The 144,179-nt window shown below is 47.6% G+C and overlaps 1 protein-coding gene across 2 annotated transcripts; it reads right to left on the reverse strand.

Annotated features, from left to right (window-relative positions):
• Positions 1-16,774: 16,774 nt before the first annotated feature.
• Positions 16,775-100,244, reverse strand: LOC138480670 (zinc finger protein 436-like). Of its 2 annotated transcripts, XM_069612343.1 has the most exons (4): positions 99,790-100,242; positions 80,544-81,596; positions 49,659-49,778; positions 16,776-19,166 (listed from the first exon to the last, which is right to left on the reverse strand). In XM_069612343.1, exons 2-4 carry the CDS (start codon positions 81,157-81,159, stop codon positions 18,109-18,111), a joined length of 1,794 nt encoding a protein of 597 aa, XP_069468444.1. In that variant the 5' UTR covers positions 81,160-81,596; positions 99,790-100,242; the 3' UTR covers positions 16,776-18,108. The 2 variants fall into 2 exon arrangements, with proteins under 2 accessions (XP_069468445.1, XP_069468444.1); XM_069612344.1 differs by lacking the exon at positions 49,659-49,778 and having other exon boundaries at positions 16,775-19,166; positions 99,790-100,244.
• Positions 100,245-144,179: the final 43,935 nt, after the last annotated feature.

Below are 144,179 nucleotides of genomic sequence, written 5' to 3' on the forward strand. Positions count from 1 at the left end.
TTACTCAAAGAAGGTTGAAGCAATCATTCTGTATGGTTTAGATCTTTGTCTATTAGATCTTACTACCTTTCTTGATAAACTTCAAGCAAAGCTGTGGGAATCCACCTTGGGCCTCCCCATTTATCTGCCCAATGCAATACTACGTCATGAACTAGGTCTAAATTCACTTGCCTCGAGCCATAATTGGTGCATTCTCAATATCTACACAAAGATGCGTTTCCCTCAAGTTAACTCTCTCTGAGGATTTCTCAGACATGTTGAAAGAATCCCAGCCAGTTTCTATCGCAAACTTAAATAAGCACATACTTGCAATTCTGTCTGGCATCAACATTCTTCCTGAAGAATTGCCAGTCAAATTCAGATTGGCACACAAACGTTTTTTCCTGAATGATTGGGCTCTTACTTCTGACCAAATTACTCTGTATTCCTCATTTACAGAATATGCAGTATTTAGACACAAGCAATTGCCCCGATTGCAGTATCTTTCTCTCTGTCCCTGCGCTGAAACCCGCTCTCTATATATGCGCTTCCGCCTAGATTTATTCCATACGAAAGCTAGAATGAAATACTGGTCCACATATACTAAACCATCTGAAAGTACTACCTGCAGATTTTGTAATAATCTAAAATGTATTGAAACGCTAAAACACCTTTTCTTGGTATGTCCTTTCTTTGAAGTAGACAGACAAAAAACGATCAACTCTTTGTTTCACGCATACTTAATATGGTCGTGAACTCATATAGGCCAGATGTATGTGGGGCTCTTCCAACTCCATAATACTTGCAACAGTACGTTTGCTGAAAATTATTAATTCTGCCATCACTTTGGAAATGTCTGAATATGTAAATTCTTGCATGTGAGGTATTTATTTTATCCTTTCTTTGTTTTGCAGTTTCTGTTGTCTATTTTAGTGAATTGTATATAATTGATTTTAACATTATTTGTAAAGTGATGTAATGTTTGATGTTGATTGTCATAATTTTGTAAAGATGCGTAAGCATCAAAAACAAAATTTTAATAAAAAAAATAAAAAAAACCTGACCTCCTGGCAATAGAAACCCAACCTTTGGTATAGGTCTGTACTACACAGGTTGGTAGCGTGTTGAGCAGCCAGGCTTATCTACAGCGGGGTCAATGAGAGCTGTAGGGGAGTTAAACAGTCGACTCTGCCTTCCAAGCCAAAAACCCAGCCTTTTATGCAGGTTTCTCCCAATCATTCCAGCTGGCCAATCAACTAAGAGTGCATTCCTGTCTCCTAGGAGACTAAGCACAAGGAGTTTCGGGCACCTCCCTCGCTTCCTGCCCTGCCAGACACCTTGGCGCCAGAGGTGGGCTTCACTTGTGTATCCCGCCAAAGGAAAAGCGAACAAAGGGACCAAACCTAGTTTGGCACGTAGAGTAAATCTCAAGAAGGACCTTTCCACAAAGAAATGGCAAAAAAAGAAGACCAGGGCCATTTTGACAAAAATGGCACCCATTGGGTGCTTTACTGCAGCTGCGAACGTAGCCCGCGGTAAATGCACACCATGGTAGTTAAGTAAACCACTGCCACCAGCCATTCATCGAGGAAAGGGTAACAAAATTGTTACATGAGAAGCTAGACAAAGGGGATACTAAGTAACCCCTCCAGCACCCTATTGTAAGATAGTGTGTACTGGGTCTATAAAGTTAGAAATAAGTAAAGCCAATTTCACTTTACTGCTCTCGGAAACAGTAGTTTATCCAAGAGAAGCTATTTAAACCTTTGGGAAATCTGAAAGACTTCCCTGTGCCACTGCACTGAAGGTGCTGTGAGACATAATATAAAAGATGATGTCTATGGAGTTTGTCAGACTCCATAACCAAAAACAAAAGTTCAAAATCACATTAAAATATATGAGAGCACAGGAAAAAGGGTTTCACTCTCTCCAGGTTAAAAATTCAAGTCCTCAAAATCCAGCAAAGTTGCTATGGTCTCTAAGGTAGAGCGGAATTAGCACATTTCTGAGAATTCTCCCTAACACTCGTCCCCCCAGACTAAGGGGCAGGAGGATTTAATCCACCCCTGGATGAATCGCCTTACCCCAGTCGGTACTACCTTCTGGAGAGATCGTCAGCATTTTGGTGATTACACCCCGACCTGTATTCTATGGTCAAAAAATCAAACCCCTGAAGGCTGACTGACCATTTTAACAATTTAGGATTTTCCCCCTTCATCTGCATTAACCAGCTCAAGGGTTGGTTGTCTGTTTGAATCACTAAAGTAGATTCATACAAGTATGGTCTAAACTTCTTCAGAGACCACACAATGGCAAAACATTCACTCTGAAAGACTTCCCTGTGTGATTGCACTGAAGGTGCTGTGTAACACAATGTAAAAGATGATGCTTATGGAGTTTGTCAGACTCCATAAAAGAAACACAGAGTTCAAAATCACATTAAAATATATGAGAGCGCTGGGAAAAAGGGGCTCGCTCTCTCCAGCTTAAAAATTGAAGTCCTCAAAATCCAGCAAAGTTGCTGGGGGTCTCTAAGGTAGAGAGGAATTAGCACATTTCTGAGAATTCTCCCTAGTCACATGAACAGGCAGTATGCTGACCTGAACAGTTGAATTCCAATGGGAGATGGTGAGCAGGTGCAAGTGGATCTAGGTCACCTGGCCTAAGCCCCGCCCACATTCTTAGCCCTGCCTCTTCCTTCCTGCTCTTGACTCCTAGATCAAGGGCCTTTCTCGCCCGGGCGTCCGAAGCTAAGGGCTGACAAAGAAAAGGGCAATTCCTGTTTGGACCTTTTCGGACCCAGGGTCCGACCCCCTGCTCAGACAGCAGGTAAGCATGCACCAACATGTGTTTACTCCCTCTGTCCCCACAGGCCATCCCCTCCCCCTCTGGTCCCCCTGGGATGTTCCCTTGTGCCCCACTTCCTTCACGCACACAGGTGTTACCCGTTTTGCTCGATTCTTCTGCCCCCCTCCAGCCTACTTCTGCAGGAGTCTGCCCTGATACATTCTGGTTTCACCATCACCGTCTTGTGGCCAATGCTGGATTTCACTTTTATGGACTTCATTGATTCACGGTGCGGCACCCTTTCTCAACTCTCATGCTGGACTTCCTTTGCATCTTGTACTCATGGTGGCCCTGAATCATGCTGGTCCCATCTTCATCTTGTATCCTGGCTTGCAACATTACTGACTGACTACTGACTTTGCAATTTTATTCGCTCTCCTCTCTTGCTTCTCCACTCTTTTTGACTGTTTACTCTCGGATCTGTCATCCTCTACCTTTCTCCCCCCTCTTCCCCTTAGTTTCTTCTATGCACTTACTCTATCAGAATTGTCCCTGGATCTAGTATGATAGCAACTTAGTCTGTCTCCTCCTCCGTCCCCTTACGTATCCCCCACCCCAGCACTGAAATGTCATCAGGCCTAGTACGATAGCCGCTTGTTTTGTTCCTCCCCTCCCTTTGTGCACACCTCTCCATCACCTTTTGTTTTCTCCAGCTCTACCAGAAATGTTGTCAGGCCTAGTACGGTAGTCACCTGTCTGTTTCCATTTCCTTCCCACTCTCCCCCTCCCTTCCTTCCTTCCCTAGGTCTTAGCTCTTGCACCATCTGCAATGCTGTCAGGCCTAGTACGGTAGTCGACTGTTTCCATTTCCTTCCCACTCTCCCCCTCCCTTCCTTATGTATGGGAGCGAGAGGTCCTCAGTACAAGGCTTGGACCGCGTGCCTCCGGTAGAGGTATTGCCCCTTGCCCTTATGTAAAGTTAACCATGGTTGACTGCTGCATAGATGGGACTACTGAGCAGGACACGGGGCATCCATCTTTTGTACCCCCTTTCGACTCCATCTTGGGCAAACAGGCCTCACTGCGATAGTACAGCAATGCTCAGCTCCCCTTTCCACCGCAGCAGCCAAGGACAGAGACACACACACACAAGGCGCGCAGGCAGCTGGCTGGACCCCACCCTTGCACTCCCCCTGCGAAGGAAAGCTCTGCGCTTCCATTCTCACGCTGAAGCCGGAGAAAGTTGAAACAATCAATATGCTACAGTTTTCTTCCTCTGAGATCACTGTTCGCCTGAGAACCGGCATGTGAACCAGGATGAGCTAAGCACTGTTCTGCTCGATTCGTCCTCATAAACGTGCAAGCCACCCACCCCCATTAGAACAATTTATTGCCATCCTGACCCTGCACCCCCTGTAAGGTATTTCTTTCAAGTGCCAGACCCTCGCCTGTGCTGCGAAACCCACCCAACACACCCACTACTAACCTTAAGCATTTTTACTACTATATATGTTTTTACTTGTACTAATGAGTTTGAAACCTAGAAGAGATGCGAAACATAGCCTGATTCTTTTACATGCACAATGAAGGTCAAGGCCTTCAATTAAAGCCACGAATGACCCAATTGTACTGACAATAATCATTGTGTGTAACTTATGTAGAAATGTGACAAGTAGCATAAAATGTTTTAAATAATTTGTTATTTAGTGTGTAACATATTAGCTTAGGTAGTGACCACAGTGACAGGGACCCTGACCTGCATGGAGCACAAGATGTTTGACGTCCGTCAGCTACTCAGCCAACCAGGAGGAAGAGATGCTACCCACACCTACAGCACCACACCGTCTGGCCAATCGGGTCCATTTAGTATTTTTTGTTAGAGTTACTTTAACTAATATAAATGTTGGCACTGATGTAAATGTGGGAGAGTTTTTTGGGTTATTTCCTAGCTGGAGAAATAAACCATCCTTTGAACTCTTGCAACCGGGTCTCTGTGCCTCTTTCCCCGACAAGGGGTTTTGTCTGCTATTTTATTTTTTCTCTCACACGTAGTAAGACGGGGAAAGGCACCTACATTTTTGGTGACCCCGACGTGATTTAGAGAGGTGTCTTGAGGCCTGCGCCACCCGGCAGCGAGATCCAGGGCGCCCCCCAGCAGAACCATCTCCTCCGCGGGTGACCAGACTGTGTACACCAAGAAGAGAGGGTCAAGGGTTCCCGGTTGACGAATACCCGATCGAAAAAAGCTGCTCGCCAAGGCAGGCCACGGCTTTGTTGGGGGTCGGACCTGAGCGAGGTCCGGCCGTGAGCGGCGACCCTCGGAGTACCTGACTGAACACGTGGAGTCCCGGTTGCAAAGACCCCAAAGGAAGGTAAGGGGAAATACGGGAAGAAGGGAATTAGCAACAAAGGGAAGGTAGCCAAGAATAGGGTCTGTGTGAGTGACGGTGAGGCTTTTCTGATCTATTCTTTATATGGCCATTAGGTGTTGTGAGAAGAAGAAGAAGAAGAAGAGAAGTGGTATCCTAGCCCGTAGGGGGGTAGAAGGCAGCGCTGCGTAGCATTTGTCCCGACCAAGTGTAGAATAGAGATAAAGAGAAAAATAGTAGGGGTCTCGTGTAGGCTCGGAGTAGTTTTTAGAATATTCTTTTTCCGTGGAAGTAAGAAATCTTGAGATATAATAAAGGTGAAAGAAGTGGGGAGTGAATGCGAAATAGTAGGTAGTATAGGGAAGAAGAAAAAACAGGGACAGTAACGGGAATAGGGAAAGGACAAACGCGCGAAGGTAGTGCATGTCTATATTGCATGATTATATGTTTGTTGCTTTTATGTATATGTTTTGTTGAACACGCTAAAGTATTTTAATACAAGTAATTTGTGATTGATATGAGGTAAAACAGAAGAAATAAACTATGAGGGGTGATCAGGTAACACCTCTCAGAAAGTTAATGTGACATATGGTAACTGTGAGCATTGATAAAGAACGTATTATTTCCACATATTGTAACTGACATACCAAGTGAGAGGTGGGAAGAGATTCAAAGGTACTAGAATACACAAGAAAGGAAAAGAAACATTGCCATGGGGGGAGTAACACCACTGGCACATATTTCCCAGCACCTTCCACTTTATAGCGACAGGATACAGAAGTATCACGATCAGTGGATCACTGAGATAAAAGGAGACGGGGTTACACCAATTTGGCCAGAAGGAGGATCATTTGGACCAAGTATCAACACATTTGCTAGCACGATACAAAGGGAAACAGTTACAGAACCGGAGAGAAGTGTTAGATTTATGGCGAATGTTTGAGGAAGTTTCCCCCACGGCAGAGGTAGGTACAAGCCGAATGACAGAAAAGCAGAAAAACCCTGAAGAAGTAGGCGGGACACCAAAAGGGGAATGCTCAACAACTACAACCGAAAACAAAGTAACAAAAATCTATCCCTTAATGACTAGGCCAGCGGTAGGGTTTAGTGAACCCCTGTATATACTACCCACCGCCACTGCCCAAGGCGGGGCAACAGCCCCCGAACCTCCACCATATGACAAAGGAGGCCTGTATGGCCCCACGAGCGTGCCTCCTGTGGACATAGCACGTTTAACAGGTGATTTGAACCGTCAGCTAGCACACGCACAAATGGAAATAACACGATTAAGAGCTTTATGTGACAAAGGGCAAATGCTGCCAGGGGGAGGGGATGTACCCCCGCTGTCACTGGCAGATCTCACACCTCTGATCGGGGCAGCAAGCAATGCAACCCCAGCAGCCTCGGTATCAGGGCAGTCTATAGTATCGCAAGGGACGACATCGCAGCAGAGGCAAGAACAAGAGTGGCAGTCAGGACAGTTCCTGTTCCAATTGAATAACAAACCAGTGAGAATTATACGCCCAGATACACTGGAGAGTCAACAAAATGGAGACATGGGTGAAAGACAAGGAAGTGAACCCAAGGAAAACTGGGAGGATAATAACGAGCTAGAGTCAGAAATAGAAGAAATATGGGACGATTTAGATGAATACGAAGAGGCAGCTGCCACGGAGGGTTCCCCACTGCCAAACCGCCGTTACCCAGACACACTATCGCCACTATTATGGCAAGGTAGATTAAGACAACGAACAGGGAGGATAGGAAACATACTGGTAAGTAAAACGAAAAAAGGGAAGACGAGCAGAACGGGAAAGAAACAGAAACTACAAATGCCACTGATACATAAAGGAGCAGGTAGGCCAAACTACATTCAGTGGGCCCAAATGGACAAAACCAACTTGTTAAAACTCCTCCCCCCGCTGACGGGAGGGGCAGGTAAGTGGATACATGTATTGAGAAAAACACGGCAGGCGTGCCTTTAGATATAGGAGATGTAAAAAGTCTTTTAGTTTCAGCAATCGGGGACCAAGCAGACACAATCTGGGAAAGGGCAGGGTTCCCGGGAGTAACGATAAGCTGTGACCGACACGATGGATCAGGATTTAACAATGTTCAAGCACAAGTGTGGGATGCATTGCGGCGTGCATTTCCAGAAGTTCCAGATTTACATGCAGTGATGCAGTGCACGATGGAGGAGAACGAGGATCCTGCGCAATTCATTTTGCGAGTGCTAGATTTATGGAGAAGCGAAACTGGTACGGCATGGAATCAATCAACAGCTTTATTCTATTTTATCATTAAAAAGGGGTTGCCGAAAGAGGTGCAGAAGGCCTTGGACAAAATAGCTGGGATCGAAGCCAAAGGGAAATTCAGAGCATAATTGTACACCATTGGAGGAGGATCAAAGAGAAGGAAAAGGAGGTCACGCAAAAGAGGCTGGCTGACGAAGCAAAATTAGTACAGACGAAATTAGTGAAGGTCGCCGCCATTACTGCCAGTACAACAGCAGACAGAGGAAACGAAGGAGAGGAAAACACGGGAGGAAGGCCGGTTGGGATAGCAGCGCAGTGGGTTGGAGAAGATCAGGGACAGTGGAACGGAGAGGAACAGCCATGCCAAGGATCGCAGTGGCAGAACAGGCCGGCCCAAGGAAGAGGTGGGTACCGCGGGCAAAGGGGAGGATACGGAGGAATGGGAAACAAGAGGGTATGGTGGGCAAGGACCAAGGGGCGGACAACAGGGGTCATGTTGGAATTGTGGAAGATGGGGACATTATTCACGAGATTGTAGAATGCGGCCATCAGGGTATTTTCAACAGCAACAACAGCCCATGAACAATAAACAGGGGTGGGGCTGCCCACACCCAGGTGGAGCTCCAATGGGGGGAGGGGGGGGAACAACAGGATCAATACTGCTATGACCCCCAAATGCAACAGAGACAGCCAGCCCCACAACAGCAGCAGCAGCCACAACAGCAAAACGCACTACAGCCCATGGCGAGACAAAACCCAGTAGGGAACATAAACAATAAACCTTTTGCAGCGGCCGCAAACGGTGCCCCTGCACCATTCTGCGGCGTAACGGTCGTGGGTGACAATGTTTTTTCAATGCCAGGTCAGCAAAGATACCAAGACTAGGACAGCCCATAGGGAGCACTTGCGTGTCCAGTCCTATCCACCACACAGAGTGCAAATGAGGAACCACTAGTGGCGGCAGAGATAGGAAACAAGCAGTTTATATTTATGGTAGACTCTGGAGCAGAAAAATCATGCCCCACAGAAGGGCGGTTTCAGCTCTCGGGAAGAAATTTGGAGACGCAGGGGTTCTCTGGGGCTATTTTAAAAGTTCCTTATACAAAAGATCTTGATGTAACAGTGGGGGGAAAAACAGTGCATGCACCCTTATTGTATTACGAAGACGCGCCAATCAATTTGATGGGACGAGACCTACTCAGTAAGTTAAACATGACCATAGCCTTTACTGATAGAGGAATAGTGTGCTCGACGCCAGGGGTATGCCCCGTACGGGCACTCTTGATAATAAGCACAATTACAAAGGAAGTTGCAGTAAGAGGGATTCCCATTGACATGGACATGTTTGTCTATGGAATACAGGTATTAGCCCGAGTAGTCCCTGAAATAACACAAAAAGAGTGGAGAATACCATCCGACTTCATATTCCGCCCAATCATACCAACAGATGTAGTGCCAGGCACAATTATGTCTATAGACATTGAGGCAGTTCAAGTTTCCAACAAACGCATTGTGGTCATAGGCCTGGACACGCAAGGACGCGAGTGGAGAAGTGTGCTATGCATAGAGCCAAACATAATGCTAAAAGATATAACTGATGAAGAATTGTTTACTGATCACGAAGGGGATGGAGAAATAATAATGGAAATAAGCATACCATGTGACATTATGATTCAATACAGAGAAATACACAACCCACTCATGGCTAACATAAAGGCCCCCCTGACAATATTTGAAGAAGACATGGCCAGGGTAGCACCTGAAATTTGGACTACAGGACCACACGATGTAGGATTGTTGCACGAGGTAACTCCCATAAAAATAAAACTGAAACCAGGTGCCCTCCCACCCAGAGTGAAACAATACCCAATATCCAAAGAAGCAGAGGAAGGTATTAGAGAAACAGTGAATGCACTCATAAGCCAAGGTATCTTAGTGCCATCAACTTCCCCATGCAACACAGCGATTTTTTCGATTAAGAAAGCAAAAGGAGGGACGTGGAGAATGGTCCAGGACCTCCACCCACTCAATGACGTCATCCAAAAAGAGTTCCCTTTAGTGCCTAACCCGTCATCAATATTGTGCAGTATACCAAAAGAGGCAACTTGTTTCACTGTCATTGTTTTGAAAAATGCCTTTTTCTCTGTGCCACTCGCACCAGAGTCGCAGTACCTTACAGCTTTTACATTAGGAAACAACAGATATGAACATCGCAGACTCCCACAGGGGTATCGCGAGAGCCCAAGCATTTTTAACAGAGTAGTACGAGAAGACATTGGCAACATAGATGTAGGGAGCACCATTATACAGTACGTAGACGATTTACTCGTCTGCAGTAAAACAGAAGAAGAGTGTAGAGAAGACTCGATAACACTGCTTAACGTATTGGCTGCCAAAGGATACAAGGTGGACAAAGGAAAGTTACAATACTGCCTTGCTGACGTTGTGTATCTTGGCCAGCAAATATCTAAAGATGGAAAAAGAATACTACCAGACAGAGCAGCAGCCATTCGACACATTATCATACCAAAAACAGAAGGACATGCAGAAATGTCTTGGCATATGTAACTATTGCCGAGCGTGGATCCTCGATTACGCAGCATACACACGGCCAATGCTACAAGCACTAAAAGAAGCACAAAAGAACAGAGCCCCAATAAAATGGACACAGGAGACAATTGCTCAATTCGCTCGATTAAAAGACCTTATTTCAGACGCCCCAGTCCTTGCAAATCCAGATTATGAAAGGGAATTTTTCCTGTTTTCACACAGCAATGGAACATTGTTGACAGCAGTATTGACACAAAAGACATCGCTAGGCCACAAACCATTAGCGTACTACAGTGGAATATTAGACCCAGTAACGCAGGGACATTTCGCTTGCGAACAGGCCTTCGCTGCAGCGGCCTTTGCCATTGAGAAAAGTTCCACGATCGTAATGGGATGTTCAGTGACGCTATATGCGGAACACTCGTTATTTGCTATCTTAGAAAGATCAAAATCTACCCTCACAACACAGAGAGCCTCTGCTTATGAAATAATAATATCAAGTCCAAATGTACATGTGGTCAGATGCAAGACAGTGAACCCAGCTACCTTCATTACAGAGCCATGCACAACTGAGGATTTACAGGAACACGATTGTAGCACATACGAGGGAGAGGGCGATGACATTCCCAAAGCAAGCGAAAACGCCCTTACAGAAGGAGAAATGTATTTCATAGACGGGTCAGCATCCATAAACTCAGAGACAGGAGAGAAACATGTGGGGATGGCGGTAGTGCGCATGGCAGAAGACACATACGAAGTGATTGTTCAAAAACGCCTCCCCTCACACTACTCTGCACAAGCAGCCGAATTGACTGCGCTAATCAACGCGTTACACAGCCAAAGATTGTGCTGTGACCATATATTCAGATTATGTCATCACCACAGTTCACTCAGGGCTATCACGTTGGCGAAGGAGAGGGCTCAGAAGAGCAGACGGGTCCCCTGTACAACATGCCACGTTGCTAAATGAACTAATAGAAGCTTTAGCAGAACCATCGGTAGTAGCGGTGGTTAAATGCCAAGCCCATACCCATAACACAGACGCCGTCTCATTGGGGAACGCGGCAGCCGACGCAGCAGCGAAAGAAGCCTCGTACTTCAATAAGACACCAACATCAGAGTACATTGTAAAAACAACCACAGCAGAACAACCAGCAGATGCATAGCACAATTGATAGAACTCCAGAGAAGGGCCCCACCGGAAGAGCAGGAGTTGTGGGGCAAACGAGGGTGTAAGCAATCAGCCACAGATCTCATTTGGAGACAGGAAACGACAGGCAAGGTAGTGATGCCCGTAGAATTATTAGAAGTAGCATTCCAACAACTGCATTTCCCAGCTCACGTTGAAAAACAACACATTGCCTCAGATATCCAAGAGGATTGGTTTGTTCCTAATCTACAAGAATACTTGACTAAATTTGTAATTGAATGTACTCCATGCAAAACTTACAATTCAGGAATGACATAGCGAACTCTGCGTGGCACTTTGCCACGCCCTACAGGTCAATTTAGAGAACTACATATCGATTACGCCGATATGGGAGAAAGATGTAACGGAGCAAGATACTTGAATGTGGTGGTATGCTCTTTTTCACGGTGGGTGGAAGCGGGCCCCTGTCCCCATCCCGATGCAAAATGTGCTGACAAGTTCCTTGTGCGAGAAGTATTCTCACGGTGGGGAATCTTTGACGTGATCCGTTCACACAACGGCACGCACTTTGGGAATGACCTTTTCAAAGAAGTAACCTCCCTTCTGGGGGTGAAACACAAATTATGTTCGATTTATCATTCAATGGCCAATGGAGTTGTGGAGAGGATCAACGGGCTGCTCAAAAGCAATTTATCGAAATTATGCAGGACGTTGAAATAAAATATGCAAGGATCATCATTTAAGCCCGCACGAAATCGTGACGGGAAGGAGAATGCCTTAGCTCTTGCACTATCTGAAAAGTCGTCAGGCTGAGTACGATAGTCAATTTCACATCCTTACTGTTCATGGCCTGTAAGAATGTTGTATTTTCCTTTATTCTCTCCCTTGCCTTGAAGCGCTTTGAAACACATTTTGTATAGGCGCTATATAAATAAAATATCATCAACAAACTGTGGGTGGAATAGTGAAAATGCCAGTCCGTACGAGAGTGGTGATGAAGGGTGACACCCATGAACTGCCCAGGACTAGACATGTCCATGGCAATACTCCCTTCTTGAGCATGAACCAGAGCCTATGACCACTTCCCATGGCCAGTCTCGCTGTCACCGACTGCTCAAGCATACCCTGGCCTACACAGTCCCGCTAAGTGTCCATGGACTCCCATGCCCGGCTACGTCAAGGCTGTGTAAGCAAGTAAGGTAAGGGGAACACCAAGTACCTTGTAAGGGGCAGGAGACAAGGATGCCCCGACCTGGTCAGTCTATTTTCCATGATAGATGTGTATGATAGATGTGTATATACTATTGCTCTCCCACTCACTCCTGAAGTATGCACTCCTGATCATTCAGTGCTATGGGTAACTTTTGCAATGCACCATTCTGCATGCAGGAGAACACAGACCACAACATGTTTGAAATGCAGACCCACTCCGCTCTTTACCTTTACATAGATATGACAATGGTTGGATTTCGTGCTTGGGCCACCAACCTGCAATAATGTATACTGAGAAAAAGCAACAAAAACTTCCAGGTGGCAATAGAAGTTTATTCTCAGGCATCTTATTATTTAGTACATAATCACTTCTCAGGAGCACTGTAAATTATGAAAACAAATTGCATAATTAGGAGATTCTCATTCCCAAGGTTACATTTCATGTTGCCCTGTCCCACCTCCCCTTACAAATATCCAACTGTGCATTTTTGTAATCCGGGAAGTTCATGTGGGGCGGGGGGAGGGAGGGGAGGGGTTCTCATATCCAACTAATTCAGTAGCTGAGCTGTAGCAAGACTGGGACTCGGGCAGCTCGTCTCCACACATATGTGGGCTCATCACTACGGAGCCTGGGTGCGCATCCTTTTGGAACAGCTTTCCAACTCACAATATACTATTTGGTCAGTGAGCACTTGCCAGGACCACCCACTGCAGATTAAAGGGTAATGTTTTACAAAGTGTGGGTGTTGTTGATAAACTCAATAAACAGAGCTTAGATTATCGGGTACTTCCAGAACTACACCATCAGGGACACATTATCCCAGAATTGGGACAACGAAATGCATTGGGAAGTGTGCTGTCGGTTCTTACTAACCAAACGAAGTAAACACTGTTTGTCCATGGAAATCCTTGGACAAGAGGTGCCACAGGTCTCATTTGCTAACGCCATTCCAGGTGACTGGGCCCCCGTGGAAGTAGCTAATGGTTTACTAGGGTTAAGTTTATCATCTTAATACCAAGGCAGTTACACACTCCATACATATCCCCAAAGCCTGCCTAAGTGTTAGGAGGCAGCTGTTTCAATGTTTAAACCTTACAACCACAAGTTTCTCAGTGCTAGTTAGCAGGAACGTAAGCATAAGAATGAAGGCCTAAACAGAAGAAACAGAGCCAGGTCCTAACGCTTCACAGAAATGGAAGGAGATTGGATAAAGATCAGAAAAAGACAGCAAAAGAGCTCCAAAGTCAAAGTGGAAGACCTGTGAAAGATTAGCCTTTCAGCAATTGTCAAAACCTGGGCACAGACATAATGAGTTCAGAGTTGGCTCTAAGGGTTCTGGAGGGAGAATACGTCGGAGGTTGAACTGTAACAATGGGGGGGGCTGTCCTATGGAAGGCAGGCAGCAAATCTTAAACTGAATCCATCTTTTAATTGAATGTCAGTGGAGCTGAAGTACAGCCAGAGTTACTTGATCAAAATGAGTGGTCCTGGTCAAGGCCCAAGAGGCAGCATTCTGGATTACCTCAAAGTGCCTCATTAGGAAATCCCAACAGCCCAAATAGAGGTCTATGCAGTAATTCTGCCAAGCCAGGATATTGTGATGAACACTCAAAGCAGAGGGCTTCTAGGTAGAAAAAACCACCTGTCCAGGGCTTTGAGATCCAAGAAGACAGGGCTCACCACAGAGAGGTAGGCAAGGGGACAATGGAAAGGACTTTATCCAATTGCACTGCCAAGTTCTTCACACAAGGGGAGGGGCATCGCCAAAGTGAGTGATTCCAACACACTTCTGGGATGCCCACTGTCAAAACCAGGGTTTTATAGAAATGAACTTGAGTCATTGATGGCTCATCCATCTTCCAATGGCAACTAGGAACTCTCTACTTAACCACAGATACGCCTTCAGCATCAAGCTGAAGAAGAGACCATATCTGAGAAACATCTGAGGCTGAAAGAATGGACAAACACACCTGGGAATAGTGAGGACTCCTGAGGGACTCTACATACCAGGTTAGTTAGCAGTGAAGGGCATCATTGGAACCTGTGAGAGAGGCAATGATCCATCTGCCAAAACCCTGAAGCAGTGGATGGTGGTAGGAAGTCAAACTGTGCGGACAAACCCAAAAGCATCAGGGCCGCCACCATCTGCAGATTGTGGAAGCCTTTGATGATGACCGACTTTGTTCCCCTGCTGTGAGGAAACCAAGCCTGCTTACTATCAAGGAACCCAGTGAACTCAATGAAGAAGTCTCAGACGTGATGGCCGACTGTCTTAGTGACCTAAGCAAGCTAAGGCAATAGTGAAATAGGCCTACGGTTTTGCCAGAGAATCAGCAAAGGCCTTGAGAACAGGAAGGCAAAGGCAAGAGGAATTTGAAGAGTGTAGTCCACAATCTGCATAATGACAGAATTTCTGTAGACTCTACTAAGACCTTGGCCAGGAAAGTGGGAGAAGGGTCTAATGGAGAGCCTCTTTGTATATGGGGCATGAGGGGAAGCTGTCTCACCTGCACTGAGGGTGAAAAGGGGAATCACATAGCACACAATGCACTGCCTCCGATGAGGGTGCAATTGAAACACTGATACATAATCACATTTCCCGGATTTTAGCAGTGATCAGCAGCTCGGCTGCAAAGCTACAATGAACGAGAAATGCCTGACGATAAAGCTAAGGGGTTGGATATCTCCCCAGCTAACGCAAATACTTCACAACTTACGTCACTGGACGAATTTATCATACAGAATATATTGAATGAACATAAAGGAATGATGATTGCAATAGCATGGAAAGGCCTGTAACAGCTCTCCCTAACCACAATACCTGGCCCGCCATTTTCACCCTTGGCCATTGATCTGTGCTTTAAGGACTTCAAAGCAGACGTGAACCACTTGCCTACTTAAAGGCTGTATTTCCAATTGCTGAGGTCAAATGTTGGCATTTTATGAATACGAAAAAAATAAATGTTTTATTAAGTCAAGGCATCACCTGATGTCAGATCTTTCTTCTTTTATCCATGTTTTACTGAAACAATTAACTACTGAATGTAAATGTTGACGGTGCTTCCTTTTTAAATGTTGTATAAATATCATGTTGATGAATAATAACATTTAAAAAAACATTCCTATCAACAAGGGCCTTGGCAATGAGCGGTGCAAGGTACCCATAGTGAGTGTATTCCGAGTAGTGAACCACTCACAGGATGAAGTTGATCTTAATGAAGTCGGATTTGGATTTTACAAGGATTACAAACAAATCTCAATTGGGTTTTTTACAGTTTCAATTTGCTAAACAGAGGCCTGGGGGGAGGGGGCCGAAGCTGAAAAGCAATCAGGGTAACGTGTCTCAATCTTACATGTGTTGGCCAAGTAGTACAATTGTGGCAATGAGACAGGATAGCCTCCACGCTTCTCACAAATGCCCACATTCCAAACAACCTAGCTTAAGGGACTATATAGAGCCGCAACAAGACTGGGCCTTAAGTCGTACCAATGTAAAGCACCGAGCGGGCCACGAGATGGGTGTTTAGTCCTCCATTCGGCCTTTTGAAGATGGCTGTAGTGCTCTGAAGGACGACCCATCTTAGGCACAAATGACTCCATCTAGAGTCCACAGAAGAAACTTAAATGTAGTTCAAGTGAAAATCCTTAGTCAGAAAGGCCACAGAGTTGGTGTTGGAGGGTGGCCCAATATGTTAATTGATGTATGCAAGGAGTGCATGCATGTGATTGGTTTAGACCAGTAGGGGGAGAACCACTGAGATGTGATAGTCAATAAAGGCATATTTTATGTTTGGTATGCCAATGTAGACCAATTTCCTACAAACACCCAAAATACAATGACACGTCTAGTAGTGGGATTATCTGGAGACCACGTAAAGTGAGACCTCATAAATGTGGTCGAGTAAGATGCGCCATCATCCACCTTGCCGGTGCAGCAGGAAGTTCGACACCCAACCAAACTCTGCTAGTAGACCACAGTCCTCTGATTTCTTACAAGTCTCTTCATTCTCAAGGGCAAAAGCAAACTGAAATTCCAAGTGCAGAAAAATCGCAGGATAACCAAACCCTAACATAAATGTCTGGTGGGGTGACAAACCCTTGTTGGGTGTGGGCGCTGGCTGGATTCGAGGATCCAATGTTGCACATTTTTGCTTATTATAACAATCTAGTAATAGTCCAGTCTTCGAATTATATGCACAGTGTTTTTTATTGGTGCTCAGATACAGTATTTACAACCATACTCCCCCCGGAACCCAAAGACTTTGGTTTCCCAGAAGCTGCTCGGCGGGTCATGGGAATAACGCCGCCGGATCGCTAGCAGCGTTATTCCCATGACCCGCCAAGTAGCTTCCGGGAAACCAAAGTCTTTGGGTTTCGGGGGGGATGGGATGGGGGGTGATAGGTATGGTTGCAAATGCTGTATCTGAACACCAATAAAACACCATGCGTATAATTCGAAGACTGGACTATTACTAGATTGTTATAATAAGCAAGAATGTGCAACATTGGATCCTCAAATTCAGCCAGCGCCCACACCCAACAAGGGTTGGTCACCCCACCAAGCATCAAACCACCCGGGAACCCAGGAGTTTGTTCCCTGACAAACCATGTGCTAGGCTGCAGGCAAAACTACAACCACCAAAATAAGGTGCACAGGGGACCGGCTGTCCCGACGCCAAACTCCCAACCCCTTTGAAACTATAAAATAAATGTCTTCTAGCAACTGCACTTGAATAGCACAAAACTGATGCAATTATGCTGCGGCCGGATTCTTATTCCAGGGGTGCTGGCGTAGCCATCAAGGACTGCGCCACACAGACAGTCATCATTGTTGCACCTCAAATTATACTGACTTATCCTTTCCTTAATGCAAATAATGTGATCCAGCCATTGCTGCGATGGTGCAGGACTACCCTCAACACATAGAAAGAGTTTAAGCAGCCGCCATAGCAGACAGGCTGCAAACAACTCTGAGCCCCTAGTTCACAGAATGTGCAGCCTTTCAGTAGGGGTTCTCCAGGTTAGGTTTCTTTTTTTCATACATACTCACACTCTTAGGTGTGCCTGTGCTCTAAAGTTTATTATTAAACATTGAGTACAAAGTGTGTGCACTTTTTCAATGACTGCATTGGCCCAGAGTTTCCTAGTTATGGTCCAGTTGTATTTGAGGTACTTTTGTGAAGTACAAAATTAGATCTACTCGAGTTACACATTGTGCTTACCTTTGTTAATGCCCCAAAATTGAGCTTCCTATTTGCCAACATGGCATGACGGTAATGAACATTGTTCAGAAGTCCGGGAATAACCGGGTAATGCTCTGCACTAAACCAGTGACAGCTATTTGCAACCTTTACATCATCTACGCCTCTGTTCACAATGTTCCTGCCCATCTTCACTATGTTATTAAAGTTATTATAACTGGGAAACTACTTAATGTGACTCTAGTTGTGGGGTGTACTTTCTGCACCATTACATTGTGTCCCATTTCATAGCATTGGAAATCAATACACCATCTTCAAAATTCATAATTCTGTTTTGGCGTGCAGGACAAGTTTCCCATGTTTTTTATGCAATAGTGAAGAATGGCCACTGCATCCATCAGGCCACTTTCCTCTGTATTCCTATGGTCAATCCCTCTGTCAAAACCACAATAGAAACACCCTGCAAGGCAATCACCCATGCCATATTACAGGGTCCACGGGCCTGCGGCGGTCCTTTATATGTATAGTAAAGCATTGGCGACAAAGGCAATACCATAGTCATTAATCCGAGGGCTGATTTCTCCTTTGTGGCATCCTCCAAGTATCACATTTGCTTCACATTTTGGTGTATTCTCCTATGTACAATCAAGTTGGATGGTTGACTGAAACACTTCCCGCATTCTGTGCATGAATAGGGCTTCTCTCCTGTGTGCAGTCGCTGGTGCATGGTCAGATGTTCTGCTCGGCTAAAGCTCTTCTGGCATTCCAAGCACGTGAATGGCTTCACCCCAGAGTGAATCTTCTGATGTCTCTTCAGATACAATGGCCTGCTGAAACTCTTCCCACAGTCACATGCAAAGGCTTTCTCCTGTGTAATCGAGTCCCTGGTGGTCAGGTTTTGGGATTCCTGGGATACACCATCAGCAGAGATTCGTTTACTCTTATGCATCCTCTGGTGCGTGATATGTTGGGATGATGAAATGAAGCTCTTCCCACAGTCACTGCACGAGTAGGGTTTTTCTCCTGTGTGTACACGTACGTGTACTTTTAGACCAGATGAATTGCGGAAACCCTTTCTACAGTAGGTGCAAATGTAAGGTTTCTCATTTGTATGTAATCTCTGATGAACAATCAGTGCAGATGACTGGCTGAAAGTCTTCAAGCATTCGCTGCATTTATAGGGTTTCTCTCCAGTGTGTCTCCGTTGATGGAGTGTTAAATGTTCCATACGGCTAAAACTCTTTCCACACTCATTACATGTAAATGAGTTTTTTCTGGTGTGCGTTTGGCTATGTGTTTTTAGGTGTGATAACTGCTTAAAACTCTTCCCACATACGCTGCATATATACAGTCTTGGTGCGGCATGTGTTTCCTGATGGCTTTTTAACTCTGAAAAATGGCCAAAGCTTTCTCCACATTCTGAACATATATGAACTCCACTCTCAGCTTCTCTTTGTTGATCCTCGTAGTCCTCCGGTTTCATGTTCTCTTCTGTTTTTCTCAGACTCCCTTGTAACGCATTATTCTTTTTGTAGGTTTCGACAAGTTGTGTACTCTTCGGAGGCCCGCCTTTGCCTTCTACTAACAATGATCCCAATATCCTAGAATTTTTTTCAGGATTCCTCAACTTCTTATTCTTCTTGGGGTCAGTGTCTTCTAGGTCTAAAAATAGAAAAGTATTATTAGTTGTAACAGGTGCTCACGTGGCCATGTACAGAATAAACAGGATTGGAATATCAAAATGATCTTTAGGAGCGGGGGGCAGTGTTGGCCACCAGCTTTCACATTACATCAGAAAATAATGATTATCCTGGACAAACATGGTCTGGATTAAGTAACTTTATGTATGTACTCAGCCCAGACATTGACAGAAACAAACACACTTTTATCAGTGCCAAATGACTCTCCGAGCAGGACTAAAGTAAAACCGTGAAAACAGAAAGCTGGGCTGGCATGCTCGAGGCCTAAATCAGTGTCGGCCTAGACCAAAGTGGAAGTTGTGAATCACATTTTCACTATGAGATGAGTAATATACTTTATAGTATTCAATAGCATGCAAACCCAAGCTTCCATTATGCTGAGCTCTGGATCTCTGGCCCGATCACAGCTCGTCAAGCAGATGTCCAATCTACATGTACGCAGAGGGATGTGTGGAGGGAGGTACTGTGAATGCACTGAAACATGATCAACAAGCACAATTTGCTTGCAATGACATGAAACTGTGGTCAGCCAACGTTGCTTTGGGGCCTGGTCTACCGATTCCTAAGATGGAGAGGGCGATGCAGAGAACGGCCAGCGAGGAGAGATGAATACTCTGAAATCGAAAGATGGGATAGCCTGTTGCCGTCTGCAGGCATTTTTTGAATGAAGATACTGCAGGAAGTACTGAATTTTGCTGGGCGATGGTGGATAATGTGTGGATATTGTGTGAACAGGTTTAGAACCATCCCTTCATTTGCACCGAGGAAAGGTTTTCATGGTTGTTGAAAGGCGCAATCCAGTTCTCATCTATTTTCACCTTACAGCTCCATGTCGTCCTCCTTCCAACATGTTCAAGCCCCATGCACCCATTGGTACTGGGATTCTCGTCACAGCAATTTAACCTGCAAGCATCCAATGCTCCCCCAATTACCAAATAGTTTGACCTCACTTGGAAAGGAGCAGCACAGTGGGGTGTGAGGTGAATATTCTTGAGGGGTGGAGTTTGCCCTCACCACCCATCATGAAAAACTGTTATTCTGGAGCTCCTGCACCAGGGCTTTCTCTACCCCAAACAGGAGTGCCACATTCTTGGCTATTCCCGCCATCACCCACCACTAGCAATGGAGAGTGGAAGTTTAAAGTACCGCGACAAGAAATCCCATTACAAACAGCAATGGAAACTAGACGCCTGAACGGTCTCCTTCATCAGGGCATGCGGCTACAACCCTGCGCTGTAAGATGAATAGAGCGTGTTCCCTTCACCCACTCTAAAAACTGTGCTGGGATAGACCGCTTTATCGCCAATGCGACATTGGAAGTCACAGGGCATCTCCGCTTCACAAATATCCTTTACATTATTTTTATTTTGACTGCAGAGAAAAGTAAATTTGGTTACACTTTGTAGTGGAATTTCTTTGGGGAAATTCTCTGCAGTCTGTTATAGGGTCACTAAGGCACTCTTCTTGACAACCAAAGAAAACATTGCTTCAGCCTTCCTTTGACCAATAGTTAAAATGTTTGTTGCCTTTTGCCACAATCTAATCTAGTAGAAACAATGCCAAACACACTCAGCCTGCCAATATCTCATACAGTGTCTCCAATTCAAAAAGGACAAAAATTAAGGAGTTGACTATTTGGGAGTCATTAAGCTTGTGTAAGTGAAAAGAGGCGTGTTCAGAAAAGTTAGATTTTCTCACTGTAACCCCTTTCCCTTCAGAGATACAAACTGCAGTTCTTTATTTGGGAAATAGTGGAGAGGAAGTGGGGGGGTTGGGGAGTCTTGGTAGGGAATGGAAGCTGCAGGGGCTGACGGAGGGGTAGGGGTTTGGTGGGGTGAACCCCCCCCCCATTTTTTTAACAATTGGGGCAAGAGAGGGTGGCGGGTGGACGAAGAGATGTCCTTTTTTTCATTTTTGTAGATCAGCTAAAACCAGTCTTTTTGAGAATGAGAAAATGACATCGAACCATTTCTATTCATGACTTGGGAGTAGCCTGGGAAAGGGGGAGGTTTGATGGGGACACATGCATTGGACTAGAGCTGGGAGAACACCGTAGAACCACCAAGAAGAGGTTTAAGAACAGCAATGGTGATGGGTAAACAGGCACTCCTTAGTGTGCGGGCATCCCAGGTAGGCGGTTTAGCTCAAGAAGCAACTGGGACAGCATGAGGAATGAGTTCAGAAAGGCTTTTGGAGGATAAATTAAGATCAATCCTCTTGAGACAAGGGGGAAGGGTATTTTGGAGTCAATACCATTGGCCGAAGGTTTTCAAAAGAGCTTGGCCATCGGGGGGTCTCAGAACGTTGCAGGGCCTCTGAGTAGCCAGTATTCTGATCAGCATCATCTTTCTATCCCAGTTCTTATACATGTTAGCTTTGCTAACCCTTCCCCTTAATGGGTATTGGGGGCTAAAGGGCCCAAGCCCAATGAGAGGGGCACATTCATTCAAACATTTTTTGAGGCCACTATAGTCAAAAGCAGGCTTATCAGAACATTATCCAAATGTGGATTTGACTTTGAATCAATAAATCCTATTAAATTGGCCTCCCTGATCATGGACTCTGCAGTCCTGGAACTCCCAGGCTGGTAGAACTATGAACATACATGTTAGCATTCACACCTCAGTCACCCACAGGAACAAGGAAGAGGTGCAAGACTCTGAAGGAGATTTGGAAACGTGGATAGCTAGTGGGTCATCACTGGAGTACAGCAAAACTACACTTCATAAACTATAGAAGAAGCTTCCAAAAAGCAGTTGAGTGGTTAAAGCTAGCTAGCCAGATGAGCATGCCAGAAACCCTAAGAAACGTGGATCGAGATGCCACCAGGGGGCACAGGCAAAATGGCTGCCTGAGCACTGTGCTCCATCCCCAGCCTTGGAACAATCGCAGTGATCTCGAGTTCACCAGCACCCGAGCCCCTGTAGGAACGCCATTTTGAACGGGGGAGGCTGCGCTAACCCAGTGGAGCCCAGTAGAGTGAACAGAGGCTGCCCCTATTCAGCTAATCAGGGCACCTTCATATTGGAACGGAACCTGCCGGCTCCACAAGGCACTGTGCAAGCCACCCTGACAATGTGGAGGCAGAGCAGAGTTCACACGGGAATGCAACGGGAGACTGGACCCGAGCTGCAGACCGCCATATCGCCAGGGAGGAGGAGTGGAGAGTCCCTGCCCGTCTTAAGGTTGTGGTGGGTAGGGACTGAAGGCCCTACACACCCCAGACTGTCCGTCTGTGCATCGCGGGCGCACACAGCTGGGGGCACAGCAACTCCCGACTCAGGACCCGGGGACTGCCGCTTGATTGCGCCATGGGAACATTGAATCCGGAGGGACCCCACATCAGCAAGGGCATCGAGGAGGGGGCGCCTGCCTGCCTTGTGGTACCGGTGGGTAGGCTGCGAGGACCCTGTGGACTCGAGGCCGATTGATCTCATGGTCCCGTTGCGGACGGCTGAGGGACGGCCATATCAGACACCGGGGCCATGTTGGGGGCTGCCTCCAGTCTCCGGGGGGAGCCCTCTGATGCTGTCGGGATCACCCGAGGGTAGTGGACACGTCGGCGGACAGCCGGCGTGTCTCGAGCAGGTAGTCACCCTGCGGCGCCCAGTGTCACCGGGCGCAGGATCCACCGTGCGGGGGTGTCACCCCCTGACTCCAGCGGTCGCGGCCCCGAAGCCACTCGGGCCGCGCCGCACACACAAGGCCACGACCACGTGGCAGGCCCACACCGCACAAGAGAAACAGACACGAGTTGCCACTTCCTGGGGCTCTGCTGCTCTGCCCTCCCAGCACCAGCAGAGCCCCTTTTATTAAAGGAGCACGTGAGCGTCATGACAGTCACGGCGCTCACGTTGCCCAACTAGACCCCCACACAACATCCCTTCTTTATTATAACCAAACAAAATCAAGCAAAACCCACCACAAACATTTGGTGCATTCCAGTCCGCGCACCACGTCGCTACTCAAACCCAAACATTTTTTTTTTTACACCGCAAAACAAAACAGGTGTGTTCCAGTCCCCACACCATGGGGCCCTATGACGGGGTCCTCCCACTCAGAATATTCTGGGATCAAACTGGCCCTCGGCGCCGCTGCAGGACAAGAAGAATATATTCTCTTCGTACTCCTCCCCCATATCATACGGTGCTTCTCGGGGACTCTCCGTCACCTGGACTGCCGCCACCTTGGGGGTCCTTCACCTCACTCCCCCCTGATGCCCCCGCCATGCCGGCTGGGGCTGGAGCGAGACACACTCATGCGAAATTGTCTCCTTTCTCGCACCTTCCACAGATTTGTCCCATCGCCGGGCAGTCCTGCGGGTGGGGCAGATCCCACCCACACTGCTGACATATTGAGGCATTGGGGTCTCTCTTCGGCCAGTCTCCCCTCCTCATCACTCTTCCTCCTGGCCACCTGCTGACAGCCGCCACCTCCTCACCCTTCACTTGCTCCGTGGGGACCTCCATCTTTAGGTGGTGTCTAGAGGAATCCATGACCGAGGCCCGCACCTCCGCCAGTTCCTGGGCCCGGCCAAGCTCCAGTATTCGATCGAGGGTCAGCGCTGGGTCCCTCAGAACCTGCTTGCGCGGTTTGATGGAGCTGCAGCCATAGATGATTTGCGCCCGGATCTCGTCCTCCTCGAAGTTCCCCAGGTCACAGGCCAATGCAATGCCGCGCAGCTTCCCATGGAATGCATCAAGGCTTTCCGCTTCCTCCCGCTTCGCACACCTCATCCTGAACCTCTCATAGTCCCTGTTGACCATGGGTCTGAAGTATTCGTTCAGGGCTGCGACGGCTGCACCGTACGATTGATCTCGGGGCTTTAATGTCTTGAATAGTCTCTGGACGGCCAACCCGGCAGAGTATAGGAGTGTTGGGCGTTTGGCTGCGTCTTTGATCTCCATTGCCTCGAAATACAACTCCAGGTTCTCCACCCAGGCCACCCACCGGGCCCCCAGGCTTGCCGGCGCACCCAGGACATCAAAATGGGGTATTGGTGCCAGCTAACCCCTACATACCCCTTCGTCGTCCAACATGCTGTTGGCAGGTCAGGACGTCATCTGCCAATCACTAGTGTTGATGTGCGCTTGCCGTTGCCGGGCTCAGGTAGCGGTCGATGGGTGCCTGGTGTTCTTCCTGCCCAGGGGCGCACGAGCACTCCAGGTGGAGCCGCAACCCCAGTCCTTGGCACACGTGCGACTTGTGGAGTTGCACTGCCCGTTTCCCGGGCCCTTCCAAAGTCTCTCCCTCCCTGGTTGATTTCACCGGGGCCACTTGGTCTCTCCTGCCCAGGGCGCACGAGCACTCCGATCGGAGCCGCTACCCTCAGGCTCAGTGCAACTGTGACCTGCAGGAGGGGTTGGCGTTATATTATATTCGCCCCTCCTCCGAGTTGCCTGGCCAGGTCCAGGGTCCACCCGTGACAGAGGTGCAGAAGGATTACCCTCTTCTTAGTGGCCTTTGGCCTTCCCAGGCTGATCACCGCTGCGACCCGGGTACTGGAATCTTCTTTCCTTGGGCCCCGCAGGCTATATGGGAGGTGGCTGCTCCCACTTCTTTTTATTATTGGCCCGGACACTGATGGGCCTCCCTTTCCTTTGTCTGGGCCACAACGTGATGAGGCCCCGCCCCTTTACTGCACCGCGAGGAAAGGAAACCCCTCACTGCTTTTTTTTTTTTAAACCGAACTGTTTTCACCCTTCGGCAGCCCAGACTGAGTCAATCGCGCTCCCCGGTCTAATGGGGAACGCTGCCGCGGGACGGATCTTCAGGCCCCGCCCCCTTCCATTGTTCGGGAGCTTGGCCCACGCTGGGGCCGGGCCGCCGCTGTCCCAGGCATGGGCCTTCACAGGCTCCGCCCCCTTTCCTTCATTGTTAGCCTGGGCTCCTTCCAGCCTCCACCGCGGGCCGAACACCCACACGGCCGCCGACTGCAGCCGTGTGTGCGGGTCCCCTCTCTGCCCACCACCGAGACCAGCTGGCGGGCGCGACCCCGTCGCCAGTGTTGGGGGCTGCCTCCACTTTGACGGGATCACCCGAGGGTAGTGGACATGTCGGCGGACAGCCGGCGTGTCTCGAGCAGGTAGTCACCCTGCGGCTCCCGGTGTCACCGGGCGCAGGATCCACCGTGCGGGGGTGTCACCCCCTGACTCCAGCGGTCGCGGCCCCGAGGGCACTCGGGCCGCGCCGCACACACAAGGCCACGACCACGTGGCAAGCCCACACCGCACAAGAAACACAGACACGAGTTGCCACTTCCTGGAGCTCTACTGCTCTGCCCTCACAGCGCCAGCAGAGCCCCTTTTATTCAAGGAGCACGTGAGCGTCATGACAGTCACGGCGCTCACGTTGCCCAACAACTAGACCCCCACACAACAGGCCACTTGAGGAGGGACGTGCTGTACATATCTGACCCCAGGAGGGGAGACCCAAGTGTGACATTGCCACGCTGAGGCTGCCGGGGAGAGGGGCCTCAGCAGACGGAGGCAGTCACGAAGGTCACCTTGCACGTTACAGGCTGGGCCTCTTGGACATGGATGCGGTAGCAAGGAGAAGGACAGCAGCACAGAGGTCAGTGAGTGCTGCTCCCCCGTCCCCCAAGAGTTCCCCAGAGTCCAGGGGGACAGCATGGAACAGAGACACTCCAACCGCGGGGAAGACCCCCCCCCCCCCCCCCGGCACAGGGTATGTCTTCATTGCTCTGCACCTAGGCTTCTGGTGGGGTCCGCCCTCAGGGTGCAGCCGCAACACGGCAGGGCGTTGCTTGTGGGCCTTGCCTGGGGTTCTGGCAGAAACGGGATCAGTACAGTGGCAGTCCCCCAACTGGGCCGTCAGTGTACCATAAGTGTGCTGCTGGAACATCACCACCCCTGATCAGCCTGAGACACAGCCCTGAGGGAGATGGCAGGGTTAAACCGGCACAGGGCATCAAGTCTATACTCGCTTCTTTACAGGTTACATTTATTATAACCAATCTCTTTAGAGGTAGAGGAGGTAGAGGAGGTAGAGGAGGAGGAGGTAGAGGAGGAGGAGGTGGAGGAGGAGGAGGAGGAGGAGGAGGAGGTGGAGGAGGAGGAGGAGGAGGAGGAGGAGGAGGAGGCTGATCCTTTATTACCTCACTTGTTGCACATAAGAGTTGCTGAGTGAAGACTGGGCTTGCCTCTAGGCCCTCTGACACTGTTCATTCAATTAGTATTGCCACGGGATACCAGGGGCCTATTGGAAGCTTCACGCACAGCAACCCTGGTGCACAGCTATGTTTCCTTCACTTTCAGATCTGGGACTACTGTGGAACTCAACCATTAACTACAGCCTTTAACGCGGCTGACAACTTGCGGCTTCTAATCCTCGGCCGCTCAGCTTTTCAAGTCTCTCGCAGCTTTGTTTTCTCTGTGTCTCAGTGCTCCCATATCAACATCTCTTTCCCCAGCCCACACACCTCTGAGGGGGCTCAAGAAACACTGTTAAACTCCGGTAAAAGGAAAAGCACCCACAGGCAAAACGACTTCCTGAGTCCCGCCACCTCCCAGCTCATTAACCCTTCCTCTGCCAGCTCCTAGTGTTTCCTGTGCTGCCGGGACCCTCATCTTTACAGACTTCCCCCCCCTCCCTTGGCCCCTTCATTCGGGAAGGGCATGGGAGCGTGACAGGTAGTCGGCTTGTGCCATCAGTTTCCCAGGTCGGTGGACCGTCCAAAAGGAATATGGTTGTAGGGATAGAGACTGTTAGGCAGAATCCTGTGCAGTGCCCTTAGGGACCACTACACACAATTAAGACTACATGTGGCAATACAAGTTTTACCTTTGGTACAAGCCTGTACTACTATGTTAGAGTGGCATCAGTAGCGGAGCAGCCAAGCTTATCTCAAGAGTATATGAGCAGTAGCAGAGATTACACAAAGGGACCACAATTACTGTGACTCGAGCAAACACTGACTCAAGGTTTCAGGTAAAACATATAAGTACATTTATTTTTAAACCGTTTGTTATCAGCACGACACTATTAATTCAAAAACCACACATAAAATATACTACAACTAACCAATTCACACACAATATACTTCAAGATAAGTACCCTGTGTTTTAGCGGACCGGTATTGTGAAACAAAAGACGTTACCAGGGATACACTTGCGATCACTTTTTGACAGTAATGACAGTTCGGTCTTACTAAAGAAACGGGTATCCGCAGCAAGAAATGTTACCGGGGCAAAAACACACTTAGCACCCGAGATACCCAGAGAGAGTTGGGGGCAAACATCATAGACAATACTTTTGTGAAGGCAGACAGAATCAGACATCACGCTTAGACAGAAATTCAAAAGTCAACAGGCCAGAGCCAGTGTGAAGTGGAACCTGGTTCCTGTTGTCGAGGATCACACAGTCGGATAGTTCACGATTCAACGTAGCCAGGAGGATTTGGATATTGTCAACAGAGGAAGCAAAAGTTATAAGATGGAGGGAAGACAAGGGCAAGCCTTGGAGACGAAGAAAAGGGATTCACCCAGATTCCTTGAGCAGAACACAGTACCTTATTCAATGAAGAAGCTGGTGCCACGCAGTTGTTCCTGGTAGTTTCCTGCAGACCCACGGTTCCTGGAGCTTCGATACGAAGGAGGACGTCTGGAGGGGTCTGCACCACACAGGGATGAAGCCGGCAGCAGCGACGGTGAATAAAAGGTGCGCTCCTTAAAAACAGGAGGGGCTCTTCAGATGGCTATCCGGACCACTACAGCAGTGTGCAGCGATGTCAACCAAGAAGAGGATCCTCTGGCTGTAGAAGATGAGCTGGTGATCCCCACCAAGCTCAAGGGAAGACGACTCCGGGCTGGATCTTCTCTGGTCGTCGAAGGGTAGATAGCTCAGGACTGCAGCAGGGCTTCACAGGGACGGGATAGTTGCAGCAATCTACTTCTTCTCTGCTTCTCTTCGGTTCCTTGTAGTTCCAGTGGTGACTGACTTCTAGCCCAAGTGACCTGCCTTTTATGCGAAAATCCCCCTTTCACACAGCCTGGTTGTCAATCATGGAGCAGGGGGGTTGTCCGGCCCAGACAACCACCTCAGCCAATCATGGCAAAGTGCGACTTGGGTTTCCTAGCATACCCTGTGCAGGGGGTAACTACACTCCTCCCTCACATTCAACCCACCTAGACACCCAGGCGCCTGGAGTAGGCCTTCTTGGCAGAAGCCCACCAAAAGACGGTGAATAAAGAAGGCAACCCTGGTTTGCCGCGCAAAGTAAAACACAAGAAGAACTTTAACAAAAAGAAATGGTGTATAAACCCGACCGGAGCCAAAAGAAAAAGCATTTGGTCAAGCGGGTTTAAGTTTGAAGCTAATATAATAGCCTAAAACAATACCACATTTATATAGTATAATCGCGGTAGAAAAGTTAGGGGACATACCACTGCCACCAGCCAAGTCTAAATGTTAAAAGAGCAAAACAATGCTCTAGGAGGTACAGATAAAAAGGGCTATGGGTTAACCCTTTCCAGTACTCTATGTAAGATGGGCTGTACTGGATCTGTGGTTAAATGACTAAGTAAAGTTAATGGCAACTTTAGCCTTTTCTGGGGACAGTAGTCAGCCTCAGAAATGGAGTTGGTGGGAAGTCTAAAAGACAACCCTGTGTCACTGCACTGAAGGTGCTGTGTAACACACACAAGAAGGGGGCTACTGAAGTGGTGTACTCCAGAGTATACAATCACAAAAACAGATGAAATACACATGGCAAAGCACAAGTAAGAGTGGGAAAAAGGGGTACACTCTTACAAAGTGGAAAAACAAACTCCAGAAATCCAGCAAAGCTGCTGGGGGACTCACTAGGTAAGGGAAATTAGCCATTGAATGAGAATTCTCTCTAACAGAGACTATCGCAGGATCCTCGGATTCATATCTTTGTTTCGAGCCAATCAGACCAAGGGCGCGTGATCAGTTACCAAGGTGAACTGCCGTCCCAAAAGGTAGTACCCTAGGGATTCTACCACCCATTTGACAGCCAAGCACTCCTTTTCAAATGGTAGCATAGCCCAGTCCGTGTGGTAGGAGTTTTCTACTGATGAACAGGATAGGTCTTTCTGCTTCCCCTGTGTTCTGGAACAGGATTGCTCCTATCCTGGACCCAGAGGCTTTGGCGGTGTAAGTAGAAGGGGGCTGTGTAATCTGGTCATTGTAGCAATGCCCGATCGGTTAGCGCATTCTTCAAGGCCAAGGCGGCGGCTTCTGTCTCCTTCGTTCACCAGGCCTGGTCTTTTGTCTTGGTCGCCTGCAACAAGTCTGTAAGGGGTGAGCCGATGGTGGAGAAATGAGGGATGAAGCGACAATAGTATCATACAAAGCCTATGAAGGCTCATACCCGTCTAGAGTTGGCTGGGAACTGAAGTTTTTGAATTGCTTCCATCTTTTCTTTTTGGAGTCGAATAGTACCTTGATCCACGAAGTATCCCAATTATTTTGTGTGAAAGTATGCCATCCGTGTCTTCTGATTGTTGACATGTAGCCCAGCTTGAAGAAATGTACTTAGGCTAGCTCTCAGGTGTTTCAAGTGTTCTTCCCAGTTTGGACTATATACAATAAATAATGTCATCCAGGTAGGTTCCCGCATACTGGTCATGCGATCTCAACAGGGTATTCATTAGTCTTTGAAACGTTGCCGGGGCTCCACGTAGGACAAATGGGAGCACCGTAAACCGATAAAGCCCAAAAGGGGCCGCAAAGGCAGTCTTTTGCTTCTCCGGTCGTAAAGGAATCTGCCAGTACCCCTTTGACAGGTCTATGATGGTGATGAACCTGGCTCCTCCCAATTTGTCTAAAAGATCTGATTCTGGGCATTGGATAGGCATCACATTTTGAGACTTCATTGAGCTTGCAAAAGTCTATGCAAAACCAGACACTACCATTGGGTTTGGGGACTAATACAATGGAGCAGCACCATTGGCTGCAGGATGGCTCTATCACCCCCATGCGTAGCATCTACTGGATTTCCTGGTTGACATCTTGTATTCTGGCTTCCAACCGTTTCCCCAGAGTCGTCTCGATGCTGTGGTAGGCTCTGTTGGCATGTCCTGGTAGCGAGGAGAATACTGTGGTAAATCCATTGATAACCCCGTTCTAGCTATTTTCGTTTGGAGGGTTGTAGCTCTGGATTCATGGTTAGGGCCTAATTTCCGATATGATCTCCACTTTGTCCCATCTCTTCCAAGTCATTTCTCTCAATGTTTATCATGGCCACATAGATGGTAGTTTGAGCCATTTCTTTAGGAAGTTGACGTGACACGTCTATACGGGAACCTTCCTGTCTTCTTGGCATTTTCTGGACGTGACAGGTCTGACAACTTGTTCTACCATGTACGGACCTCTCCACGCAGCTAGCATCTTGTTCTCGCAGGTGGGTAGGAGTACTAACACCTTGTCACCCGTTTGAAAGGTTCGTATTTGGGTGCCCTTGTTCTATTGTTTCTCTTGTCCCTGTTGTGCTTGTTGGAGGTGGGTTTGTGTGATTGTCTGCAGTTTCTCTACCCTCTCGCTCAGCTGGGCTGCATATTCAGTCAGGTTGATCTCTAGTCAGGGTTGTTCTTCCCAGTCTTCTTTCAATAGGTCCAAAAGGGATCTTGCAGATCTTCGGAAAAGCAGCTCGAAAGGGGCAAACCCTGTGGAGGATGCAGTGTGTTCCAAAGGGTCACAAGTATCCACGGAACCAGTCTGTCCCAATTTCTTTCTTCTGGTTTCATGGTCTTCCTCAACATCTGCTTAACTGTCTGGTTATAACGCTCCACCAGCACATCGGTTTGTGGATGATAGCTGTTCTTAACTGTTCGATGTGTAAGGTTTCACAGACTTGCTTGAGGACTGTAGACATAAGATTTGTGCCCCTATCTGTCACGATTTCTTGGGGTATGCCCACTCGTGCTATGAATGGAATTAGGACGTCACAGATTTGTTGCGCATTGGTGCGTCAGGATTCCATGGCATATTTCCACATTTTCAAAGGGACACTTTATTAGAAAACTACCATTTAGGAGGCTACATCATCATAGATATTTGTAGGAGTAATGTTGAGTGATGTTTGGGTGTTTGTTCTGAATTAAACATCTGATTGTTTACTTAAGTTTCCTTAATGTAAAATTATTCAGGAAGTGCCTAATTTCCCAAGCCAAGATGGAGGGTCCGTTCCACAACAGTGATTGGATGAGAGATGCTGTGAGGTAGTTTGGAACTTTCACTAAGATTCTAAACTGCCTTTCATTCCAGTTTCCTTAGAGGAAGGTTGCAGTTATTTAGCTCTCTAGAAAATTTAACTAAAGTGATCTTTAGAAACTTTTTAAGAAGGAAAAAACTACTGAGAAGAGAAAGTTATTTCAAGAAGAACTCATCCAGTGTTGAAAGAAGAAATTCTATACAGATGAAGCAAGCTAAGTCAATAAGTGGTTAACACTTATTATTTTGTTATCAATTTAATATCTACTATTGGAGTCAAGAAGTTATTTTGAAACAATATTCGTTTGAGAAAGTAATCCTACTAAGCTATGAACTTTCAAGTGCTCTTTGCTCGTGTTGTTTACCGGCTGGTAAAGTAAACTTTCGCTTCCCTGTAATTGCGGCTGCATTTACATTTAATATTAATAATTTTCCAGTTGGAATAGTATTTCTGAATCTAGGTATATATTGTTTACATGAGTCCATTTTTAGTGGTGTTTTACAATGCTAAATTATCGAATGTTATTTGAATTCATGCGTGCGCGTGAAGTTCGTCATAGATTGTTTGAGTGAAGTACCTTAAAACGTGCATCGGGCGTCCTCTGTTTAGCTCCTGATACTTCCTGGTTGTGACGTATTATTCAATTGGCTTCCGTTTGGGTAGTGCTTAATTTCTAGTGCGCGGACCCTTTCCATTGTGCGTGTGTGCTCGGTTCCTTTTCAACTGCGCGGTTCATCTCTCTGGAGTGCACGGTGTGCGCGGTTCCTCTTCTACTGCACGGTTCATCTCTCCAGAGTGCGCGGTGTGCGCGGTTCCTCTTCTACTGCGCGGTTCATCTTCCAGAAGTGCGCAGTGCCGTTTGCTTCGTGTTTTTTTTGTTAGCTTCATTTCATTTGAGAGCACATCTTCAGTCAAGTATTCCTATATTCATCATGGGAGTTCAGGTACGAGCACGCTAGTTCCAGATGTCAATAGTAGCGTGTTTCTCTTCAACATTTGTACTGCAGTAAGTGAAAGTTACCAAGAAAAAAATATAAACTTTTGATTGTGAATTTCCGACATCAATATTCTGACAAGAACACTTTAAAATCTCAAGACTATTATTTGAAGGATTTTTAAATTAAGATACTTGAGACTATAAGTTTGAGTAAAAGAAGATATTAAAGATTCAGAAAGAAAGATACTGAGCTATATTAAGCCTATCAGCTATCAAGCATAGGCTGCAGGTATATATGAGAATGCATTACTTACCGTAAAAGCATTTCTGATGGTTGTATCTGCTTAGATTCACATGCTGTGCATAGGTCCGACATCCAGTGGTCACTGCGGAGTATTGCATCTTGTTTTTCGTAGTCGAAAAGGGGACGTCGACCAGGCGTGTCTGAAACACTATCCCTATAGTGACGTGCGTTGTACCCACAATCCCTCACGCGTCGAGGTCCCTCTGTTTGTATTTTGTCTGCCCTGAGGGAGCCTTCTAGACGTGAGTGAGTACAGAAAGAGAGAGAGATATATAAAGGAAGTCTATGTTCCTTCCATCCGAGCGGGGAGGAAGGGTGGGCGCATGTGAATCTAAGCAGATACAACCATCAGAAATGCTTTTACGGTAAGTAATGCATTCTCTTCTGATGTTTGTTAATCTGCTTAGAATCACATGCTGTGCATAGACTAGCGAGCAGTACCCGGAGTTGGCGGTGGGTTATGAGAAGGAACAGTAGAGAAAAGGTGTCGTAATACTGCCTGTCCCACCTGGGAGTCAGATCTAGAGTGTGTATCTAGACAGTAGTGTTTTGTAAAGGTGTGCACAGAACTCCAGGTAGCCGCTTTGCAGATGGACTCAAGGGGAACATTTGCAATGAATGCTATGGATGCCCCCGTGCCTCGAGTAGAGTGTGCTCTTGGCTTAAAGGGTAGTTCTCTCTTAGCAAGAGTATAGCAGAGAGTGATGCATTGAACAATCCATCTAGAAATAGTGGATTTTGAAACCGCATCTCCTTCTCTTCCTGCTGCCACCGAGACGAAGAACTGATTAGTCTTCCTCAATGGTCTGGTTCTTTCCATGTAGAACATGACCGCCCTGCGTACATCAAGTGTGTGCAGAGTCCTTTCTCCCAAATTGGAAGGATTTTGAAAGAACGTTGGTAGTTCTATAGACTGGTTTACGTGGAATTTAGAAATAAATTTCGGAGCAAACCTAGGGTGAGTGCGTAGAACCACTTTATCTTTGTGAACTGTAACAAAGGGGTCTAGAATAGAAAGAGCCTGAAGTTCACTTACTCTCCTGATGGAGGTGATAGCTATTAAAAAAGCAGTCTTAAGAGTAAGATGTTTAAGGGATGCTTTGTGCATGGGTTCGAATGGAGAGCCCATGAGTCTGGTAAGTACCACATTAAGGTCCCATCCGGGAGCAGGGTCAGCTATCGGTGGGTGTATTCTTTTTACTCCCTCCATGAATGCCTTTATAACTGGGATCCTCCACCACGACACTTTGAGTTGGGAGGTGGTGTATGCAGAAAGTGCCGCTAGGTGGACTTTAATGGAGTTAAACACTAGGCCTGAATCCAAGAGATGGGTCAGGTATAGTACCACATGTGTGGGAGAGCAGTCAATAGGGTTGATGCTTTTACTCCTGCACCAGATGACAAATCTCTTCCACTTGCTAGAATAGCAGTGGCGAGTGTTCGGTTTTCTGGCTTCCCTGAGGATGTCCATGCATCTTTGCGGGAGTTGTAGATGTCCGAACTCTATGACCTCAGGAGCCAAGCTGCTAAATTCATGTTCTGGGGGCATGGGTGCAGAGTCCTGCCCTTGTTCTGAGATAGCATGTTGTACGGGCAGGGGAGTTTTACTGGGGGAGATAGAGACATCTCCATCAAGTGAGCGAACCATGGCTGTCGGGCCCACATTGGGGCCACCAGTATCATGGTCACTTGTTCCTGGTGCATCTTGTGCACCACCTTGTTGAGAAGGGGAGTCGGGGGAAAAGCGTAAACAAATTTCCCTGACCATTGCATCGATAGACCGTTCCCCTTGGATTGGTTCTGGGGGTACCTGGAGGCGTAACTTAGGCATTGAGAGTTCTCCAGGGTTGCGAACAGGTCTATTTCTGGGAATCCCCATTGTGTGAAGACGTCGAAGACTATGTCTTCGTGCAGACGCCATTCGTACTCTTCGGGCAGGGGGAAATCTCTGCTGAGTCTGTCTGCCAGCAGATTGAGTTCCCCGGGTACATGTAGTGATAGTAGGAACATGTCCTGTTTGAGAGCCCACTTCCATATATTCTGGGCTAGTTTGGACAAGCCTGGAGAGTGGGTGCCCCCCTGCTTGTTGATGTAGTACATGGCTGTAGTGCTGTCCTTAAGGACCATTACTGTCTTGCCTTGTAGGTGTTCTTGGAAGGCATTTAGCGCCTTGAATACCGCTAGTAGCTCCAGTAGATTGATGCGTTTGGATGCTACGTTCGGAGTCCACACTCCGTGAGCAGTCTGATGGTATAGGTGAGCACCCCATCCTGTGAGGGATGCGTCTGTGGTTAGAGTGGCTTCCGCCGCGGGTGTGGCAAAGGGTTTTCCTTTTTCCATGTTCCCCTTTGTCCACCACTGTAGCGAGAGAACCAAGGCCTGCGAGACCACCACTAGATCGTCCCATTGTCCGCTGGCCTGACACCACTGGCTGTTGAGCCACTCTTGCATTGGGCGCATGCGCAGGCGCGCGTGAGGTACCAAATAAATACACAACGCCATCATTCCTAGCAAGCGCATTGCTTTGCGTACCGTCACCTCTCGGCCGGTCACATATTGGGGGATCTGAAACAGCATGTTTTGGACCCTCTCTTTGGAGGGGAAGACGAGGCCGTCCCTTGTTTGAATTAGAGCCCCTAGAAATTGTTTGATTTGACTGGGGTCTAGACTGGACTTCTTTTCGTTGATGGAGAAGCCCAGTTGGAACAAAAGGTCTACCGTCTTTTGGGTATTGGAGAAACATGTTTCGTAGGAGTCCCCTGTTATGAGCCAGTCGTCGAGGTAAGGGTAAACTGGGATGGACAACCTGCGCAGGTGGGCCGCAGCCACTGCCAGTACCTTTGTGAATACCCTTGGTGCTGAAGCTATACCGAAGGGTAGCACCTTGAACTGGTAGTGTTTGCCCTCTATCATGAACCTTAGGTATTTTCTGTGTGCTGGCAACATTGAAATATGAAAGTATGCATCTTTCATGTCCAATGTTGTCATGTAATCTCCCTGTGAAAGCAGCGGGATCACGTCCTGTAAGGTCACCATACAAAACTTTTGGGGTTTGATAAACTTGTTCGCTGGGCGCAGATCTAATACAGGGCGCATGGTTAGATCCTTTTTGGGTACAAGGAAGTACACTGAATAAATACCTTCCGTTACCTGAGATAGAGGCACGACCTCTATGGCTCCTTTTTCCAGCAGTTGTTGTACTTCTTGAAGAAGGATGGCAAGATGTTCCGGCGTCAACCGCCGTCCCCTCGGGGGTCTGTAGGATGGGGAACTGTTGAATTCGATACAGTATCCGTGGGCTACGGTGGAAAGTACCCAACGGTCTGACGTTATCTCCTCCCATGCAGGAAGAAAGGATGTTATCCGGCCCCCGACCGGTGTTGCATGGGAGGGGACGCGAATCTTCGCGTCACTTGGAGTTGTTGGGGGCTTGGGAGCCTCTGGGGGTGGATCCCCGACCTCTCCCTTTGCCCCGGCGTTGGCCTCTTTGGCTGTACTGGCCACTATTGGCTTGGTAATTGGTGGCAGGGTATTGCTGATGGTGACCTTGTTGTTGTTGCCGTTGGCCACGAAAAAAGCGCTTGTTGCCATAGCCGCGTCTGGTAGTGGGCTTAGAGATCTGGTCAAGAGTCTTGATAGTGTCGAACTCTTTTTTGGCCATCTCTAGGGCTTCATCTACCGCTTTTCCGAAGAGGTTGGCGTCCTCGACAGGTTTATTTATTAAAGACGCCTGTGTCTCCGGTTTAAAGCCTGAGTTGCGCAGCCATACATGGCGCTTTAGGAGTATTCCTTGTACCAGGGAACGTCCTGCTGTTTCTGCCGCGTCCAGAGAGTTTTTTACAATGCTCTGGTTCACTTGTGTTCCTTCGCCAATAGTCGACAGTAGGCGTGTACGTAAAGGCTCCGGTGCTTCCTCTGCGTCTTTGCGCAGTTTGGCCCACTGCGCGTCTGCGTAGCTCGCAAGCAAGGAATTGTTGTTGGCAATTCTTGCTGAGAAGGCAGCCGAGGAAGTAACTCTTTTTGCAAGGGCATATAGCCTCTTGCCCTCCTTGTCAGGGGGTGCCTCACTGGTGGAAAGTGGTACCCCTGCCCTCTTTCTAGTATTAGATACAACTAGGGAGTCCGGTATGGAATGTCCCCTAATGTAGAGCGGGTCTGAGGGTGAAGGAGCGAAAAGTTTCTCAATCCGTGGATTGACCCCTCTGATCAATGCGGGAGTGGACAGCGACGGGGTGATCCTCCTTTTAACTGAGGCGAGGAGTGGAATGGTCTGGCTGACCGGGGGTTTTTCTTTAATGACTCTTTCTACAAAGTCTAATTCTGGAGAGAGTTCTCCCGTGTCCAGTTCGAAATGCGCTGCTGCTCTGCGCAACAGTGCATTGAAAGTAGGCTGATAGTCAATTGGAGACGTGTTCCTAACTGGAGAATTATCCGGAGGAGTTAGATTTAGGGCATCAGTGTCGGAACACACTGATGGTGATTGCCAGGGGTGCGAAGGTCCTTCTCCTGGGCTAATCCCGAAGCCTTCTTCTATAATGTCTGTTCTGTCTTCTAGACATTCCTCCTGGTTCTGTCCTTCGTTGTCCATGAAATCATCTTCTTCCTCGAAGTATTGTTCCTCCCCAGTGAGGTCATATACATCTTGGAAGTCTGAGGCTGTGTCCAGCAGGGGATCGACCAGCCTCGGTTTTTTGGCTCTGGGGTCGTCTTGAGGCCCTTCTCTAGTTCTTCTGAGAGTTAGAGGGGCTTGGGTACTCATAAACTTTTCCATCCTCTCCATACAGAGGTGGAGTCTCTCCATAGTTTCATGGGGTACCCCAGAGCGGTCTAGCGGGGGAAAACTCGAGTTGTCTACCTCGAAATGGCTCGACCTCTCCCAAAGCGTCGAGGAAAGTGTCCCGTCGCCCTCCTCAAAACCCTCAGGTGTGTCGGGAGACTCCCTGACTGAAGGGGGTAGTCCCTGCTTTCCTTCGGGTGTTTTCGGCGTATCCTTTGCTCTATGCGTAACGCTCGACGAAATCTTCGGCGTACGCTTTTGGGGATCGGCTACAACGATCCTGGCTAAGCTATCGGCGACATTCTTGTCGGCGGAAGCTTGAGTTTTCGACGCTATGGGTATCGAGCGCTGTACGGCGGTCTGCGCCTTCTGTTGATGCGCACCGGCCGATGGTTTGGTGGTGGCGCCCTTGTTTGCCGAAAGCCCAGGTCGCGGCTGCGGTTGCGAGAGGGGCTTCGAACCCGAACGGTCCGAGGAGGCCGCCGGTGGAACCTGCGTCTCCTTGGGCGCCGAAGCTCTCTTCGACTTAGACGAAGAAGAGCCATGGGTTGTGTGCTTATCTTTATGTGAATCTTTGTGTGCGTCAGTGTCGCCGGGGTGTTCATCCCCATAAGCAGGGCGTGAGCCGAGCCCGTCGGGGCCGGGGACAGACGACGAAGCGCGTAAGCGCTCCTTAGAGGGGGTTACGACTTCCGTGGCGGAGGTCGTGTCATCGCGTTCCTCGTCACTGTCGGTGGTAGCAGCGGCGGGTGAACCTTCGGCCTTCGACATCGCGTAGGCCGCCCACCTTTTAACCCTACGGTCTTTTAGAGTTTTAGGCTTCAGAAGCCGACAAGCCGCGCACCCTTCCTCTTTGTGATCGAGGGGCAAGCAGCGGTTACACCGTGAGTGCTTGTCCTTCCAAGTGAATTTGCCTTTACAAAGTGGGCAAAACCTAAATGGTGTCCTCTCCATAGCAGAGGCAATAAATCGCGATAAACACCCCCAGGGAAAGGAAGGGGAAAGGGAAAGGCATTCTCAGAAAGACCCAGAGATGTCCCACGACCCCACTCTCCCTACTGTATGTGGCCAGCGAGGCCAGGCCACGTGTTCGGCAGCGCCGAAGATTTCCTCCGCTCGACCCTCCGTCGACGATTTTGCTCGGCGGAGAACAGCTACACTGCGTCGAGGGAGTGCTGTATTAATCTTCGTAGAAGAAACGACCAAAGGTCGAGGGTTGCAATGTCTCTCGAGGAGCTCCGCGTGAAGGCGACCAGAAGCTGGGCGGAAAAAAACAATCTGAGGGACCTCGACGCGTGAGGGATTGTGGGTACAACGCACGTCACTATAGGGATAGTGTTTCAGACACGCCTGGTCGACGTCCCCTTTTCGACTACGAAAAACAAGATGCAATACTCCGCAGTGACCACTGGATGTCGGACCTATGCACAGCATGTGATTCTAAGCAGATTAACAAACATCAGAAATATATATATTTCCTTTAACTGAAAATATATTAAAGTTTTTGTGGTTAATTAAAGTGAAGGTAATAGTATATTATATATGTTTAGATCTTCACAGACACGACACTGAGGAATCAATTCCGAACACCAGTTCCAGATGGAAAACCAGTAGTCGAGAAGTCTTCATAGAAAAGACCAGTGAAGATCTGCTTTTGTTTTGTTCTCCATTCCCCTTTCCCCTTGGGTTTGCCAGTTTGGTAATTGTATTATTAGAGATTGTTGAGTTGGCACACCTAGGGGGTCTGGTGGGCCAGCATCACTCCTGCAGGAAGATTCAAGACTGGACCTTGACATGGTGCTCCTAAGGGGAAAGGCTTCTGGGTATCAGGTGGCATAGTCCACAATCACAAACAATATTTATGGGCCCGGCTCGTGGGGTCTAGGGGACACACAAAGTCCATTCCTATGCAATGGAAATGTTCCAATATCAATGGCATGGGTTGCAAGTGTGCTCTTAGCACATTGCTTTGTTTTTCTTTTGGCACTCTGCACACTGATGGCAAAAACGGGTCACCTCTCAGTTGACCCCTGGCCAGAAGAACCTCCCCAGGATTTTCAGTATAGTTTTCTCGGCTCCCAAGCGTCCCTCTCCCACTTGTAGGTGAGCTACCTCCAACTCTGTGCCTTGATATTTAGCGGTCACCAGCAGTTGTCTGATGTCCCCCCCCTTCCGGCTTGATCATGGCCCGATAATACAGTTCATACTTTTTTTCAAATGAGGGGCCTTCTTTCCGATTTCCCCTCTGTGGCCTCCCAGGCATACCTCAGCGTTGGGTCCAACTCCTGGCCCACACTGAAACTATCACCTTGCTCATCTATTTTCCAGTCCACGGCCACTTGGGAGTATAGCCTGCTCGTGCCATTTTCTTTGTAGGTCCCTTTTCTCTGACCGGCTTATAGATATCTTGGTAAAATGAGGGGAAACCTTGCTGTCGCAAAACAGGGCGCTCTCCAGCCACCCTTGTTCGATTTTTTGTACGATGTGGGTCATACTTGGAATGTCAGAGCCAATAAGTAGGGGGCTCAGGGAGCACAGGTAACATCGCCGCTCAAGTCCATTTGCTTGCTTGCCAACTTAATGTCCATATCCTTCGAGGGATATCTCTTCACATTCCCATGCACAGGCCCGATAGGAATGCCTGGATTGGTCTCACACATGTGACCTACCAGATCGGTGCTGACGGCCGTCTGCAGACTTCTCGGGTCGATCATGGCTCGAGTGGGTTGGCCATCAACCTCCGCCTCACAGGTATACGTTTATGATGGTCGTTGGGGACCGTCAGGTGCTGCACAGTCCCCTTCTCTTGGTACATCAAAGACCATGATGTCCATTGGCCCCACCTTATTCCTTTTCGGGAGACATGGCCCCATTCCTCTGAGTCGAAACACTGTGGCCCCCTAGACATCATACCATCAGTATTCCCCCTTCACTGCCTGGCCACGTTTTTGGGCCCTCTGCCTCCATTCTTCTGTTCATGGGGTTCAAGCCATCGTCCGCCATTGCCTCGTGCTACAGGTGGGACTGATCTCTGTTCTCCCAGTGTTCTCCCAGATGGACTAAATGCCATCAATCTCCCTTGTCCCGCCTTCTGATAAGCTGACGCAATATTGACAGCCTCCGTCAGATTGGGTCTATGGTGCTGCCGCACCCAGCCCTGTATCGGTGGGGGTAGGGCTTCCACAAACGTTTCCAAAACAATTCTCTCAGACATCAGGTGGTAGTGGCTGTTTGAAGCCATTTTATAGCGAGTTCTTTTATCTGATAGAATAACTGCTTGGGCGTTTCCTTTGGCATCAGCCTGGTTTCTCAGAATTTCACCTGGTATGCCTCTTAAGCATGTCCCAGCCCTTCTAGTAAGACCCTTTTTTACATCTACATAGGGTGTGTCCCCTGTTGGGTTAGCTGCCTGGTATGCACTTTTCATTTCCCCCGTCATGAGAGAGACGATAAGTGACTCCACCTGTCTGCTGGCCATTGTGCATTGTGTGCCACCCTTTTAAAGTTCACAGAAAAATGGTCCAGGTCCTCTCCTGGCGTATACTTTTGCATTACTGTGGCTGGCACTTCTGTGTGCCTTCTTAAATTTGCTGCTTCCACTATTTGGGCTTGTTGAAGCTGTATAGCTTGCTGGACGTTTTGTCTATCGGCTTGGGCTTGTTGATTTTCCATCTGCAATGCCCGTTTTAGCCGATGCGGTCCTTCACTTAGTGACTTTAATAGGGCTTCCATGAGGTCCTTTTTTGATCACACAGCTTGCCAACACTTGTGAACTTTCTTCACCTATAATGACAGACTACCATTAACGGAATGCACACAATTTTCTTTTCGGTCTGATCTATGTAGGTCCCGCTGCTTCTTCAGGGCATCAAGTTTATACTCCCTTTTTTACAGGTTACATTTGATAACCAATCTCTTTAGAGAAGGAGGAGGCTGATCGTTTATTCCCTCACTTATTGTTGCACATAAGAGGTATGGAGTGGAAGACCGGGCTTGTCTTTAGGCCCTCTCACACGGTTCATTCAATCAGTCACGTCACGGGAGACCGGGGCGTCTATGGGAAGCCTCACGCACAGCTGCTCTGGTGCACAGCTACGTTTCCTTCACTTTACGCTCTGGGACTTCTGTGGAACTCAACCATTACCTACAGCCTTTAACGCAGCTGACAACTTGCAGCTAATACTCCTCGGCCGCTCAGCTTTTCAAGTCTCTTGCAGCTTTGTTTATGCAGCGTCTCAGTACGTCCACATAAACTGCTCTTTTCCCACCTCACACACCCCGTGAGGGGGGAGGGGGGACAAGAAAGACTTAAAACTCGTAAAAAGAAAAGCACCCACAGGCAACAAACAAAAAAATGAAAAGCCTGGGTCCTGCCCCTTCCAGGCTCATTAACCCTTCCTCTGCCAGCTCCTAATGTTTCCTGTGCTGCCGGGGCCCTCATCTTTACAGGGTGGCGGGCCCTACTCTGCGTCTTGGCTCTGCAAGCTTGCGTCTCCTCCTTCGGGTCATTCTTACTGCATCAGACTCACGGGCCATTTATGTTCCTCTTTGGAAGGAGACCGAACACTCCATTGGACCTGCATGTCATACAATAATGGCAAGAGTACAGCATCAGAAACGAGATCAGTTACCTCTCTGTGTACCTTCACACAATTGCTTGGTGCAATTCCCATATAGCCAATAAAGACATTGGCTTTCTGAGACAGGGAAGGTAACCCATATCCCTGTTAAAGGAAGGGGTGTCCTTTAAAGGGGAGAGAGATCACCCACCGTGGCATCCTGGGTTCCCTGTCCCCTAGGGGGTGTTAAGCCTAGTAGGCTCACCTCCCTAATCCCAAAGGGGTTGCCCCCCGCCCACCTTAGGGACAGAGGACGAATTCCATGGATTTGTCACATTGTTTAGATCTGCCATTTGACTGATGCTGTCGTGCTTGGCTCACTTGCAGAGCCGGCAACTTCATTCCACAGCGCTAGTGGCTTACAGCTGCTGCATGGTCTTCTGGGACCGGTAGTCCTAAAATGAAACAGAATTCTGGGCAGAATAAGTTTGGCAGGCATTCAGCGATCAAGGGGGGGTGGCAGAGGCTGGGCCCTTTAAACTCCCTCACCCCACGTCTGGGACAAAGCTAGTTCTGATGAAAACCCTTGTAGGCCTCCTCCCCCAGAACGAGAGGGGTCCCGGTCTCTACTCTCTCAATAAGGCCATGACCCCCATCGCAGCACACATCAAGAAAGAGAGAAAGATAGGGTGGGCGTGAAAGCTGGTGCCAATGTTGAGCAACTTCAAAACCAAGTTCTGTACGTTTTAATTGACTTTGTATTTACGCAATTTATACACTAGTGTCTACGCATGGGACCAGGATTTGAAGGTTTTATTCTGCATTACCCTGCTCACAAGACAAACGCATTGCCCCTGACCCATCCTCAGAGCCCTCATTGATATGCACAGAGTCTGCATTCATCCAACTGCTAAGAGTGGTCTCTGCAGCCCACGAAAGCCAGCCTACCAGAGCCATGAGCTAGATGGAGTCAGTACAGGGTGAGAGCTTCAGAGATCCCCCACTGCCATATTCCAGGCCATGTCCTGAACAAAGGGACATACTCGCCAAACCTGTAAAGAGAGTTATCCCAGACCCTACCCTAGTTCTCATATGCAGATCGGCATTCAAGACTAATGTAAATCGGAAATGGGGGATTTCTCTGGCGACACAAGGATACACCTGTTATTTCTATTTTATGTATTTATATACGGGAAGAACAATGCTCTTTTCATCAAAAAAGGAATGTACAATAGTTAAGAAATCAGATTTGACGGGAACCAGTGGGCTTCTTATAATGGGATGAGTTTTGAGTGACATTCTGACCAGGTTGGGGAGGAGGGGAGTAAATGAACAGTCACCAGGCACACCACATAAGTGGAAATACATAAAAGACAACAAACATTGGATATTTTTTTAAGTGCAGGTAGACGGTACAGCCAGCTGTGCTCGGGTGACGTGCTAGAATGGAGGCAGAGGAAGTGAGAGACAGAGGCAGGTTAGAGACGAGGGAAAAATGTTAGCTAGCAGGCAGATGAGAGGTTGATCAAGAGGGTAACGTGGAGGTGAGGAAGTAGGCTTTTAGTTTAGTTTTGAACAAATCTGTGTGGACTATTTCTCGGATTTCCAGGGGAAGAGAATTCCATGCAAGTGGAGCAATAAGGGGGAAGAAACGGAAGCGAGAGGAAGCACAGAAACGGCGAGGAGCCACAAGGGTAGTTGAGGAAGCAGAGCTGAGTTTATGAGAGGACTTGTAGAGGTGGATAGAGGATACACACAGTGGTGCCGTACCGTGGATAGATTTGTGAACCTGGAGAAGACGGTTAAATCTGGTCCCGTTTTGCATCAGCCATCCAGCCTGGTGACGGTATGAGGAAGTAGGTGTGAAGTGAGGGAGTTCAAAGAGAGTCCTAGTAGCAAAGTTCATGATCTTGTCTAGAGGCCAGAAAACATAGTTGGGGAGTACAAAGAGGATGCTTGCACAGTAATCCATTGTAGCAGAGTAGTACAGTTTAGAGAAGACAAGAGTGGTTAAGAGATGCTTGGCAGTGTTGAAAGGAAGGAGGTGCCCGACTTTCCTAATATTTAGGAGGTTGAGGCATGTTGCTGTTCCAGTTTTGGAGATTTAAAGTAGAGAACGTGGGAGAAGGGACATCGATGACGCAGAGGTTTCTAGCTGAAGAGTAGGGGAGAGTGTCAGGTGGGAACTGGATAGGCAGAGGAAGAGATGAGAGAGCACTTTTGGCAGGGAAGAAGCATACCTCTGTTTGGTAGAATTTAACATCAGTGAGTGCACAGCCATCCAATATTTAATGGCAGAGAGACAGTTGGAAATGTTGCTAGAGATCAGAGGAGAGTTCAGGAAAAGAGAAGATTTGGGTGTCATCAGCAAAGTTTTGGTACGAGAACACAAAGGAGGGGATTAGGGTCCCAAGAGCAGAAGTGTAGAGCGTAAAGAGGAACCGGTCCAAGACAGCCTTGTGGCTGTCTTGGACCGTGAGTTGAGAGGCGCTGTTGCTCCAGGAGACGGAAAGAATCCAGGCAAAGGCTGTTATTATCTTCAGAACAGAATAGAAGCTTGTGTAAGGCCCTGCCAGATGGGATTGAGCCAGCAACCGCTGCAGGCATGTCCTGGTGATGAAAACATGCATGCAAAGCCCCATCTGCGAGCTGATCTTTCTAGCAACCTGATCACGAAGAGCACAGGACCCAGGAGCCCAGTGGAAGACCCAGGAGCCCAGTGGAAGACCCAGGAGCCCAGTGGAAGACCCAGGAGCCCAGTGGAAGACAGGACTCAAGACGCTAACAAAGATTCAAGAGCGTGAACGCATAATGGATGATGGGATGGGACTTCCACCAGTCACCAAGACAGTACCAGACATTTTTTAAACTATAGAGATCCATGGACCTGCAACAATGAGTACGAGTGATGAAGTCTCATGCCCAACCCAAAGTGTGAATGGTGGCTGGGTGCCGCCACCCGCTCTGTGATGCTTGCCTGGGGGCCGTGTGTGGAAGAGCCACTGGCTGATCCCACCATGCCACATGCGGGTAGCAGGAAATTGACACATTAGAATATTTGGTACCACTGTCCCTTTAAGGGAACTGAAAGAGCACCACAGAAAATAGAACTATCCCACATTAGAAATGTGTGCCCAAAGGTAGTCAGGACTACTAATATCCACTAGTGGTAAATGCCTGTCAATTCCCGCTTGAAAGATGGCATCTAGATGAAGCTGCTGCAACAACTCCAAGTTGCGTAAAATACTGTGGTCAGAATGGCCTGTGATATCTGCAAACAGGACCACTGCAGCTGGGTGTCTTGCGCAGAAATAGCTTTATGGTAAAGCCCTCCGCTACATCAAAGTGAAAATTAAGGTGTTCGTCCTTAGCCACACAAATGGATCGCAGGACCACAGTTTGGTGGTTTAGCCATCTTTAAAAAAAATCCAATACAGGATACAGAGGATTCTAGATTCAGGGCAGCTGTCCTGTTGCCCGCCTTTCTGATTTCCTTTTGAAAAGGCTTAAAATGTTTGTCCATTGCTTTGAGTGCTCCCTCTGCATCATTTACATTTTTATTAATTGAGCATTTATAAAATGCGCCTATACACAAGTGTTGCAAGGCGCAACAAGACGAGGGGCGGGGTAAAGAGAAGTGCAGCAGATGGTGGGTGCAGGGGGAGTCCTGGTCAGGCCAGGTGGACAGAGCCAGGGGAAAGCAGAGGATGAAGGGGGAAGGAAGGTCCACAAGCTAAGTGTGAGATAAGGGGCTGGAGGGCTACAGGGGTGCAAGCCAGCCAGGCTAGTGCGGAGGGGGTGGGGTAGCAGAGGGGGGGCCCAGAAGGGCAAGTGCAGGTTGAATGGAGCTATGGGGGAGGTCAGGGGAGACCAGTGCAGGGGTAGACTGGATTGGGGGGGGCCTGGTGCTCTGTAGGAATTTGAAGGAACCAGGCAGCCAGTCAAGAAGCAGACAGGGACATTAGCAAGGGGGGTGGGGGGGAGAAGGGGAGAAGCTTGCAGAACTATCCAGCTGAAGTCTGAGAGTGGCAGGGAGGCCATTCCAATCTCTGCTTGGAAAAGTGATCTGCAGAGAGTTAGAGCTAGATTGATTTCATTTGTTTGTTTGTAATGCGTCGGTAGCCCGCAGGCATCAGGGCGCAGAGAGAAAGATTCATGTTAGGCAAGAGATAGATGGTCAACTAGGAGGTGGCACGTTATTTGAAGAGATAGGTCTTCAGATTTTTCCTGAAAATTAACAGGTTAGGCTCTGCTCTCAGAGTAACTGGCAGATTGTTCCACTGCTGAGCAGCGCGGACCAGAAAAGATTTCCCAGCACCGGTAGTTCGGGATGCCTGAGGTATCTGTAACTCTCCTAGTGTTTGAGATCTTAGTGCCCTATTAGGGATATATTGTGTAAACTTGGCTCTAAGATGAGATGGAGCCTCTCCATATAAGCATCTGTGAACCAGAGTCATGAATTTGAAGAGGATTCCATCCTCTACTCTGAGCCAGTGGAGGGATCTTCTGGCCCCTGTCACATGGCTTCTTCTATCGATCCCTTTTATGATTCGAACTGCATTGTTCTCCATTATCTGGCATTTATTGATGCATTTTCTAGATGCTCCCAGCAGCAGTGAGTTGCCGTAGTAAAGGCGTGCCAGTATAATGGCCCTGGCTATTGTGGCCGCGTTGTTTTCTGTTAGTAAAGGGCGTACGGCTCTCAGTAGCCTGATATAATATATGTTATTTTTATGAAGATAGTTGGTTTGGGATTCTGATCCCAGGGACGCCTCCAGCATCATCCCAAGTGTTTTCACGTGGGAGACCACCTTAATCCACGAGTCTTTGATAGTAAATTCTTCGAAATCTTTACCAAGCTTACCCCTCGCTTGACTGGAACCGAAAATAATGAGTTCGTTTTTTTTGCTATTCAAGCACATCCAGTTGTCTTTCATCCATTTGTCTATCGGGTTGTAGATGGTTGTAATCTTTTCCTCATCTATTTGATAATCTCCCTCCAATTCAAACACCAGCTGTGTATCATCGGCGTAGTTGGTAAAATGAACGCCGATGGATTCTAGGAGTATACATAGATATTTCATGAATAGGTTGGAGAAGAGGAGAAATACTGGCTCCCTGCGGTACACTTGCGCTTATAGTCGGAGGTGTAGAGAACTCTTCCCAGTGTATTCTGCTAACCATGCCAGATGACTGAAGGGCTCTAGCAGGGAGGCATTTAGAGAGAGAGAGAGAGAGAGTTGGATGTAGAGGGGTCCCAGGCCCCAGAAAGCCTTGTGGATGATGCAGAGGGTCTTGAACTTGTTCCTTGCAGCAAACGGGAGCCAGTGGAGAGATTTTAGGGCCGGAGAGATGCGGTCCCTGGGCTTCAGGCCAAGGATAAGTCTTGCAGCTGTATTCTGATTAGTTGAAGGGGCAAAGGGAGGAAGGAGTTAGGCAAATGGAGGAAGAAGCTGTTGCAGTAGTCCTGCCTAGAGAGGAACAGAGCTCTGGAGACATTTAGTTCCTGGAGGAAGGTGGGGAAAGGGAGAAGGCCTCCGAGGAGGTGCAGCTGAACGTGGGCCTTCTTGGCAAGGTCCGTGATGCGAGATGAGAAGGAGAGAGTGGAATCAAAGATGATACCAAGGTGTTTTGCCTCACAGTCAGGGGAAGGGAGGGAGCCATGGAGGACAGCTAGAGTGTGGGAGGGAAAGAGGGAGCAGGGGTCCCAATGTGAAGGATCTCTTTCTTAATGACATTAAGGCAGAGATCATTAGCAGTGCCCCATGCCTGGATAGCAGACAGGCCGTCAGAAATGAGAGAGGAAGATGAGGCGGCAGAGGAGGGAAACTAGAAGCAGAGCTGCACGTCATCCACATAACACTGGAAGTTAGGAGAGAAGTTGAGGATCAAATGGGCTAGATGGGCCAGGTAAATGTTGAAAAGCCAAGGAGAGAGGATAGAGTCCTGAGTGACACCGCAGGTGGAGTGCGAGATGGTGGAGAGAAAAGGGCCCAGTTGAACCTTGGAAGGTCGGTCGAAGAGGAAGGAGGTCAACCAGTCCAGAGCCAGGTCTGTGATTCCAAGGGTATCACAGAGCCAATTTATGAATGTGGCATGACGGACCGTATCAAAGGCAGGGGAAAGGTCAAGAAGGATGAGAATGGAAGGAGAGCTGGAATCAAGATTAGAGAGCAAGTCTTCATGGGTGTTCAGGAGAGCAGTTTCTGTGCCTCTGGCAGCTCTGAAGCCAGACTGGTGGTCTTGGAGACAACCAACAGATTCAGTGTGATAAGCTGGGAAAGGGCCAGCTTCTATAAGAGTTTGCCCAGGAAAAGGCTTTTATGTACTTTCTGGCTGTACAACCCATGTCTGGTGCCTCGAGGTGGTTCATTCTGCAGCACTGGGCCTTATAAATGTAGTAACTGAGCCAATCCGTTGCACAGTTCACAGTGTATTCACAACATCCATATGGAGCAGATATGACCATGAAATCTTAGGCAGTCATTTTTTCAAAATCTAGTGTATCCAAGCAGCTGGCTTTCGCATCGACACTTTGAAACGGTCGCCTATTTCTTCTTGTATGGGCACAACTCTGCTCTTTAACCAAACACTACTGCAGGTATTTGAGAATGTGTCCAATATGTTCCGATTGGTTTCTATTTGAATCAACCAGTCGAAGGTGAATAATCAAAGAAAGGCAGCAGTAAATAGATCACCAGAATGATCAGACTAGATTTCCAAAGAGGGCTCAGAATGGACACCATTGACTCGAGAGGCCCGTCAGAGCCACTCATTGGAAATAAAGTTGTCTAGAATGCTGGATTGATGGGAAGCACAGCAATGACGACGGTGTACCAAACATTGGCAGCACATGGGGCAAGGCTAGCCCAGGCAAACTCGTTAAGACAGACATACGGACCACTTGGGGACCACTGGCCGACACCCCTAACGTCACTGAAAGCAAAGAAGGTGGCTGGACCTTCACAGAGAAGGGCTCCAGAACCAGCTCATCTGCCCAGAGCAAGGTGCTACATGCTCTCTCACTAGTTAATACAGGGTAGGTATATACCCAGTAGATCCTGAAACCTGAAACCTATGGCGCTGGCGCAGCCTGCGAAGGAGAGACCGCCATCAACTGCTCACTTCACTTTTTAGGTTGCACCCACTCGTCTCATCTTGGAAACCCATTAAGTGCTCATATTGCCAAGACTACATCAATCTTACCAATTGAGAAAGGTACAGCATGTTGTAGTACCACACAGGGCCTTGAAAAGTAAGATACCATAATGAGGCTATGTTAGAAACCTAAAATACAAGGCAGTTGGGCTTCTAAATGTTCATTCGGCACTAGCACGGTAGAGTATGACATGGTGTGGTGTGTACATGTGGAGAAGGCAGGTGGCAAGTGACTTTCTGTTGGACTAGCAACTTGAAATCTTTACCCCCGAGCCAGCTATAGTGCGTTTCTGAAGAACATGCCATACATTGGAGTCTAGTAAGTGCCACAGGACACAGGGAATCAATGCAAATTGGATGTGTTATGAATTCACAACCCTTGCTGTCTACAGCCAACTGATTTGCAGCTAAAGGGGGGCGGGGGGACCTGGGTGATCGTCACATGTAATCTTTCCACTCCTGAAGATGGGAAAGGAATGGATAATTTCTTTGTGCTTTTTGCAAACTAGAGCTGCTCGTGTACCTGCGACAGGGAGACTGATGCGCTCTCCCTCCTGCTCCTCCTTACAGTCATGGGCAAGCCCCAGCAGTGGCTCCGCTGCTGCTTCTTTAACAGGCATAGTCTCAGATTTCACAGGCAGCTCTGAATGGATAAAAGAAAGTGATTGTTATTCCTGCCATATTCTTCAACACGATTGTTCTTTCCATCACAGCGCCCATCACCCTCCTCCATTCCTGCTTCTAGACACACACACACACACACACACTTCCCCCAGCCTGCTCCCTCGGTCGCATGTAGGGGCCAAACATCCTTAACAGGCCTTTACCAGAGGACGCGCTATCTAACGTTTTCTCATGCGTTTCTGCATTTAGGCACAAATTATGCACATTTCCATTTATAGGCACACACCGCATCACTGAGAAGTGCAAGGTTTATATTGAACCTAGAAATGACAAGAAGAGAGACTGAACGACAAAACCAATCCTCAGGAAAGGCAAATGCAGAATGATTTAGGCCATTCCGACATGTAGCCACCATGGCTGCTGGTTTGATGTATGCTGTGAGCAGACTGGGACAGTGGAACTGTGCATGTACTTTGCATGTGGGGACCAAGGTCAGGGCAGAAATAAAGAAGTAGTTGCATCCCTCTTGAATGCAGAGACTGTGCAGATGTTTCTTGGTTGAGCAAATACAAGTTTTAAATTTACACTTTGAGAAGTTTAAGAATGTCAGCTCTTAAGACCCAACCACCAACACACTCCACAACACTGAATAACAGGATAGATGGTGAACGCTGACCTGAAAGATGTTAAGGTTGCCCGGATGGCAGCGTCTCACCACAGTGGCAGGACGGGACTCTCCAATTGGCCAAAACTTGGTTAATAACCTATAGATCTCATTGCATTCCAATGTCCAGTTTTATGCTCTGCCGTAAAGATAAGCCCTTAGAGGCTGTTGCTCCAGTGGAGGACCTTGGTATTCTCAGCTTTCATGAAATTGGCCACGTTATGCAATTCTAGCCTATCATGACATTAAAGATTGTCTTCTCAAAGAGGTAGATTTAAAGCACCTTAGTCCTACGACAATTGTGCAGCTTTGCCCATCCATGCCTTTTTAAAAAATAAATATCAAACTGAAAAATTGCAATGTCCACCTCCCCAGGTATGAGGGGGGTCAGCTTGAACGTCGAAAGCCTGGTTACAATCCTGTGTCTTTACACTGGTGCTTAGCACAGATCATATTTCAGATCTCAAAGCATCAGAAGCGTGTTTTAGATGTCAGGGCCATCACGGGGTCAGCGGGGGGGGGGGGTTGGGGGGGATTTGGTTTATCAGACCTCTACAGTCCTCTTCCAGCATGCAAACAAGTTGTAGAGAGTTATTATCGCCAGGTCAGCTTCTATAGGTCTGCCTTGCTGTAGGTAAGGGAGGGGCTCATATGGTCCCGCTTCAGGGCTTACAAGCAGGGACACTACTCGACAGTGAGTGTGCGTCAGTCCACTCGTCTTCCAATGCCCTAAGCTTTGTAGGTTTCATCGCAAAGATCTCCAAAGCCTTCCATAAATAGTCCAGGTCACTTTCAGATCAACGTATTCTTTGAACAGGGCGTGTACATCTGCTCCACCTTGTGCGTGAACACATACTTCACCACTTCATGCACTGGAATGCAGTGGATTCTGCTTTGCAGAGAAATCCACTCCCTTCTGAAGTACCTGCTTGTAATCCAATAATAAGCCCCGTGAGCGGACAACAACTTTCCTGTGCCAAAGGATCCATCAACTTATTGCTGAAGGGTTCCCCCTGACCCCCAAGCAGTGGTGTTCAAGTGGTAGAACATGTCCACACAGGCCCCATGTTACAGGACATGTAGATGGAACTGTGGTCAGACGCAGCCCCCTCAGGGAAACCAACTATGGTGAATATCCCAATAAGAGCGTTGCCAAACACTGGGGCAGAGCTTCAGGAGTCTTGGTTAGATGGCCTACAAGCGCTAAAATGATAGAGAGAAGAAAGGAACTGACAAATAAAGGGAAATATCTTTTTATATGAAAAGAGGCGGAACCCCTGTTCCTCGCATCTCAGTAAGCCAGGAGCATGGGCATCACAGCTCACTCACCCCATTCTATTGCCCCTTTCAGCCACGGACACAAACACCTAATCTGTACCCCCGTTTGCATGCACCTCCAACCCACAAAACATTCGTACTACAAATTACAACCTCATGCTCACTCCATACACTGCTCTTTTTTTCTCGGCTTCCCTCACTGTGCTCTTCCCCTAGGACTGGTAAGTACTTTGTTGTTTTTTGAAGGTGGGTCCGCCATCAATAAATACCCTAATAACGATACAGGCAGCAGACATTGCTGACCTCATCTCCACTCAACCTAGACCAGAGCATAAGAGGTGCACTCCCTACTAGCTAATGCTGAGCAAAGGACGACGCTTGGTGAGGAAAAATGGTTGGCTGTGTGCATTTGAATAATTGGGGGGGCGACTGACATTGCATACACCCAACCCTGTGCACATCCTGGATATCCTCGTCCCCAAGGGCTACAGCAGGGTTCAAAATTAAGATTCAATGAGCAGGAGCTAAAAACAGCTTGTGGGTGTCAGGCATCACCCAGTACGCAGGAGCCATTGCTGGGGAACCAGGAGTAAGTACATAGTGTACTGCCATTTTAACTTCTAGAGGCGAGGCATACTTCAACTTTTTGCCCACCCCCATGTATGATCCTTAATGTTTGTACTAGATTCCCAATTCTTCTTGATTAACATGTTCAAATACTCAAGATTAATGTCACATATATATGTTTGTAAAGGACTAGTTGGCCTGGGGATCCAAAAGGTAGCAGCAACCTGATAGCTGTTAGTTTTAAGTTAACCAGTCTCTCCTAGGCAAGAAGCAGGAGCTTAATAGCTCCCAGCTCCTGGTAATTCCGAACCCTCGGCGACAGTAACCAACACAAAGACTGCCAAAGGAACGTACGCAGAAGGCTATCCGTTATCTAGGAGACCTCATGGACATGCCCCCTCCAGGAGCTCACTACACAGGCATCCATCTAACTCCTCACTTGATATTTTCCACCCACCCACGCTCGTTCAGTTTCTATCCATTGATCTACGGACCACCTCAACAGACCTCACAACAGCATCCTTCAACAACACAACTAACATCTTCCTTGGAAGCCTCAACATGCCCAAGAACCATTTCACCAATAAAACAAGAGTAACTCTACTCAAACTGCTTGACATTATGGACAGCAAGCTACTCCTTGCAGAACCCACTCAACTTGTTATTAAAGGCATGGTCTAGTAAAAAATTTTATTTCAAAAATAGATAGCCCACATTAAAAAAAAAATACTAGCATCCTCCGTTTTAAAACTTCCTATGTAAAATTTTGAGATATTTAAGCTCAAAAGCAAGCACAAGGGCGCCGCCATTTTGTGAAATGGAGGCCCTTCTGTGCTGGCTTTTGCGGCACTAATGAAGGAAAAGCCAGCCAGCTGTAGTAAATAAAGTCTACCGCTGGGTGGCTTTCCCTTCATTAGTGCCGGGACTCGGAGGACGCGGACCGGAGACCAGAGCAGGAAAGCTGCAGCTGAATCTCAGTAAGTGCTATTTATTTATTTTTACAAAAAATAAGCACTAGCTGCGGTTTTTTTTCTAAGTTTTCCGGGCTGGAGGAGCCCGGAAAACTTAGAAATAAAACCGCAGCTTTAAAAACGTTGTATTTATGTTTGCGGTCGCTTTTGAAGCGACCGCAAACATAAATACAACGTTATTGTGTTGGAAAACGCTGCGGTTTTAAAACTGCAGCGTTTTCCAACACAACAGTGTTGTGTCTGCCTGAATCTGCTTTACCATTTGGGGCTCTCGGGCTCCGGGCTGATTCAGGCAGACAACGCGGCGTTGCGGAAAACAACCGCGTTGTGTCTGCCTGAATCTGCTTTTCCATTTGGGGCTCTCGGGCTCCCCACGGGGAGCCCGAGAGCCCCAAATGGAAAAGAAGATTCAGGCAGACAACGTAGCATTTCCCATTTGGGGCTCTTGGGCTCCCCACAGGGAGCCCGAGAGCCCCAAATGGAAAAGCAGATTCAGGCAGACAACGCGGCGTTGCGGAAAACAACCGCGTTGTGTCTGCCTGAATCTGCTTTTCCATTTGGGGCTCTCGGGCTCCCCACAGGGAGCCCGAGAGCCCCAAATGGAAAAGCAGATTCAGGCAGACAACGTGGCGTTGCGGAAAACAACAGAAGATTCAGGCAGACAACGTAGCATTTCCCATTTGGGGCTCTCGGGCTCCCCACGGGAGCCCGAGAGCCCCAAATGGGAAATCAGCTGCAGGTAGAAACACTACGCGCCATGTAAACATAACCGCGTGTGTTTCTGCCTGCTGTGGCTTTCACTTTGGGTCTCCGGTGCTCCCCCGAAGACCCAAAGTGATAGCCACAGCAGGCAGAAACACACGCGGTTGTGTTGGAAAACGCTGCGGTTTTTCTTTCCAAGTTTCTCAGGCTCCTCCGAGCCGGAGGAGCCTGAGAAACTTGGAACGAAAAACCGCAGCGTTTTCCAACACAATAACGTTGTATTTATGTTTGCGGTCGCTTCAAAAGCGACCGCAAACATAAATACAACGTTTTTAAAGCTGCGGTTTTATTTCTACGTTTTCCGGGCTCCTCCAGCCCGGAAAACCTAGAAAAGAAACCGCAGCTAGTGCTTATTTTTTGTAAAAAAAAATAAATAGCACTTACTGAGATTCAGCTGCAGCTTTCCTGCTCTGGTCTCCGGTCCGCGTCCTCCGAGTCCCGGCACTAATGAAGGGAAAGCCACCCAGCGGTAGACTTTGTTTACTACAGCTGGCTGGCTTTTCCTTCATTAGTGCCGCAAAAGCAAAAGCCAGCACAGGAGGGCCTCCATTTCACAAAATGGCGGCGCCCCTGTGCTTGCTTTTTCGAATTTTGAGCTTGAATAGCTCAAAATTTTACATAGGAAGTTTTAAAACGGAGGATGCTAGTATTTTTTTTTTAATGTCGCCTATCTATTTTTGAAATAAAAATGTTTACTAGACCATCCCTTTAACAACCGCTCTAGGCATGGTCAGTTGTCCTCCCCACCATTGGACTGAACAGAAAATGCAGCCATACATATTGTGCTCCACCACAGCCCCGCCTAGGCACCCAACCGCACTTTCAGAACTTCCCCATGGAACCAGTATAGGGAAAACATCCTTGGTATCCATGTCAGATCCCCCAGAGAATGTTAACACCCATCTCTGCACACTGAACTACACACAAGACCACAAACTCTGATGCACCTGTCAGTCTAGAAAAATGGATACCTCCCATGAGTGACGGCAAACGTATTTTGGTGGCTGAAGGCCAACCATCTCATGAACGATACGATAGAAATACAGGTTTCCGAGTTTACCAATGAACGGCCATTTTGATGTAACAAGGATCGCCATTTTGTTTTCTAACAATTGCTCATTGCTTTCTGTTCAAATTGCTTCGCAGCACATTTTCTGCTTACACTGCTCGACTGTTAATATTGTTGTCTGTACGTGAAAGGACAAGGCCGCAGGGCCGCGAGGCTAATAAGAGTTCGCTGAAACACAACGTAGGCAGCGCCGGGAAGGAATGCCCGGCTCCCTCCCGAATGTAGCCTTGAAGCAGAGCCGCAGGGCATTTAATAATTTCACAGCTGCCAGCCAGTCTCGTTATATGGTAGAATAAAGCAGCTAAAGGCTTGAATTATGCTCTTCTTACGGCCCCCCTTTACCGAGCCCTGTAGAGCGTGTCGGCTCCCAGGACACAAATAGCACCTCATAGATAGCAAGGTCTGGAATGTGACTCTTCCCCCGTATGTAGCTTGCTTCCAAGAACAGAAGCACTGTGTTCTGTTCAACAAGTAAAAGATGTCTCTGCACTTGCAAAGTTGCATATTGTTACTAGAATAGATATTTGAAGGTGTCATATTCGTCAAAAGTGTCCATCATCAAACCGAGTTCAAAGAAACCCAATAAAGGGGGTGTTAAACATGTCACAGCTGATTGTATGATATGCATTTTGTATATATGTAACTGATGTACGTAATTCGCTCTCTTGCGTCCCTCGAGGTCTAGGGATGCACATCGCGCGGCGTGAGACCGAGTTGGCCAACTGAGACTATTTGCTTTGCAATAAACCCTAGCTTTGGGAATACAACCTCGTGTCTGGCGTATCTATCGTGTGTGGTGACTTTCCTTGTTTCCATAGACGTGAGGGACCCCTAGGGCCCCCTTTCAAGATGGCGCCCGAATAGGGACCCTCCCCCACTTGTTCCATCGTGTACGTTGTAATTGAGTAAAAGCGAAGAACGGCGAGGACGGGATGATCGAGCCGGGATCAAGAGGTGTTCGGGGCGCCCTGTAGAAGTGATGAGATTCCTTTGCAGATCTGCACACACCTGATCCCTGATCGATGTATCTGGCTAGAGAACAAGGAGGCGAGGGTCCCGAAACGAGTCGGAAGCCAAGAAACGCAGACACGACGTCATTGGTTGCGTCAGTATACAGACGAATTGTGTCCTGGAGGACAAATTGATTTATCAGGTGAGTCATTCCCCGATTCAAAGTAATCCTGATATTGGTTGAGAGTTGACTTTGCAAAATCAAACGCCCTAGGTAAGGTTGATTAACCAGGGGTAAGGTTGAAACATGCCTGGGGTATTGTCCACCCTAGCAGGGTTTTTCCGCTGTGATAGACAATCTTTGGAAGATGGCCAAATTGCACCACCTGGGGGAACGCCGGCGTATGAGATGTATGTAAAGTATGGTGTGGGAGCGATAATATTCTGTGAGACTTGGCATAGGCAAACCAGAAAGCAGCAAGACCATCAGTGGCCGATAAATGGTAGTTTTGAGATAGCGAGAATAGATCATTTGGAAAGAGTGTTGATAAGAAAGAAAGCGCGTCCCGCAACATTTGATATTGTTAAGGACTGGAGAAGGGAAGCAATGCTCCGATTTAGAAGTAGAGCAAACCATGCGCGCAGGCATAAATCAAAAGGTGAAGTAGCGGAAGAAAAGGAGGAGTAGGAGTGGACAGAGTCTAAGAAGGTCAGGTAGACGTGACCAGTTAAATATAGAAAAAATATACCCACAACGAGAATTAAACATAGCAGATGAAGTAATGAAAAACATATTGATCCATACGAGAAACAAGGCCCAAGATCAGAAGCGAGGCCAAACACGTCAGTTACTATTGCCCAAACCCCTCCCGAGGCTCAAGCCCTCCCACAACCACAGACCGCGCACGTAACAATTCCTATTAGCCAACCAGGCCCACAGCAGACTCTCCCTGGCCCCATTGTCCCATCCGCACCTCCCGCCCTAGATACAGACTCGGACCGTCCGTCCCTCCAGGGGTTGAAGTTGAAGCCGCAGGGGCGAGAGGCGGGGCTGAACAAAGTGGATGCACGAGGGCAACTCGCAGTGCGATCAGCAAAGAAAATAAGGTGGAATTGCAGCAACAGGCAGAAATGTATATAGACAGGAATGATGGGACGACAGCATTGGCTTCGATGTAGGACTTCCGAAGAAGCAACGAAAGACAGGTAGTGTTGGAATGTATGGGTGAATATTTGGTGGAGAGATGGAAACAGTTAATTGGGAAATTACCACCACAGCGATTGTTAGACTTGAATACATTAGCACATTGTAGACAGAGAGATGAAGAAGTGAGGGAACATGTGTATGGACTTTACTGCACCTGGGTACAGGGGTAAGGATATCGGGAGAACTAGAAAGGAGGCGGTAGAGCCATATATACAGCGACGACATACGATGTCAGTACAGAGGGGCGACAAATTGAAAGTATGTATACGAGAAGCGTTCAGATGGATGTCGGATCCTAGTATTCCCACAATGGAGATACATGAGATATTTGATGAATATTCCATGCCCATGAAAAGAAAAGCACTGCAGTCGATGGCTGAACATTTACTAGACAAAGATATAAAAAACGACAAGGCCGCTTGATCTGGGAATATTATTGCACATGAGAGAAGGGGGAGGGACAGTAAGTGGGGTATTTCCTATGAGGGAGGTCCCACCTACCTTTGTGCCTAAAACAGAGGTTCCCGCAATGAGCAACGTAGCGGCGCAGGTAACGCCAGCCCATTATACCGCCCAGTACGTGCATGTCCCCTTTTCCAGACAGGAGGTGAACAACATAAAACAGACGATTCCCGATATAAGAAAGACTCCTGCAGGATTTTACAAGGAAGTAGAATCCTGCCTGCAATCATCTGTGCTTACCATGGGTGACATAGACCTAATATTCCCAGTGATCCTGCCAACAGACATATGGAAGCAAATAAGAAAGGTGGATGACGCAATGACCTTTGGCGCCACATGGGCAGACTTGATAATAGAAGACAGGAATAAAGCGGTTGGAGGGACACCAGGAGCGAACATAGTAGCATTACCAGCACGCATAATACAGAAATTAAAAGAAATTGTCCCAGAGAAAAGAATTCAATGGGACAAGTTGACTGCGTGTGTGCAAGGCAAGGATGAGTTAGCAACAGATTATTTCAATAGATTCGAGGAAGTATTCGCAGACTTCAGTGTGCAGGATGTGAGCTCGGAAGCGGGGAAGAGGCTATTTGTTGATAAATATGTGAGGGGGTTGAGACTTCCAATTCAGAACCTAATAAAGACATCACAAAGTGCATGGCAAGCAAAAACGCTGGGTGAAGTATTACACATGGCCCAATATTATGAGACGAGAGTGAATGCGGGAAAGGACCAGGAGGAGAAAGAGTAAATCTGAAAACAAGGGTGTTCCTGCAGCAAGTAGCAGGACATAACAGAGCAAGAGGGAATGCTCATGGGAGGAGTAATTTGAATATGCATGGGGGGCCATTGGGACCAAATCAGTGTTCATACTGTAAGGAGGAAGGACACTGGCGAGCGCAATGTCCACATTTACAGAATAGAAATGGAACTGGTCAGAGAAGACAGCACAGAGGGCACCAAGGAGCGAATGGACCAAATAGGAATAGTATGCAGCAGCACCACAATAATGAAGGTAATCAAAACCAAGGCCACAACCAAAGTACTCCTAACCATAGTCAGGGTCAGCAAAACCAACAATATGGGAATCAGAGTGGGGGGAAATAGAGGAAAGAATGGGAACATTTTCAATACGCAGCCAAATACGTATTATAGTAACAGTAGTGACTACACATCGGACGATGTGTTATTTCCCCAATAGGACAGCCCAGGGCAGGGGTCGGAACCAGTGTCCATTCCCATGAATCAGAGAGCACCCTATGTAGAAATAGGAGTCGGGAATAAGGAGCACCACTTCCTTATAGATACAGGAGCGCAAAAGTGTTCAATAGACCATCACTTGGTTCCGGATATACCACTGTCAGGGCAAAAGAATGTTTTCGTAGGGTTCGCAGGTACACCAGTCATAAACCCAGTGTCCCAACCAGTCCCAGTTAGTATAGGACCATTCACTGAACATTGTCCTTTCCTTTTAACAGACAATTGTGGGGAGAACTTGTTGGGATTGAATTTATTGAAAAAGCTAGGTGCGATTATACATTGTACGTCAGACGGGGTGTTTCTAACGATTTGGCCACAAAATGCCCCCGTTCAGAATTCATGTCTGAAACCTTGCCAGGAGAGATAAGAGAAGTGCCAACCTGTATATGGGCGATGCATGATAACGATGTAGGATGCTTGAAGATAGAGCCAGTGAGGATCATTTTGAAAGAAGGAGTTACACTGCCAAGAATTCCCCAGTATAAAATTTCAGCTAACGGAGAGAAAGGATTGAAAAGTATTGTTTAATTGATTTGCGCGCGCTAATCAAAGTAGTAGATCCACAATTTCCTTTGGTCCCAGACGTCAATATAATTGAAAGGAGGTAGCTTATTTGGGCTACCTACTTTCGAAAGAGGGGAGAAGGCTAACGCCAGAACGCATAGAAAGTATTTCTTGTATGCCTATTCCAAAGACACAGAAAGGAGTCAGAGCCATAATAGGCATGGCTTCTTATTGCCGGCAGTGGATCGGTAATATTGCGTTAATTGTGAGGCCAATGGTGCTATTAACTAGGAAGGATGCGGTGATGCCTTTTCAGTGGAACGAAGAATGTCAGAGAGTGTTTGATCAATTGAAAACTGCATTATGTTCTGCTCCAGTTTTGGGCACGCCAAATTATGAAAACGTTTTTAGATTATTTGTATGCGAGAATGAAGGATGTGCATTAGCTGTTTTGACATAGAAACAAGGTGGAAGAAATATGCCGTGCGGCTATTTTTCTTCTTCACTGGACCCTGTAGCGCGCGCACTACCACGATGTTTGCGATCTGTCGCGGCGGCTGCTGCTTCGGTCAAACAAACGGAAGGGATGGTATTGGGTCATACTTTAATTCTGATGGTGCCACATGCCATAGATGTCCTATTAAATAGGACACAGACGCAACACCTCACCTCCGCTCCGCTAGACTGACAAGATATGAGATTATCTTGTTCGCGCCCAATATCCAAATTATGAGGTGCAGCGCTTTGAATCCTGCAGAATTAATGCCACTGCCCATAAATGAAATTGGTGACAACGAATCACCACTCCATGATTGCTTAATGGTCACTGAGGAAGAAACGAAGGGGAGAGTTGATTTAAGTGACACCCCACAAAAAGAGCCAGATGGAGAGTTATTTTGTGACGGCTCTTGTTTTAAACTACCTGATGGCACGACAACTGCCGCTTACGCCATCACTACCCTAGAGAACGTTGTAGAAAGCAAAATAATTCCCTACAACTCGGCACAAGCCGCAGAAATAATAGCATTGACCAGAGCCTGTGAGATTTCTGAAAATTTGAACGTGAATATCTATACTGATAGTCAGTATGCTTTTGGGGTGGTTCATAACTTTGGTCGACTCTGGGCTGAGAGAGGTTTCTTGACATCACATGGGGCCAGAATTCAACATGGCCCTTTGATTGTACGATTGCTGTGTGCACTCACATTTCCAAAGCGCCTAGCAATAGTGAAATGCGAGGCACATAAAAAGGTAACATGCGAAGTGGGAGAGGGGAAACGCATTTGCAGACAGAATTGCGAAACAAACTGCCACTGATTTGAATAATAAAATGATGACAGTTCAGACTGAGGAAGTACCCTGTATGATAGAAGATGGAATTGCCACTGTCAAAGAAATGCAGGCCGAAGCCACGGCCGATGAGATACAAGGATGTGCAGAGGCTCTGCTGAGTTAGATTTAGAGGGTTGTTGGGTGGACAAGGGAACTCAAAACTGGATGTTGCCAAATTCTTATGTGACTGCAATGGTCACAGTGGCTCACAGCCCTACTCACATCTGTGCGAAAAAAATTATACAGCACCTATCTACGGTATGGCAGAATGCAAACAAAGAAAAATGCAGAGAGGTTGGTGCAGAACTGTATCACATATTTACAACACAATGTAGGAAAGGGAACAGTGACTCCAATAGGCAGTTTTGGCCCGCCCTCTATGCCTTTTGAGGTAATCCATTTTGATTTCATAGAGATGGCGAGATGCCAAAACTTGAAATATGTCTTAGTGGTGATCTGTGCATTCAGCAAGTGGGTGGAGGCATATCCCTTAAAAGACTGCACAGCAATGAGTACGGCAAAAGTAATGCTTAAAGAATACTTTTCCCGTTTTGGCTTGCCCCGTGTCATATGGTCAGATAATGGTCCACATTTTGTGGGCGCAGTGGTGTTACAGATATGTGCGGGTCTTCAGATTGATAAGAGATGTCATAGTTCAAGGCATCCGAGTTCGGCCGGTCTTGTTGAGAGGCACAACAGAATCCTCAAGTCAAAAATTAGCAAGATATGTGCAGGGAGCAAGTTGAGTTGGGTGGATGCATTACCGATAGCGTTATTGTGCATGCGTACGTCTGTACAGGCTAGAACTGGGCTCTCCCCGTATGAGATCGTGATGGGGAGACCGGCGAATGTTTGGTGCGCACCTCAGCCAAGGCGACTTGAGTGAGTGGAACATCCTGTACTTAGCACTTATTGTGGCCTTTTAATGCAGAAATTGCGTTTGATTCATCAGCAGGTGCAGGAGGCTCTACCCGTAAGATATACTGGTCCAGGGCATGCGCTGGAGCCAGGCGACTGGGTGCTGCTAAAGAACTTTGAGAGAAGATCGTCGTTAGCACCCAGGTGGCACGGCCCCTATCAAGTGCTTCTGGCAACGCAGACGGCAATACGGGTGGATGGGAGGAAGTCGTGGATCCATAACAAAAAGATCCCATCTCCATTGAAAGATTTGCCCAATCCGGACGACCAGAAAGAGACAGCGGTCCCAGAAACGAAAGAAACTGCTGCCAGTCCACCACCGCTAAAACTGTCCGAGCGGAAAGTGAAAATCGAAACAAAGCCTGATGAGAGTGCCAAAAATGGGGAAGGGCAAAGAGTGCCCCAACGTTGCCCAGCAGAACCTATATCACTGCTGGCCGACACGAAATCTGCACTGCAAATAACGTCAGATACAAAACGTGTACCCCTTTAGTGCCCACCAGCACTTGCCATTGCACCAGAGCGAAAGACCGAATCTGCATCACTGTCACGGCACACACCAGCATCTGTCATTGCGCCGCAGGCTGACTCTGAGCCTGGATCTGGAAGTGCACCAGCACTGTTCACGGATCACACAATACCAGGAGTGAGGCGATATGATTTGCGGCCTCGAAAGACAGAGTGATCCACAGTTCTTTGGTGTTTATGCTAACCTCTGATTCCGCTCATGGACGGAGAAGGAACTAGAGGTGTAGAGGAGAGAAGCGTGAGAATTGTGCAAATCGGACAATTCAAGACTTGCGGCTCCTCGGTGCGATCATAAAAAGTACATGTGTCCTGAACCAGAGCGGACAAGCTGGGCGCACATGGTACTAAGGCAATAGAGAACTGTTCAGAAGTCCTCTGAGCAGTATAAGAGAGAATAAGTGATCTTGACTAGAGCGAATAAGCAAACCAGGTTGCAGAAGGCTGGCAGACTAAACTGTTGACACTTCCTTTGAATTTATTGACATCCGGACAAGTGCGACGAAGAGAAATAGCCATGACAAACGCTGTCAGGAAGAAGGACGGTGAGGAAAATGACGAGAACGGTTTCAGCCTCCTCCTGCACCACGGCTGAGAATGAGTTAGTTATAAAGACTGTAAACTTAGGGAAAAAGCATGGTAAAAAAACTGTATGCTGGTTTTGACGATAATGTGCTTCATGAGTGTGGTAGCACCAATAACGACAGCGTTGGTGTTATGGTATGTGGAATCTATACACCCATTGGGAATGTTTTTACCAATAGTCAATAGTCAATATATCCACTACTGAAAGCCCGGTTCAGGTGATTACTTATACCTTGTCCCCAATGGAAGAGAGACACAGAGAAGGGTATGGGAACAATACGCTGTTACTCATCATGAATATGACGCATGCAATTCTAAAGAAAAATAATTGTTGGGTATGCGCCCATTTACCGCAGCATGCGGGGAAAGGAATAGGGTGGTATGTACAACCATTACCATTGAGTTCTGCATGCAGTGCATCTTTAAGTGCAATGTTTCATGGGAAGTGGAATAAGAGTAGTACGGGTCAATTAGACAGAACAAACATGAATGAGTTTGAGGAAATAATTATGAGGCCAGTGGGTTGTTCCATATTCCATAAAGCGCAAGTGATGACCCCAGGACCTACGAGAAAAAGTACGCGAAAAATAAACACGACAAAATAGATTGTCCCCACCAGTTAAAACATCTGGGATGACGTTTCGTGTAAGAACAGACGGGAACAAAGATGCAGTTCCCCCTTCTTACACGGTGAATTATAACCCGAGAACTGTCCCTTTTTGTCTAAAAAGGAAAGGCTCCTATTCAGTAGGAACATTTACTGGATGCATGAATACAGTGGTATTAAAATGGGAAATAGAACCAGTATATGTGGGAGATCCAGTCTATTATATATGTGGAGAGAAAGCATATCCTTGGTTGCCCAGAAACTGGGGAGGTACATGTTACCTAGGTCTACTGTCCCCAGGAGTGTTCCTCTTAGAAACAGCAGACATGGCCAGACTATCCAGATCTAGAACCAAAAGGAGTAGCGAAGGTGTTTTGATAGCGACTGACGTAGCAAAATCATTCATTCCATTCTTGTCCCAGATAGTGAACTCCAACATAAGGCAGCTGTCCAGAATACTAAAAGATACCATAAACACAACAACAAATATACTATTTAACATGACATTGGAAGAAAAAGGAATCAGGTGAATGATGCTGCAAAATCGAATGGCTCTCGATGTGATCCTGGTTGATCGTGGGGGAATTTGCAAGATTGTGGGATCAGCGTGCTGTGTATTTGTAGATGACTATTCCCCTACGATTTTTGAAGCAATAAAGAAAATGCATGTCCTAAGCTCCGAACTCCCTACTGGAGAAGGGGGCTGGGGAATAGAGTCCTGGTTTTGGGGAATACTGCGTTCTTGGGGATGGAAGTTGATCTCGATATTAGTAGTGGTGTTTGGAATATTCATAACGTGCTGTTGTTGCATACACTGCCTACCGTTAGTTTGCACTGAGGTAACTGAGGGATGTACGAAGGGATGTATGCATATGATAACAAAAAGAAAAACTTATGGCCAGGATGACAGAGACACATGAAATAAAAACAGTGAAAGAATTAATGGCTATAGATATTAATGAAGATGATGATGCTTATAATAGCATGCAAGATTCCGACATAAGTGCTTCGGACTAATCGTCATCAGAGGAGGATACAATAGATGAATGAGACGTTTGGCATACGGCCAAAGGAGGGTTCGTCAGTCTAGAAAAATGGATACCTCTCATGATTGACGGCAAACGTATTTTGGTGGGCGAAGGCCAACCGTCTCATGCACGATACGATAGAAATACAGGTTTCCGAGTTCCCAATGAACGCCCATTTTGATGTAACAAGGATCGCCATTTTGTTTTCTAACAATTGCTCATTGCCTTCTGTTCAAATTGCTTCGCAGCACATTTTCTGCTTACACTGCTCGACTGTTAATATTGTTGTCTGAACGTGAAAGGACAAGGCCGCAGGGCCGCAAGGCTAATAAGAGTTCGCTGAAACACAACATAGGCAGCGCCGGGAAGGAATGCCCGGCTCCCTCCCGAATGTAGCCTTGAAGCAGAGCCGCAGGGCATTTCATCATTCCACAGCTGCCAGCCAGTCTCGTTATATGGTAGAATATGTTAGAATAAAGCGGCTAAAGGCTTGAATTATGCTCTTCTTACGGCCCCCCTTTACCGAGCCCTGTAGAGCGTGTCTGCTCCCAAGACACGAATAGCACCTCATAGATAGCAAGGTCTGGAATGTGACTCTTCCCCTGTATGTAGCTTGCTTCCAAGAACAGAAGCACTGTGTTCTGTTCAACAAGTAAAAGATGTCTCCGCACTTGCAAAGTTGCATATTGTTACTAGAATAGATATTTGAAGTTGTCATATTCGTCGAAGGTGTCCATCATCAAACCGAGTTCAAAGAAACCCAATAAAGGGGGGTGTTAAACATGTCACAGCTGATTGTATGATATGCATTTTGTATATATGTAACTGATGTACGTAATTCGCTCTCTTGCATCCCTCGAGGTCTAGAGATACACGTCGCGGAGCATGAGACCGAGTTGGCCAACTGAGACTATTTGCTTTGCAATAAACCCTAGCTTTGGGAATACAACCTTGTGTCTGGCGTATCTATCGTGTGTGGTGACTTGCCTTGTTTCCATAGACGTGAGGGACCCCTAGGGACCCCTTTCACACCAGTGATGATTTGACTCGACATAAGCCCTCCACACCTTTGTATACACAGGAACCCATCAATGGCAACGGTGTTGTACAGAGACAAAGAAAGTATTGGAGAAACTCCCACCAAATACAAGCACACATCATATTGAAAACCCACCATTGCCCATTCCCCGATTGCGCGTTCTCCCATTCATTTGCCCAGAGCCTGATGCACCTCCAAGATGGTTGCTGCCATCAACATCCATCCCAAGTGCTTTGGGTGCCGGGAGCAGTGTCCTCCATCTACTCCTCAGATTGGCCAGACTCCAGCCTACCTACCGGGCCTCCCCGAAGCCGGTGTATTCAGTCGCGGAAAGGTTGAGGCCTGTCTGTGCCTGCCAGTGGCCCAGACACAAGGTATGAGCTGATGTACTTTTTCCTGTCCTCTCATTTCTACACTCAGTCGCTAGTTGCCTACGCTTTAAGCTTATACCATATTCACTATGTGTGCCTTGCCCCAGATGCATTCTTCCTCTCTGTGACATCATCGCTCATCAATCCTCATCTGTGCTAACATTTCACAGGCACTCTCAGAATTTACCCGATACAGCCGATGTAGCCCCCCCCACGACATGCAGTGAGGCTTTACCGATCTCCTCCGCATCGCTGCCCCATGGCGTGCGGTATTGCCCACCTTGCTCTATCTCCTCCAATCAGTCGACGATAGCAAATGCCCTCACATCCAAACTGCTACCTTCATATTCTATTCCTGCATCAGTGTTACCATCCAATCAGCAGCCTGTCGAATTTGTCTTGCGTCTTACCTACCTTGCTAAATACATGATTTGCCACACACTCTAGCACCACCCAGGTACCCAATTATGCTTTATCCTACCTTATCTGACCCAAAGTCTAATGCTGAGGTTGCATCTAACTTGACCGAAGCCCACGTCTGTCTTGTATATCTGTATACCTGATGTAGCCCCACTCCCATCCACGTACCATGAAGTGCGGCTTTGCCAGCTTATGCACCCACCTGATCGTCAATAGATAACTGTATACCTGATGGAGACCCCCGTACTATGAATCCCGGCTTTGCCAGTTTATGCACCCACCTGGTCAATATATAACTGTATACCTGATGGAGCCCCCCGTACTATGAAGCCCGGCTTTGCCAGCTTATGCACCCACCTGGTCTATATATAACTGTATACCTGATGGAGCCCCCCGTACTATGAAGCCCGGCTTTGCCAGCTTATGCACCCACCTGGTCGTCTATATATAACTGTATACCTGATGGAGCCCCCCGTACTATGAAGCCTGGCTTTGCCAGATCATGCTCTTCACGAACCCACGATTCACCTTTATGCTGCAACCGCTTTACAAGCTCTTGCACTTTGCTTCGCACTTGCTGTAACTAGCACCCTGATGCCCGAGGGTTTGGTGTGCCGCTATAAATATAGAACAAAAATTAAATTAAATGGAGCTCCCACCTTGCTGCTTCATTTTGCCGAGTTTTACAGGGCCTTGTGCCCACCCCTGAATCGGGCTTGGTTGGATTTTACTTAATTTCCCTTTGAGCTCCAATCGGCTCTCGTTGTCAGGCATCCCTCCCTCCCCAGCCGTCCCTCCTACTGCCCGCCTCCTCCACTGGGATTGGCTGGGCTGAAGCAGGTCTGCTGAAGGTGCTTCGGTGGATTTCTACAGCCCCCCAGAGTGCAGCCTTGTGTGGGCAGCTGGCAAAGGGCCAAAGCCGTCTCCCTGGTGGGGCTCATTCACCAGTTTGCCCAGGGCGCCCCGCCAGGCCCCCAATGCTTTCTGTACCCGACGACAACGATTTGATTGCACAGCCAGTGTTGTAGTTGTGATCTCTTGTTACATCTAGCTGCATTTTGAGTACAGCCCCCCCGCGCTATGTTGAATGCAGCCCCCTTTTGAGGAAATCCATTGTTCAATATTTTCAGTATAGGTTCTGCATCAAACCTAGCTGCTCTTTGAGTTTTAGCCCTGTGTCGAATTCAGCTGCTTTTGATTATAGCTACTGTGAAATAACTACCCACATTTTGATTATAGCCACTGTGTTGCCTTTAGCTGCGCTTAGAATTGGCCACTTGGCCAAATATAGCCGTATTTTAAGTATAGCCCTGTGTTAATTTAAGCTACTTTGAACATAGCCATGGTGTTAGATTTAGCTGAGCTTTGATTTTGCCTCCGATTTAAATTCAGCTGCTTTCTGAGTATAGCACATGCATCCAACGTAGCTGCGTTTTTGGGTATAGCCACTCTGTTGAGCCTAACAGCGCTTGAATTTTGTCTCCAAGTTAAATTCAGCAGGAATGAGAGTATAGCCCAGTACCGATCTAGCTTCATTTATGAGTATAGCCACTGTGTAATATCTAGCCACTGTGTTAAATGTAGCTGCGCTTCTGATTATTGCCACTCTGCTGAATCTAGCTACATTTGGAGTATAGCCACTAGGCAGGGTTCGTAATTGAGGGGAGCTGGGAGCCATTTAGCACCTGCTTCTAGCATAGTAGAGCCTGGTTATCTTGAAACCAACATATACCAGGAGCTACTTTTGGCTTTTAGGGTCAGCTGGTGCCTTCCAAACATGTAAGTGTGACATTAACTTTGAGTAGGTTCATAAAAAAAAAAAGGAATTGGACACATCTTACACATTTAAACCCAATGGTTCACATGAACTGGGCAAAAAATTAAAAGGAGCATCTCTGGCAGCTCCTGGCCCCTGCGGTAGCACCAGCCTACTGGGTGAGGCCAGACAACCGGGAGCTGGTTTGAGCTCCTGCTCATTGAATCTCAATTCCGAACCCTGTCACTAGGTTCTATTAAGCTGCGTTTTTTTAGTACCACCACTATCATACTTAGATACAGTATCAAGTTTAGCCAGTGTGCGATATGAGAGGCATTTGGGTATAGACAATGAGTGGCCTCGCTTCATACCAGCAGGGTTCGAAACGGAGGGGGGCAGCGAGCCATTTAGCTCAGGTTTATAGGGTACAAGAGCCTTGTTAGCTTACCAGGAGCTACTTTTGGCTCCCCAGACCAACTGATCGCGAGATTTGGGACAAGCTATAAATAGTTTATTAGGACACATCTATGATATTTAAAAACACAAGAGGCATAAATAATGGATACACTTATAGGTCTGCGTTTTTGTGTTAGATTTGCGTAACACTATGTACTGGCTCCTCGTTTCCCAGTGGTAGCTTCTGGTGACCGATTACTACTGGATACTAGGAGCTGCTTGTTGCTCCTGCTTATCCAATCATAATTCCGAGCCCTGTACTCTTAATCTAAATCTAGCTGCCTTGTGTATAGCCAGTTATATTTGCTGAACTTTTGAGTACATCGTTATATTTAGTTGAATTTTTTCAACTTAGCCACTGCGTTATATTTAGCTGAATTTTTTGGTATAGCCACTGTTATATTTGGTTCTATGTGAAAAGACCCCTTTTCTAAAGGTCTCAGCCGAAGAAGAGCGATTTCTAATCATCGATTTACTTTTGATCACACAACCAGATTTAGTTAAGCACAGTCACGTGCAGTGTTCGCTTGCGTCGTTTTTTTGTTATTGCAGAGGCTTCATTCCCCGACTCCACCAAAACGAAAACACACAGCAACACAGATGCGCGCGCACACACACACACTTACCCATTCTCTTCTGGGTCTTAGTGAGCCAGTCGGGCCCTCCGCGCACTCGTGTGCGGCTGTGACGTGACAGTTCGATTATTTCACCTAGAGCGTTATATTTAGATGCTTTTTGAGTCCATCCACTGTGCCATAATCGGGTGAATTTTTGATTATAGCCACTGGGTTATATATTTAGCAGCAATTTTTAATTTAGCCAGTGTTATTATTTAGTTACAATTTTGAATACATAGTGTGTCATATTTAGCTGCATTTTTTAGTTCATCCACTGTATCACACTTAGCTGCATTTTCAGTTTAGCCACTGTGTTATACCTAGATGCATTTTGAGTATAGCCACCGAGTAGAATCTAGCCTCGCTTCAAGCTCGGCCCCTTTCTAAAACATAGCTACCTTTAGCATAGCCCTGTTATATTAATCTGCACTGTTTAGTACAGCCACCATCATTTAGCTGCCTTCGAGAATAGCCACCGTGTTATATTTAAGTGCATCTCTGAGTATAACCCCATGTTATTTTCAGGTGCATTTCAGAGTACATCCACTGTGTCATATCTAGCTGCATTTTGAATATAGCCACCGTTACAATTTATCTGCACTCTTAATTCACCCAATTCTAAATTCAGCAGCTTTTACTAAACCAGCCAGGCCACACGGGTACGTATCACACTACATGCTTATGGAAGACAGCCGAAGGCACGGGCATCCACCTGCACACATCTGCTATCACACACTACTCTACACCTCTGCCATAAGAATACAACTATCCCCCTGTTAGGCAGAATTGCATGCAGTACCCTCTGGGACCACCACATAAAATTAAGACTACAGGTATAAGCAAAAACCAATCATTGATATAAGTCTGTACTACACAGTTTTGTGGTAGCGAGCTGAGCAGCTAGGCTTATATCAAGACAGAATGTGAGCAGTACAAGAGGTCACACAGAGGTCTTACAATCACAGTGGTTCAAGTAGACGCGTGTACTCAAGGTTTCTTGGTAAAACACTTCATTTATTTATTACACAATCATTTAGAAAACATTTCACTAGAAGGAGGCAACTTAATATTATACAAGGAGGTAACAATATTATACACTAACACTTCAATAGCAAACCAATAAGTTTCTGAACAAATTAGGCTCCCCTGAAATAGGAGCAAAATGGCATTTCAGTTACTTTCAATGGGAGCAAAAAGGCACAAGTTAGTAGAATAGATCACAAATATTTTCCTAGGCAGTGCAAATAGTTATAGTTCACTAGAGGACTCGATTCAGTTCAATAGGCATAGGCCAAAGTCAATGGACTAGTGTCTTGGATAGGAAAGACCAGTTCTTGAAGTAAACGGTAAAGTCTTTGCCAAAGTTCTCAAGAGTAGTTTGTACGTGTTGGGTCACAAGCTGATTAGGCCTGTAAATTGGGCAAGTTCCACAAACTTTCACCACAAGAGAAGCGTTCTCTCAATCGGGTTGGCACAGTACCTTAGTATGAAGCAAAAGATGCAGCTAAAGACTATGGTTCCTGGCAGTTCCTGCAGATCTCACTGTTCCTGGGCCTCAGTCGTGGGGACAAGAGGGAGGACGTCGGGGGACTCCTGCACTGCACGGGATCGTCTGAAAATGCGGACAAAATGAGTCACTTCCGTTCAAGTAGCTGTCCTTCAAGCACACAAGCTGGCGTCCTTCCCCCTGGTTAATCCTAACCAACTCAAAGGAAGACGTTGTCCTTGAAGGGGCTTCTCTGTTGAAAGGAGCTTTGGCGATTCGGACCTGCAGCAGGGCTTCATCGGGCAAAGCAACGGTCCAGGAGTTGCAGCAGCCGTCCTCTTCCAGCTCTTCTTTGGTTCTTTCGTTCCAGTGGTGGACTCTGCTTTCCAGTCCAGGAGACTCGCCTTTTAAACAGTTTTCTCCCATTCATTCCACCCTAGCTGCCACTCACCAGCAGGGTGGCTGTCCTTGCCGGACAGTCAGCCTGCCAATATAGCCAGAGTGCATTTGGGTCTCCTAGGAGACTAAACACAGGGAGTTTCAGGGACCTGAAAAGGCTCACACTCTTTCCAGGTAAAAACATCAAGTCCTCAAAATCCAACAAAGGTGCTGGGGGTCTCTAAGGTTAAGGGAATTAGCACATTTATGAGAATTCTCCTCAACACCCCCACAACAGAAATTCGGTCTAGCTGCATGCATAATGAGTCTCCCAGCTCTCACATACTCTGTGCATTAGCTCACAGCACCCACCCACATGACATCTTGACAGGGGTAGCTAGCAGGGACTTCATCACCCCTACCCAGCTTTGTATTGGCTAAAATGCACAAATGCATCCTAAACTCCTCTTGGCAAATTTCCCATATTCTAGACTTCAGTCCACCAAGGGTGTTCACCTACAGCGCATCGAGACCCGCTTTGAGAATATACAAATGGGAAAAGGTGCTTTCCAAATGACAGTACAGCCAAAGACCACTACTGTATACCCACCACAATTAAATCATCCAACAGCAGCAGAGCATTCTTCCAAACCATGAAGCACTGTAATTGTTTATTTATACCATGCTTAATACCAAAGAGGTTTCTTAGCGCGGACTCAGGATTCAAATCTGTGTTGCTCTGCGTCGTCTTGCTTCCAAGACGAGCACGTTGCCACTGCGCTAGACTACCCATGAGCTATACTACCATGCTATACTACTGCAACCAATACCCTGCAACAGTGCAATCCTATGATAAAAGCAACACCCTCAACAACTTCTTGACAGACAAGGCAACACATTGCCAAACCAAACATCACAGATGTCCCACGTATACAAGCCCGCAACCTCAAGATGGACCAAATTCATGACTATTACTTTAGAAAGCTGAGCAGTATTTTTGCAGTAATCAAACCCACAACCTACAAAACAACTACCACGTCTACATTGTGAAGGCCATCACACATGAAGCACTCATGCCACAACGTCAACAACACATCCCTCACACAGGGCACCTTCGCACATGCACTGAAAACAGTACAAATCCCCCTCCCCTCAATGAAGAAACATCCAGGATGACTTGGCCAATTATCAGCCCATCACGCATCTACACTTCTTTAGCAAAGTGGCTGAAGACCTTCACCATTCAGTTGTACGAAAGAAACACTCTATATAATCTCCTACAAGACTCCCAATCCGGTTTCCAACCAGGATGCTGCACATAAAAAGCCACGACGCAGGTTATGAGTGACTACACATTCTGCATGAAGCCCTCCTCAACATCTTCACCACACACAGACTTTGATGGAACAGTCCTACGGTTGCTCACCTCCCTGAAATTCTCGTGTATAGGTGCGTTATAAATGCCTTATCATATCACACTGCTCCAGCAGAAACAGATCCCAGCACCGCCCAGTAACCTGTGGAGTTCTACAAGGGTGCCTTTGGTCCCCCATCAACTTTCTTCAGGCCAGATTCTTAATGTACACAACCAGGATGTCATGGAGATGGGCGAAGGCCCACATTCCGTTATGCCACCTGCAGTATTGGCACAAACTACAGAATTCCTTACCAGTAAGCTTAAAATAATTTCTCATTAGGAGAATTTAAAAAAACATCCTTTTCACTAGAAAGGGCATGCAGGGACCAGTGCCCAGACACCACCAAGGCTCGGCTCAGCATTCTTAGCTTCAATGTGCGTCTTTGGGTGAAAGATGTGCTGTACAAATGCTTATGCAATATAATAAACAAATCTTTCGCTAAAGAGCAACTGCATCAAAAATAACCATCAACTCAATCAGTCCTTCATCAAAGCCTGGTTGTCGAGCGCCTACCTGAATTTGAACCTTACAAAGACCTGCCAGGAAATGCCACCAAGCATGTCCAAGTCCAGAACTAGCCGATTCACACCTCAACTCTGGTCCAGTGGAAGGCCTCCCCATTTTACCATTGACTGCGAGCCCCTTCATTCAAATTACACATCACAAAGAGCACCACAGCAGCATGGTAGGAGCTGGAGCTCTCCCACAGCGTCAACGCTTTCATCTCCGTCTTGGTGTTCAGAACAGTTGTCCAAGTCCTCGTTATATCCCACATGGACAGTTGAAACACCCTAGTCACACCAGTCCCAAATGCCACCTTAGCCCATCTGAAAAGCATCGACAGCATGCTTAGACGCAAGCATGCATCGCGCCAATGACAGCTTGCATCACCAACTAACAGTGCTCCAGACAAGATTTGGATGTTGGAGCATTTTACTCCCTAAATTGGGAGTAACATTTTTTTAGGGAGTAAAATTCCCAATGGGAGTATTTTATAAGCAGTTAATGATAGGTTTTAAATGAAAAACAGAGGTGTTTTGTATAATTATTCCTTTGCACCTCATATACATTAAAATATACTTGTTTACTTCAGACTAGGAAGTACTAATAGTTGTTTCTTCCAGTCATAATACGTGCACTACTGGTCCAAAACATCCTCTGTGTGTGTGTGTGAAAGCAGGGGGGGCATTGTTTCATGCGTCTGTTTCCTAGTATTTGTACTTCCCGTTTTAATTTTTTGGGCGTTTTTGCCCATTTTTAGGGAGTGATGGTCACTGCACCACCAGAATCCACATCACCAAGCTGAAAATAAAACTGCAAGGGGGGTCGGGGGAGGTAAATAGGCAATTTCCTGCTAGGTACCCGGTTACCAATCAATGTAGGGAAGAACAGCCCCCCCCTCCACTACAGGAAATACATGAAGACACTACTCTCCAAAAATCATCTCGCCAATTGCGCAACTAAGCACTACTACTCCCCCCCCCCCCCGGAAAGGTGCCCCCCGACCCCTTCTGCCCCTACCCATCCCAGCTCCTCTGCCATCCCCACATCCTTACTCGTGATAAGAAGGGTGCGCCTCCCATGTACAACGCTTCATAGCTTCTCAGCTGGGTTGCTTCCATTTATATACACACACACAGTTGTATGGGATTCATGAAATCAATGGGGCCAAAAATGCTGAGCTCATCCCTCTCTAAGGGAACTAACCCCCCCCCCCCCCCGGGCCCCCCACGACCCCCAGCCATGGGCAGGGGTACAAGAAGCCATTTCGACTAACCATCAGACAAATTTCAATTCAGAGAGGTCTTGCAGTAATTCTCTACTGGGATGTCCATGATGGACCAGAAGAAATGAGGAGACCCCCTCTATACTGTCTGTCAGAGCGGTGACACGAGAGAGGCACCTCGTGCACCAACAGGAAGGTGCTCTGGCTAGGAGGCACCACTAGCTGTTGAGCACTTGGCTTTGGGTTTCCAAGCTTGCTTTACAGGAGACTGCCTTCGGGGTACACAGACGAAATGCCCAGGGGTCCAGGGCCTGAACTGGGCAAGATCTCTGGATGATGTTTCTACGCATGCAGACACCATGCTACTTCAAGGGAAAAGGCTAGACTGCCAGGTTAAAGATTGAAAGCCTTTCCCTTACATAGATGGGGCGTCCCTGGGTGAGTAAGAGCCAGCAGTCCAAGCATTTTAGCAGTGGTTGCTGCTTGCATTCTCAACACCACTACATTGGTTTTTCTTTCCATTCAGAAATTACGCCCCAGAGACTTGACTTCACATCGGTTTAGGAAGGCTGATGCCAGGAGGATTATTGGGCTTTTGGCAGTCATCCTGTTTGAGGAAGGCTGATGCCAGGAGGATTATTGGGCTTTTGGCAGTCATGCTGTTTGAGGAAGACTGATGCCAGGAGGATTATTGGGCTTTTGGCAGTCATCCTGTTTGAGGAAGACTGATGCCAGGAAGTGAGCTACCCACCAAACTGAAATCAGGGCCCTCAGTTTAGGGTCATTCACCTTGCAGTCAGCTGGATGCTAGTACATATACAGTAGACAGCATTTAAACTGTGCTCCAACATGATAAAGTTATAGACCTCATCGTACGTGTCCATCTTTTTTGCTCCTTTCTTACCATTGCAATATCAAAATGCACACGTTTTCCAACTCACACACACTTTGTTAGGTGACCGTTAGAGACTGTTTTTATCCGATTTACAGCATCAATCTATGAGATCCCCACCATGTTTGCCAACTACCTCATGTCCTCCCATCCTTGAAGCAAGCCACCAAGGAACGAGCTGGTCCGTTTGCTACCTGATGAATGAACAAGACGGTGTCAAAGGTGGTATCCTGCCATATGACTGCCCACTCAAGAGATGTGGTAGAACCAAACCAAGTGTCCCACTCCTGAGGTTTTTCTTTTCCTACAAAATGACATTTCCCAAGGGACATTGCAAGGAGTCTTACTATTAGAAGAGTGAGCAAACACCAACTCGCAGACCTGAAACGCCTGACAAGGTTAGAATCAGAACCGAGGAACTGCGGAGCAACAGTGAACCACTCTCAACGTCAATGAGAATTCCAGGACGACGCTGCACACCATGGACTGCTTTAAAGCCTTGCAGGTCTGTACCAATAACCCAAAAGCTCAAAGCAATTAGCCCAACATAAGGCTGCTACTAAAAAGCTTGTAATGAGGAATAGTAAAACCAATTCCGAGAATAACCAAATCAGCTGTGAGAATTCAAATGGTACAAGAAATAACCAATCAGGAGTGAGATTCGAAACCAAGCCCCAGGTTTTGGAGTATAAAGAGTGGAGAAACAAAAGGAGAGATTTCCGAAGCAGCCAGGGTTGTATGAATGTGCTCCCTTGACACAATTGGAACATTCATACAAGAGGATGGGAACTACCTGGCTGCAAGCAAGGGTGCTCTTGAGCAGATTAAAAGCAAGCAGGCTGAAGACAATCCAGGCTTGAACACTGTGGGGAGGGAGGATAATAAGGTTCACGCTGAGCTGTTCCGCAAACATACATGTGAGCTACAGAAACAAGGCACCAGTGCAGCAAGCCACCAGCAGGAGCATCTTGTTGGCGATACCACATTCCTTTCACCCTGTGACAAAAAGCAAAGTACATCTAAAACTACGGCAAGTCAGCGTCACGCACAGACCAAGCAGTTGCATGTCTAATCTAGAACTGAAGGAGTTTTAACATGAGAAGCCAAAGAGTTTTGAGTAAAAGCATCAAACCCAGGGTATGTGCAAACAATCATTGTATATGCTTATAATTTCCGAGAGTTGTAATAGATTCAAAGATGTGCCCGTGAGCGTGCTCTAGATACGCAGCTATTGAATACAAACTGAGAAGGGTTGTGGTGAAGTCACACTTGACGCTCCACTTTTGCCCATTAGATAAGCCCACCTGCAACCTAATGTGACCCATGGAGGAGGTCAATCCGATTCCTCCAGTTCCACCGTCTCTTGTTCCAGGTCAACAGACACTCATACTGCACAAAGCCTCAGCCTTATGCACGCAGGATTTAGACCGCTGGATGCTGGAAATGCATCGGAGGGACAGGGCCTCGGAATCCTTGTCCTTTACTGCTTTTTATCGTGTGTTCTGTCGTGTTTTCTGCCCAGGAGTCCATGTGGGACTCCTGGCAGTGCAGCTCTCTCTTTTGGTTTGGTGAACAGACCCATGGGATACCCTTATGGCACCCATGGGTAGGGGTACAACCCTGTGCCCCTAGTGTATGTTTTTGGGCACCTGTGGGTGGCCCACAGAGCAGGGTATGGGCTGGTGGCAGCTCCATGCTGAATTTGACAGGTGCTCTGGGTGTCCTCCATTTTGGGATACCCAGGCCCTGCCATTGGGATCAGTTGATTACTGATAGGAAACAAGATGGCCCCTGTGGCCTCTTGCTTTCTATTGCCTGTTACCTTGTTTTCCCAAAGTCCTGGGAATCCCTGACTCTGTCCCTTCCCCCTGACTGGCTGTTGGGTGGAAGTTCCATATATGGTGTTGTTGTGAAGGCCCAGCTAGACTGACTGGAGCCTTCCCAGTGACTGTATGTTGTGGGTACCTCCTGTGGGTGGGACCTGGGTGAATGGAGTGTGTGACCAATATACACTCCTTGTTGTGGTTGTCTGGTTTCTGGCATGAGAGACAAAGACTGAGACAGCCCTGCCCGAAACTGGCCTGAATGCAGTGTGTAGTGTTGAATGGCTGGGTACTTGTCCCAATCCACATTCCTTGTTGTGAGTGTCTGAAAGGGAGGAGTGTGGCCTGAATGCACTGTGTGCCTGATTGGCTGACTGACTGCATGAATGCCCTTCTGTATGATTGGCTGCCGAGTGTGTGCCAGCAGTGTGGATGAGAGACAGAATAGTATATCTGGGGACCTCTCACCACTGGTAGGAGGTTCAGGGAACGTTCAGAAGCGTTCTGGAGCTGAGTCTCCACTCTAAGAGTAACTGGAACTGCTGATCCTCGACGTCCAGCTGGAAGAAGACTACTTGCTGTTGCATTTGCTTCGACCGATCCGAAGGCTGCCGAAATCGTCGAAGACTGACCCGAGAGAGGACCTGGTAAGGCGCCCTCTTCCCGTGCTCCGAGGGACCATCGAGCACCGCTCCATCTGCGCCGAAGCGCCCTGGAAGACAGACCCTCGAAAGGCTGCCGACCCGAGACGGGACCGCAGAGGAGATCGAAGTGAAGCACCCGGACATCGCCGCCGTCGAAGTCCATTGCCGTCGACCAGGGTTCGCAGGTTTGTGTAACCGCTGGAGGCCCGTCGAAGTTGTGTTGCCCAGCCGTGGGAACCACTTGACGCTGTGCCGCCGACGACCGGAGCCGTCCGCTCCTTTGCCTAAGAACATTCGAATCGAAGGACTCCCTCGTCCGCACCGTCGACCGCTTTATCCTGCTGGAGAAAGTCGAGGACGACCAACGCGCCGAGGAGAAACCTGCCGGTGGGTTTCCCGCCACCCGAAGACCTCAAAGACTCGAACGACTCGACGCCCTTGCTGGGCCTCCGTCTCCACAATCTTTGCGGTCCAGAACTATTGTCACCGAGGTGCCCCGCACGCCTCTGCCTTGCAGGACGCCGACGCTCCGACGCCGACGAGCACCGCTCGGACGAAGCTGCCGCCTCATCGACGCCGTTCTACCCTGTTTGTCGACGGACGTTCGACGCCCCGTGTCTCCCGCTTGAAAGGGAAGGCATTCAAGAAGGGCCGTCGATTCCCCGTCGCCGAACACCGAGTTCCTCGACGCCTTTCGACGATCCGTGACTCCCGCTTGAAAGGGGGTCGCCTCTTCGAAGAACTCGACTCCACCAGGTACATTGGGGGGGGGTAAAAACATTATAGGAGGGAATAAGACTTGCAGAACAATATATGGACTGGGCTTGTGCTATATCTTTATTTTACAGGTTGCCCAGGTGGGGGGATCTCCACACAGAACTGTGTCTAGTGGTAGGGGCCAGTATTCTGCCTATTGCTCAACCATCTTATTTTCTCTCCTCTCTCTACTGCTGGTTTCACTCTATTGATCTGTGTGACATTGTTACAGTATTGTTGATGCACTTTAAGGCGATCTAATACAAAGGGTGGTACCACTTTAGAATTGTATATATTTGCCATTGTTGATTTTCCTAAGTACAAAGTGAGTTATTATGATAAGTGTACATAACCTTGAATATTGATTATATAAAGACTGTGTTCTAACCAATACAGTGTGTGGACATTCCTTTGTGGGGGCTTGGGGACTACACTGTACTTAAGAACCAGCCTGCATCACCTCCTGAGAAGCTAGGCCTTGATTGCTCGTCCATTGCTACCGTACTAGAGAATCTTGGCTGGGGTCCTCTGTGCCTCTCTTCTACCATATAGAGAGCAGAAGTACAGACACCCCCCACCGGTCTTCTTCACACCCACCAACTAGGCAGCCCTGCACCGCTCTCCTCTCTTCGGCACAGGGTTCCACTTTGTTAGCAACCTGCCTGTGAGCCTTTGATGCGAACAAATTAAAATTAAAAAAAAATACAACTATATGCAGTATGACTCGGGAATAAACACCACGCTGCTCCTTCTTAACCACCACATTCTACCGCAGAGCGAGAAAACAGGCATGGCCTCCTGCTGTGGAGCAGTTTCTACTTTATAAAGAGAGAATTGGGCTCAAGATATGAACACTCCTGTGCTGAGCTCACTTATTTAGTCTTACGATCTGGATATACTTGTGCAAGGTCACAGGTGGGTAGAGGTGAAACCACACCTCTAGTAGGGTATATGTAGACAGTCCTGGTTACCTCGCAGTTTAAGGTTTTTGGTGACTCACGCTCAATGAGGTTTTTCTCAGTGGGAAATTTATTTTAGTGTAGACACATGGTCTATTGGTGGCCAGCCGACACGTGTTTCGACCCCGAGGGGTTCTTAGCAAGGCAGATTTTTTTTGAAAACACACATTTAACAGTAGTTTGGCATACATCACATTGATTTTTTTTTAAGGTGACGTGTTGATATACATGATACGGCATTTGTAACGCGCCTATACACAAGTGTTTCGAGGCGTGACAAGGCAAGGGAGGGGAGGGGGAAACAGAAGGAGACAGACAACGGTCTTACTAGGCCAGGTGTCATTCAGATTGCACAAGTGCATGGGAAGGGGAAGAGGGATAAATGCGAGGGGGGAGAGGGGAAAGTGCAATACATGGGATAGTAGAATAAAAGATAATAGAACGGCCAGATGGTGGCAAGTGCAGGTAAGCGCAAACATAAGTGCTGGTAGGGGGACTGTAGGGATACAGAACAACAGTCCCTAGTGCAGGGGTTGCCAGGGAGGCAGAGCAAGTGGGCAAATTGCGGGGCCAGGGCCTGAGATCAGAAGGGTGGTCAGGTAACCAGTTCAATTTCAGACAGGTAATTAGCAGGTGAGAGAAAGCAGAAGCAAAGAGGAAGGTTTTGAGGTGCTTCTGGAACCGGAGATGGTTCTCCTCAAGTTTCAGGGAGGCCCCTGCCAAAGAGAAGAGAGAGTGTTGAGCAAGGTGGGTTAGTGAGTGAGTGAAAACATTGCATATTGCATGCATACAATAGTAACACATATGCAGGTTTTAATTCAGTTTGCAGTGGGTCATATTGTGCACAGTTGTTGCGGGTATTTAACAAAACAGACCTGCAAACACACAAAGAGGTACCTTCAGACCATGGGGCCACCTTGCCAGAGAAGTGGCGGCTACTCCATGTTTGCACAAGTGTGAGAAAATCTGCCTGCTGCCGATTGGCCTCAGGGGGGAATTAAAATCACAATCTGGCAAAAACATTAAAGCAAGAGGCTGAGAAATGCATGCGCGTGGGAGAAGTCAATAAGCAAGTTGGGTCCCATGTCCCCGAGAATGAATTCAAAAAGTGAGCATGGTGTTGTCACCCTCCCACAATATGGTTACGGAAAACCTGGAGGGATGAGATCAGCACTCCCAAGCTGCGCCCCGTGATCCAGACTAGGACAGTTAAGGCGCTTTAGATAAATACAGAAAATTGAAATAAAAAGTACTCCCGAATTACTCAACCTCCCATAGCTTTTCCTTTTTTGCCCAGAAGCAAGTGTTTACTTATGCGTAGCGCATTCGCCCTCCCCCACAGCCCCTTCATACCTTCCTCTGCGGATTCCTCATCCCAGACAGATGTGATGACCTCAAAGTTGTCATCTGCAGACGAGGTGCCGACATCCTTTCCAGCCAAGTAGTCCTCAATGAGATTGACTACGCTATCCAGAGACTGCACCAGTTGGTCATTTAACATTTCTAGCATGCCCCCAGGCAGGATCTTGATGAACTGCTCCATGACGACAAGTTCCACGATTTCCTCAGGGCTGCGGCTCTCAGGCTTCAGCCACCTTCTTCCCCAGTCTTGCAGCTGACGTGCGACCGCACGGGGCTGGCCACCAGCCGTAAAAAGGAAGCTGCGAAACTTCTTACGGTAGACTTCCTCACCCAGTCCCATATGGCTTATGATGGCCTCTTTCAAGCAGTCGTAGTCTTCAGCTGTGCAATGTGGCAATGACTGATACACAGCCAACGCCTCACCAGAGAGAAAGGGCTCTAAATGCAGTGCCCACCTCTCTTTGGGGCAGAGTGCACTCTCTGCTGCACACTCAAACTCCAGCAAGAATGCTTCAGCGTCATCACCAGGCTCCATCTTCACAAGGTTGATATCTGGGGACAGTTTGGTGCGTTTCTGCAGCAGAGCATCTCTCAGTCTTGGATCCATGTTGCCCAGTGACAGTCAAGTTTTGGAAAGAGCTAGAGTAGCATTGAGTGGGCTTCAGGGCACCAGGTTTAGGGCTGACCACCACCGCGGTTACGTGGGAAACTCCAGGAAGAAGCATCAAAGGCTTGGCAGTCGAGAAGGCTCTAAGGCGTTTGCAGATCTGATAGTAGTAATGGTACCGCTTGAGATACCAGCAACGAAAGGATCTTAACTCCACATTAATGCTGCACAATTTCTCATTGTGTCCATAGGTGTTGCAGGTCCTTCTATCCGTCTGATCAGCCTGTGGGCAGCAGAGCGCAGTGTAGCAATCACCACAGAAAGCAAATACTTGCACAACTTCACAAGGGTAAAGAGGTCATTCAAATGGTAGGATGCTCTGCTCGTGGTTTCACGGATTAGCTCCAGCTGATGCACACCGAATGTCTGAAAGGGACCTGTAAAAAAAGGAGAAAAGAAACTGTTACACACTGCAAAACAGTGCCAGCAGGGTCACAGGGTATGCAGGTCAAACCATTATGGATGCAATGCTAATGACTGCAACTTAAAGGACAAAAGCTTGACTGAGCTGACCATTGACCATTGAAAAGGCAATCAGCCATGTCACTCGAACCATGCCCTATTGCATACAACTTCTGAAGAGCCTGCAAAATATCTGTACACAAGGAGCTGTAACGATGAAAGAAATCATGGGAGCAGTGTCTTGCACCTCAACTTCCCAAACTGATCTCATGATCTTAAAATGCAGTAGCAAACAGCCTCTAATGTTTCCGACCAAGTCTGATCCTCAAAACAAGAACTGGCGGAAAGTCAAGTCCATGAAAACGTGCAAAGTCCGACAAGCTCTACACCCAATCATGTAACCTTCAGCCTGCATTAGAACAATGTGATGGAAGAAGGGAACCTGCCATACATGCCACAAGAGCCCGGTGTCCACATCAGAACATGTATGTTATGCGGAACGCAGCCGCCTACCCTTATTGCAGGACCTATGGCACTTTGTCTGAACAATGTCAACGTTTTCTCCATTTGACCTCATACAACCTGGGCAGAATATTGAAAAATGCAATCTCAAGGAGCGAGTGGTGCTCTAGAGCAGACCACCACCCCATCACACAACCTCAGGCTTGCATCAAAGTGTAATCCCACTGTTGAAATATAGAACCAAAGCCACCTTCAGATTCTCTAGGCCACCCTGCTTCCACCCCATTTCCTACCCAAGGAAGCGATACCAAATGCTCATTTCAGCAGCTACGTTCACTTTTCGGTCGTCAATACAGTTTGAACGCTCCCTCGATCTTCTACCACTTCTCACATGTCCGCGGAAACACATCACAGACAACGGAATAAGGTTAAAGGATGTTATTAAAAAACGTTCAAACATGAGACTAATGCATGAAAATAGTTTCATGGTAGCTGTAAAAAGGTTCTTGAGAAACAGTCCTGCTTAGTGATTTCTAGAGTTCAGTTCTGATCATTCCTTCTGGGGGCTATTAGGCCCCCCCAAACCCCCCTCCCCATCTATCCTGGGATTTTAGGCCTTCATTCCTTTTCTAAGTGTTCCAAAGCCTTTCCTTCTTTTGGCTCTCCCCTTCAGTTAATTACTCCCCTCTTCTGAGGCAAAGGGACTTCCCAACCCCTCCTCTGTTACGCAGCCCCTCTCCTGGGGATCAAAGTCACTATTTCACTTCACTTCACTGTAGTGCACCCCCCTTGTGGGCATACAACACCCCCCCACCCCTTTACACTGGAGCATAGCTCTCCCCTACCGAACTGCACCGAGAAGCCTGGTTCACCATTGTCGAGCTACCAAGGCAGTGCAAAGGTTACTATTGACTGATCATTCCCCCCCCCCCCCATGTCCATCGTTGGGTCCAAGAGACTGGCTACGTCATTTTAATCGCTTTTTCCCCCCAAGCTCGGAACATATCCTTTGGACATTGTTCTGTTTTATTGCCTTTTCTGTGCAGAGTCTCATTACCCACAACGCTGCATCTTTTTTTATCTTTGGATGTTCTGTGTTCTTTCTACAGCGGTGGGAATTTTACAGTGTTTTCTAGTTATTATTGTACATGGTGTGCTTGATTAAAGTATATATTTTAATAGGACCTCGGTTGGGCATTCCTTGATTTTAACTGTTATACTTCGCTGATTGGGGTGCTACTGAACCAGTGTCACACCCCCTTGAGAGTACAGCCTTTCTTCTGCCTACGTTGCCACAGATGGAGACATAGCTCTCGGCTGCGCCCGTTTTACCTTCATGGTCGTCTTGGCTCTTGGTTTTTAGAAGTGTGAGGGCCGAGTGGGTGCTTTAGCCTCCACTCATACTCCTACTCCTGCAGAGCAGAAGTCCATTCGTCACATTGGTGGCAGCAGTTGGGATTTGGAACAGACTGCGCTTGCAGCCTCGTCAGCCAAAATAAGAGTGTACACTTAACATGCTACTATTTATCAGGAGCAACAATGCTCTTTTGATCACAAATGAATGTACAAAAGATTAGAAATCAGATTTGACAGGAAGCAGTGAGCTTCTTACAATGGGGCGAGTGAAGGATAGTCTGACCAGGTTGTGGAGGTGAATAAATGAACTGGGGACAATACATAAGTTGACATACATAGATAATGGACATTTTTAAGTCCAGGAAAGCAGTACGAGCAGCGGTGCTCAGGATGGGACCATGATGTCAAGTGCTAGAGTAGAGGCAGAGGAAGGGAGGGACAGAGACAGGTTAGAGGCGAGGGAAAAATGTTAGCTAGCAGGCAGATATGAGGTAGGTTAAGAGGGTAACTCGGAGGCGTGGATGTAGGCTTTTCATTTGGTTTTGAACAAATCGATTGGACGGTTTCTCAGATGTCTGGGGCAAGAGAATTCCATGCAAGTGGAGCAAGAAGAGAGAAACAGCGGAAGTGAGAGGAAGCACAGCGAGGACGATGAGCATAAGGGTTGTCGAGAAGGCAGAGCCGAGATACGTTGACAGCAAACGTTGACATGAGCTGCACAGCCACCTTGTCAGTAGGTGAACTGCGGAAGCACTGTCGAGTAAGGGGATTCCCCTGTGGCAGTAATGTTAAGAAAGCCGAACTGGTGAAAAGCCTCCAGGCTTTTGAGTAAGTCAGGGGATGGAGGGTTACCAGGACGCCAGTAGCAATACTACAGTAATTCTGTAAGGTCACATGCTTCTGCTAGGTCCCAGGGGAACCAGCCTGGAGCAGACCTAGAGGAACAGAAACAGAGGAACGAGATTTAGTGCTACTGAGCAAACGGGAACTAGAGAACCAGAAGAGCTTCCAGTGGGGAAGGGTGTACGTCTTTTCCTTTTTTCTCCCAAAGGTAAGCCTAGGCACCACATCCCCAACGACTCATTCCCTCCTTATGGGTTTGGGAAGGGTGTAATTGATTGGTACTGGGGCTCACCTCCCATATGCAGGATGCGGAAGAAGAGTTGTGCAGTGCAGCCCTTATGAGCAGTCTACGTAAGACTCAAGCAATCTCGGGAAGCAATAGATCGAGTCTAGGCATGCGCCTACAAAATTAAAGATTGGATGCTGGCAAATAAACTTCACCTTAGTACCTCAGAGGTTTTGTACTTGGCCCCGACTGGTAAAAACAATACTGTCCAGTGCACTCCCTGAGCCTCACCGTTTGGTATCCCTACCAAAATCGGATACAGTGAGGAATTAGGACTGCATCTGGCAGTCAAACATGGACTGTAACTCCCAGACTAGCCAGACAGTCAAATCTATATATTATCAATTGAGACTTCTCAAACCCGTCATACCACTCATTGCTGAGAAGGACCGTCCAATGGTAATAGGCGTACACACTAATGCCAGGTTAGATTATTGTAACGCTCTCATGGGGGCACAACAATTTCAAATTAAAAGATTATAGGTTGCCCAAAACTCTTAGCTGTCTTTCTAGGTAATGAGAAAGTCAATCCAACATCAGAGGAATCCCCACTGGCTCCCAGTTCAGCGGCGAAATCTTTTTGAAGTACTTTGTTTGGTTTTCAAATGCATCCATGGGCTGGCATCAGCCTACCTGACTGCAGAAAACCAGGTGTACTGCCCTCAACAACATCTTCGCTCTAGGGATCAGTACCTCCTGCAAGCCCAACTGACAAAAACAATGATTGGGGGGGGGGCGACAAGCAGTTCTCTTTTGGCCCCCGGTCCTGGAATTCCCTCCCACTGGACCTCCAGGGGATCAACTCATTGACTCTTTTCAGGAAGCAGTTATAAACACATCTCTTCCTATAATATGTCCTCAATGACCCAACGAGATAGTGAGGTATATGCTGAATCAGTCACTCACATCAGTGCTTGGATACAGTCAATGCCTGGTCCCCTCTGGGTATGCGCTATACAAATACTTAAATCAAATCACTGACGGCTGGTACTGATGTAATAATTCAATTGGCTCCTGAGGAGAGGCCCATTTATAGGAAAAGGAAGGCTGCCATCCTCAGGATGTTCTGTAAGACCCCCGAACAATACCACAGGAGCTTTAGAGAGCTCACCAAGAAAGGAGGACAAACCTTTGAAAATCAATAGTTGAAATATCTGGATGGATGGGTTACAGCCAACAAATGTGGGCATCGATTGCATATGAGATTATACTTAAAACTTGTGAAACAGGGTTGCAGCAGCATCTAGTGGACGAGTATCACAGAGCCAAGGGAGCTTGCAGAGGCTGCGGACAGCTATGCGAGCACTCACATCCAAAAGAAGGCTCGGGAAACAACATCAAACCAGATGACAAAGCAATTGATAAAAGTAACTCTAAGGAGGCCAAGAGCACAGGCTCTCCTCCCCCTGCCAAGAAATGGCCCCAAAAGCATAAAGTGAAATCCCAGACACACGATTCGTCAGCACCCATAGAAAGGAGGAGTGAGGGTACCCTACCACTGGGGCATCAGCCTCCACAGCCCCACAACGCTTTCTATGTGGTGACATGACACATAGAAGAGGAAATCCAGCTTACAGGGGTAGACCCAAACAGCCCATAGCCAGTGCTATCCTGATGGTGGAAAAGGCAATAGTGATGGCATCAGATAATTAATTCCCACTGGGCCATGGGGTTGGTCAAAAGTGCCCTAAAAGTACTGGGTCTCCCACTGAGGCCCCGATTCCTGCTAACAGAGCAATATTTCTGGACCATGTGTTCATAAATGGGAGTAAAGCCCGAGCACTTTGTGATACTGCTACAAGTATCACTGCTGTCCGATGATGGAGGGTGTGCGAGGACCAGGTTCTTCCTAGTCCTCCTAAGTAAGTCAGGGGATTTGCCTGGCTCCTCGGATGCCAACTGGCTATCAGCGTGTAGCTGGAGGGTGAAATCTCACAGCTGCCCGCTGCTATCAAGGACGCAATGCCAGTGGACTGTCTGGTAGAGAATGATACGCCTGATGCTTTACTTTAGACCATTTAGAACGAGTACAATGGAACCAGAGGCTTAAGGGCGCACAAGAAAACAAAGGAGCATAGCAAAAGACAAACATGCACAAATACGGGTGAGTCTTAGAGCGCAGATTAGAATGATAGAAGAGAGGAGCACCAGCATAGTGAAAACATCTAAATAAAAGATTTCTGCCTTTTTCCAACCAAAGGTATGGAGCTTATTTCTCTTAGGTCTGGTGGGAAGGCATTCCACACCCCTGGTGCAGCTGAAGCAAATGCAGTTTGTGGCCTTGCTAGATTTACAAGCTGGTATCTTAAGCTTGTTAGTGTTTTTGTACCCAAGAGTCCTTACACTAGATTTCTCAGTAAGCACTTCACTCAGATAAACTGGCACTGATCCTACGAGACATTTATGGGGAATCAGAAGGAGGCGATAATGAATCCGTGCCTCAACTGGAAGCCAGTGCAGGTTATGCGTGGCGTCTGAAAAATGTTCCCTACGTTTCATTCCTGGAACAACTCTTACTTCACTGTTTTGAATAACTTGAAGACGATTACATTCTGATTTAGAGACACCCATTAAAAGACGGCTACAATAGTTAATTTGTGACCGGACTATGGCCCTCGCTATCATCTCAGTGTTGGCTTGAGAGATATACGGCCTGGGTTGGACTAACAGTTTTATGTAATAGGCCGAGGATGAAACCAAGCTACTTACTTGAGCTTGCATGTTCAGATTCTGATCTAAAACTATCCCGAACGTTTTTACTTTTGTACTTATTTCTTTGTTGTAATCTCAAACCCTGCTACTGAAAAGCAGTTATAATCTGGGTCAAGTTTTCTTATTTTATTAGTTCCTATCACCATTGGCTCTGTTTTTTCTTTGTTGAGCGCCAAATTATCCATGTTTGTATCCGATTATATATTTTGTTGAGGAGTCTTTCATCCTCACTGTGTATTCGGTAATATTGTCCCTGTATATAACGTTGCCATACAAATGGGAAACTGCATAGGAGACGTCATATATGGGGACAATATATGGGGCAAATGTGAGCAGGGGTGTGTCCTCGCTGCCTAAAAAAGCCTGCAGGTTCCAAATGATAATGTCACCACAAAGAAAACGTGCCATTTGTGCATGGCAACATTTTTGCAGAGACTTCATGCAACCCTATATTCCGGATAGCGGGATGACACGTTGTGTGCCATCTGTGTAATTTGTGAAGGCAACGTCATTTTTTTTCAAATAGGTTAAAAAAGGGGAAGAGTCGAATGCTATAGAAACCGATGGCTGATTGAACACCCCAAATGTATGCCAGTAAAATTACATCGACCATGGGGGAGGCATGGGATACCGCTGTGAAATGGGCTCATATTACTACCTTCCCCTCCCCCTACACACCGCGATTTGAAAACACACAATTCTTCCTGGGCTGTGGAACCTCAACCTTTGAGAAGTGGCATCAAAGTGGATGTTGAATGGTGCGAGATATGTTGGCAGGCGGCAAGGTCAAAGACTTTCAGCAATGCAAGTCAGACTTTGGGCTACAGGAGAGGCATAGGTATGGATATATGGAATTGCGCCGCTGAAACTAGCTGGCTAACGGCCCCTAACCCCCTTTGAAAAATACTTAAGATACCCACAATGTGGACAAGGGAATGATGACCTGCATATACAAACATATCAAAGAAGGGAAAAGCACATCAAGCAGGACCTATATGAGAAAGTGGAAGGCGGACACGGGCACTGACATAGGGGAGCAAGAGTGGCAACGACTGTGGATCCAGATACCTAAACTCACTAGATCTCTTCTGGTCCGGGAGACCTGGCTAAAGTTAATGTTTCAGTGGCACTTAACCCCGGTCAGACTGCATAAAATATACCCAAATTCTTCCCAACTTTGCTGGAGAGACTGTCGGGGGATTGGCACGTGGGCACATATTTGGTGGGAATGCCCAAAGCTGGACACATATTGGGGATACATACACCAGGCTATAACACAGGGGAAAGCGGGAGGGGAAAATAAGGGGCTAGATATGCTGTGCCTAAATGGGACCCTGGCCGATATTCCTACGAAATCACTTTGTAAAGTATACGTAATCATGATGATGTCGGCAGCAATGGTATTGGCTTGTAAGTGGAAGTTGAAAGCACCTCCCCAGGAGCATGAGCGGATTGCCAAAATATGGTCAGTGGTTGCCATGGAATGGCTCACATACTCCATACAGGGAGATCATTCAAAGTTTACAACAGAGTGGTCCACCCTCCTGCCCTAAAGCTGCAACCCTGCTAGGAATCACTGACCACAAGAGGACTTCGATCCATGAAAGGGAGGGAGCGGAGACACAAGAGTTTGCCTAAATACTAGTAACGAATTGAATAGGGCCCCCTGTCACGACAAGGGTTGCCACACAGAGGGAGAAAGACAAGTTCATCCGGCTCCAGGATCAAGGGGAAAGGGAGGGAGGACGTACGTTTTCAATGTTGATTGTTTCTTTAAAAATGCCAATAGCCAATAAAAACATGTTGGGGGGGGGGGAGAAAGAGTGAACACATTGTATAAAGAAGGTGACAGACAAGCCCTCTGTGGGGCTCCATAAGCAAGGAGCACAGGTGTGGCCTCTGTGCCCTTACTGCAAACTCTGCACCATCTGCTGCTCAAAACTGAAGTGATCCAGAGGGCAGCATTATCAGAAAAATAAGCCACATCTTTCAGCCTAGTAGCCAACAGTGTGTGATCAACAAGATCAATCGCTGTACAAAGATCAACAGCTTAAGTATAGCCGCGTGACCATGGTCTATGAAATGTAACTGTCTTGGTTTCAGATAGAGCAGCGCCGTTTCAGTGCTGAAATAATTGCCGAAATCACAAGATCTGAGGCCAAAGAAGCAGCCCTCAAGCCCATGGGTGTGATCGGCTGAAGATAGCAAAAGATCAGCGCAGCCTAGTCCTGATCCACAGTCCCCATAGAGATCGGCTCCTATTGGAGAGGACCTATTGGCCACTGAGGGGCCTCCATGTGGTGGCACCAGACTCAGTGACCCCAGGATTGCAAACAGTCATGGAACCACAACCTGGGGGTGGAAGACCCATTAGTCTCAGACCTCAAGGCCCTACAGAAGCAAAGTGACTTGTCCTTAGCTGGAGGTCCCAGTCATGTTCAATTTCACCAGGCACAACGCGACTGTCCTACACGGATAGACCCGTCTTAGCAGAGAGCTACAGGCTCATTGCGAGGGTATGTAAATATACATTAATGCCTCTCCTAAAATAATATTACATGAAAATAGTCCCAGCCCTAATTTATGGTGTAGACGTCTCCTTACCAGATACAGGTACATTTTTTAACCCATTATTTAAAACAAATCCTGCCACCCCCCGAACCCCAATTGATTGCCTCGGGCTCCCTCACTACGCTCGGTTGCTGTGGCATATCTGGGAGAAACAATTATGCCCCTTCATTTAAATTCACCAGCTCCCACTGGCCCTGGGACTGTGCTGGGAGCGGCGTAGGGCAAGCCTAGGGACTCTGGTGAGGGCAGGATGGGGGAGCAGGGGACGGAGGGGGGCCCAGCCACTGTACTGCTGTACTGGTAGGGAGCAGTGACGGTGCATGATAGATTATATAGCCATTTGGACTTACGGGTCCCAGACCCAAAAAGTTTGAAGACCACTGCCCTAAAAGGTGTCATTTGGAAAAGTAACGTGGGTGTTCCATTACTTCTCCCAAATTGTGTAATACGACATATGATATACGTTATTTAAAACGCGCTTAATTACTGAGGTTTCTAAGCGTGGACCTGGGGATCGAACCTGTGTTGCTCTGTGTCGTGTTGCTTCCAAGGTGAGCATGTTGCCCCTGAGCTATTCTCCCGAGACATGCAATAGGTCTTAATTCTTTAGGAAGTATTGTCGGGTGGAAAAAGCTTCTCTATATGCAAAGATGTTGGATCCACTGGACAGCTCACTTTTCACCGATATTAAGGACATATTGACAAACAATTTGTCAGTGACTAACAAGTTTCACAAAACCCTCATGAAGGAAATTTGTTTGAATGTTTGTGAATTGATAAACAATCCCAATAGAACTAAAAAAACTTTTGAAAAAGACTGGATAATAACAGTTGAACAACTTAGTACATACTCCATTATGATCGGGGACTACATAGGTTTGATATTAGCATTGTGTAGATTCGTCAAAATGTTATATGAAATGCTGGATGATTTTACTACGATTTGTGGAAAGCATTTTAATGAATTGGTTTTCACCCTTTGATATGTTCTTGTTAATCAATGTTCGTTCTATGTTTGATGTATTTAAATTTAGATTTCTTTTCTCTTTGATAGGGGTATTCCCTTATGTAGTATTCCCCAAATAAGACTATAGGACTCGGGAGGAGACAGATACCCTGCCAGACTTGTTGCATGCTGAGTCAAACGATGGGTCTCTAAGGGGAGTTCAAATCTCCCCAGAGCTGAGTGAACAGCAAATGCAGGACTGGCAGCAGCTGCTGGGCCAGTACGCAAGTCTGGTCTCCCCGACTTCAGGTAAAATTGATTAGTGCCCCCATGATATTGACACTGGGGACTCGGGTTGTAACCGCTGCGTTTCCTTTCATTTAATAACCGTGTGTCGAATAAAGGTATAGGGCACATTACAGTGCATGCAGGGCTGTGGCACTGGCTTCTGTTTTGCAGTCTACAGTGAGCCTGGGACTGGAGGTGGAGTTTGCCCAGGCTACATAAATATGCCGACGCACGTGTAAGTCAGAGAGACACAGTTATAGGCGTCAGCTCAGCAGCGCCCGCTCTGTGCAAGGCTCCATACATTTTAAAACCCCCAATTCAAATACAACTACCCAGCCTGAATAATCATGGCCCTTACAGAAGCTCGGGTGATATGATCGGTTATTTATAATATCCAGAGGTTTATAAGCGCAGACCCGGGAATCGAACTTGTGTTGCTCCATGTCGTCTTGTTTCCAAGGCGAGCACGTTGCCCCTGAGCCATCCTCCCGAGATGTGGTTGGCTTGATGGGCTAATTACAATCATAGCCCTTTGCCACTCCGACATTGTCTGAATCGGACGCACTAGCACCTCAGAAAGAAGGTACAGTATGTTTTTTTTTAACCCAACTGGCAATTTTATGTACATCTCATGCGCAGGTTGCAAAAGTGCCCGGGCGCTTCCTGTTAACGTTGTAACATACTTACATTTAGAAAATGCTCATGTTGTTTAGGATCCTTTCGTTTAAACAAAATGTGGGTCTTGCAGCAGTTCACGGACTCCAGCCTTGGGATCACTCGCCGCGACGGACTGGAGGCCTTAAGCATTAGAAAGTGCAATTGGAAAACGAGCTGATCTGATCTCATCTCTACAATCGGATCAAAACACAGGTTTTGCAATTTGCAGAATGCAGATCAAATGAAACAGCACACTCACATTCTCAATTCCCATGCAATTCCATGCAAGGACACTGGACTATCACGAGATGGGATCACAGGGCTGGGGCTGAGGTGTCTGCATGCAGGAAGGCAAGCCCCGTGTTTCATCTCATTGACAGCAGAAGATTAAATATTTTATACTTTCACATGTTTTTTTTTGGACAAGTTAATTCAGTCAGCCAGGTCTGTTGCTTGCTGGTAAATGCTACTGTTTTGCCCTTCTCCTCCAGCGCGTGCAGTGCCGCACTAATAGACCCGCTTGCACTTGCTGTGCAGAGCACAGCAGTACATGCTTCCAAAGGCTCATCAGAGGGGAGATGGTGTAACACCACAGGTCTAGTTCTACTATCCGAGGTAGAGAAGCCAGAGCTATTAACTGCAAGAGTCCATACATAACACCAGGCCACAAAATAAACTATTGAGGGGGGTCATCATTCCTTGCATAGCAGATCCATTTAATTGCGATTTAATAGCCAGTAAGATAACTCAGCAGGTTAAGGGCCTGCTGCTAACATCTGTGTGATCTGCAGGTTCCATGGCCTGCTAAGCTATCTCAGCCTTTCATCTTTCTATGGTTGTAAAATGACTAACAACCTCTATTGGGTTAGAATAAGGTATTCTTTATAAAAGTGTTCTATGTGCATCGGTGTTGCAAAAGCGCTATATACTTTTTTTGTTAATGCATTACTCTCGTATTGAAGGAAACTCCTTCCTTTTAGCATGGGGGCACATGTCCAGTATTTTCCTTACAATCGGCCATTTAAGAAGATGCTATAAGAACATTTGATGTCTTCGTACCGGAACTCCATTTTCTCCATTTCTATTTTATGCTCTGAATCTTGGCGCTCAAATGACTTTAACCTGGTCCACTCTTAAAACGTAAGCAAAATGAAATAAAATATGCTTGCATTGCAGACACATGGGAGCAACAGAGTTTCATGCAAGGGATGAGGCATGGGGACCATCATGCACATGGGGGTGGCGAGGGGGCAAGCCATGGCCCGTGGGAGCTCGAGAAGGCTACAAGCTCGCGTAACAGAGGAGATCAGTGGTGCAACGGCCATTGGGCATGGTGGGCTTTCATCCCAGTCTTGACTGACCGTGGCAGAACAGGACATGGCACAAACAGTGCTCGTCGCTGCCCGCTTCACAAAGGTCCAGCTATTGGGAACGTAAAACACTTTCATTGTTAAAAACTGAATTTGTATGCATAGTACGTTGATAACCCTGCTCCCGAAATGTGACGGGTTAGCGCCCCCTCCATCCTGAAATATCGAATTGCACCCCTGCCCCCACCGGTGGCCGTCATTTGTTAATTAAAATGTCAGGAGAAGAACCCATTGTCTCTCTTCTTGTGATGGCCCTGCCGACAGCAAAGTATGAGGAGGAAGAGTTGATTTTTGGTACAGCCCCCCTCATTATACTTTTCTGACTACTGACCATCACTAGAGGGGTGACGGGGTCACGTGGTTCTCCATCCCGTCATTTTAGTTTCCAAATGACAGGTCTCTCCTCCCTCGAGGGGGTCAGAGGGGTTTTGTGCTTGCCAGACAGCACCAGGGTCGTTAAACCCTTCAGTTGCAAAGGGGCCACAAGTCTCAAGGGGGTAACTCGCAAGCAACTGCCCCCATATTGCCAGTGCCACCGTCAGTGCCAGCAGCAGTCCTTTAACACTGCAATATATTCATTACATTGTATTTATTGAACATTTGTATGGTGCCTATACAGCAAAAAATGTCTCGAGGCATGTGAGGAACTCATGGAGGCAATAGTAAAGACAAACAAGTGATCACAGTTCAAGGGTGTTTATTAAACTGCAAAGTTAGGTCGGAAAAACACCTAACCTAAATAAGATGGGAGCAAGCTTCGACCATTAAATAAGGCAGTCCTTGTGGCGTCTTGTCAAAGTAAAGGGCCTATACTAAGAAAAACGTATTGCCAAATCCTTACAACTAATTACAGAAAGAGTGTGGGATAAGGTTCCCAAGAAAGAAGAAAATGTTCACAAACAATAAGTCAGGATGCGGTACTTGAAGTCTCCCTTCCCCACGTTTTCAGCACAGGACACGGGGGGACTTGCAGCGCATCACACACTCGAGCTTTCCCAGCATGAGCTAACAGTTCTGCTTTCAGCAACCAGGGCACTCGGTGGTTAAGTCTCTTAACAAATTAACAAAAGTCTCTTGCCTTCGAGGGCCTGATGTATTCAAACAAAAAGTTCTGTTCCAAGTATACTTTAGGTGATTGCTTCTTCCCTACGCCCCCCTCTTCTGGGTGCAGACCCCTCACAAATCATTCAACAAATCAAATAAACACTTCCTTTCTCAATGGACTTAGGTGACAACTGTCCACCCCTGGATCGCCCTCTTTCGGGCTTGGACCCCTTTCAAACATCAGCCTCCTTCCTTCGGGTTCACTATGGCTTTTTTTTACTTTCACGAGTCTTAATGTTTCCCCACACAATTCCCTGTGGACATCCCTCAGTCGGGTTCACTCCTGTCAACACACTGTTTATAGGAACTTCAGGCTTCGCCCCTTTTGTCAGCATCCCTCCTTATCGACTCACCAGCTGAGATGAACCACTTGGCTTTCTCTCTCTTTGAAGTCAAGGTCAGTACCCCGGAGACCAGCGCCTCTCCCCGGCTTAGTTATCAGCGGAGGAGGGTCTTGAGTACCATCGACATCTGCTGCAAAACACACTGGCTATTGTTTGCTGTTTTACGATTCCTTTTCTAGAGGTTTCACAGGCCTTGGTCGCTTCCATCCTGGACACCCACCCGGTATGCACAGTCTTTCTCATCCTCTTGAACTGCCAGGCTGAGTTAATTCAAGTTGTGCGTTCTGCCTTGCTCATCCTGTGCTCCATGCTCCACCTTTTATCCCAGTGGGGAAGTGAAAGGGCCATCAGGCGTGTGCGATTCTGGTCAATTGCCTGACCCTTGTATTGGGACATGTCAGGTAAATGGCTCTGGTGTTAGTCTGTTGTCTTTTGTGTTGTGCAAAAAGGGGGCAGGGGCAGGGTTTTGGAATCGCCTACGTGATAGGAAGGGGAAAAGGTGTCCACAGAAGGGGGAATACCACGTCACACCCAGTGTCCCACTCCCCAAGGACCCCCCCCCATCCAGGTGATCCTCCCGCACTGGTCCACCCCCAGGAACTCCATCCAATAGCGATGGCCGTGTCTTGGCCATCTGGGTGAGAGATCCCCAGGGACTAGTCAGGGAGACACCTTCAGGTTTCTCACAGGCGTCACAACACTAAGGTGGAAGGGGGAACAGAGGAGGATAATCAACAATAAACGGTCCTACTAGGCCTTGTGACATTCGGATTGTGCAAGTGCAGAAACTGAAGTGCATGGGGGATGGGGGAGAGAGGTGGATCAGGGGAAAGTGAAGGTAAGGGGAGAAGGTGATGCAAGGGGGGAGGGGACAACTAACGCGAGGAGGGGGGTGGGTGGAACAGACTCAGTAGTCTAGTCGTGGAAGGGTTCTCGAAGGCAGGTGCCGAGGCAAACTGGAGGATGGAGGACCTGGCCCCTGTATGACTCAGAAGGGACCAGGCAGCCAGTTGCAGCAGCAGAGGGGGCTTGATCAGGGAAGGGGGAGGAGAAAATGAGGGTCTTAAGAAGCTTCCGGAACTTAAGGAGATCCAGCTCAAGTCTTAGAGGGGTAGGCAGGCCGTTCTAGAGAGGCGCCTGCCAAAGAAGGAGAACCCCCCACTCTATGCGTGGAGAAACATCTGACCCGCAGAGATTTAGAGCTAGAGGGCAGAAGGACTCTAGCAGGGTGGTATTTAGGGGGAGAAAGTTGCTTGTAGCACGGTCCCAGGCCCCAGAAAGCCATCTGGATGATGCAGAGAGTCTTGACTTTGATCCTTGCAGCCACTGGGAACAGTTGAGGGATTGTAGGGCTGAAGAGGTGTGGTCCCTGGGCTTGAGGCCAAGGATGAGTCTTGCAGTCTTATTCTGGATTAGTTGAAGGCAGAGGGAGGAAAGAGGCAGATTGAGGAAACGGCGTTGCAGTAGTTGAGCCTGAAGAGAACCAGAGCTCTAGAGACATGCGAACCTCCTTTCCCCTGCACTCTTTTGCATTCCACCTGGCCTCCGGTTAGCACTTGCATAGCCCAGCGCCCCCCCGCCATCTTTGCCCCCCCCCCAGCACTTGTGCACTCTCCACTCCGACCTGCACTTCCTTCATTCCTTAGCATTAGTGCATTCCGCTCTGGCCAGCGCCTCCCCACTCCCCTGCACATCCTGTTACTGCACTTGCACGATCCGAATGACACAGGGCCTAGTAGGACAGTTTGTCTGTTATTCTTCCTCGCTCTCCCCTTCTTGTCGCGCCTCGAAACACCATTTGCTGTATAGGCGCATTATAAATGCCCAATAAAATAAAAAGCATCCGGTCCTCATCCAGTCACTCATTCACACCCAGATTCAACCGGAAGCAAGCAGGGGGCGCCAGCTTTTGATCGACAGCCCCCACCCTCTGGAACACTCTTCCTGACATCAGAAACAAACGTTTGCTTTCGACATTTTAAAATTACTCCTGAAAACCTGGCTTTTTAACAGATATGTATAACTAACCTAAATGATATACACTTTTTGTATTTCACTGTTATTTACCGATTTTTACTTTCTGCTCTCACATTTTCTGTACAAACACTCCGATACCTCTGGGTCTGGGCACTACGCAAAATGAAAAAAATAAAATCAATTTCCAGTTTCTGGCCATACATCCCAAATGTCTGTGTCAATGCCATCATCGGGGAAGTGATGACTCAGGGTCTGTTTCCCATAAAGCTCTTGCAGGGACTGCAAGCTCAGGAGTAAGCACTGAGTGTACCACGCCCAATGACTCAAGGCATATTACCTACCCCAATCAAGGTAGCAAAAAAAAAAAAAAAAAAGGAGTGATGGCTAGAATGTTTTCAGTTAATCTTCCTAACCTCTGGCATCATTTCTGAGCAACCTTAGACCATTGTTCTTCAGCCTGCCATGCCATACAAAAGAAACCAAGCATATTGAAATTAGCAAATTGGGCTTTCTTCCTTCTGTAATGACTCGGGCAGGTTGAAAAACAATGGTCTGGATGATTGCCCAGAGCTGTGCATTTCTCTACCTCCTACTTCTTTAAACTTCGAAAGAGGTTGTATTGTCGACAAAGTTAAAATTGGACCACCAGTTCCTTCTCCGTTGAGTTAAACGGAAATAAATGTTTTAAGAAGAACTCTGACAACTTCTTGGTGATGTTTTATGTTTGTGTCTTGGTGAAAAGTTGACTTTTCCAGCCAAAATTATATTTTGGACAATGGTTAAATACTGGTGTGTGCTGTACCATGATAACCACGTTATACTGTAATTTCAAATGAAGGTTATCATACCATCAAAAAATCAATACCGTGACATCCCTACAGAGACAGCCAGCTGGTGAAGAGAACTCACTGGATGTACAACATGGTAAAGGACACCATCAAGGAGGAGGATGCCAAATGATGGACTTATGGGTTATTAACCATTCCCACAGCCCCTGCACTAGCTTAGTGGTGCTGGTCCCTAATAAGTCTAGTAGCAGGAAAACTGAAGTTGGATTGTGTATGTACTACGGAGGGCTCAATTCTGACACGAAGACAGATGCACACCCCATAACTCAGGCAGATGAACTGACTCACCGGTTTGGCACTGCCAAATGTAGGAGTACCTTTGACCTCACAACGGAGCACTGTCAGTTTGGCCTAATGCATCTCTCTTGACCGTCTGTTTTTACCTTGATTGTGCAGGCTCTTGGTTTGTAAAGTGTGATGGGCTGAGTGGGTGCCTTCAGCCTCTACTCATGCTTGTACTCCTGCAAAGCAGAGGTGAATTTTGTCCCATCTGGACAGCACAGGGGAGAGTGATGCATCCAATCTCCAGAGCAACAAAGCTTCAATCAACACTGCAGCAACTACCATCTCATTCCCAGACTTATTGCAGGTCCAGTCCAGGGCCATACAGCTTCTTGCATCTTCCTAGTTCCCTGGGCCCGAAAGAAGATCAGGCTCACCCCCGCTCCACAACAGTCAGGTCTGCAGGGGCAGTGATATGCATCAAGTCCACCAGGAACATTGGTCAGAACAAGAGGCAGACCGCTCCTCAACTGGCGGGAGCTGGCAGCAGCCGCCAGGGCACTCCACATTCTCACCACTTCTCAGGGGGTAAAGACTTCTATGATCAGCCGTCCCAACAGTGGCATATGAGAACAAGCAGGGGGGGTCTTTGTTCAGAGTCCCTGGGCAGAATTGCACGGGGACCGTGTGGAAAGGGACCTACAAGCCCTGTAGGCAGCCCACATCAGGGGTCAGGACAATTTGGAGGCAGATACAATGATTAGGGCTTTTCTGAGTCTCCAAAGAATGCTAAACGTCTCAGGTTTCTGACCACGGGTTCCTTCACAGGGAGGATGGGCATGGGATGCAATATCCAAAGCATGGCCAGAGAGGCTGCTTTATGCCTTACCCCCTCTGCCTCCAATTCCAGGGGTTATATTCAAAATCAGGGACTTAAAGGCAGAGGTCATACTGGTGCCTCCACTTTGGTCCCGCAGGAGCCTGGAGATTGAAGGGGAAATGCTGCATCGAGGACATCTCTCTGCTTCAGTAGTCTGCGCTAGCCAGAGCAATAGAAGATCCTCCACCCTGACGTCCTATGAAAGACACTTTAGAAATGTCCATTTATAGTATAAGAATAAGTATAAGTATAAGAATAAAGGGCTCTCCGCCTATATGGGTCCAGGGTAGTTTACACTTCAACTCCTTCAGGAAGGGTTTACCCTGAGCTGATCAGTCTATACTGCAGGCACAATGGGCAGCAAACCAGGTCTTCAAATTACCGGGGATCAATGATGAAGACTTACGGGATCTGCTGGTTTAGGGGAGGTCCACTAGGGGAATGTCAGCTTGTTGGGAAGAGGTCAGGAGAGTCTCCCTCCAGGACATTTGCAGGGCCGCTACCTGGGCAGATCCAAACACTTTCATTGGGCACTTTCTCCTTAACCTACAGGGACAGGAAACTGGAGCCTTTGGAACAGGGGTGTTGAGTGCAGCACCACTGCGATTGTTTTGGACATGAACACAAGGCTGTTTTGTATCATGTCTTGAATAAACCAGGTGATGGTTGCTGTGCATATGTATGTGTTGTGGGATGCTTTATGTTCTAGGCTCATGCTTCACCTAGAGTTGGTATAGTTCACACGCAAGTGCTGGGAAGAGGGACGTGGAGTGAACGAGTCTACTTTTCCTCATCCCAATATTTGTGCCCCGCCTCTTCCTAACGACTCGGTTTGAATGGACCTGCCATAGAAGTTGGGATTTACTGCATGTCACCGGGTGAGGAGGCTCTATATACCCAGAAAGGGGGCGGGGGCAGAATGGCCAGGAGGATAGTTCTGGGGCAACGCGTGCCTGTCGGAAGCAAGGCAACACATAACAGAACACAGGCTCGGCAAGTACTGGGACGAGGAAGAGTTGGCCTGAGTAATGAAGATTACCAGTACGTATTCCAGGCAGTTCCCACTAATGTTACCAAAAAAGCGAATGTGGGGGGGTTGTCTTTCAAGAATTAAACCATCATGGAGCGTTTGACACTAGTGTCGATTCCGGTTTCTTTGGCTACAAAAAGCCTGGACCCAAGCACATGCCCGGGCAGTGTGGGGAAAGGGGCCTGTCACTGGCAGGCCGTATGGAAGATTAGAGGGGGCACCTATGTAAGGGAGGCTGAAAACGTAGAGCATGTAGAACGAAACCGTATTACCAGGGAGCCGCCTCGCTCTCCTCCCACTACTGCCGGTTCTGCCTCCGTCCAAAGTGACCCGGAAACGAAAAGCCGCCTCACCAGGAAGAAGGGGGAACTGACACTGTCAGCGGGGGGAGGAGTCCCACAAGCAGCCGAGGGTCGGGGTCGCAACCGCAGGGGCGGGGCCAAACTGCCAGGAAGAGGAGACAGCCACTGGGAAGAGGAGGGCTGCCGGAAGTCTGGGGCGGGGTCGCAACTGGGAGGCGGGGCCAAACTGCCAGGAAGAGGAGACAGCCACTGGGAAGAGGAGGGCTGCCGGAAGTCTGGGGCGGGGTCGCAACTGGGAGGCGGGGCCAAACTGCCAGGAAGAGGAGACAGCCACTGGGAAGAGGAAGGCTGCCGGAAGTCTGGGGCGGGGTCGCAACTGGGAGGCGGGGCCAAACTGCCAGGAAGAGGAGACAGCCACTGGGAAGAGGAAGGCTGCCGGAAGTCTGGGGCGGGGTCGCAACTGGGAGGCGGGGCCAAACTGCCAGGAAGAGGAGACAGCCACTGGGAAGAGGAGGGCCGCCCGGAAGTCTGGGGCGGGATCGCAACTGGGAGGCGGGGCTAAACTGCCATGAAGAGGAGACAGCCACTGGGAAGAGGAGGGCTGCCGGAAGTCTGGGGCGGGGTCGCAACTGGGAGGCGGGGCCAAACTGCCAGGAAGAGGAGACAGCCACTGGGAAGAGGAGGGCTGCCGGAAGCCTGGGGCGGGGTCGCAACTGGGAGGCGTGGATGCAACGGGGATTTGGAGGCGGGGCCAAACTGCCAGGAAGAGGAGACAGCCACTAGGAAGAGGAGGGCCGCCCGGAAGTCTGGGGCGGGATCGCAACTGGGAGGCGGGGCCAAACTGCCAAGAAGAGGAGACAGCCACTGGGAAGAGGAGGGCCGGCCGGAAGTCTGGGGCGGGGTCGCAACTGGGAGGCGGGGCCAAACTGCCAGGAAGAGGAGACAGCCACTGGGAAGAGGAGGGCTGCCGGAAGTCTGGGGCGGGGTCGCAACTGGGAGGCGGGGCCAAACTGCCAGGAAGAGGAGACAGCCACTGGGAAGAGGAAGGCTGCCGGAAGTCTGGGGCGGGGTCGCAACTGGGAGGCGGGGCCAAACTGCCAGGAAGAGGAGACAGCCACTGGGAAGAGGAGGGCTGCCGGAAGTCTGGGGCGGGGTCGCAACTGGGAGGCGGGGCCAAACTGCCAGGAAGAGGAGACAGCCACTGGGAAGAGGAGGGCTGCCGGAAGTCTGGGGCGGGGTCGCAACTGGGAGGCGGGGCCAAACTGCCAGGAAGAGGAGACAGCCACTGGGAAGAGGAAGGCTGCCGGAAGTCTGGGGCGGGGTCGCAACTGGGAGGCGGGGCCAAACTGCCAGGAAGAGGAGACAGCCACTGGGAAGAGGAAGGCTGCCGGAAGTCTGGGGCGGGGTCGCAACTGGGAGGCGGGGCCAAACTGCCAGGAAGAGGAGACAGCCACTGGGAAGAGGAGGGCCACCCGGAAGTCTGGGGCGGGATCGCAACTGGGAGGCGGGGCTAAACTGCCATGAAGAGGAGACAGCCACTGGGAAGAGGAGGGCTGCCGGAAGTCTGGGGCGGGGTCGCAACTGGGAGGCGGGGCCAAACTGCCAGGAAGAGGAGACAGCCACTGGGAAGAGGAGGGCTGCCGGAAGTCTGGGGCGGGGTCGCAACTGGGAGGCGGAGCCAAACTGCCAGGAAGAGGAGACAGCCACTGGGAAGAGGAGGGCCGCCCGGAAGTCTGGGGCGGGATCGCAACTGGGAGGCGGGGCTAAACTGCCATGAAGAGGAGACAGCCACTGGGAAGAGGAGGGCTGCCGGAAGTCTGGGGCGGGGTCGCAACTGGGAGGCGGGGCCAAACTGCCAGGAAGAGGAGACAGCCACTTGGAAGAGGAGGGCTGCCGGAAGCCTGGGGCGGGGTCGCAACTGGGAGGCGGGGATGCAACGGGGATTTGGAGGCGGGGCCAAACTGCCAGGAAGAGGAGACAGCCACTAGGAAGAGGAGGGCCGCCCGGAAGTCTGGGGCGGGATCGCAACTGGGAGGCAGGGCCAAACTGCCAAGAAGAGGAGACAGCCACTGGGAAGAGGAGGGCTGCCGGAAGTCTGGGGCGGGGTCGCAACTGGGAGGCGGGGCCAAACTGCCAGGAAGAGGAGACAGCCACTGGGAAGAGGAGGGCTGCCGGAAGTCTGGGGCGGGGTCGCAACTGGGAGGCGGGGCCAAACTGCCAGGAAGAGGAGACAGCCACTGGGAAGAGGAAGGCTGCCGGAAGTCTGGGGCGGGGTCGCAACTGGGAGGCGGGGCCAAACTGCCAGGAAGAGGAGACAGCCACTGGGAAGAGGAGGGCTGCCGGAAGTCTGGGGTGGGGTCGCAACTGGGAGGCGGGGCCAAACTGGAAAGAGTGGATCTTCTTCTTCGTCTCAATTATTGGAGGCGTGGGCGGACCCATGCAGGGCTTCCCCATCCTAAAGGATGATCTGCACCAGACCCATCAATCAATACTTAGCTTACATAAACTCACAACTCCTCCCACCGCCCAGTCTGCCTCACAAAATCCACCATCACACTGCTCCTCCTCCTGCCTCTCACCCCGTCACCTCCCAGCAAAGCCCTCCCACTCAGCTCAGCCACACCCAGCGCAGACAACCGAACCCTCATCAATTCTCTCTTCAACATGTCTCTCACACCTAAGCAAAACATGTCCCGCAGTCCCAGGCACCCCACACACCGCACAGTCCCTCGACTCACGCTTCCCCACTCGAAACAGACAGTCATTCAGCCCCACATGCCCTATCCTCAACCGATTCAGCATCACCTCCTCCCCTCCTCCATTCCAGACTCCCCGCATCCACCTTCACCGACACTTTCCCATGAACACCAAACATCCACCTGCCATTCACCCCACTCACCTACCTCTCCTGCCACTCATCCATGACCCGTCTCACCATCACAGCCCTCACCTCGTCCACACTCAAAGGCAACCTCACATCAACCGCTCCCCTCTTCATACCCTCACCCGCCGCCAGATACACCAACTCATTACCCAAAATGCCACTGTGACTGGGGACCCACGCCAACTCCAAATCCATTCCTCCACGCACACACCGATCAATCTTCCTCCCGATATCCAAAATCACATCCTTCCTATCACCATCCCATGCCACAATCGCCTGCAACCCATTCAATGAATCTGAGAACACCACCACCTTCTCATACCCCAACTCGCACACCCTATCAATCGCCAATGCACTCGCCACCAACTCAGCCGTACAGATCGACACATCATTCGTCAATCGTCCCACTTTATACTCCCCAGTGCTTTCCAGATAATACGCCGGAGGAGCCTCACAGGGCTCCGAGGGGCGGGGCCGGAAGCGGGAAGTGGTGCCGATGTTGGCAGGAGGGGACCCCCTCCCCCGCATGTGGTGAGGGGCGGGGTCCAATCACCGGATGTCTTTCACGGGCCCTCTATGTGGTTCCTCTTCATTTGTTGGCCCCGCCCTCCCCTCAGTTGTTTGGTTAGTCCCTATTTCCTGGCCCGCCCCCCTCACGCTCTGTTATGAATACCCGGAAGTGGGTGAAGCGCTCTCTTCTCCGGTAGGAGGCACTCCTGCGACCAGTGAGGGCAGGGCTTATGCTGCGTATTCATGAGCCACGCAGACCTATTGCTTTATCTTTTGCCATTTATTATTGAGAGCCCCAGGTGGGTGCATCCTCTGGTCACTTCTCCAGCCACCATAGTCCTGGCCCCAAGTAGATTCCAGACCTATGCCGAGCCAGACACTGCGTGACCATTACATTGTGACTAAGTAAGCAACAACATAACACCCCCCCCCCTACACAACACAGGACCAGAGACAACTCACAGCGGAAAATGTAAATCCCAACAAAGGACATGGAAAGTAGAACCGCAGTCTGTGCCGCTCGCTGGAGCAATGGACGTTGAATTGAAACACGGGCATGTCAGAAAACCAATCCATGCAGAGTCTAGTAGTCAATAAAGTCTTTCTTGAAGTTCTGTTTTTAGGTGACATGCCATCTCTCTCCAAAGAGTCTTTGGACCTCCTGACAACCACCTGCGATTTTCCCACATTATAATCATCATCCAATGGCATGTTCTTCTCGGACAGCACCACATCATCGCACAACCATCTCTTGCCATCTTTTAATATTACAGGCTTTCCTGACGACTTCACTACTCTTTGAGGAGCCCTACATTTGGATTGTCCTTTCAACACTTTCTTGGGCTCTCTCACGCAAATCCAATCATCTACTTTAATCTCACTCTCTGCCACGCGTATGCTGGTGTCATAGTACTCTTTTTTTTTTATAACTCTGTTTATTGAGTTTGAACAAAACAACATAGAAAAACAAACATGGATTATCGGCATATATAGGATAAAGGCAGCATAGCATTAATAACAGTTAGAAGAGGCCCATAAGGCTGAGGACTGTAAGACAATAACAAAACAAGGCAGGTAACCAATGCTAACGGTGATCTTGATCTATCCCCACCAGCGGATCTCAGTGAGCATCTAGCCATTTACCCCATATTTTTTCAAATTTACGGGGGCAGCCCTGTGCATTATAAATCCGACGCTCTGAAGCTGCGCACCTGTCCAGCTCGTTACAACGGTTCAGGCACAGTGGGTCGGCAGATCCCCACTTAGCTGCAATAAGTCTTTTGCCTGCCCCCAACGCAATTGCCAGAAACATTTTCTCATATTTTGACAGGTCTACTCCACCCCAGATGCCTAAGAGTACCATTTTGGGATCCCTGGGGATTGGTGTTGCCAGGGCGGCAGAGATCGTACTAATACAGTCCTCCCAGAAGGCCTGTAACACCCGACAGTCCCATGTCATATGGTAGAAGGTGGCAGGTTCCTTTTTGCATCGAACACATGTCCCGTCTTCTAGTCCACCCTATCTGGCCATTACAGCACGTGAGTGGTATGAGCGATGGAGGATTCTCAACTGTATTAGCCTAAGCTTGGATTCTATACCAATTTCTCTAGGAGACATTAATGCATCAACCCAATCTTCAGGTTCAAGGTGACCTACGTCCCTTTCCCACTTTGCTTTGAGCCCGTCTAGCTGTGTAGCCCCGAAGGAGTTGAGGGCCTGGTAAAGAGTGGAGGTGACCTTAGAGGAGATGCGTTGCGGGAGGATATTGGTCTCGATGGGGGAGCAGGGGGGTATGATTGTCGTGCCAGGGAATTGGGTGCGGATAGCATGGGCTAGTTGCGCATGCCGAAACCGGTCAATGGGTGCCAGGTCGAATTGTTCTCGGATGGTCTCAAAGCCCAGGAGGCGACCCCCTTGTATCACCTGTGCTAGTGTGTGTATTCCTTTTGCATGCTAGTGACCAAAGGAGCCCATTCTCACTATTTCCGGGAGGAGCGCATTGTGCCATATGGGTTGTGATAGCGTTGGCTATCCTTTCCAGCCGATTAGTTTGTGTGTGTCTCGCAAGGTTGGTCATGGGTGGCGTACATGATTTGCAGCGGTGTTAATGGGGCCATGATCTCCAGTTCGATACGGATGTGTGGCAATGTGGGGTCTGCGTGCATCCAGTCGTTTACCACTCCTATCTGTGTCGCAAGGTAATAGGTGCGTATGCAGGGTAAACCGATGCCTCCCTCCCATACTAATCTCTGGCGCGTGTCAAGGGCGATCCGGGATTGTTTCCCGCCCCATAGCAGTGTGCGTAGGTACTTGTCAATGAGTGCGAAGGTTTCTCGGGGGATGAGGAATGGGGCGTTCTGAAGAACATACAACAGCCTGGGGAGGGTCATTATTTTGAATAGCGCGGCTCTACCCATTAGCGATAGGGGAAGTGATTGCCAATGGGGGGTGTCTCTGGTGAACTGCTCAATTACTGGTTGTAGACTAAGTCGGGGATACTCCTCGAGGGTCGGGTCAAGCCGTATACCCAAGTATTTAAATTCCTTAATAGAGACATGGTATGGGCAGCTCTCTGGGATCGCAGACTCGCCCCCCTGAATCGGGAATAAGATGGTTTTGGCATCATTAACCTTTAGGCCCGCAAAATTCTGATATTCCCTGAGAATGAGGGAGACAGCCGGGCATGAGATGCACGGGTTACTGAGGTATATGAGAAGGTCATCCGCATAGAGCGAAAGGCAGTCCTCTCCCCCTTCCGACCAAACGAAACCGGTCCAGTTGGTATTGTCTCTAAGCTCAATTGCTAGCGGTTCAATGGCCAGGAGGAAGAGGAATGGGGATAGCGGGCACCCCTGCCTCGTGCCCCTACCCAAGGGAAATGATTTGGAACACCTGCCATTCACCCTCACCGTGGCCTCTGGGAATGCATACAGAAGTTTTACCCATGATATAAATGTCTGCCCCAGGTTCATCCTAGCCATGGTCACCCACAGAGCTTCCCACCCCACAGAGTCAAACGCCTTTTCAAAGTCCACCGCCAGGAGGGCGAGTGGGGCTGGTATTTCTTTCGCTCTGCTCAGCGCCAATTGGACTCTACATAAGTTCATTCGAGTTGATTTATTGGGCATGAATCCACATTGGTCCGGGTGGATGAGGGTCTCAATCACCTGCAGTAGTCTATTGGCAAGTGTTCTGGCGAGGACCTTGGCCTCGCCGTTGATCAGGGATATCGGGCGGTAGGAGGCACATTCCTCCGGTGGTTTTCCAGGCTTGTGTATGACTACTATGCATGCTTTCCTGAGGTCTGGGGGGAGTGCTCCTAGCTCTGTGCTGCGTAGGAACATGCGGTGCATGTGGGTAGATAGTGTGCCAACGAGGCATTTCCACGTTTCCGTTGGGTACCCATTGGGGCCCGGAGTTTTCCCGGATTGGAGCTGTGCCAGCGCCTCTTGCACCTCAGTGTCGGTGATGTCAGCATTCAGGAGATCTGATTGGTGCTGTGGGAGTATCGGAATCTCGATTCGGTCGAGGTAGCGTGAGGGTTCAACTGGCGGGTTCTCAGTGGGTGGGGTGTAGAGATTTTTGTAGTAGTCGGCGAATGCCTCGACAATGTCAGAGTCTTCTGTCAGTAGCGTTCCATCTGGAGATCTAATGGCCCGTACATGTCCCCTGCTTTGTTCGCGTCTCTCTAACCAGGCCAGAGTCTTGTTAGCTTTGTCGCCCCGTTCATATATTTGGCTTCGGACTAATTGGTGGGCAGTTCGTGCATTATCTAGAGATAGGTTGCTAAGGGCGTCTTGCGCCTTGAGCATTGCCCCTTTTGCTTCTTGGGTGCTGTGTACTAGGACTTGCCGTTCACACTCCAGGACTCATGCTTCTGCTTCTCTGACCTTCTGGACTTGACGTTGTTGATAGGTGGAAACCACTGAGAAAGCTTCCCCCCGGAGGACCGTCTTGTACGCCTCCCAGATCAAGATCGGGCAGTCCACGGAGCCTTCATTGAGTTCGAAGTATTCCAATGTCCTTTTTTCAAGCTCCTCAGTGATTTCAGGGAGGCGGAGATGGTATGCGTTTAGGTGCCAGTTACGGTCTGGGTGGCGGCAGGAGTTTTTCATGGTTAGGAGGAGCGGAGAGTGGTCCGAAATTCCTCTTGCAAGGAATTCTGCATCGAGAAGCCTGTGATTTATGTTGCGGGGGATAAAGGCATAATCGATCCTGGAGAACGATTTGTGGATGCCCGAATAGAAGGAAAAGCCAGCCTCGTTGTTATGAAGCAAAGTGTCCGTCAGTCCCAAGGCCTCGGCGAACGCGGCGAGCGGTGTGGAGGTGGGGCGGGTTCCAGATCTCCTATAGGATCTGTCGACTGTGGTGTCCATTACTTCATTAAAGTCCCCCCCAATCACCCAAGTATCAGCCTCTTCTTCCAGGAGCAAGCTCTGTAGTTCGGAGAGTAGTTCTTTCGCCAGCGTGGGGGGGGGGCATAGATTGCTGCCAGGCCCCATTTCTCACCCCAGATATCAGCTAGCAACAGTACATATCGGCCTCGGGGGTCGGTCCTGATCTTCCTTACCTGGAGGGGAACTCGTTTGTCAACGAGTATCATCGTGCCCCTGGCACCTTTCGTGAATCCGGCATGGTAGGTATGCGAATAATTGGATCTTTTGAAAAAGTTGGCGTTTGTGCCCATCAAGTGCGTTTCATTTAGGAGGGCAACGTCTGGCGAGTGTCGGTTTAGGTACTGGAGCACCAATCTTCGCTTTATGCTGGAGCCGAGGCCGTTGACGTTCCAGGACAGTATGGTTACCTTGTTGGAAATCATCTATCTGCGTGAGTCTACTTGTTGGGACATCTGGAAGGATCAGTGGCAATTGCGCTTTTTCTGGGGACATATGGCGGTTTCCTTCCAAGGGAGACATCCGAGGGTTGCCTCGCATTGAGGTGCCTGCTGACTGGCTGATAATGGCGTCCACGGTCCTGGCCAAAAACAGTGTTTGCTTTCCTTGCCTATGTTTGTCGGCTTCAAGCCTTCTTGTCCCATGGTTCCTTAGGTCCCCAAAACAACCCCCACCCTGTACTCCCCACCCAACTGGGAGCACCTGTCGCCCAAACATTAAACTTATAACTTGGTAAACTTCCTCAGGATAACCCTGACTGCGATAACGCCCGCGCTGCATTAAGAGCGGCGGCCGCTAGGTGAGCGCTTCCATGTTAATGCGTTGCAGATTAGCCGCCCCCACACTGCGTGGGCCTCACTCCTTTTCCGTGGGAGTCCTCGTCATGTCGTTGTCTGCATTGGCCGGAGATCGAGGGGGCGAGACCCGCTCGGGCCGGGGCCTCTGTGTGGATGGGCCCGGTGGTGTGCACCTCGTCCTGGAATCCATAAGAACTTGGGTTTCCAGCCAGTCCCATGCTTCTTTGGGAGTGAAAAATAGATGAGTGGTGCCCTCATAGTGGACTTTAAGCGATGCTGGGAAAAATAAAGCATATTTGATAGAAAGCGACTGAAGTTTCTTCTTGACCGAGTCAAAAGATTGGCGGGCCTTTTGGACTTCCTTGGTGTAGTCGGGGTAGAACCTGACCCTATAGCCATTGTATGTAATGGGGCCGGAGTCCCTTGCCATTTGTAGGATCGCATCTCGATCACGGTAGTTCAGCAGGCATGCGATTATGGTTCTATGCGGGGAGCCCGGGGTAGGTGGGCCGGTGGGTACTCTGTGCGCCCTTTCTACGGAGAAGAGTTTGGATCATTTTTTGGGGGCAAAGACATGAGTTAGCCAATCCTCCAGGAACAGTTCAGCGCTGGGGCCTTCCTCCTCCGGTATTCCGAGGATCCTGAGGTTATTGCGCTGCGCTTTCCCTTCGCTGTCCTCAGCACGGTATTCCAGTTGGGCAATTTTTTGGGTGATCGCGGCAAGTTGTTGCTCCAAGCGGCGCACCGTGTCTTCTAATAATAATAATAATTAATAATTTGGCATTTATATAGCGCTACGAACCCTCAGGTATCTGAGCGCTGCTTATTATTACCCACGGTGTATGGTGCTCATTTATCGACCTCGGAAGGATGAAACGCTGAGTTTGGCGCTGCCGGGATTCGAACCTGCATTCGCAGGCTCTGCACTGATGTCAAAGCGAGCGCTCTACTCGCTGTGCCACTTGACTGTGTCCGACACTCTCTGTTCCGCCTCACCAACCCTGGCCAATAGATTGCGGAGGTCTTGGCGTATAAGGGACACCTCAGTGGATATGCCACCTATTTTAAGTTCCAGTGATGTCCTTGATTCCCCAATCGCTCTCATGAGGTCCGTCAAGGAAATTGGGGGGTCCAGGAAATTGGGGGGTCCTGAGGCTCGTTGCCGGCCCCTTCGTCTTCTGGGGGCTGAGGTCCGCGGCGTGGAGGGGCCTCCACGGTGTAGAGGTCCATTTTGCTTTGAAGTGTTTGTCGCTTGGTGTTTTCCTTCCCAATGTCGCGGTTGTTCTGCCCCGTGCAGTGTGGGTACAGCTGCTTTAAGTGTTCACCCAAGGGGTGGATGTAGGGTTTGGAAAAGGGCTAGCGTATGCCAAGCGGGTGTGTCCAAGCCATGCAGGGGCCCGTCGTGTGTCCGTGTGCTGGCTGCGCCTTAATATAGTTTGTTGGCGGCGTATCTCTGGTCCACGGGGGAGCGCAGCCCCCGGTTCTCCTTGTCCTGCTGCAGCTCGACCCCGGTGCCGCTGTCCTGCTGATTGGGGGAGGGGCGAAAAGACAGGCAGCGTAGGCCCGAGCCGCAGGTAGTCAATTGTGCGGGCCTTCGAGCCGCGGAGCTTCACCCGCTCGCCTCGCCGACGGGCCAGGAGAAGCACCTTGAGGATTCGCCCACTGCCAGTGTCGGGTCGACGGAGGAGATCGCCGTGGGTCTCCAGCGGTATCTGTAGGGCGCCGGTTCTTGGAGTCGGGTTGTCTCCGTGTGCCTTCTCAAGGAGGGTTCCCCGCGCACGCCGTGTCGTGGAGGGGGCGGGCGCTGCGTCAGGGCCTCAACGGCCGCGCCTCGTCCGTCTGCCGACTTCGGGGAGGATCTCGCGTCTCCTACTCTGATTTTCTTTGGGGTTGCAGGCACTGGTTCTCTACTGCATCCGCTACCCCAAGGGCGCAGCCGGGGTGGAAATAGTACACTTTAGCAGGAGTTCTTGCAGGATAATTGTAGCGGCCGCCGGGAGCCGAGGCAGTTAGGTCTGCATGCTTCGGGTGCTCTTGTGTATTCTGGCTGAAGGATGGAGAGTGAGGACAAGATCCAGGGTGATGGGAAAGGTGTGGCTTTCTCCATGATCCAGGTGGGTGTAAGGAAAAGGAGGAGGAGGAAACCAAATGTCCGGTTGGCGCAGCCTGTCATGATGCTAACGTAGTCCTGGTATAACTACACCCTAGTGGACAGGCGGATCTGGGAGGAAGTCTTTGATAAGCAAAAAAGGGGATAATTCAGCAAGGTTGGATATTCATGCAGGATTGTAAGATTCAGCCCTAATTGTCATTTAAGGAAGCTTTATGGCTACTGTGGGATCCTAAAGGCGGTTTATTAAACAGACTTCTGTGCCATGAAAAGGGCGATGTTTGTTGGGCTGGCTTGAGCAAAGTGATTTGGGAGTTACTCTAGACCGAAGGTACCAGACCTTGTCGTGGTAATCACAGAAACCAGAATGGTGTGTGGAAGAAAGGTAGGAGAAGGAGTTTGCCTGTATGTTAGGCTGTTCCAGCACAGGATCAGGCTCATGAAAATATGGTGCCTAAGCATGTGTGAGTGTGGCCTGTTCCGATTAATCTGCTTGAAGAATTCTGAGGAGTTGAGGAATCTCCAGGCCCAAGGTATGGTTGAACCGGTAGAGTCTTCAGAGTGGGTTTCACCCGTTTTTGCCTCTGTCGACTTGAGGGGCATGAATATGTGTGTGGTCACCTATAGGTTCCCCTCTCAAATAGAAAGCAAGAATTATGCACACCATGTTTAGGATATCAGGGGGTATTTTGTGCTTCTATGGTGAAATCTTTGTGCAGAGAGATGGTAGAGGAACATGAGGTTGGTTGGAGCAAGTGCTCAGGACATTGAGGGATGCGGCCTCATGTTGTGCAGATTTAGAGTCCATGGACTTTTTGGGGCACAGGGTAAGTGAGGAGTGTGCGGATTCCATGGGGAGCAAGTCAATGCAAATGGGGACTTTCCAACGTCAATGGACCGCCAGGAAGTGATACCATTCCTTGGATTAGTTAAGTGTTGCACCATTTGTTGAAATCTTTGCTGAGCTATGCGGGGTCTGTGCAAGAGGGACAGTGAATTCAAGTGGGCAGAGGAGTCTAATTGGTGTTCAGAACGCACAGAGGGTCATGTGGACAACATATGCCTACCTCTAAAATGTGTCTTGCAAAAGTATCCTTGTCTTTAGAATACATGCAAGGGAGAGCACTAACTATTGTGTTCTGGGAATCCAAGTCCGAACTCTATTTTCATCCTTGGCTCACGTGACTGGAGACCACAATTTAGTCCATTTTGCAGGTTTTAAATGCTTTAAATGAATTCAGCTTGGCGCTCTTGGTGTTCTTTCTTTGCACCTTAACAAGGGATGATTCATTCTTCGCACATTCGCTCCTTTCGAGAATAGATAGCAGATCTTTGCTGCTTCAGTCTTGACTCCAGGCCTGATAGCCTCATCTTGCAGCTCCACGATTCTGCTGATTCTTGCTGCAACACAGTTTTCCCTTCCCTCCTCATGGGACCTGGCTTACTAAACTCATGATACCAATGTCCAGCACCTATACACTGCATAATGTTTACTACGTATAGCCAGCTTCTATGATGACTTAGTCTATTTGCGTTTCAGCATCTGTACAATTATTGAACGGTTGATTTTCTGTAGCACTTTGTGCACATGTAATCTCCTTTTTCGCATTTAAAAGTTCACTTGATTCTTTACTTAATCATTAGTCTCTTCAGGATCTATACATCCTCTTCAGCCAGTATCTTGGGACGTTGTACATACTCTTTTGTGACATCACTGACCTCTTTTCTCTGTTCCTTCTCATATTCCTTCAGGGAGTTTCTCCCTCAAATTGTCATCCCTTCGGGGATACATTCGGTAGGGTTGTCTCAATGGGTATCTTCTCTCAAACACACGCTGCAGTATTGGCGCAAGTGCTGGTGTCAAACACAGTACGATCTCAGGCCTCCAACACATGGGAGGTAGGGGGCGGGGTTTCCTGCAGAGGCCTGCAGCTGCTCCTCTACAGATTTAATTTAATTTCCTATGGAAGACACATACCTATGATCTGAGGCCTTTGTTATGTTCCATCCTGCCAAGTAAACACAGATGAGGCCTCCAAAATGGCAGTCGCTTCAGTCCAGAGCCATCTAATGTGAGGGTTAGTGGCCGGCTCTATTTCACAATTTAGCGCTCTGGCCTTGCTCTGCCAGTGCTGTTGATAAATCACTCCGGGATTGATTTGTTTTGTTGCCCAATAGAATTTACAGACCTTGGTCTTCTTTTTAAAGCATAACGTTCACTGAATCAAAGCTGTACAATCCTGCGAAACAGGATTTTCATGGTGTTTTTTCAACATGCAAAACAGTAAATATTTATACATATCTGTAGTTCATTTTACATTAGAGAATGTGCTCCATGTATGTAGTAATTGTTTGCACAAATAAGAAAGCCAAAAGTTCATATTTTACAAAAGTACATGGTCCCAGATATTGTAAACTTGGTACGATCGCCTGCTAGATGTCAGGGAGAAGGCCAGGAGTGGCATACCCCTATTTTCCTTTTTTAATATACATGTCCCAAGGCAAACACAGTCCCCTGGAGAGGTGGCATGGTACTTCACAACAGAGCGAGAGCATGTATGGGTAAGGAGACAAACTGGTGAATGGGCCATGGGAGGGGCTGGGATACAGATGAAGGGACTGGCAAGAGAAGGGGGGCCTGGTTGGCAGGAAGGAACAGCTGCATAGAAGACTATTGCAATACTCTTTCTCACAAAGCATTAACAGTGAGTATAACGTGTATGTTAAGATCTTTTCATTTGACATACTAACGTCATCAGTGTATTGTACTGAACAAGATTTGTTAAAGTAGAACAAATTCTTGTATATGTAGCATTGTTTCAGAAATGTTATAGTTAGGTTTGACAGGGTCCTACTCACAACACGGTCCAACCAATCAACTCTTTCCATGCAACCCTTTGCAATACATGGATATTGTATGGCATCTATATAACGCGCCTATACACAAGTGTTTCAAGGCGCAACGATGCAAGGAAGGGGGAACAGAGACAAAGATCTTACTAAGCCAAGTAACATTGAGATCGCGCACGTGCAGGGGAGTGTGAGGGGAAAAGTGCCAGGGGAAAGGAGAGGGGGCAGTGCTGTACATGGGATCAAACAATAACAAGAGGTGCGGCCAGCAAGTGGCAGGTGCAAGGGTAAGTGCAGACAGCAGGTGTCCAAAGTGCAGGCAGGGGGACTGTAGGGTTACAGATACAGACCCAAGTGCAAGGGTTGCTGGTAGGCAGTGCAGGTGTGCAACTGGGCAGGCAGGGACCTGGCCCCGAAATCAGAGGGTAGCCAGGTGCACAGTGCCGAAACAGACAGAAATCAGTAGGGGAGAGGAAGAGAGAAGCAGAAGAAGAGGACAGTCTTGAGGGGCTACCGGAACCGAAGATGGTTCTCCTCCAGTTTCAGAGAGGCAGGGAGGCTATTCCAGAACGAGGCCTCAGCCGAAGAAGAAGAGCTACCACCAACTCGTTGCTTCTATGTTAAAATATAACACTAGTTGCAGGAAAAAGGCAGACATGCTTAATACACACACCAGGTATTCATGGATGTGCAAATGAGATATTGATTTCTGGAGCATGCATGAGTGCTGATTAAAACACAAGTAAGTGCTGTGGAACAAACAGAGCTTGGCAGAGTTGCTGCAATGCAGTAGAAGCTAGAAGCATTGCAACGTTTCTTCACTGGCAAATCTACAATAATGACCATTGGCAAAGCCCACAGGTCTGGCTTTGTAAATATCAGGGGTATGCGTTATTGTCCGGTTAGATGTTAGAAAAAATGGCATACCACCTACATTTCCAAAGCCAGAGCCCCTGCCTTGTTTATCGTTGTAGCCATTGCTCTTTTCATTTCTGGTGAAACTTGCAAAGGCCCATAACCCATAAACAGTAGGTCTTGGGGACTTGGGGTTCTTGTTAGTTTAGTAATAAACTGAGTTTCCTTTTTAAATTGTACATAAATTACTTGACTGGACCAGTCCTATTCCATTTTCTATTTGCTTTTGTATTTCAATAATCCCCACCATTTGTTGAATTAATTAGGAACTGAACAATGAGAAACCTGAAGGTGTCTCACCTGCTAGTCTCCGGGGATCTGTCATCCCGGTGGCCAGGACACGGCCATCGCTTTTGAAACCAGTTCCTGGGGGTCGACCAGTGCGGGAGGATCACCTGGATGAGGGGCTTTAGGGGAGTAGAAGTGGGACACCAGATGACAAGACGTGGTATCCCCTTCCCTGTAACATCTTTACCACATCAAAAGCAGAAGGACCTGTGTGGGTCAAAGAACCTCAGGTTCCTGGGTGCGTGACCTGTAATGGGTGGACCGTGTTGTATAGGAAGTGCCAACCCCTCCCCCCTCAACTGAGTATAGATGATATGATAGATAGGTCAAATGGTTCTATTATTAACAGAAATCAGGATTAAAGTGCCTTTATTTAAGGTAAAACGTGCACATGGCACAGCGCATCTTTGGGTTAGAATGACCCGGGAAGTGAAGGGTGCTTGCAATATAACACAGATACAATGAGTGTATTAAGATATATCATGAATAAGGAATACAAAGTAAGAAATACATAAATACAAATACATAAATAATAGCTCTCTGAAGAACTGACACAATGACAAGACAAAATATATTTCAAAATGGATACCTCAAGCACAACATGGTGTTCAGTTCTAAGGCAGGTGTGGGAGACTATGACTCATGCCAAGAGTTTTCAGACAAGCAACAGAGGCTGGTACATTTGAGATAGTCTTTGGCAGCATTTCGCAGTGAGATAATTGAGTTTGTTAGCCAAAAATGGAACTTGGTGGTAAAAGCAAAAAAGATTCATAATGAGAAGGATAGGATGTGCTTTCTGCAGACTATTTTGAGAGACCAGCTGTATTAATTGGCACCATATAATAGAGCATATATATTTTTCCATGGTATAAGGCACTAACTAACTTGGCAAGGCCTCGAAAATCAGATGAGGGGTAGAGATTGGCAATGAAGCGGTTTTTGACAGGAGTGGAGAACTGTCATAATTTGTCCAGCCAAGTCTAAAAATAAGCTTATCAGCTTTTGCTTCAGGAAAAATAGTAGATGCCAACTATGCTCATGTGGACTTGGTGTGCTTCAGATAAGCCATCCAATCATAGGGACGGGAGGTTTTTTCTCTGGCTAGGAGGACCTATCAGAAACATGCAAAGTAGTCATTTGCATAAGGATGTTGCATCATCCAAATAGCCTATGTAAGCAGGTTGAAGGCAAAATGTTGCAGGCAAAATGTTGCTGAGTGCTTTTCCAGAGTGTGTCGTGTAACCACACTTAATAAAGAATGCTAAGAAAAACACCCAGGTGCCTGATTTCCTTTTGTCTCTGCCACTGAGAAGTGTTCATAGATGCCAGGTGCTTGATGGGATGGTAAGAGGACCCCCAAAGACACCCCAGATGGGACCCTAAAGTCTTTCATAAGATTTAGGGACAAGGACCGAGGCTTCATATTGGTGTGCTGACAGGCAGGGGGAAGATGCCTGAAAGACATGACAACAAGGTGAGTGACAGAACTGCAGTATGGTCTCATTTCTGTCGGGGACGTCTCCCCCATGACCGTCAGCATGGCACACTTGGCATCTGTGAATTATGGTATGTATTATGAGGGACAGGGGCAACAGAAAATAAAAACATGCGTTTGTACATATTAAGGGGGTTGCAGTAATTTAAAAGTAACTGGAAATATTGTGTGGAGATAGAAATAGAAGCTCCCAGATTACCTGACCCAAGGGGGTCTAGAAGAAATTGTCTCACACTCCAGTCAGAGTCCCTGAACAGGATCACATAAGGAGATGATTTAAATCCTGTGACAGGATATTTGAATAGGGGCGTTGAGAAAAAGCGTGATCGGAGTATTTTTTTAGTAAATGTGTAAAGTTAACTAGTCAGTCTGTGTTATGTGTTGAGTTAAGGTGTTCACGAAGTGACGGAATTGAAACGAAGTTAAGGAGCTAAAAAGGCTATCTAGGGAAGGGATTGGAGCCAATCAAAAGAATAGATAGGCTACTGAAATTAGAGGCTAGAGCAAGCAATTGATGGGGCACGCTCATATTTGTTGTTTTGAAATGTTTGGAGGCTTTGTTTAAGTATCTGGTAAAAATATGCAGTCAATTGTGACTCTCCTCTACACTTTTAAACAAGCGAGTGAAATCAAGTAAAGGGTTGAAGATATACGCACAATGAGAAGGCTTTTCACAGATTGAAATGCTTTGAACGATAGAAAACCCACAAGAAGAACACACAAACGAAGACTGATTAAGATGGACGGTGGAAGGTTTTGCAAGCACTCTTTCTGATTAAGAAAGTGTCTAATTTAAAGCATTCCTTAAGCTGGGGTGTGAGCTAAAAACCAACAGTAATTTCTTTGAACAAATAAAGGCAGTTTTTACATGGCATGCTCTAAAAAGTAAACAAGTAATGTGTTCATTTTAAGAAAAAGCTATAGTTGATAGAAGCTACGCATCATGGAGAGTGAGATTTATGTTTCAAAATGACACTGTTGAAGTTAGCCAATGCTTTTTATTTTTAACTAAAATGAGGACTGACAGAGCCAGGAGGTGATTAATAGTTGCAGAAAGGAATGGCTGCATGCATTTTGAAAACTTGAAAGAGCCCTGCGAGTTAAAATGTCTATGGATCAATTTTGCAAGATCATGGGAAATCTTAGAGAAATGACAAAAATGTATGCATGTGTGTTAACATTAAAACAGGAAAAAAATAAGTCATGAAGATATGATTGAAAAGAGTGGCAAAGAGTAGGGCCAAAGCTGATGTATGTATAAGTTTTCTTGGAACAAGTAGTGGTTTATTTGTGTAATTTTTGAAATATTCATATTTTTTGTACAAAGGCTGTAAGTGAGGCAGGGCTGACTCACACCCTTATGGAAATGGAGCCTTGAATCAGAAATTTTTGAGTTGTCTTTTGTTTTTTGGTGATTTTTGTGATGCACACATGTAATGCTTGTGTTTTTGAGTAGGGACGCTCAGCTGTAGGTCTAAATGACAAACACCAGCTGAAGAAATTGACAAATGAGTAGGTTTTTGGAACAGTATATTTTCATGCATTTGTGCATGTTTATTGAAGCCAGGTGCTAGAGAAGCACTGGATTGATTTTTCTGACATTATGGGATAGTTAAGCCCCTGTTTGTTTAAGTTAAGCAAAGGTATATATTTTGAAAAATTGTTGTTTGGCCAAAAAAAACTCTGTAATTGAACCACTATTGTGAATGTACTGTTTTACAATAGAAGCTGCCCCCAGTTATTGCACATATGTGAACTAAGGAGGTCCCATTGGGTCACTGTTTAAAAGACACACAAGTCATTTCCCATTTAAAGGGGTTTTCAGTTATTTGAAGTTAATGCTAGATACTTTCTCTGTTAAGCACACACTAGAACGTCCCTGATTTTGTTAATTTCATTCTAAACAAAATAGGCATTTTCATTAGTGATAAATGGGACATTTTGAAAGAAAATAGATCATAAGGCGTGCATGGGCCAATCACATAGATGAGGAAAAGAGGAAATGTGCTTTGCTAAAAAGTTTCTACAAAAAGGAAGAGCAGATGCACACAATTTATTTTCATAGAAATGGAAACAGAAGGCAAGGAAGTATGCCAACAGAAGGAGAATAAAAAAAGGACACAAAATGATTAAGAGAGCAAAAGTAAGACACAGATTGCAAATGAAAGCACATGAGAGTGCTATAAGTAACCAGAACAGTGAGAATATTGGTAATTAAGGACCGAGAGAGGAGGAATGGAATAGGCACCACAATGCAATATAGATTCATAAGGAAATTACACATGCAGTCTTAAGCACATGCACCAAAGCCACATCAAATCAGACAAGCTTCAAGAGGGGAGGACAGTGCCTCCCCTAATGCACAGCAGAGAAAACAAACAAAAAATGTTACAAAAGCAAATGTGCCTAAAATCACACAATTTGTGAAAACATGTTGCAGAGAATAGAAATGTAATTGTGAGTGTAAATTTGATTAAAAAGCAGATTAATGCAATAGTAAATGATACTAGGTTAAGCACAGTGAATATTTATGGGGAATAGCAAGAATTAAGGAGATAAAACACATTTTTTCATTAACAAAGTTAAAAGTGCATGCAGTGATGTAAAAATGTCTATTTAGAATGGGGAAGCAGTAAGTAATGAGAGGAAGTGCCTTCAAACGCACCAAGGCTAAGGTTACATACAATAGATATGAAAAGCATGACATATTTAACAGCTGTATTGAGGAGAGATCTCAGTAAATAACTAGGAGATAACGTGCACTAATTTAGGGATTAAGCAAGAAATCGCACTACTATTTTTAAGGCCTGAACATATAAAGGAGCGTGCCATTAGGTTAAAGGAGTATTATTTTATAGAGCACACACCCCAATTGGTCTGACTTCCAAGAATAAGGAGTGCATCATTTAGGGTTCTTGCATGGTTTGTTTAAATGAATAAAAACAAGCAGGCTGGGCACTGACAAGGAAAAACAAGAAAGGCTTGACAGAATTATTGAGCACAATATGGATTACTATTATGCATGACAAATTGGTTTATTGGGAGAAGTAGAATTCGGAGACATGAATGGAGAAGACATTTTTATGAGATCGGAAAGAAATTTAGATAATTAGGTCAGAGTCCCTGCCATGATTTGCTTATAAGGAGAGGGGAAGTGACACATACATACACATACACACAGCATGCACACAAGCATACACACGATTTTGTGGAAATACAGGCAATCAATGGATTGCAGGCTCAATTCACATAAAACCCATATAGGTAGTCGTAGAAGGTATTCAATATTGCAATGAGAACACACATACACATATACATTGCTTTTGCGTTACATTAGGAATACTAGTTAGGAACATTATGTCTTGCTGCAACAAAATATAAGAGTAGCTGGATTTTTTTGTCACTATAAATAGAAGAGAGATAGGGATACCTTGAATTTACAACTCAAGAAGAGACAAGAGGAGGATTTGTCCAAGATCAGCCATGGTATCAGATGCAAGTGCCGAGAGTGCAAACAGGTACAACAGCCAGAGCGAGTACAAATAAATCCACCACAAGGGCAATTGCAACAAGCCCCCATGCAGACACAGCAATATGCAAACACAGGACAGGTGTCGACACCCAGAAGAGGAGGTGCTACTGTGGTAGGAGGCAAATCCTTTTCTTTTCTAGTAGACACTGAGGCTACACGTTCACGTTTCCCGGAGGGAAAGTATCCAATGTCGGGAATTGCCATGAAGGCTCAAGGGTTCTCTGGAGCTACAAGTCAAATTCCTTTTACTGATGAATTACCAGTCTCTATAGGAGAGTGTGATATGTCTGTTCCTTTGTTACATTCGGGAGACGCCAGTTAATATTTTGGGAAGAGATTTGATGACAAAATTTGGCGTGACGATTTCATTCACTTGCCAAGGCATAGTGTGTTTCACTCCAGGAATACCCTATTTAAATGTGGGTGTTAAAGATGGCGTCACTAGGGCGCAGCGTACCTGTTCGTCCAGAAGTCTGTTAAGTAGATGATGCCAGATTGCCAGTAGTTCTGTAGTGAAGTGAGAGTGACACCAGGAACCAGCCCAACTCCCGTCCAAATAGGTACCGGACTGGAGGTGAACCAGCTCCCGATGCCACAGGTTCGCTCACCCCTGATTAATGTGGCATCAGGACAGTGCAAGCACTGACAGGGGGAGCCTGATGGTCTTTAGCTGGAGGTTCTCTGAAGACAACTGGAGCGAGATGAGAAGTGTCGAATCCAGAAGCAGGAATCAGGAAGCCACTGAATGCAAGGGAAGGCGGGAAGGCAAGGAGCTCAGGGAGGACAAAGAACCCAGAGAAGGAACAGAGAACCACTAGAGAGGGGAACCACCCCAGGAGGGAAGGAGCAAGGAACTGGGAACAGGAAGGGATTCCCTAACCGGCTAAGGAAGGGACAGACCGGAAAGGAAGGGAAACCAGCAAGCAGGACAGAACGGTAATCAGGACAAGGGCAAGGAGCAAAACAACGATCCGGTCAAACCACGTTGAGACGCGATATGCCAAACCACCGGGCTCCTTAAATAGGACCTCCGACAGCCGGGAGGCTTGAAACGCAAGCCGTGTAGTTTCCCAGGTGCTGGAGACCCAAAGCGAGGCTTGGGCCGCAAATCGGCCGGGAGCCGAGAGCATCGTACACCGCGCATGCGCGGAAAGCAGGAAGAGGTCGGCCGCACCTGCGCGGAACGACACGCCCCGTACCTCCCAGGCGAAAGCGAGGGTAAACCCTCCAAGGCGTGGCACGCCGCATCGCACGAGTGGGCTGGGACAGGACCGGGTTGGGTGGCGTGACAGTGGGCAAACTTATGCTGGAGTTTACAGGGTAAGTAGCTCTGCAGGGCGTTCCAGTAGAGCCAGAGGTTTTCTTGTATGGAGTGGGCATTCTACTGACATGACTACCTGGCTTAGTGGGAAAAACTGTGAGAATACTCGTTGAGCTTTTGTTCAGACCACAGATACCTAGGGGGGGACAGCCCATCTCAATAGAATTGAAAGCAGCCACAGTACGAAGGAAATGGTGATGCTCGAAGTAATGGACAATGAGGGTAGACCATGGAGAACAGTAATGGCTCTTGAAGAAGGCTATAGATTGACTAACATCAAGAATGACGACATGTTTAGAGAAGACCAAACAAATGATGAAGTGGTATTTTTATGAGCATCACATAATGGTTAAAAATAGAGAAGATGGAAATCTGACAGCGTATGGCAATCATGTGGCAGTGCCCAGCATATTTTCAGGAAGACTTGGAGAAGGTGCCAAGTGCCCTGTGGACCTGAGGCCCTTATGACGTGGGTCTATTGAAAGGAAAAGGGGAACAAAATGCAAGTACACACACATAAGGGATTATAATATGTAAAATATGAGAGTTTGTGTTGTGTTTAAACTAATTAAAACAAAATAAAAATGCAGGGGCGTGGCCTGGAGCGCCATTGATGAGGCTGCTCGATTAATGGCCTCTGTTCAAAGCCCACTATTTTATCTGCAATGCTTCTGTTCCCAGGATGACCTGACCTTTCAGGGTTCCCCCCATCAAATCTACCAAGATCTGGCTATGGCGACTATCCAGAAGCAGAGAGCCCTGAGGCCCTTGACATTACTCCTCAGGGTCCCGCATGTTAGATACCGTTGCTTGTTCCCCACCGCTCTCCAGTTCTCTTATAAAGGGGTCCCCCGAACGATTAGCCACTTGGAAGATGCTGACTCGATCCTGCCTCCTACCTCACCTGTAAAGAAAAATGGGTCCTCCCTTGACTCGCCAGTGAGTGGCTCTGAGGAACTCCCCCGAAACTGAAGCGTTCGACCTGTACGAAGGTCCAGAAGGGGCGGAATGTGCGATGACCTTCTAGGGAGCTAAGGGGCCACACCTTAAACCACGACCAGTCCCAGGTTTACCAACTTTTTAAATGAGAAACCCTCATTTGGCGAGTCCTCATTTGGCGAGTCCTGAGAACGACAACATGCAGGGGGATACAGAAGAATCGCTGATCTACACCGGGCTTCGCACGGCCGATGCTCATGTAAATGTCATCTGGAAACCCTTGGAGTACATCACAAACTGTGTTAGCCCTGTTGGCTAAGGGAAAAGCCGACCGGAAAAATTTGGCTTCCCACAAAGTTGGTGTTTTAGCTTCACGTTTGAAGCTCAAGGTAAATACCCGGGTGCACTATGACGACAAGATGACTGAAGTCCTTGATGGCGACTGAGGCTTCTGTGGCCCCAGGAACGCCCCCGCCACACCAGAAATTGAACTTCATCTCTCTGAACACTAAAGGCCTGAAGTCCCCCTCTAAACAGAAATCTACACTGAAGCGGCTTCAAGACATGGAAGGCTCAGTGGTCTTCTTGCAAGAAACTCACCTGCTGCTTTTGGATTTTACACACCTTCGCGACAGAAATTTCCCATTCCAATATCTGGCGTCTAATGGAACCAAAAAAGGGGGTCCGGCCATCCTCTTCGCCAGGGCTATTCGGCCCGAAATACTAGGAACCCTGCGATGCCTGAAAGGACGTTATATGGTGGTCAAGGGCCTAATATATGGGCAGCTGTATTCGCTAGTATCGGTTTATGCTCCTAATGAGGGACAAGGGGCATTTTATGAGGCACTGGGCAAGATCATTCTCCCCTTTGTGGAAAGCCACATTATCATAGGAGGAGACTTCAATGGGGTCGATCACACCCGCCGGCCCCCAAGGTCTTTAAACTTGCCATAAGCCTACTCCAATTGCTTCTAACTCTAGGGGTGGTGATTTCATGGAGAGTGCTTCACCTTCACGAAAAAGACTTCTCCTTCCTCTTGCATTGACATCGAACTTTCTCCCGTATTGATCTTATATTGACCTCCCCTCAAATCCTTGCCTTAGTCGACAAAGTGAGCATAGGATCAAGGGTGCTTTCTGACCATGCCCACATCACGTTGACCCTCCGAGCTCATGATCCTGATCTGCCTCCACAATGCCGTTGGAACCTATACAACCTTGTCTTGAACGACATGCTGCTGAGAGACTCCATAGCCTCAGTGATAAAAAACTTCTTCCGGGAAAATCCAACGGAAGATACTTCCCTGGCTATTACATGGGATGCCATGAAGGCGGTGGTGCAGGGAGAACTAATTGCACATGGGGCGACGTTCCATAAACTTAAACACATCCGCAGAAAGCTTGAGGAAGAAGTTCAAATAGCTGAGGCCCACCACAAACAAAAGGGCTGGTCCCCGAAAACCCAACGCGCCCTGCAACTGGCCAGGAGGAAGCTAGTGGCTCATCATGCTAAGGAGACAGCACATTTACTTGCTAAATCTAAGCAAGGTTATTATGCCAGGAACAATAAAGCGAACAAACTCCTGGTGGAGAAGCTAGCGAAAGCACAGAGAATAAACACGATAGTGGGCCTCGGCGATCCCCAGGGCAAGACCCAATACTCAGATCAAGACAATCTACGAATAGCAGCGATCCATCATTCAGACACAATGTCGCCTATGCCCTAGGACACAGCATAACAACAGTGATACCTGCAGGGTGCCGCCATCCTGCACCTCGAAGAGCCGGACAGGGAGGAACTGGATGCTCCGATCACAGGAGAGTAGGTGAAGGCAGCCATTAAGTCCCTGAAACCGAGAGCACCAGGCTCAGATGGTTTCACCACAAGATTTTATAAAGGATTCCGCCCCTAACTGGTGACCCCGCTAACAGCCCTCTTTAATTCATTTGGAGTCTCGGGATCCATCACCGTAACTATGTAAGAATCCATAATGGTGCTCCTGCTCAAACCCGGTAAATACCCTAAAGAAAATAGCTCATATAGGCCCATTTCCCTATTGAACATTGATGCAAGCGTTTATTCGAAAAGCCTGGCAAATCGCCTGGCGAGCGTCCTGACCAAACTGATTGATCCAGACCAAATGGGCTTCATAACGCATAGGTCTACTAGGGACAATATCTGGAGGGCTCTAGATCTGATGGATATCTCCTCCCAAGACACTCATAAACTGGCACTGCTGGCCTTGGACGCTACTAAAGCCTTCAATAAGGTGGACTGGTCCTTCTTACAGCTCACCTTGGAGGCCTTCTGCTTTGGCCCAGGTGTCATGATCCGCAGACCCTGGAAGTTGTGGAATCAATGGAGGAAGGGTTGAGCCGTATCACTACACCGCAGAAGCGGGTGCAGCACTATAGTGTTTTCTTTTTGCTTCCTGATTGTGACGTGTATTTATACGCGTCGCCAGGTTTCGACAACGCGTTGCAACCCTCATTGCTTTCGGGTTTACACGCTGTTCGAGTGCTACTCCTCGTACTCTCGTACCCCTTTCCCAGTTTCCTTCCTTCCTCTCCAGTTTCTTCCCCTTCCCTGCTGTCCTCTGTTCCGCTCCTCTGAACGTCTCCTTCCCCATTTGTTTTCTCTTTGCCTCTCTGGTTTCCGAGCATCTTTCCGCGCTCCCTGCGTTTTTCCTTTGCTGCTGAGGCAGTCACGTTCTGGACCCGGGGACGTGCCTGTAGCTTGGTTTCCCTCTGGTATTGGTACTTCTCAATCCTAGGTTGAATCACCTAAAACCGCAATACCTTATCGGAACGAAGATCACTGCAGTGCATGCTGGTCATTGCAGTCTTCACAAACTAGATTTCTACCACTTTTCTACTTAATCGGCTCCATTCAAGTGACCTCCGGACTCAACAACATCGTTCTACAAATAACAGGGTTTTTCGGCAAAGCTTTTCCCTGCTAATGGGGTAGTCTCCCTGGAGGTCCCCACTGCCGAGCAATTGCATAAGGCAAGGTGGCCTCCGGACGAGTAGCTTGGAGAGAAAGAAGAGACATTCCCACGGACGAATCATCCGAAGAAGGACATTCAGGTGAGGAGGAGGAGAAGGCGGGCAAAGGGATAATCAAGTAAATTGTGAGACCAGGTTTTCGCAAACTGGTCCTAGCAAATTACCAGTCTCCTAAAACCCTCCTCCGGGTCAACCACAACCTATCAGATCCGATGTCCTTAACTTGTGGAACCAGGCCGGGATGCCCCCGTCCCCTCTTCTCTTTGCCCTGGTGATGGAGCCCCTGGCTCAGAGGATTCGGATGGACAAAAGCATCAAGGGCCTTTCCGTGGGCGCATCCCAGCACAAGATTTCCCTTTATGCAGACGACGTGCTGCTATCTATAACAGACATTCGTCCCTACCTAACCGCGGCCCTTGAAGAGCTCTGTAGATTTTGGAGGGGGGTGAGCTTCACTGTTAACTTTGGGAAATCGGTGGCTTTGGGGATAGACCTGGACCCAGGGGAGCAAACGACCCTAGAACCTTCATGCCCAATCCAATGGATTGAGAAATCTAGCTCTAGAATGAGGGGCTTGAGGGTTCCCGACCTACGCAAATACCAAGTGGCAGCACAACTGTCACATGTTCAGGTATGGGCTATAATCTCTGGGTGTCCAAAGTCGGTAGAATTGGAGCAGTCCCGCCTCACACTCCCCCTGCGATTCCTTCCACACATCCCACCTCTACTGCGGCGGACCTGGGGTGGGATTTTATCTTCCACTAAACACACCCTTAAAACATGGGATTGGGTGCTTAAATACAAAGGCATTTCCCGTGGCTTGGGTCCCTCCTCTTCAATCTTTCACAACCCAGCCTTTTCTCTGGGCTTTTACCCACTAAACTTTAAGAAGTGGACTATTAGGGGGCTGGAATCCCTGCGACAACTGTTCGAGGAAGGCCAGTCTCGTACCTTTGTACAATGTAAAGCGCCCTTTCAATTATCTGAGACAGACAGATTTTGCTACGTGCAGCTCCGAAACTGGTGCTCCCATTCCCAGACTTGAAAAGCAGCCACGTGGGCCCCCACCCCCTTGAACTCACCCTACTGGACCTGCTGCAGCTGGAGAAAATCTCTACACCCTATTGCAGGAGGTCACCCCCTGGAGGGCCAAGAGTGTGTGGACATATGGTCTAGGACTCACTCCTCCTCCTTTTGCATCACCAATCTGGAATGTGCCCACAAACTGCTTCTGCAATGGTACTACCCTCCCGACCGCCTCCATCGCTTTAATAGAATCCTGGAACCCCAGTGCTGGTGTAATTGTGTACAGAGAGCCTCATACTTTCATATGTGGTGGTCATGCCCTACTGTGCAATCCTTCTGGACCCAATGCATCTCTGTTATTGAAGATATTACACACGTGGTGCTCCCGAGGGTCCCGAAGACCATTCTGCTTGGGGGAGGGGGGGACCCAGCATCAGGGGCCTACGCAAAATCAGGGAAGACAGCTAATCTACTCACACAGCTGTTACTGGTTGGGAAAACCACAATTGTGCGCACTTGGAAGACAACCGAGGGCCTGTCATTAATTCTTTGGTGGATCAAACTCTGGGATATTCTGGTAGCCGAGAAAGTCACGGCAGCCAAGGCAGTCCTCCTACACCGCTTTGCGGACATTTGGGCCCCACTTCTAGACTATGATTGGGATTTCCCAGGAGTGACCCATAAACCCTGGTCGGTGCAATGGGCTCTTGGAGCAAACACAGCGCCAACGGCAGACTAACCCGCCCAACCGGGCCTGGAGGGAACTTGAATGGGAGTCAGGAGGTGCGGTGGCGGGGGGGACGATTGCCTTTTGGAGTGTCCGGCCTGCTCCCACTTGATTATGCTGGATTGGACTGTAAGATCATTCTGTGTCCTACATATGCTTGTAATGTTTTACTTTTGCATCTGGTTTAAAATAAACGTGTTAAAAAATAAATAAGAACAATGCACAGTTAAAACCAAAAGCCCTAAAGTAAGACGTCCATAGTGAAAAGATTGACATCAATCCAGGGGCTGAAATAAATTAATAAAAAATGATGAATGGAAGAATGGATATAAAGTTGATAGACGGTGTAAATAAAGGAACAGAAAAAATATAACATTGTGAGACAAGGGTGATGGAGGAAGGTGTGGATAAAATATTCAGATTTTTAAACAATGAGTGCAATGGATGGTGCTTGTTTAAATCGATCAGTGTAATTTATTTGATAAAGATGAAAATGCAATTAATGAAAGCCCAAGAAGGTATGGATGGCCAAGATTGATCTAACAATATGAGAGAATGTTTAGTAGAATTCACAAAAGAATACATGAGAGTAAGTAAGAAGAACATTGGTTATGTTTATATGAAAATGTTGATTTATGTATTACAGATGAAAAAATTGTCATTTTTGGAGCATGCGAGGAATGTCTATATGGCTGTAGTGGAGAATAGCGATATCATGAGAAAAAACATTATGACAAAAGTAAGTACTAGTGGACAAGTAGAGAATGAAAAAGTAAGTACCAGTTGACACAGTAAGTGTGTGCACAACCTTATTGATCATTATTAGGAGTAAGAAGACCCAGGTGAGTACAGAAAAAAGGTAGTAAGGGATACAGTCCTTTTAAATAGATAGTATTTTTCCCAAGAAAGGTGTAAGCAGGTTCGAGCGCAGGATAGTACATATATGCAAGTATGGCCATATCTAGTGAAGAGAATGAAGAAGACTTTTGTATAGAAGGTGAAGTAACCATTTTGTAATCCTGGTGATGAAGAAATGCCAAATATGTACATTTGGCAAATGCATGACATTTTAAGGATAGGCAAAATAGCATATCCCATACCTACATGCACCTTATAGGATCAGTGCTTGTTCCCAAATACCATGGGTAGGTAATTTTAGTGTAGGAAGGGCAATGAAAATTGTTTGTGGCTCAACAGAATAAACACAACAAAGAAAGAAGAGACCGTGGTTCCACGCCATCTGGAGGAGGTCTTCAAAAGTACAGAGAACGTTTTCAGCATAGCAGAAGAGACTTAAACAGGCCTGTTACTACACTTATGACAATTCAGCTAAAAGTGCCCTTAAGTTTTTATTTTTCAGAAAAAGCAAGCCTGCATTTTTATGGGGCTCAGAATGCCAAGAGATGATCGCAGCAATATAATGTTTCAAGAAAAAACAAATGCTTACTTTAAGGAAGTAAATGATCGCTTTGCCAGCTTATCATGACTTTGCCTCTAATTTGGTTTCTACAGGAAAGAAGGGGGAGAGACTGATGAAGACACATCCTTTAAAAAAAATGCTTTGAATTTGTTATGTTGTTTATTTTGTCTTTTATTATTTTTAATCATGAAGAGGGAGATCAAAAGAACTCTATTGGTGTGAAGAATGACACAACCACAGAGAAAATGTTTCCTTTGTCACTTAGAAAATGAGTACACTGTAGAACAGCTTTTTGGATGAAAGCCCGTGAGAAATTGTGTAATTAAAGAAAATAAAAGTAAGTATGTACTTTATGGTCTCATGTCATAGACACACCCAGGTATCAGTCAGTATGTATGACGCATAGGTGACTCTAAGATATGCAGAAAAGAGAGAAAAAAGCAGCCATTCTATTATATTAGAAAAAGAGAAAATTCAGTAGCAATTGTTTTTAGGAGGTAGGAGTGCTTAAAGGATTTGGTTTAGGTTTGAGGAGGCAGTACTGATAACAAATGTACTTATTCTTCAAGAAACTCATCCAGTTTTTATATTGCAGATGGATGGGAGGTACCTGCACTCCAGGTGATTGACGGCAAGCGAACCTGCGAGCAGGGAGAAAAACCCATGTGGTCATCAACAGGGTTTTGAGGGACCCAGCCAGATGGCCAGTTGTAACTAAACTAACTTGAAGACATTGTTCTTATGAGACTCCCTGCGTTCCCCAGAAACAATCGAATGCCCCTGCTGACTATTTTATGTGAATAAAGAAGATTGAGAGTTTGAATTCTCTGTAATCACAAAAACAGTGAATCCAAAAAAACTGACCTATGAATTAAGGGGCCTTTGAACTTGCTGCAAAGCAGTCCAAAGGACAGATAAAAAATTGGCTGAATGCAAAAAGGTCTTGGACTTGGAATAAGGAATATAAGAATCGGGTGGAAGATGTCCAGAAGGAAGAGAAATATGAAGATAAAGATGAATGTAAATGGGGAAAGGGCTAAGGAAGTGGAGTGGGAGGAAGGAAAAAATGTATATGAACAGTACAATGTTGCACGTGCAAGGAACAGTAGAAAATGGGCTGGTGGGTTCCCTCAAGAAATTAGCAAATGTCCTAAATGATCTCTCCCGATTCTCGTGGTGGCTGAAATCACTTGTTGTGCATGTTATTTTATATTTAATTGGGTAACAGGGGTGCAATCCAGAGAGGAGCAAACAAAGTTATTGCTTGGGGATACGCACATACTAAGATTAAAAGATGGTGAAACATATACAATGATCTTTAGACAAGAAAGAGATACATATATATCTTGGACTAGGAGAATACGATATGGTTGAAGACACTGTTGATTCTTTAAAAGTATCTTTTATGATACCTCCCATGTTGAGATAAAACAATGTATTGAGGGAGGGACGGAGATAGGGATGCGTAGGTACACTGCATACGGGGGAGGGTGGACAATGGGTATACTGGTTGAATATTAACCACTGGTTGAAAAACCCCTCCCCCCTTCAACTGAGTATAGATGATATGATAGGTAGTTCAAATGGTTCTATTATTACAGAAATCAGGATTATAGTGCCTTTATTGAAGGTAAAATGTGCACATGGCACTGCGCATCTTTGGGTTAGAATGACCCGGGAAATGAAGGGTGCTTCAAATATCACCCACATACCATGGGTGTATAAAGATATATCATAAATAAGGAATACCAAGTAAGAAATATTTAAATAAATAAATAATAGCTCTCTGAAGAATTGTTACAATGACCAGACAAAATATATTTCAAAATGGATACCTCAAGCACAAATTGGTGTTCAGTTCTAAGGCAGGTGTGAGAGACTATGACTCATGCCAAGAGTTTTCAGACAAGCAACAGAGGCTGGTACATTTGAGAGTGTCTTTGGCAGAATCTCGCAGTGAGATAATTGAGTTTGTTAGCCAAAAATGGAAGTTGGAAGGAAAAGCAGACACGATTCATAATGAGAAGGGCATGATGTGTTTTCTGCAGTCTATGTTGAGAGACCATCTGTATTAATTGGCACCATATAGAACAGCATATCTATTTTTCAGCGGTATAAAGCACCAACTAACTTGGCAGGACCTCAAAACTCAGATAAGGGGTAGACATTGGTAATGAACGGGTTTTTGGCAGGAGTTGACAACTGTCATAATGTGTCCAGCCAAGTCTAAAAATAAGCTTATCAGTTTGTGCGTCAGGAAAAATAGTGGATGCCAACTCTACTAATGTGGGCTTGGTGTGCATCAGATAAGCCATCTAATTGTAGGGAAGGGAGGTTTTGTCTCTGGCTAAGAGGACCTATCAGAAACATGCTCTAAACAAAGTGGTCACTTGTTAAGTGCTGCATCATCCAAATAGCCTATATAAGCAGGTTGAAGGCAAAATGTTGCAGAGTGCTTTTCCAGAGTGTGTCGTGTAAGCACACTTAATAAAGAATGCTGAGAAAAACTCCCAGGTGCCTGGTTTCCTTTTGCCTCTGCCTTTGTTAAGTATTCATAGATGCCAGGTGCTTGATGGGGTGGGAAGGAGACCCCCAAGACAGTGTGGTCTGACAACTGCGCCTAGACCAGGAAACCCTCAATTTTGGAATCCAAAGACCTTGTTAAAGTAAACCAAGAAAAGTAAGCTGAATTAATTGTGAAGCTTATCCAAAAGGGAGGATAAGTTAATTTTGGACTTGTTTTGAACATTGAGAGACAGAGGCCAAGCAAAGGTTGGCAAGTTAAAGCTCACCAAGTCACAGGATTCCCTTTCCCAAAACTTCAACTTTGTCTTGAAAACTGAACCCTCAAGACCCATTTCTGTGGAACTGTGTTTCCTTGAACTTGGGGAAGGGACCCCAAGGATTTGTGGAAAAGCTGTGAACTTGAGAACTGTGATCCAGAGAGTTTTCTGTGGAACGTTCTTGAACTTGGGGCAGGGGAGCTGAAAAGGAAGTGAGGAGCTGGAAGAAGCTCAGAACATTTGTTTGATCACCATTTTTATTTTTATTTGGTTAGTTCAATTAATTGTACCTTTCAAATATTACAATATAAAATCGACTTATCAGCACATTTTACGTTTACTAAACCAACTTAAAATCAATATATCTATACAGTATTAAATTATTATATAATTAGGTACTCTTCATTTTAGCATTGCCTTAAAATAACAATGATCAAATATATACTTGTCACACTATACATCCACCATATATACAATACAATGTTTCATTCAATTTAACTCTCTATATTTCTTAATAGACTTTACTTATTCAATCATCTTCAGGTTTGAACAATTTGTTCAGAAATTGAACAGTAGCAATTTGTACCGACAAGTTGGAGGTCGAAAATAACCATTTCCAAGAGTCAGACTGATTCAAAGGGAGTAATACAGAGGTGACTCTGGAGAAATATTTCTTTCGCAAGTCACTAAGATTCGGACATTATATTATACAGTGCTTCAAGGTTTCTTTTTGGGATTGTACCCTACACCATCTACAGTAATTTCCATCCTCTGGTATTTGTTTCCTTCTTGCCAAGACTGATCTAGTATGCCATAGGTTACATCTAAAGCGCAGGTATTGATTGCGCATATGCAGTGATAGATATTTCTGTAAATAACCAGCCATGGTTCCCAATTTTTTGTGACCAAATGTGGTTATATCAAGGTCTTTCATTCTGGAGCATTCCTCAATCGTGACAATCCAGTCTATTTGGAATAATTTCAATTTCGCTCTAACAGGATTATGAAGCAATATATCTAAGGAGATATCTAAGGAGATATTGGAATCTGCGAGAATATTTAAAATATTCTGCGTCCATATCTTGGAAAAGGAGTCGTTTGTGGTTGCCAGATAAGAGGCTAACTACATTAGAAGATCCAATATTTAACAGGCATTTCCTAAAAAGCGCACATCTTTTCCATTGATCTTGTGAAAACATAGATGTTAAACCCAATTCAAACCGTAGTATTGCTTTCGACATGGACAAAGGAAGACTCAGGATTTTTTTCCAAAACTTAGATTCTAGCGCATCCCAGAATTTACGCTGTTTGGGTAATGTAGTTTCAACCCCATATGTAAGAATGGGAATCACTTTCTGTTTGTAAAATAGTAGTATATGAGAATAAGAAAACTTTGCATATGTATGCAATAATAACCTCGCCTGGGCGATCAGAGGAAGTAATTTCTGAGTGATTCCAGACTCATTATCATTTTTTCTTAGAGAGTTGGAAATCAAAACATGTTAACTTTTTCCAAATTTTTCACTTCCCAAGTACCATTGATAAGAGTTGACCTTCAACTGCGTCTTTGGTTTACACACTAATACTTGCCTCTTGGCCATGTTAATCACCAAGTTGTTTTTTGATGCATACAAGTTTAATGCGTTTAAGATGTTTTGTAATCCACTAGGGGTTTTAGATAAGAGAATGAGATCATCTGCATAAAGCAGATAATTGATCAGATGGGTGCCTATTTTGGGAGCGTCACAGATTATATGTAGAAAGACAAGACTAATATCTAAGATGAAGAGATTGAACAAGGTTGACGCTAAAATGCATCCCTGTTTTAGTCCTCTATGTGTGCGAATATAGGCAGATAGTATGCCATTTAGAGTCAATCTCACTTGCATATAAGTATTTGAATGGAGCAACCCAATTAAAGCCAGTAGAGTATCCGGGCAATTATAATGCCTTAATTTCTGATAAAGAAGTAATCGATCCACAGAATCAAAGGCTATTCTGAAGTCAACGAATGCGAGATAAATTGGTTGACCGAGGTTTGCATACTTAGCCTTGATTATGTTCAGGATCATTATATTAGGTATAGTGCCCACTCCAGTAACAAAACCTGCTTGAAGAGGATCCAACAAGTGTTTGTCCCGTGCCCAATGTTTAATCTTTTTGAAGATGAAATGCTTAAAGATCTTCCCTGGTGCGTCTAGTAGTGCTATGGGGCGATAACTATTAGGAGCCTGACGGTTACCCTTTTTATAAATCGGCACTGTGATCGAGTGTCTCCACGACTGGGGAATGGATTGATATTCGTTCACCAGAGTAAAGATATTAAACAGGATTTGGGCCCACATATTAGGGCTCTGTCTTACCGTCTGATTGGATAGACCATCTGGACCACACGCTCTTGACCGACTTATAGATTTAATGCACAATTGGATGTCTAAAAGATCAAATTCCAAGTTGAATTTGGTAGGAAAATTGACTGTATCCAAACTTGTATTATTTGTTGGGTGAGCGTACAGGTTAGAGAAATAGGATATCCAGTCAGACTCCATAACGCTATTGGCTTGGATAAGTCCTTGTGCTCCATTCGTAACACCATTCATGATTGCCCATGTTCTTGAAGAATTTTTGGATTGGATAAGTCTGAGCATATTTTGACCATCTATCTGATATAAATTTGCCCGCCTAGCTCTTAACCAATTTTTATAACGGGTCTTAATCCTAGTCAATGTGGGCCCTCTTAATACCGTAGGTAGTTTTACAGCATTTCTTTTTTCATTCCCATACACGGTTTTTCACTTTTTCAATTCATCATTATAAGTGTGGAAAGATGGTTTTGTGAGTATGGATTTCCTTCTCTTATCATCAAGAAAGTAAGGCATCATTGCCTAATAGCGATAGTTCGACAGCTCACCCTGTTCAGTCAACTCCACGCAATTCTGTATTTATTTATTTATTTATTTACATTTATAAAGCGCTCACACAGCCCGCAGGCAGCGAGGCGCTGTTACAGGAATTGTTTGTTTTTCTTAATTGTGTGTGTTTTTTTTTTTTTTTGTCTTAGTTACGTATTTATAACACGCTTAAACACCCAGAGGTTTCTAAGCGCGGACCCGGGGATCGAACCTGTTGTTGCTTCGTGTCGTCTTGCTTCCAAGACGCGCACGCTGCCGCTGAGCTATCCTCCCGGCTATAGTCATGGAATTCATGCAGCTGTTTATCTGAACATCATAGTCTGGTGCTTCTCGCATTTGTAGTTAGATTTGTTAGGGGGAGCACCCTATCTATCTGCCTTGGTGGAATGCAAGATATCCATTTTGCAGTTAGCTGATCATGATCACTAAAACTGGATTGCACAATACAAAAATCAACAATACCTGGGAATAACGAGGCACTCACATAAATATAATCAATCAAGGCTGCTGATTTCCCTCGCCTCCATGTTGGCTGGGCTGGCATATCAGAGGCACACGAACCATTGAGCATCACGAGATTATGAAATTCTGTGAAATGATTCCAAGCTCTAAGTCTTGTTTGGGGCTTTGAGGATTTGACACATAAACATTTCAAATTGAAATCACCTCCCAAGATGATGTGCCATATAGATTTGTCTTGGGAGATCATTAACATTAATTCGCCCAGATCCTCAAGGAAGCGTGTCTTTATAATGCCAGCCGGGTTCTAATACAAATTGATAATTGCGAGTGAGTACACTGGTGTTGTAACTTTGACCATTTGTATAAATCTATTTGGATTGGACCATGGTTCTATAACAATAACTGGGATAGTTTCAATTGCAATAAGAAGACCTGATGCAGGCCGACCATTTCCAGATCTGTGGGCCGAGTTTAAACATACATCGTAGCCATCTATCATTGGTGAAACTTGTAGCCACTTTTCTTGAAGCATAATCACATCATACTTAACAAGATCACCAAGACTTTGAATCAGATGCTTAAAGCCTCTTGTATTCCAAATTATTAAGGCAAGTGTTTCAGGTGCCAACTCAGGGCCTAGCTAATTCTGTGTATGAGAGGTCATATAATGGTTGTTGTATTTGTATTTGTATTTTATTTATTTATATTGCGCACCTAACCCCAAAGGGGTAGCAAGGCGCAGAGGCAACAAGAGGATTGCAAAGCTTGGTTACATACAGGGGAAAGAAGTCCAGCCGTGTTTACAATGCTGGACACGCCAAAAAGAAACAACGCGCGCCGAAGAGGCATGGGTTACAGAAGTATACAACATAGGATTCGTGGCCCGGGAATGGATGATTAATGGCCTGGGAATGGATGGATTCGTGGTCTGGGAATGGATAAATTCATGGCCTGAGAATGGATGGATTTGTGGCCAGGGAATGGATGGCGAGGTGATTAATGGCCCTGGAATTGGTGGATTCGTGGTCTGGGAATGGATAGATTGGGTGATTCATGGTCTGGGAATGAAGGGCCTGGGAATGGATGAATAAGGGTCTGGGAATGGATGATTAATGGCCTGGGAATGGATGGATTCGTGGTCTGGGAATGGATAGATTCATGGCCTGGGAATGGATGGATTTGTGGCCCAGGAATGGATGGCAAGCTGATTAATGGCCCTGGAATGGGTGGATTTGTGGTCTGGAAATGGATAGATTCATGGTCTGGGAATGGATGGATTCGTGGTCTGGGAATGGATAGATTCATGGCCTGGGAATGGATGGATTTGTGGCCCGGGAATGGATGGCGAGGTGATTAATGGCCCTGGAATGGGTGGATTCGTGGTCTGGGAATGGATAGATTGGGTGATTCATGGTCTGGGAATGAAGGGCCAGGGAATGGATGAATAAGGGTCTGGGAATGGATGATTAATGGCCTGGGAATGGATGGATTCGTGGTCTGGGAATGGATAAATTCATGGCCTGAGAATGGATGGATTTGTGGCCAGGGAATGGATGGCGAGGTGATTAATGGCCCTGGAATTGGTGGATTCGTGGTCTGGGAATGGATAGATTGGGTGATTCATGGTCTGGGAATGAAGGGCCTGGGAATGGATGAATAAGGGTCTGGGAATGGATGATTAATGGCCTGGGAATGGATGGATTCGTGGTCTGGGAATGGATAGATTCATGGCCTGGGAATGGATGGATTTGTGGCCCAGGAATGGATGGCAAGCTGATTAATGGCCCTGGAATGGGTGGATTTGTGGTCTGGAAATGGATAGATTCATGGTCTGGGAATGGATAGATTGGGGGATTCATGGTCTGGGATAGAAGGGCCTGGGAATGGATGAATAAGGGTCTGGGAATGGATGATTAATGGCCTGGGAATGGATGGATTCGTGGTCTGGGAATGGATAGATTCATGGCCTGGGAATGGATGGATTCGTTGCCCAGGAATGGATGGTGAGGTGATCAATGGCCCTGGAATGGGTGGATTCGTGGTCTGGGAATGGATAGATTCATGGCCTGGGAATGGATAGATTGGGTGATTCATGGTCTGGGAATGAAGGGCCTGGGAATGGATGAATAAGGGTCTGGGAATTGATTATTAATGGGCTGGGAATGGATGATTAATGGCCTGGGAATGGATGGATTTGTGGTCTGGGAATGGATGGATTCGTGGCCGGGGAATGGATGGCGAGGTGATTAATGGCCTGGGAATAGATGGATTCGTGGTCTGGGAATGGATAGATTCATGGTCTGGAAATGGATAGATTCATGGTCTGGGAATGGGTGGAGTGGGTGATTCGTGGTCTGGGAATCCAGGACCTGGGGGGAGTGGGTGATTCATGGTCTGGGAATGAACGGCCTAGGAATGAGTGGAGTGGGTGATTCATGGTCTGGGAATCCAGGGCCTGGGAATGTGTGGAGTGGGTGATTCATGGTCTGGGAATGAAGGGCCTGGGAATGGGTGTAGTAGGCGATTCATGGTCTGGGAATGGGTGGAGTGGGTGATTCGTGGTCTGGGAACGGGTGGAGTGGGTGATTCATGGTCTGGGAATGAAGGGCCTGGGAATGGGTGTAGTGGGCGATTCATGGTCTGGGAATGTGTGGAGTGGGTGATTTGTGGTCTGGGAATAAAGGGCCTGGGAATGGGTGGAGTGGGTGATTCATGGTCTGGGAATGAACGGCCTAGGAATGAGTGGAGTGGGTGATTCATGGTCTGGGAATCCAGAGCCTGGGAATGTGTCGAGTAGGTAATTCATAGTCTGGGAATGAAGGGCCTGGGAATGGGTGATTCATGGTTTGGGAATGGGTGGAGTGGGTGATTCATGGTCTGGGAAAGAAGGGCCTGGGAATGGGTGTAGTGGGTGATTCATGGTCTGGGAATGGGTGGAGTGGGTGATACATGGTCTGGTAATGGGTGGAGTGGGTGATTCATGGTCTGGGAATGGGTGGAGTGGGTGATTCATGGTCTGGGAATAAACGGCCTAGGAATGAGTGGAGTGGGTGATTCATGGTCTGGGAATCCAGGGCCTGGGAATGTGTGGAGTAGGTGATTCATAGTCTGGGAATGAAGGGCCTGGGAATGGGTGGAGTGGGTGATTCATGGTCTGGGAATGAACGGCCTAGGAATGAGTGGAGTGGGTGATTCATGGTCTGGGAATCCAGAGCCTGGCAATGTGTGGAGTAGGTGATTCATAGTCTGGGAATGAAGGGCCTGGGAATGGGTGATTCATGGTTTGGGAATGGGTGGAGTGGGTGATTCATGGTCTGGGAAAGAAGGGCCTGGGAATGGGTGTAGTGGGCGATTCATGGTCTGGGAATGGGTGGAGTGGGTGATTCATGGTCTGGGAATGGGTGGAGTGGGTGATTCATGGTCTGGGAATGAACGGCCTAGGAATGAGTGGAGTGGGTGATTCATGGTCTGGGAATCCAAGGCCTGGGAATGTGTGAAGTAGGTGATTCATAGTCTGGGAATGAAGGGCCTGGGAATGTGTGGAGTGGGTGATTCATGGTTTGGGAATGGGTGGAGCGGGTGATTCATGGTCTGGAAATGGGTGGAGTGGGTGATTCATGGTCTGGGAAAGAAGGGCCTGGGAATGGGTGTAGTGGGCGATTCATGGTCTGGGAATGGGTGGAGTGGGTGATTCGTGGCTGGGAATAAAGGGCCTGGGAATGGGTGGATTGGGTGATTCATGGTCTGGGAATGAAGGGCCTGGGAATGGGTGTAGTCGGCGATTCATGGTCTGGGAATGGGTGGAGTGGGTGATTCATGGTCTGGGAATGAGTGGAGTGGGTGATTCATGGTCTGGGAATGGGTGGAATGGGTGATTAATGGCCTGGGAATGGGTGGAGTGGGTGATTCGTGGTCTGGGAATAAAGGGCCTGGGAATGGGTGGAGTGGGTGATTCATGGTCTGGGAATCCAGGACCTGGGGGGAGTGGGTGATTCATGGTCTGGGAATGAACGGCCTAGGAATGAGTGGAGTGGGTGATTCATGGTCTGGGAATCCAGGGCCTGGGAATGTGTGGAGTGGGTGATTCATGGTCTGGGAATGAAGGGCCTGGGAATGGGTGTAGTGGGCGATTCATGATCTGGGAATGGGTGGAGTGGGTTATTCATGGTCTGGGAATGAAGGGCCTGGGAATGGGTGTAGTGGGCGATTCATGGTCTGGGAATGGGTGGAGTGGGTGATTCATGGTCTGGGAATGGGTGGAGTGGGTGATTCATGGTCTGGGAATGAAGGGCCTGGGAATGGGTGTAGTGGGCGATTCATGGTCTGGGAATGGGTGGAGTGGGTGATTAATGGCCTGGGAATGGGTGGAGTGGGTGATTTGTGGTCTGGGAATAAAGGGCCTGGGAATGCGTAGAGTGGGTGATTCATGGTCTGGGAATGAACGGCCTAGGAATGAGTGGAGTGGGTGATTCATGGTCTGGGAATCCTGAGCCTGGGAATGTGTGGAGTAGGTGATTCATAGTCTGGGAATGAAGGGCCTGGGAATGGGTGGAGTGGGTGATTCATGGTCTGGGAAAGAAGGGCCTGGGAATGGGTGTAGTGGGCGATTCATGGTCTGGGAATGGGTGGAGTGGGTGATACATGGTCTGGGAATGGGTGGAGTGGGTGATTCATGGTCTGGGAATGGGTGGAGTGGGTGATTCATGGTCTGGGAATGGGTGGAGTGGGTGATTCATGGTCTGGGAAAGAAGGGCCTGGGAATGGGTGTAGTGGGCGATTCATGGTCTGGGAATGGGTGGAGTGGGTGATTCGTGGTCTGGGAATAAAGGGCCTGGGAATGGGTGGAGTGGGTGATTCATGGTCTGGGAATGAAGGGCCTGGGAATGGGTGTAGTGGGCAATTCATGTTCTGGGAATGGGTGGAGTGGGTGATTAATGGCCCGGGAATGGATGGATTCATGGTCTGGGAATGGATGGATTCATGGTCTGGGAATGGGTGGAGTGGGTGACTCATGGTCTGGGAATGGATGGATTTGTGGTCCGGGAATGGATGGCGAGGTGATTAATGGCGCAGGAATGGGTGGATTCGTGGTCTGGGAATGGATGATTAATGGCCTGGGAATGGATGGATTTGTGGTCTCGGAATGGATGGATTCATGGTCTGGGAATGGATAGATTCATGGTATGAGAATGGATGGCGAGGTGATTAATGGCCTGGGAATGGGTGGATTCGTGGTCTGGGAATGGATGATTAATGGCCTGGGAATGGATGTATTCGTGGTCTGGGAATGGATGATTAATGGCCTGGGAATGGATGGATTCGTGGTCTGGGAATGGATGATTAATGGCCTGGGAATGGATGGTTTCGTGGTCTGGGAATGGATGGATTCATGGTCTGGGAATGGATGGATTCGTGGTCTGGGAATGGATAGATTAATGGTCTGGGAATGGATGGATTTGTGGTCTGGGAATGGATGGATTCGTGGTCTGGGAATGGATGGATTCGTGGTCTGGGAGTGGATAGATTCATGGCCTGAGAATGGTTGATTCATGGCCTGGGAATGGATGGATTTGTGGTCTGGGAATGGATAGATTCGTGGTCTGGGAATGGATAGATTCGTGGTCTGGGAATGGATAGATTCGTGGTCTGGGAATGGATGGATTCGTGGTCTGGGAATGGATGGATTCGTGGTCTGGGAATGGATAGATTAGTGGTCTGGGAATGGATGGATTCGTGGTCTGGGAATGGATAGATTAGTGGTCTGGGAATGGATAGATTCGTGGTCTGGGAATGGATGGATTCGTGGTCTGGGAGTGGATAGATTCATGGTCTGGGAATGGTTGATTAATGGCCTGGGAATGGATGGATTCGTGGTCTGGGAGTGGATAGATTTATGGTCTGGGAGTGGATGGATTCGTGGTCTGGGAGTGGATGGATTCATGGTCTGGGAATGGGTGGAGTGGGTGATTCATGGTCTGGGAATGAAGTGCCTGGGAAATTATGAATAAGGGTCTGGGAATTGATTATTAATGGCCTGGGAATGGATGATTAATGGTATGGGAATGGGTGGATTCGTGGTCTGGGAATGGATAGATTCATGGTCTGGGAATGGATAGATTCATGGTCTGGCAATGGGTGGAGTGGGTGATTCATGGTCTGGGAATGAAGGGCCTGGGAATGGATGAATAAGGGTCTAGGAATTGATTATTAATGGCTTGTGAATGGATGATTAAAGGCCTGTGAATGGATGGATTTGTGGTCTGGGAATGGATAGATTCATGGTCTGGGAATGGATAGATTCATGGCCTGGGAATGGATAGATTCATGGTCTGGCAATGGGTGGAGTGGGTGATTCATGGTGTGGGAATGAAGGGCCTGGGAATAGGTGAAGAAGGGCCTGGGAATGGATAGATTCATGGTCTGGGAATGGATGGCGAGGTGATTAATGGCCTGGGAATTAGTGGATTCGTGGTCTGGGAATGGAAGATTAATGGCCTGGGAATGGATGGATTTGTGGTCTGGGAATGGATAGATTCATGGTCTGGGAATGGATAGATTCATGGTCTGGGAATGGGTGGAGTGGGTGATTCGTGGTCTGGGAATGAAGGGCCTGGGAATGGATGGATTTGTGGTCTGGGAATGGATAGATTCATGGTCTGGGAATGGATGGCAAGGTGATTAATGGCCTGGGAATGAGTGGATTTGTAGTATGGGAATGGAAGATTAATGGCCTGGGAATGGATGGATTTGTGGTCTGGGAATGGATAGATTAGGCCTGGGAATGAATGGATTCGTGATCTGGGAATGGATGATTTATGGCCTGGGAATGGATGGATTCGTGGCCCGGGAATGGATGATTAATGGCCTGGGAATGGATGGATTCGTGGTCTGGGAATGGATAGATTCATGGCCTGGGAATGGATGGATTTGTGGCCCGGGAATGGATGGCGAGGTGATTAATGGCCCTGGAATGGGTGGATTCGTGGTCTGGGAATGGATAGATTGGGTGATTCATGGTCTGGGAATGAAGGGCCAGGAAATGGATGAATAAGGGTCTGGGAATGGATGATTAATGGCCTGGGAATGGATGGATTCGTGGTCTGGGAGTGGATAGATTCATGGCCTGGGAATGTGTGGATTTGTGGTCTGGGAATGGATGGATTCATGGCCTGGGAATGGTTGATTAACGGCCTGGGAATGGATGGATTCGTGGTCTGGGAATAGATGGATTCGTGGTCTGGGAATGGATAGATTCATGGTCTGGGAATGGATAGATTCATGGTCTGGCAATGGGTGGAGTGGGTGATTCATGGTCTGGGAATGAAGGGCCTGGGAATGGATGAATAAGGGTCTAGGAATTGATTATTAATGGCTTGTGAATGGATGATTAAAGGCCTGGGAATGGATGGATTCGTGGTCTGGGAATGGATAGATTCATGGTCTGGGAATGGATAGATTCATGGCCTGGGAATGGATAGATTCATGGTCTGGCAATGGGTGGAGTGGGTGATTCATGGTGTGGGAATGAAGGGCCTGGGAATAGGTGAAGAAGGGCCTGGGAATGGATAGATTCATGGTCTGGGAATGGATGGCGAGGTGATTAATGGCCTGGGAATGAGTGGATTCGTGGTCTGGGAATGGAAGATTAATGGCCTGGGAATGGATGGATTTGTGGTCTGGGAATGGATAGATTCATGGTCTGGGAATGGATAGATTCATGGTCTGGCAATGGCTGGAGTGGGTGATTCATGGTGTGGGAATGAAGGGCCTGGGAATAGGTGAATAAGGGCCTGGGAATGGATGGATTCGTGGTCTGGGAATGGATGGATTCGTGGTGTGGGAATGGATGGATTCATGGTCTGGGAATGGATGATTACTGGCCTGGGAATGGGTGGATTCGTGGTCTGGGAATGGATGGATTTGATGGATTCGTGGTCTGGGAATGGATGGATTCGTGGTCTGGGAATGGATGGATTCGTGGTCTGGGAATGGATAGATTCATGGTCTGGGAATGGATGGATTCGTGGTCTGGGAATGGATGGATTCGTGGTCTGCGAGTGGATAGATTCGTGACCTGGGAATGGTTGATTAATGGCCTAGGAATGGATGGATTTTTGGTCTGGGAATGGATAGATTAGTGGTCTGGGAATGGATAGATTCATGGTCTGGGAATGGATGGATTCGTGGTCTGGGAATGGATAGATTCATGGTCTGGGAATGGATGGATTCGTGGTCTGGGAATGGATGGATTCGTGGTCTGGGAATGGATAGATTCATGGTCTGGCAATGGGTGGAGTGGGTGATTCATGGTGTGGGAATGAAGGGCCTGGGAATGGATGGATTCGTGGTCTGGGAATGGATGATTAATGGCCTGGGAATGGATGATTAATGGCCTGGGAATGGATGGATTTGTGGCCTGGGAATGGATAATTAATGGCCTGGGAATGAATGATTCATGGCCTGGGAATGGATAGATTCGTGCCCTGGGAACGGATGATTCATCGTCTGGGAATGGATGGATTCGTGGTCTGGGAATGGATGATTAATGGCCTGGGAATGGATGGATTCGTGGTCTGGGAATGGATGATTAATGGCCTGGGAATGGATGGATTCGTGGTCTGGGAATGGATGATTAATGGCCTGGGAATGGATGGTTTCGTGGTCTGGGAATGGATGGATTCATGGTCTGGGAATGGATGGATTCGTGGTCTGGGAATGGATAGATTCATGGTCTGGGAATGGATGGATTTGTGGTCTGGGAATGGATGGATTCGTGGTCTGGGAATGGATGGATTCGTGGTCTGGGAGTGGATAGATTCATGGCCTGAGAATGGTTGATTCATGGCCTGGGAATGGATGGATTTGTGGTCTGGGAATGGATAGATTCGTGGTCTGGGAATGGATAGATTCGTGGTCTGGGAATGGATGGATTCGTGGTCTGGGAATGGATGGATTCGTGGTCTGGGAATGGATAGATTAGTGGTCTGGGAATGGATGGATTCGTGGTCTGGGAATGGATAGATTAGTGGTCTGGGAATGGATAGATTCGTGGTCTGGGAATGGATGGATTCGTGGTCTGGGAGTGGATAGATTCATGGTCTGGGAATGGTTGATTAATGGCCTGGGAATGGATGGATTCGTGGTCTGGGAGTGGATAGATTTATGGTCTGGGAGTGGATGGATTCGTGGTCTGGGAGTGGATGGATTCATGGTCTGGGAATGGGTGGAGTGGGTGATTCATGGTGTGGGAATGAAGGGCCTGGGAATAGGTGAATAAGGGCCTGGGAATGGATGGATTCGTGGTCTGGGAGTGGATAGATTCGTGGTCTGGGAATGGATGTTTTCGTGGTCTGGGAATGGGTGGATTCGTGGTCTGGGAATGGGTGGAGTGGGTGAATCATGGTGTGGGAATGAAGGGCCTGGGAATAGGTGAATAAGGGCCTGGGAATGGATGGATTCGTGGTCTGGGAGTGGATAGATTCGTGGTCTGGGAATGGATGTTTTCGTGGTCTGGGAATGGGTGGATTCGTGGTCTGGGAATGGGTGGAGTGGGTGAATCATGGTGTGGGAATGAAGGGCCTGGGAATAGGTGAATAAGGGCCTGGGAATGGATGGATTCGTGGTCTGGGAGTGGATAGATTCGTGGTCTGGGAATGGATGTTTTCGTGGTCTGGGAATGGGTGGATTCGTGGTCTGGGAATGGGTGGAGTGGGTGAATCATGGTGTGGGAATGAAGGGCCTGGGAATAGGTGAATAAGGGCCTGGGAATGGACGGATTCGTGGTCTGGGAGTGGATAGATTTATGGTCTGGGAGTGGATGGATTCGTGGTCTGGGAGTGGATGGATTCATGGTCTGGGAATGGGTGGAGTGGGTGATTCATGGTGTGGGAATGAAGGGCCTGGGAATAGGTGAATAAGGGCCTGGGAATGGATGGATTCGTGGTCTGGGAGTGGATAGATTCGTGGTCTGGGAATGGATGTTTTC

Source organism: Ambystoma mexicanum, chromosome 5p (assembly GCF_040938575.1).
Source record: "Ambystoma mexicanum isolate Mex_15411 chromosome 5p, UKY_AmexF1_1, whole genome shotgun sequence".
Lineage (NCBI taxonomy): Eukaryota > Metazoa > Chordata > Amphibia > Caudata > Ambystomatidae > Ambystoma > Ambystoma mexicanum.

What these genes read in the sequence shown, in the direction of transcription:
- LOC138480670 (XM_069612343.1), bottom strand. Translation starts at nt 81,159, where the DNA reads ATGGATCCAAGACTGAGAGATGCTCTGCTGCAGAAACGCACCAAACTG. An exon ending in TGAGGAATCCGCAGAGGAAG is followed by an intron (nt 49,779 to 80,543) that starts GTATGAAGGGGC and finishes TTATCCATTCAG; the next exon opens with AGCTGCCTGTGAAATCTGAG. An exon ending in CATCAGTCTCCCTGTCGCAG is followed by an intron (nt 19,167 to 49,658) that starts GTACACGAGCAG and finishes TTCTATTTTTAG; the next exon opens with ACCTAGAAGACACTGACCCC.